This window comes from Zingiber officinale, chromosome 1A (genome assembly GCF_018446385.1).
Source record: "Zingiber officinale cultivar Zhangliang chromosome 1A, Zo_v1.1, whole genome shotgun sequence".
In the NCBI taxonomy this organism is placed as follows: Eukaryota; Viridiplantae; Streptophyta; class Magnoliopsida; order Zingiberales; family Zingiberaceae; genus Zingiber; species Zingiber officinale.
In genome coordinates, this window is record NC_055987.1 from 123,004,844 (window position 1) to 123,121,900 (window position 117,057).

Sequence of the window (117,057 nt, forward strand, 5' to 3'; positions counted from 1 at the left end):
ATCTACTATTTCTCAGCCTCTACACATCAGTATAAATGTGAGATGCACACTCGGTATTTAATACCCATGAAGAAGAAATAGATAGATTAACTTCTATAACATATATACCTGAGGCAGAAGTCTCACTTATCTTCTTTTTCAGTTTCTCTATGTACGACTTGTAGTCCCTCTTCAGTGTTCAATCTCACCACAATGGAAGCAAGTTACTTCCTTAGTAACCCCACATTTGGGTTTTAATGCATGAGTCTTACCCTTAGCTTTGGCATGAGTCATACCCTTAACTTTAGGCTTCCATTTGCCTTTGCCCTTTGGCACCATCAAAATGATACTTGGCTTTACCTTCTTAAGTTTGAGTTCAGCAGTTCTCAACATGCTCAACATCTCAAGCAATGATTTGTCAATTTTATTTATGCTATAGTTCATGAAAAATTGACTGTAGCTCTCAAACAATGACTGCAGAATAAGGTTAGTGGCCGATTCTTGGTCTAGTGGAAATCTCAATCTTTGTAGGTTCTTCACATACTCAATCATTTTGAGTACATAAGGCCTTACGGGGCTTCCTTCTTACATTTTGCATTGAAATAGAGCCTTAGAGATCTCAAATCTATGATGCCTTGCTTGTCCTTGATACAATTATCTAAGATGTTCAACTATATCATAAACATCCATGTTCTCATGTTGCTTCTGAAGCTTAGAGTTCATGGTGGTAAGCATAAGGCATGATACATCTAATCCATTATCTTGATGCTTCTTATAAACATCCTTATCAGCTCTAGTGGCAGTAGTGGGGGTGTGTCAGGAATGGGTTGTTCTAGGACATACAGTTTTCTTTCTTGCTTGAGAACTATTCTCAAGTTCCTGTACAAGTCTAGGAAATTAGCTTCACTGAGCTTATCCTTATCAAGGACAGATCGCAAAGAGAGTGTATTCGATGTACTAGACGACATGGTGATCTACAACAATAAAATGTAGAAATAAATATCATATTCAGATTATTTAATTATGTCTTTAATTAAATTATTCTCCTACTAAATTATAAATCTTGGTAAGAGCAAGTCATGGATGCGATTTTACCCACACTACTAGCTCCAAATCCAATCACAATGACATTTATGTGGGGCAAGATCCATATTATATCTCATCTTGAATTAGCTTTGCCTAATTGCCCAAAACTTAGTACAACTTAGACAGACAACATTTACCAATTACATCCTATGTAACTCTTGTATCATTAGGTGAACAAGACTATTTGTTTGTTTGCCCATCTTATGAAATTTATATTATAACTCATCTTGAGTTAGTTTTGGTTAATCACCCAAGACTAGTATAATTTGAATTATATTGTATGAGATATGCCTCTAAGTTCTCAATCCAATTGAGGTAACTTAGTTAAGTCACACCCAAATTTCAATAGTCAGACATCACAATTGTCGTATTGCACTCTACCAAAATAAAATGAGTCACTTTACTTTAGCAAACCTGACTACAGATGATCGAGATAGTAGTAAGTACCAAATTTTGGTAGACATATGAAAAGAACCTAATTACGATTAAACTATGCATGTATTACATACAATCATGACATATTATAGCATACATCAACATATATGCTAAAACATATGTGATATGGTTATGACCTCATCAACTACGATCTTCTCAAGCCAATGAGAAGATCGGAAGGTCAACTTAGGTTAAAGCTTCTTCTCCAAGTGCTTCCTTAGTCGCCATGTGTTCTTGTCCTTCTCTCTTTTTTCACCATCGCCTAATAGACTGGTTCTTTTTCTAATTTATATATTACAAAATCTAAAAAAAATCTTGAGTTACATTTAAGAGTAGTCTAAATTTACAATCAGAATGAAAAAGAAGAGAGACACAACACCTAGGCCGTATTATAAATTACAATATATACATAGAAAGCGCAGTAGAAAAATTAACTAGATCCTTTCCAGAAGATCCATGCGAAGGAGAAAAATGATATATACTATGTTTGATGAGAGTGAGTTATACCTTTGTTGCATGCTCTTCGTAATCCTGGCAGTAACTTTTCTTTGGATGTAGATCTCAGCACGATCAAGTATTTGCGCCTCTATATTATCCACACGAACACGCCTTCCGTCCATCTCATGAACTTAAGAAGTGGTGAAGAAAACTAACCAAGGTTGTGCTAGCAACCACAAGGATGGTTCGACCAAGAGGAAGAAGGACAAGATGAAGAGTTTCACTTTTCATCATATGAAAAATCCAATCAAAAAATCTATTTATATTCATCCAATGAATACCAAGGGTTTTTGCCTCTTTATATTTCTCTTCATGGGTTAGATTATTATATTGAATTAACCATTAATATAATAATCCAATGAGTTTAACCCATTAACCAATGTATCTAATTCAGATTGGACTCAATCTAATGAGTGGATTCAATTGAGTCTAACTCAATGAGTAACCCAAAAAGCTTAATCATCTTATAATTGACTCTTAGGGCTAATACTAACAGAATGAGTTGCTACAACATTATAGTAGTTACTTGTCGACGTAGCTACTACAACGTTATAGCAGCTAATTGTTGAAGTGGCTGCTACAACGTTGTAGCAGTCTACATTATGGAATTAGCTGCCACACCGTTGTAGCAGTTGTTGGTGATCGGATGACCGACTAAAAGGGGATTGAATAAACGGTGCCCCCAAATTGTTTGCTTCCTACAATGTTAGCTTGCGCAAATAGAATAATAAGAAAACAAAGTAAAGAGAAAATAAGAATGTAAATGCTAACACAATCGATGTAACATGATTCAGAGATTGCTTGCTTCTACTCCACGACTTATCCTTGAGATGGACGTGTTAGTTGCTACTCGGAACACCGTTCTGTTCCCCTGTACAAAAATTTGTACAAACACAGAACTTAACCTAGCTACCTATGTGCTCTACTGAAGTTAAACTTAGATTGCAAACGATGCTTAACATTATTAATCCAAGTTGCTCTTCAGAAGTTAAACTTGGATTGGAAACGATACTTAACATTTTTACTCCAAGTTTAACCGATGTGATCTTCCTAAGTTAAACCATATTACAGAAGTTGATTAAATATCTATTTCAAATATTGTCTTCCAGGTTAAACATGACAAGGCACTAGGCCTTCTTGGTTATGGGATCATCCATCACTTCCTAGACAAAGCCTTTCAAAGAAATTGGATATTTAACCTCTTACATTAACCTAGGTTTAACTACAGAGACCACAATAGAAACACAAGATCGAAACGTAAAATTGAAATACAAAATCGATAGTACGAAATCAAAACATAAAATCATTAGCCTCTTGTGTTGGTGTTTCAGAATCCATGCAAACTAACTAATTAATTCGAAGCGGAAACCATTAATTAGTTATACCTTTCTTTGTAGCTAAAGACCTCTTGATCTTCTGTTGTATTCCTCTCCTCCTCTTGGACGTTGTGTGGGCAACGATCTACTAAGATAGAATCCACCCAAACCACTTCTTCTCCTCCACGACTCTCGAGCCACCAAGGGATGCCAAAATAGGAAACTCCTCTTCTTCTTCCCCTCCAAGCAACCGACCACTTAGGTACTTCTTGTCTTCTCTTTCTTCTTCTTCAAGCTCTGACCTTAGAAGGAAGAAAAGGAGGAAGAAGGGAATATAGATGTCACCGGCCTTAAGGGAAGAGAGAAGGAGAAGGTCGACCACAAGCAAGGAGAAGAGGAGAATAATAATACGTGTTCCACCATAAGGCCGATTCCTCTTCTTTTATAATTCTTGCTCATGACTAAAAAGGAAAGTTTTAAACATAATTAAAACTTCCTTATTTGTGGTCTCCCTTTAAAAAAGGAAATTTTAACAACAATTAAAATATCTCTTTTCTAAATTTACTATTGTACATGACAATAAAGGAAAGTTTTAAAATTAATCTCTCTCTTTTAAATCATGTAGACATCTATGAAAAATGAAAGATTAAAATTAAAACTTCTCTTTTAAATCATGGTTACCAAAAAGGAAAGTTTTATCAAAAATTAAAATATCTCTTTTAAGGAAAGATTTTAAAATTTAGAAATCTCTTTTAAAACCATGTTGATGACTATAAAAGGAAAGATTAAAATCTCTCTTTTAAATTCCCTTAGTAGATGACTATAAAAGGAAAAGTTTTAAACAAAATTAAAATATTTCTTTTAACCATTGTAGATAACTACAAAAAAGGAAAGATTTTAATAAAAATAAAATCTTTCTTTTAACCATTGTAGATAACTACAAATAAGGAAAGATTTTAACAAAATTTCATTTTTAATCAAAAACTTCCTTTTCCTTTTACTTTGGCCAGCCCCATGCTTGGTCACCAAGCATGGCTTGGCCGACCCCTACTTGGGCTCCATGAAGGACTTGGCCGACCACATCTTGGACACCAAGATGTGCTTGGTCGGCCGCAACATGGACTAGAAGATGGGCTTAGGGTGGATATAAGGCTTTATAGAGGTTACAACAGAGACCGAGAGGAGAAATTAATTTTGGTCTCCCGATGAGCTTGATCTTCCTGTGTTCGCCCCGAACACCCAACTCAAGTTCATCAATAATAACTCATACCACTAAAGAGTTATTATTGAACTACCGCACCAATCACAAATTACATTATAAGCTCCTTATTATCATGAGTGCGTTAGTCTCTCTGCGTTTAAGATATCGAATGTCCACTAATTAAATGTGTTACTGACAACTCATTTAATTAATATCTAGCTCCAAGAGTAGTTGTAGGATCGTTGGGCCAGCTAGGAGGGGGTTGTTGGATATCCTGCTAACACAAAAGGAGAACAAACCCTCCTCGAACTCTTTAAGCTAATACTTGCATAAATAAACTAAGCAGTAAATTAAAAGCATAAAGAAAAGCGAGGCAAAAGTATTTACTTGGTTACAACCGATGTGGTTGTTAATCCAAGGAAGATTAAGCTCAAATAAAAATCTCCTTCAGGCGGAGAAGCCTCGTACAGCAATGTAGCACAGAAAACAGAAGCTTAGACTAAAAGAGAGCGTGCAAGTACTGGATTTACAATCAGTGAGTTCATTCCTAAGCTTCTGGACCAAGGCTATATTTATAGCCTTGGTCGGGGCGCCTGGAAGGGTTCCGGGCGCCCTGGGGGGATAAAATTTATCCCCCAACGTTCAGATCGAGTCAAAACTCGATCTGGTCGATTTTACTTCTCAGGGCGCCCTGGAGGGTTCCGGGCGCCCTGGGCTGCTCAGGGCGCTCCAGACTGCTCAGGGCGCCCTGAGCCCCGAAGTCAACATAGTTGACTTTTTCGTCTCCGGTTCAGCTCGTCTCGGTCCGGGTCTTGTTCGCTCCGGCTCCGCTAGCTTGGGTGATCTCGGCCATCCGGAATAGGGCTCACCCGAACCCAAGTTCCGGCCTTCTCCTCGAGCAGCCTTCCTTCCCGGTTTCTCGTCCCTCGAACACCGCGCACGTTCTTCTCGTCCACCGGTGTAGTCTTCTGCGGTCACCTCGTCCCTCGGACGCACCGAGCCCGTCGGCTCTCTCCCCGTGCCGTCCTTCTCGCTAGCCGCGTCTTCCGCTCGATTTCCTGTGTTCCTAAGCTCCTGCACACTTAGACACAAGGGTTAAACAAACGCAGGACCTAACTTAGCTTGTTTGATCACATCAAAACACCTTGGGGTTCCAACAATCTCCCCCTTTTTGATGTGAGCAACCCAAGTTAAGTTAGGGTAACCATATGCAATAAAAACGATTTATATTCCAATAAGTCCAAATATTTTTCAATTGAAAAAATTATATTACCTCCCCCTAGACTTGACATACTTCTCCCCCTTTGATCATATAAAAATTGGAGTTTTTTTTAAAAAAACAATCTAAGGGTTTGACACTTAGAAAAATTATAGAAATCTATTTCAATGTTTTTCGGAGAAAAAATATTTCCAAGTTAAACAAAATTTCTAAGTCAAAGAATGACTCTTAAAAAATTTCTAAGTTTTCACCAGAATTAAATCTTTCTAAGCCCAAAAATTTATGCAAGAAAATTTAAAAAAAAATTGATAGCATTCAAAAAAATTTCTATGCATCTATTTATTTATTTTATACTGATACTTATATCAGCAAGTTTTAAATTTCCATTTCAATTTTTCATGACTTCTCAAATTACACTTTTTCAATTTTAAAGCCACAAATATTAAACATGCAATAACTTGTATCATGTTAATTTCTATTATTTTTTGAATTTCAACTTCACAAAGATATTCAAATAGCATAGATTCTAACTTGATAAAATTTTTTGACAATATAAAAAATTCTTTCGGCAATGTGCAAAATTCGTTCGAAAGAATATTTTGTAATTTGCAAGAATTTTTTAACAACAAAATTCTAATTTATAGGAATCTATTAACAATAGATTTCTTAATCCGAAACACCTTTTCGGTGACTCAATTTCTAAATCGCAAAATTCTTTCGAGAGAGTAATTTGTAATTCAAAAAATTCTTCTAATTTGCATAATTCTTTTGTCAAAATATTTTTAAATTTTTAAATTTCTTTTGATAATATTTCTGATTTGCAAGACAAATTTGACAATTGATTTTCTAATTCAAAAAACTTTTTCGGTAATTCAATTTTTAAATCGCAAAAATCTTCAGGCAATTTTTCTATTGAATTAACTGGCTGTTCAGAAGGTAGAGACCATACCTTACTTACCTCGTTGGCCGTTGGTTCTCCCCCTGTTGAGTTGCTTTCTTCCGAAGATTCTCCCCCTTCATCGATCTCGGGATGTACTTCGGCTGTTGTAGTACTTACCTCCATTTCGGACTCTTCTGTCGGTGGCTCGGTATCTATTGAGGTGTCAGCTTTTGAAGGTTCTTCGTAAAGTTTTAAGAACTTTTCCCAAAGTTCTTTTGCGCTGTTATATTCGCCAACTCTATCAAAGTCTTCGTCTGGTATTGCTGTTAAAATGTGAAACTCTGGCCGACCGTTTGCCATTGACTCGTCACGTTGCTTCTTGTTCCATAGGCGTAGATCGAGTTCTTCTCCATTCGTTGTCTTTGGTGATTCATAACCTGTTTTCATTATTAGAGAAATACCAATATCAGAGTTAAGAAATACCGTCATTTGTTGCTTCCAAGAAGCAAGCTCCCCCTCGAATGCTGGTGGGTAGTCGCTAGCTCCTGCCATTGTTTTGTTGCTTCAGACGGCGGTTAGTCTTTCTGAGGCGTACTCAGCTCTGATACCACTTGTAGGATCGTTGGGCCGGCTAGGAGGGGGTTGTTGGATATCCTGCTAACACAAAAGGAGAACAAACCCTCCTCGAACTCTTTAAGCTAATACTTGCATAAATAAACTAAGCAGTAAATTAAAAGCATAAAGAAAAGCGAGGCAAAAGTATTTACTTGGTTACAACCGATGTGGTTGTTAATCCAAGGAAGATTAAGCTCAAATAAAAATCTTCTTCAGGCGGAGAAGCCTCGTACAGCAATGTAGCACAGAAAACAGAAGCTTAGACTAAAAGAGAGCGTGCAAGCACTGGATTTACAATCAGTGAGTTCATTCCTAAGCTTCTGGACCAAGGCTATATTTATAGCCTTGGTCGGGGCGCCTGGAAGGGTTCCGGGTGCCCTGGGGGGATAAAACTTATCCCCCAACGTTCAGATCGAGTCAAAACTCGATCTGGTCGATTTTACTTCTCAGGGCGCCCTGGAGGGTTCCGGGCACCCTGGGCTGCTCAGGGCGCCCCAGACTGCTCAGGGCGCCCTGAGCCCCGAAGTCAACATAGTTGACTTTTTCGTCTCCGGTTCAGCTTGTCTCGGTCCGGGTCTTGTTCGCTCCGGCTCCGCTAGCTTGGGTGATCTCGGCCATCCGGAATAGGGCTCACCCGAACCCAAGTTCCGGCCTTCTCCTTGAGCAGCCTTCCTTCCCGGTTTCTCGTCCCTCGAACGCCGCGCATGTTCTTCTCGTCCACCGGTGTACTCTTCCACGGTCACCTCGTCCCTCGGACGCACCGAGCCCGTCGGCTCTCTCCCCGTGCCGTCCTTCTCGCTAGCCGCGTCTTCCGCTCGACTTCCTGTGTTCCTAAGCTCCTGCACACTTAGACACAAGGGTTAAACAAACACAGGACCTAACTTAGCTTGTTTGATCACATCAAAACACCTTGGGGTTCCAACAGTAGTACCACTCAACTTCATTGTCATGCCGGATTAAGTCCACCTACAGGGTTTACATGACAATCCTTATGAGCTCCTCAAGGGGACATCATCATCCTAAATTACTAGGACATAGTTTCTTTCTATAATCAACAACACACCATATAAATAATATCATTTTCCAACTTATCAGGCCTATTGATTTAACGAACTAAATCTCACCCATTGATAAATTAAAAAAAATAAATACTAAGTATATGTGCTTGTTATTATATCGGGAGTAAGAGTACGCACATCCATAATAACAGAGGTTTTGTTCTTTTATGTAATTAGTATAAAAAGAAATAACCTCAAATGGTCCTGCTCAATACACACATAGTGTACTAGTGTAATTTTATAGTTAAGATAAACTAATATCAAATTACACTACAACCATTCCAATAGTTTGTCCCATTCCATCTTGGTTGTGAGCTACTATTTATAATTTATAAGGAACTGATAACATGATCTTCTGTGTAGCACCACACACCATGTTATCTATAATATAAATTAAATGGACAACTACATCTAACATAAATGTAGACATTTGACCAATATGATTCTTATTTTAAAATAAATATTTACAAAAAGCTAGGCTTTTAGTATACATCCTAATAGGTCGAACCCTTAATCCTTCGATAGATTAGTCCCCGGTAATTTTCGGCTAGATGTGCTCCTTCCTGGTGGAGCATAATCTCTCACAAGGAACTCTTCTTCTTTACAAGATTGAGAATAAGCTTTGGAAGAAGAGTGTAGGCTTTGGGAGCTTTGGGCAAGAACTTAGGAGTTACTTAATGAGCATCAGCAATCTCCTTCATGCCCCAAAGCTCCCCTTAAATAAGAGGAGAGAGTTGAATACATGGTCAACTCATCTCAACACCAGTCGACTAGTCCATACACCAGTCGACTGGTCCATACACCAGTCGACCGGTGTAGTCGTTAGGCACAACCAACTGCTCTTCGCAGAATCTGAGATTCTGCCAATGGCCGCCAAAGGCCTTGTACCAATCAACTGGTGTTAACACCAGTCGACTGGTCGCTGTTAGCTAAGAGAACAGAGAGCTTCTGTTCGTTGGACCAGTCGACTGGTTCCAGTTACACACTCACACTCATCCTCCTCTGAGTCACCCTTTGAAGCCCTTCTTCCTTGGCCTTCGTCTCTCAGATACACACAGGTTCATGGCTCCTCTCCATACATCCTTTCCGTTGCCTTGAAGTCTGCTTCCCTCGACTCCAATTCGTTGCTTCTCGTTCGATGGTCCCTCGAATGCCTTCCACATCATCCTTCACCGTCTCAAAGACCCGAGCCCTAGGATGAGCTTCCTGAGCTTGACCACACCAAGCTTCTCATGTGTGTTTCACCAATTCCTTCATGACTCAATTGTAGGACCGTTGCGGCCGGCTGGAAGGAGGGTTGATGGATATCCTGTAAAAAAAAAAGGACCAACCCTTCCTCGAACTCTTTAAGCTAACACTTGTAAAAATAAAGCAGAGCAAATAAATAAAACATTAAAAAGACGAGGCACAAGATTTACTTGGTTACAACCGATGTGGTTGTTAATCCAAGGAAGGTTAAGCGCACTAGAATACTCCTTCAGGCAGAGAAGCCTCTTACAACGTTGAAGCACAGAAACAGAAGCTTAACTCTAAAGCACACAAGCGTAGAAATTACAAGTAATGAGTTCGTTGAAAAGCTTCTGGACCAAGGCTATATTTATAGCCTTGATCGGGGCGCCCCGAAGGGGTTTCGCGCGCCCCGGGGGGGGGGGGATAAACTTTATCCCCCAATGATCAGATCGAGTTAAATCTCGATCCTGGTCAAAAGTTTGGTCCGGGAGCCCGGAAGGGTTCCGAGCGCCCCCGGAGGGCTCTGGGCGCCCCGGACTGCTCCGGGCGCCCCGGAGTCCAAAGTCAATATATGTTGACTTTTTCGTCCGGGACCTCTTCTTTGGTTCAGTCCCGCCTCGGTCTGGTTCTTCTCCTCCGAATCCGCTCGCTTGGGTGATCTCTGCCATCTGGAAAAGGGCTCACCCGAACCCAAGTTCCGGTCTTCTCGAGCAGCCTTCCGCTCCGGCTTCTCGTCCCTCGGAATCGCTGCGTGTTTCCTTCTCGTCCACCAGCATACTCATCCGCAGTCTTCGTCCCTCGGTCGCACCCTGTGCCGACCTTCTCGCTAGCTGCGTCTCTTGCTCCCCGAGCAATCTTTCTCTCCGGCTTTCGTCCCTTGGAACCATCGCACGCTTCCTTCTCATCCACCGGGGTACTCTTCCGTAGCACTTCGTCCCTAGGACGCACCGCGTGCCGTCCTTCTCGCTACATCTTCCGCTCGAGTACCTGTGCTCCTAAGCTCCTGCACACTTAGACACTATAACACCCACGAATTTTTATAAGTACATGAGAAATTATTTCCACTAGAACTTAGGAATAAAAAAAATAATAATAAGAGAAGGAGAGAAGATAAAAATAAAATAAAATGATGTATAATAATATGGTAAGAGGAGAAGGTCAAGGATTGAACCTTGAACCTCCCACAAACAATGGAGAAAGATTTATGGCATGATCACCACTAGGATAGAGAGTAACATATGGATAGGAAGAGATAAAAATGTTAGTTAAAGGAGAGAAAAAGAAAATAAAGCAAGAAGCAAGAGAAAACCAAATTTGCTTACCTCTCATTCCTCTTGGTTAAGAGAAGGAACAAGGAGAAGGCAAGTTGCCTTCCTCACTTCTCCCTCTTCTCATTCTCGTGGGAACCAAGGGAAGAGACATGGGAGAGTTAAGAAAGGGAATAAATGAAGGCATAAATTCCCCTCATGATGAATAAATAGAAAAATGAGAAAGTAAATCTCTCATTTTCTCCTTCTTCCTCCTCCTTCCTCCTTTTCTCTTCTTCACCGAGACTAAGAGGTCTTCCCTCTCCTTGATCCGAACACTAAGTCAAGTTTCTTCTCTAAGAAAACTAATTTTCGAGAAGAAATCTTCAAGCTCTAGCCATTCCAAGCAAAGGAAACCAAAGGAGACACAAGAAGAGGAAGCTCCTTCATTTCTTAGCTCCTAGGATATTCTTCTCCTTAAGAAAAACCACAAGCGAAAGGAAGTAAGTTCCCCTCACCTGTGGTACAATAGCTATATGATTGTCATGTAAATATATTGCTAGAAAAACCTATGTTTGTTTCATGAGGGTTTCGGCCAAAATAAAAAAATAAGAAAGGTTTTAAGAACTTGAAAACCAACTAGGTATGTTCGTGATGTTTCCTATGATATGTATTTGATGGTAAGGGGGTTAAACTAATATTTTCATGCTAGAATGTTTGGTTAGAACATAAGTTTATGGGCTTAGACTTTCGGCCAAGAAAGAACAAAAGAACTAGAAGAACTCTAGACCTAAAACAAAGCATGCTCTCTTGTCCTTATGATATGTACTTTAAACCTAAAAATTTAGCATGCTATGATTTTCATAAGACAAGATATGAAGCTAGTATGACATGTCATGATCTTAGGTTAAGTTGGACTATATTTCTTTTATGCATAGGATGATTCGGCCATGTTGAGACTTGAACCCTAGGAAAGTTTAAATCAAGCCTAAGATACTTATGATCTTCTTGATGAAAAGATATGAAGTAAACTAATGTTCTTATGTTGCTTGAAAGTTGAATTCTTGTTCTACAACTTTCGGCCACACTTGTTTCTTGACCTAGGATGCTCAAATTCTAAACTAAGTGGTCCATGTTATTCCTTGAAATGAATGCTAGGAAAATTCTTATGGTCTTCATGCTATTATGCCACTAGAAACCTAATTCCCATGCTTAACAAGATTCGGCCACATTAGGTTAAAAAGCTTGAGAAGCTTGAAACTTAGACTAAAAGTACTTATGGTGCTTCTCATGATATGTATTGGGATATTGGTATGAAGTTCAACATTTTTATGTTACTTGTAACCTAGAAACATGTTGCTAGGGTTCGGCCATGTTGGGGTTAAAGGCTTAGAGAACTTAAAACCTAAATCAAACATGCTCAAGTTGTTTCTTATGAAATATGATGTGACAATTGTTAGGGTTTTCATGCTTGTATGATGTTTATAAATCAAAATAAAGGCTTAATGGGTTTCGTCCATGTTATGAAAAGGAAACTAGAAAGCTTGGAACCTATACCAAACATGCTTAAGATGTTCCTTATGTTCTAAGAAATGTTAAATGTTTAGGGTTCACATGCTCTTTTGTTGCTTGCTAACCTAAGCCATCTCTACATGTTTCGGCCACCACTTGTTACTAGGGTTAGAGACCTAATTAGGTTCTCCCATGAACTTCACATGCAATGCTTTATGTTAAGAGCATGATATGCTATGTGCTAAATTTCATGATATGCTATGTGCTTACTTTCATGATATGCTGTGTGCTAAATTTCATGATATGCTATGTGCTTATTATCATGATATGCTGTGTGCTAAATTTCATGATATGCTATGTGCTTACTTTCATGATATGCTGTGTGCTAAATTTCATGATATGCTATGGGCTTATTTTCATGATATGCTGTGTGCTCAATTTCATGATATGTTATGTGCTCAAATTCATGATATGCTGTGTGCTTAAACTCATGATAGGTTGTATGCTTAATTATGCATGTGTTCATGATATGTTGTGTGCTCAAAATCATGATATGCTGTGTGCTCAAATATACATGCTTAAGCTATGCCTAAAAGAGTCGCTTCCCTATAAGTGGGATCAAGAGCACTCTTCATGACATGAATAGGACATGAGTGATATGGACTATGTAGATATGACATGCTATTTTACTTTTAAGGCTTGTACCAAGGGTGGGCTCCATAAGCGCCCCGGGGTCGATGGACTAAGAAACGGGTCTCGTTAGGGATGAGCTCCTAAGTGCCCCTAGGTCGATGGACTAAGAAACGGGCCTAGTATATGTATACCTTGTAGGGTTCAAGATTTGCTACCTTGGACCTACTAGGACGCGCGCATTTATGTACGTGGTACAAGCCGGGATCCCCTCTTATGTTGAGATTATGTTTAAGTATCTATGCTATACGTTTTAAAAAGACATGATGCATATGTTTCATGATGTATATTTAAGAGTTCACCCTGCATATACCCTAGGAATATGCCATGATAATTATGATGATCATGTTTATGATATGCCATGCTACCTTGTGTTTATGCCATGATTATGCCATGATATCCATGATGATGATTATGACATGTATGTTATGCCATGATACCTTGTGCTATGATGTATGCTTTATGATTGTTGACATGCTATACGGTTTTTGTGAGTAGGAAAGGAACTTACTGAGCCATGAGTGCTCACAGCTTAATTTCTTGTACCACAGATAAGGGCAAAGGATGGATGAACTAGGAGAGCAGCAGGAGGGGCTAGCAGGATGTGTGTGGCAGTGACTGGCTAAAGAAGAAAAAGACCTGCTTTTATTTAATAAGAATTATGCCTATTTTATATTACTACGTTATAACTCCAGGACATTTTATCATGTTACTCTATATGTCTTGAAATAATGTTAAGTATGACATATGGACTCTATGTTTCAAAAATTTACAAGTAAGACTTCCGCTGTAATAAGTTATTAAGTTGTTAAGTATGGTAAGTAACCCCCGTCGCCTTAGCAGGAGGGGCGGGGTGTTACAGTTTGGTATCAGAGCCAAGTTAGCCTCTCACTACACACATGTCAAGCCTTCCTCCTGCCGCTCCAAGTAAGAATTTATATGTTTAAGTTAAATTCTTTTGTTATGATGCTTTAATATTATGCATGTTTACTTATCCTGTTTGATTATGATAAGTCACAAGTTTAGGATAGGAATGCATGTTAGTAGAGTAAGAATGATAGCGACCTTATGATAAATTGGATAGAAATAACGATAATTTATTGTCGTTTAAATGAAGATAAGCATGGCCAGGAGACGCACTACTCGAGCCGACGAGACAGCGACTCCACCGGATCGGACACAGGTAGTTACTGACCTCCAGCGTCAGATCACGGAGCAACAACAATTGATCACGACTTTAATGGGTCAGCAAGGAAATCCTGCCACCCCGCCAGTGAATCAGAACGCAACGCCAGTTATTCCAGTAGTTGCACCAGTACCACTGATAGCCCCTATTCCGGTGGTCCGACAGGAGACCTACTTGATATAGTGGCTACCGCTGAAGCCGGAGAATTTCTCAGGTACTTGCGAACCATGGGACGCCCAGGCCTGGTTCAAGACAGTGGAAAGCATAGTAGAATTGCTGGACTGGCCCGTGTCGGAAAAGATCAAATGTGTATCATTCGGTTTTTCTGGAGACGCAAGGATGTGGTGGGAAAGAGTAAAGGCAAAGAGACAGATTAATCTGATGACCTGGACGGACTTCGAGACAGAGTTCCTTGAGGAGTTCTTCCATATACAAGTGACGAACCGACACTATGACGAATTCACCGAGTTTCGGCAAGGTGACCTATCAGTGAACGAGGCAGTGAAACGCTTCAACCGATTGGCACGCTTATGTCCGGAGTTGGTTCGCACGGAAAGGGAAAGGGTCAGACTGATGCTGAAAATGCTCCGACCTGAGATAGCACTGAACGTAGCTGGCGGAGTTAATAGACCGCAGACTACAGAGGAACTAGTCAGCAGTGCCCTGATCATGGAGCACTATCAGAAAGCAATGAACGAGAATAAGAGTCAGTCCCGAACAGACGGACAGAGACCCTCAGGCAGCAAAACAAACTGGAAGGGGATCTCTACCGGAAAAAGGAAGCAATGGGACAATGCTAAAGGGGGCCTAACTAATAAGCAACCGAGATACCCCCAGTGCACTATTTGCGGAAAGCTGCATTCCGGAGTATATCACAAGGGTTCAAGGAGGTGCTATAATTGTGGAGGGGAAGGACATCTGGCTAGAGACTGCACCAACCGGATTCAAGCACCCCCCTAGCAGAATAACCAGAACAGGAGTGTTCCCTCATAACTACATCAGATGCAAGCTACCATTGAAGGGACACCGATTAGCCAAGGGAGATTTGAAGCCCCGCCAACTGCAAACGCCAGGGTTTCCTCGCTCACTAAGGAAGATGTGGCAAACGCCTCTACTGTCATTACAGGTCAGCTGCCTATTTTCAGTCAGTATGCTTTAGTATTGTTTGATATGGGGTGACACACTCGTTCGTCTCGGCATCGTTTACCAAGAGATTAGACATACCACCCCAGACCCTGGATATCACGTTCTTAACAACCCTACCTTTCGGGGAGGTTATGCCATCAGATCATATGCTGCGGGCCGTACCTATCCGGATCGCAAACAGGGAACTTTACAGCAACCTGATAGTACTCGATATGCGGGACTATGACATTATATTATGCATGGACTTTCTGAGCAAGTACGGTGCGTCAATCGAGTGTCGTAAGAAGAAAGTAGTCTTCCGTCCTGAAGCCGAACCAATGTTCGAATTAATTGGGGAATCTGGGAAGGAAACTGAAGGATTCTTATCAGCTGTAAAGGCGCATAGAATATTAGACGAAGGATGTGCTGGATTTCTAGCGCACGTGGTTGATGCAAGACAAACCGGGAACCAGAAGATAGAAGAGGTCAGAATAGTATGCAACTATCCGGAGGTATTTCCAGAGGAACTACCAGGATTAGCACCCGATAGAGAAATAGAATTTACGATTGAACTAGTTCCGGGTACTAAGCCAATCTCTAAGCACCTTACCGGATGGCGCCAACCGAGTTAAAGGAACTGCAAGAACAGCTACAGGAGTTACTCAACAAAGGACTTATCCGCCCTAGTCACTCTCCATGGGGAGCTCCGGTACTGTTTGTGAAAAAGAAGGATGGGTCTATGCGAATGTGTATAGACTATCGAGTGTTGAACAATGTAACAATCAAGAACAGATACCCTCTTCCGCGGATCGACGATTTGTTTGACCAATTGAAGGGAGCAACTGTTTTCTCGAAGATTGATCTAAGGTCCGACTATCATCAAGTGAAAGTGAAACAAGATGATATACCCAAGACGACCTTCCGAACAAGATACGGACACTATGAGTTCGTGGTTATGCCCTTCGGAGTAACAAATGCCCCTGCTGTATTCATGGATTTGATGAATCGGGTATTTGTAGCATATCTTGATAAATGTGTGATAGTCTTCATTGACGATATTCTCATCTACTCAAGAACCCAGGAGGAACATGCTGAACATCTGAATATTGTACTACAGATTCTCCGAGAAAAACAACTGTATGCAAAATTCTCCAAGTGCGAGTTCTGGCTAGATCGAGTAGTATTCCTGGGTCATGTCATCTCCAAAGATAGAGTCATGGTAGACCCAAGCAAGATCGAAGCCGTACGTAACTGGGACATACCAAAGAATGCCAGCGAAATCAGAAGTCTTCTGGGATTAGCAGGCTACTACAGGAAGTTTGTAGAAGATTTTTCAAAAATTGCAACCCCTATGACGGGTCTTACCAAGAAAAACAAAAAGTACGAATGGACGGATGATTGTGAGAAGAGTTTTACGGAATTGAAACGGAGACTGACCAGTGCTCCGATCCTCACTCTTCCGGAAAGTAACAAAGACTTTGATATGTATAGCGATGCTTCCTTACTAGGACTTGGAGCTGTACTCATGCAAGAGGGCAAAGTCATCGCCTATGCCTCTAGACAACTCAAAGTGCATGAAAGGAATTATCCCGTTCATGATTTAGAACTAGCAGCGGTGGTCTTCGCACTAAAAACATGGAGGCATTATTTATATGGAACCCAGTGCAAAATTTATACAGACCATTAGAGCCTGAAGTATTTCTTCACGCAGAAAGACCTAAATATAAGACAACGCAGATGACTCGAGCTAGTCAAGGACTATGATTGTGAAATCTTTTATCATCCGGGAAAAGCGAACAAGGTAGCCGATGCACTCAGTAGGAAGTCCGGCACCACTTGACATCGTTATTCTAAGTTCGAGGACGAACTTTCTATGAGGTATGGGGTATTGTAACACCCATGAATTTTTATAAGTACATGAGAAATTATTTCCACTAGAACTTAGGAATAAAAAAAATAATAATAAGAGAAGGAGAGAAGATAAAAAAAAAAAAAATATGATGTATAATAATATGGTAAGAGGAGAAGGTCAAGGATTGAACCTTGAACCTCCCACAAACAATGGAGAAAGATTTATGGCATGATCACCACTAGGATAGAGAGTAACATATGGATAGGAAGAGATAAAAATGTTAGTTAAAGGAGAGAAAAAGAAAATAAAGCAAGAAGCAAGAGAAAACCAAATTTGCTTACCTCTCCTTCCTCTTGGTTAAGAGAAGGAACAAGGAGAAGGCAAGTTGCCTTCCTCACTTCTCCCTCTTCTCATTCTCGTGGGAACCAAGGGAAGAGACATGGGAGAGTTAAGAAAGGGAATAAATGAAGGCATAAATTCCCCTCATGATGAATAAATAGAAAAATGAGAAAGTAAATCTCTCATTTTCTCCTTCTTCCTCCTCCTTCCTCCTTTTCTCTTCTTCACCGAGACTAAGAGGTCTTCCCTCTCCTTGATCCGAACACTAAGTCAAGTTTCTTCTCCAAGAAAACTAATTTTCGAGAAGAAATCTTCAATCTCTAGCCCTTCCAAGCAAAGGAAACCAAAGGAGACACAAGAAGAGGAAGCTCCTTCATTTCTTAGCTCCTAGGATATTCTTCTCCTTGAGAAAAACCACAAGCGAAAGGAAGTAAGTTCCCCTCACCTGTGGTACAATAGCTATACGATTGTCATGTAAATATATTGCTAGAAAAACCTATGTTTGTTTCATGAGGGTTTCGGCCAAAACAAAAAAATAAGAAAGGTTTTAAGAACTTGAAAACCAACTAGGTATGTTCGTGATGTTTCCTATGATATGTATTTGATGGTAAGGGGGTTAAACTAATATTTTCATGCTAGAATGTTTGGTTAGAACATAAGTTTATGGGCTTAGACTTTCGGCCAAGAAAGAACAAAAGAACTAGAAGAACTCTAGACCTAAAACAAAGCATGCTCTCTTGTCCTTATGATATGTACTTTAAACCTAAAAATTTAGCATACTATGATTTTCATAAGACAAGATATGAAGCTAGTATGACATGTCATGATCTTAGGTTAAGTTGGACTATATTTCTTTTATGCATAGGATGATTCGGCCATGTTGAGACTTGAACCCTAGGAAAGTTTAAATCAAACCTAAGATACTTATGATCTTCTTGATGAAAAGATATGAAGTAAACTAATGTTCTTATGTTGCTTGAAACTTGAATTCTTGTTCTACAACTTTCGGCCACACTTGTTTCTTGACCTAGGATGCTCAAATTCTAAACTAAGTGGTCCATGTTATTCCTTGAAATGAATGCTAGGAAAATTCTTATGGTCTTCATGCTATTATGCCACTAGAAACCTAATTCCCATGCTTAACAAGATTCGGCCACATTAGGTTAAAAAGCTTGAGAAGCTTGAAACTTAGACTAAAAGTACTTATGGTGCTTCTCATGATATGTATTGGGATATTGGTATGAAGTTCAACATTTTTATGTTACTTGTAACCTAGAAACATGTTGCTAGGGTTCGGCCATGTTGGGGTTAAAGGCTTAGAGAACTTAAAACATAAATCAAACATGCTCAAGTTGTTTCTTATGAAATATGATGTGACAATTGTTAGGGTTTTCATGCTTGTATGATGTTTATAAATCAAAATAAAGGCTTAATGGGTTTCGGCCATGTTATGAAAAGGAAACTAGAAAGCTTGGAACCTATACCAAACATTCTTAAGATGTTCCTTATGTTCTAAGAAATGTTAAATGTTTAGGGTTCACATGCTCTTTTGTTGCTTGCTAACCTAAGCCATCTCTACATGTTTCGGCCACCACTTGTTACTAGGGTTAGAGACCTAATTAGGTTCTCCCATGAACTTCACATGCAATGCTTTATGTTAAGAACATGATATGCTATGTGCTAAATTTCATGATATGCTATGTGCTTACTTTCATGATATGCTGTGTGCTGAATTTCATGATATGCTGTGTGCTAAATTTCATAATATGCTATGTGCTTACTTTCATGATATGCTGTGTACTAAATTTCATGATATGCTATGGGCTTATTTTCATGATATGCTGTGTGCTCAATTTCATGATATGCTATGTGCTCAAATTCATGATATGCTGTGTGCTTAAACTCATGATAGGTTGTATGCTTAATTATGCATGTGTTCATGATATGCTGTGTGCTCAAAATCATGATATTCTGTGTGCTCAAATATACATGCTTAAGCTATGCCTAAAAGAGTCGCTTCCCTATAAGTGGGATCAAGAGCACTCTTCATGACATGAATAGGACATGAGTGATATGGACTATGTAGATATGACATGCTATTTTACTTTTAAGGCTTGTACCAAGGGTGGGCTCCATAAGCGCCCCGGGGTCGATGGACTAAGAAACGGGTCTCGTTAGGGATGAGCTCCTAAGTGCCCCTAGGTCGATGGACTAAGAAACGGGCCTAGTATATGTATACCTTGTAGGGTTCAAGATTTGCTACCTTGGACCTACTAGGACGCGCGCATTTATGTACGTGGTACAAGCCGGGATCCCATCTTATGTTGAGATTATGTTTAAGTATCTATGCTATACGTTTTAAAAAGACATGATGCATATGTTTCATGATGTATGTTTAAGAGTTCACCCTGCATATACCCTAGGAATATGCCATGATAATTATGATGATCATGGTTATGATATGCCATGCTACCTTGTGTTTATGCCATGATTATGCCATGATATCCATGATGATGATTATGACATGTATGTTATGCCATGATACTTTGTGCTATGATGTATGCTTTATGATTGTTGACATGCTATACGGTTTTTGTGAGTAGGAAAGGAACTTACTGAGCCATGAGTGCTCACAGCTTACTTTCTTGTACCACAGATAAGGGCAAAGGATGGATGAACTAGGAGAGCAGCAGGAGGGGCTAGCAGGATGTGTGTGGCAGTGACTGGCTAAAGAAGAAAAAGACCTGTTTTTATTTAATAAGAATTATGCCTAGTTTATATTACTACGTTATAACTCCAGGACATTTTATCATGTTACTCTATATGTCTTGAAATAATGTTAAGTATGACATATGGACTCTATGTTTCAAAATTTTACAAGTAAGACTTCCGCTATAATAAGTTATTAAGTTGTTAAGTATGGTAAGTAATCCCCGTCGCCTTAGCAGGAGGGGCGGGGCGTTACAGACACAAGGTTAAAAACACACAAGACCTAACTTAACTTGTTGATCACACCAAAACAACCTTGGGGTTCTAACAATCTCTCCCTTTTTTATGTGATCAACCCAAGTTAAGATAGGGTCAAAAATAGATATGAAAAATTAAACAATTTTCAATTTTCAATTTTCAATTTTTAATTTTTCAATAACGTGCAACAAGATAGAAAAATTAAATTTCAAAAATTCTAATATTCAATTTTTGTACCTCACTCTAGACTTATACTTTTTCTTTTCCCCCTTTGATCACATAAAAAATTGGGGTTGCAAAACAAGTCTAAAGGTTGACACTTAGAAACTTATAAAAATCTATCCCAATGATTTTCAGAACAAAATAATTCTAAGTCAAGGAAAAATTTCTAAGTCAAAAATAACTTGTGAAAAAATTTCTTAGTTTTCGCTATCAAGAAAAAATCTTTCTGAGCCCAAAACTTTATGCAAGAAAAACTTTAAGAAAATTGATAACATTTTAAAAAAATTTCCTATGCATTTATTTATTTTATTCTAATGCTTTTATCAGAAAATTTTAAATTTCCATTTTAATTTATCATAATTTCTTAACTTTGAAGCAAGAAAATTTGAACATGTAGAAATTTGTATAAATTGTAACATGTCATTTTATATTGTATTTTGAATTCCTAATTTGCAAAGATATTTTGATAGTATAAATTCTAATTTAATAGAATTTTTCAACAATATAATTTGTAAAAATTCTTTCGGCAATGTCTTTACTTTGCAAAATTCTTTCAGAAGAATATTTTGTAATTCACAGAAGTATTTTGTCATAATTTCTAATTTGTAAAAATCTGTCGACAAAATATTTTGTAATTCACAAAAGTCTTTCGGCAAAATTTCTAACTTGCAAAATTCTTTTGTCAAAATATTTTTTAACTTGCAAAATTCTTTTATCAAAATATTTTGTAATTCGTAAGAATCTTTTCTATTGAATTATTCGATAATTTATTTTTTAAATCATAATAATCTCCAGGCAACTTTTCTATTGATTTAACCAGTTGTTCTGAGGGTAGAGGTCATACCTTACTTACCTCATCGGTCGTTGGTTCTCCCACTGTTGAATTAATTTCTTCTGAAGACTCTCCCCCTTTCTCAATGCTCATCTCAGTTGAGCTTTCTTCATCTTTAGGTGGGTTTTCTGCTATGATTGTTGTTTCGGCAATTTCTTTAGTCTCGGATTTGGCTTCTTCTGATTCTTCATGAATCTTCAAGAACTTTTCCCAAAGTTCTTTTGCGGTTTTGTACTCGCCAACTCTATTGAAATCTTCATTTGGTATTATGGTTAAAATGTGAAATTCTGCTCGACCGTTTGCCATTGACTCGTCACGTTGCTTCTTGTTCCAGAGGCGTAGATCGAGTTCTTCTCCATTCGTTGTCTTTGGTGCTTCATAGCCAAATTTTAATATTAAAGAAATACCAAAATCAGAATTAAGATATACCTCCATTTTTTGTTTCCAAACGACAAACTCCCCCATGAATGCTGGTGGGTAGTCGCTAGCTCCGGCCATCGTTTTGTTGCTTTAGACGACAGTTAGTCCTTCTTGAAGCGTCTCGGCTCTGATACCACTTGTAAGACCGTTACGGTCGGCTGAAAGGGGGGTTGATGGATATCTTGTAAAAATAAAAAGGAACAACCCTTCCTCGAACTCTTTAAGCTAACACTTGTAAAAATAAAGCAGAGCAAATAAATAAAACATTAAAAAGACGAGGCACAAGATTTACTTGGTTACAACCGATGTGGTTGTTAATCCAAGGAAGGTTAAGGGCACTAGAATACCCCTTCAGGCGGAGAAGCCTCTTACAACGTTGAAGCACAGAAACAGAAGCTTAACTCTAAAGCACATAAGCATAGGAATTACAAGTAATGAGTTCGTTGAAAAGCTTCTGGACCAAGGATATATTTATATCCTTGGTCGGGGCACCCTGGGGGGGATAAACTTTATCCCCCAACGATCAGATTAAGTCAAATCTCGATCCTGGTCAAAAGTCTGGTCCGGGCGCCCCGAAGCCCAAAGTCAACAGATGTTGACTTTTTCGTCCGGGACCTCTTCTCTGGTTTAGTCCCGCCTCAGTCTGGTTCTTCTCCTCCGGATCCGCTCGCTTGGGTGATATCTGCCATCCGGAAAAGGGCTCACCTGAACCCAAGTTCCGGTCTTCTCGAGCAGCCTTCCGCTCCGACTTCTTGTCCCTTGGAATCGCCGCGTGTTTCCTTCTCGTCCACCAGCGTACTTATCCGCAGTCTTCGTCCCTCGGTCGCACCCCATGCCAATCTTCCGCTCCGGCTTTCGTCCCTCGAAACCACTGCACGCTTCCTTCTCGTCCACCGGGGTACTCTTCCACAGCACCTCGTCCCTCGGACGCACCGCATGTCGTCCTTCTCACTAGTTGCGTCTTCTGCTCGAGTACCTGTGCTCCTAAGCTCCTGCACACTTAGACACAAGGTTAAAAACACACAGGACCTAACTTAACTTGTTGATCACACCAAAATAATCTCGGGGTTCCAACATCAATCACACATATCAAACTAATATGAAAGCCTAACTTAAACCCTTTGACACATATCAAAACCATGATCGTACCAATCAATCCTAGGTTGATTGCATCAACAATCTCCCCCTTTTTGATGTATGACAATATGTTTAAGTTAAACATAAATAATACTTAAAAAATTGAAAGAAAAATGTAAAATTGAAGCATAAGTCCAAGTCCCCTTAACATATGCTCTAACACTTAATTTTCAAGTTTTGCACAAATAAGGAGAATTAAGTTCTAACTTAAACTTTCTCATTTCTCCCTCTTTGACACCATAAAAAAGATTGTACCAAATAATTGCACATATATGGTATCAAATTTTAGACTAAGTTAATAAAGACTAGCTTCTGAAAGTGTTGGAAAGCATGTACCAGTCGACTGGTATCTGATGCAGTCGACTAGTACACTTGCAGTTCGAATTTTAACATTCTGATGCCAACTTTAGAAATACATAAAAAATTTCAAAAAATTTAAAAAATCATGAAATTTTGAAAACATATTTATTTTAAGATCCTCTATTAAGGAAAAATATATTTTTATGAAAATTCAAAGTATTTTTAAAGTTTTGATAAAAATTCAAAAACATTGAAAACCACTCAAGTTTGTATCAATTTGAAACTTTGTTTGTATTCATATGTTGCAAAATAAGTGTACCACTATAAATAAAACATAGAGTGTTTTCAAAACATTTAAAATGTCCAACTGTGATCTATGGATAAGATGTCCATTAATTAAATATTTGCTTTCCTCATAGTTGGTCTATGATCACTATTTTGGCACATTTCATGATTCAACAATATGCTATTAACACAAGTGAATTATGAGTATCATCCTATCATCTCACATCCATGCCTAGGATCATAAATCAAGTCATGCTTATAGTTTGTTGTGAGATGTAATGAAAGGTAATGTCTACTTAGCCCTTCTTATCATAAAGTTCTATCAAGGCTAAGTGTTCCCCCTTAAGATCTTAAGTCAACCATTCTTCAAAATTTTAAATATGACTTCAATGCCCCCAGGGCATAGCATAGATGGTGGACACATGACATCTCTGGTGTAATGGCTAAGAGTCGATTCTCAAGAACTGACGACCTAGGGTTTACCCCACCATGCGTCTGATGCCTGTGTACCTGCATGTACCTCTCTCCATATCCGTGGGACCTGCACTAGGGGGATTTTAATGTAGCGGATCTATATTTTTTTAAATATGACTTCAATGGTTGGCTAATCCAAAAATCCTCTAACCCTTGAGAATTGACTTTGACATCTAATAAAAATTCTTCCTAATTGGTTTAACCAGATACTTCTTAGGAATCCATTTTCTATCTATTATCTTTGTCTTGGATTGTCCCTAGCAATTAGACAATGATAAGACTTTTCATTATTGGATTCCTTATCATCTAAACCTTTTTTGTTGAAACTTGTCTTTGGATCCCAATGATCATGCTTATGGTGTTTGAGCCAATTTCAAATTTTTTAAGGGCATTGGTAAGATATTTTACCTTTCCCCTTAATTCCTTATTTTCTTCTTCTAAACATGAATCATTTAAAATAGACGAAGCATGCATACTAGAAAAATTATTTAACTTAAAAGACATGGATTCTAATTTTTCTTCTAGCATGCTAATATCATATTTCAAAGATTTATTTTTATTTTTAGTCTTAAACAAATCTTTATTTGTATTTGTAATAATTTTCACTAAAGTTTGAGTGGGTAGATTGTATACCTCACTTACCGAAAAGTTCGAATCCGATGTTTGTCCTCCTCCTTCACTTGAGCTCCCTTCTTCTTCTTCACTTAAGCTCTTTTCTTCTTCATTTTCAGATGAGGCGGAGACAATATCATCAATTCTCATTAAAGCAAAATGGAAAACATGGTGTTCTTCTTCCTCCGATGATGATGGATCATCCTATGTTGTCTTAAGATTTTTGACCTTCTTCCCCTTTTCTTTTGTCTTCTTCTTCTCTTCCTTCTTATTTTCTTCTTTCTTCTTTAGGAGAGGACATGTATCCCTCATATATCATTCTTCTTGGCAATTATAGCAAATGATCCTCTTTGTCCTACTTTTACCCCTTGAACTTCTCCTAGCATGAGATTTGTTAGTTGAAAAATTTTTAAATGCACATTTCATTTTTCTTACCATATATGCCTCTTGATCACTATCTATTGAGACACTTGATTTTTTAGAGTCGGATGATAGTGGGAATGAAGATTTCTTCTTCTTTCCCTTTCTCTTGTTTGCCACAAGAGCTACTCCTCTTGATCTATGTGCTCTCCATCCAACACTTCAACTATAGTTTCATGAAGCTCCATTGTTGAGAAGAATTTATTTTGAGTACACTCCTCTAGATCCTTTGAAATATAGAATGAGTCCACTATTGACGTCCAAGTTGTGATTCTTGGGAAGACATTTAGGGCTTTAATCATCATGTCTCGATTTGAAAGTATCTCACCTACACTTTTTAATCCATTATTAATTTCCTTAATTCTAGAATGTAAAATTGATATATTTTCTCCTTTCTCAAGCTTGATGTTGTTGAGTTGAGATCAGAGAAGGTCTCTTTTTGCTAACTTTGCTTCCGATGCCCCTTCATGAAGCTCCACTAGCTTTTCCCACAAGTCCTTAGTGCTTGTGTAGTTTCCAATCTTAGTCACCTCTTGTTGGGGAAGACCACTTAGGAGGTGATGCATTGCTCTTGAGTTTGCTACATGCTCTTCCCTTTGCTTCTTGTTCCATCTTACTTTCTCAATTAACTTATTGTTTTGATCCTTAGACATCTCAAAATCATTTTATATGATTAGCATTATATCAAAGTCAGTTTCAAAAAATATCTCCATCCTCTTCTTCCACCAAGAGAAATCTCCTTCAAATTTTGGTGGTTGGATGTGTGAGCCGACCATCTTGATGATATTGCTCTTCTTGCCGATTAATCCGTTGAAGGGCGTCCTCGCTCTTATACCATTTGTTGACGATTGGATGACCAGCTAGAAGGGGGTTGAATAGATGGTACCCCTAAATTGTTCGCTTCCTACAATATTAGCTTGCGTAAGAGGAATAATAAGAAAATAAAGTAAAGAGAGAATAAGAATGCAAATACTAACATAATCGTTGTAATGTGGTTCGGAGATTGCTTGCTCTTACTCCACGGCTTGTCCTTGAGGTGGACGAACCCTCAATTCTTTAGTGGATTAGTCTCCGACAATCTCTAGCTGGATGAGCTCCTTCTCGGTGGAGCAAAACCTCTCACAAGGCACTCTTCTTCTTTACAAGATTGAGAATAAGCTTTGGAAGAAGAGTGTAGGCTTTGGGCAATAACTTAGGAGTTATTCAATGAGCATTAGTAACCTTCTTCATGCCCCAAAACCCCCCTTAAATAAAATAAGAGAGTTGAACACAAGGTCAACTCATCTCGACACTAGTCGACTGATGTAACCATTGGGTAGAGTCAACGACTCTTCGTAGAATCTGGGATTCTGCGAACGATCGCCAACGATCTTGTACTAGTCAACTGATGTTAACACCAGTCGACTAGTCACTGTTGGTTGAGTGAACAGAGAGCTTCTATTCGTTGGACTAGTCGACTAGTCCATGTCCCAGTTGACTGGTCCATGTCCCAGTCGACTGGTCCCGGTTACACACTTACACTCATCCTCTTCGGAGTCACCCTTTGAAGCCCTTCTTCCTTGGTCTTCGTCCCTCAGATGCACACAAGCTCACGACTCCTCTCTATACATCCATCGCGTTGCCTTGAAGTCCGCTTTCCTAGGCTCCACTTCATTGCTCCTTGTCCGGTGATCCCTCAAATGCCTTACACATCATCCTTCACCGTCTCAAAGACTCGAGTCCTAGATGAGCTTCCCGAGCTTGACCACACCAAGCTCCTCATGTGTGTTTCACCAATTTCTGCATGACTCAATCACACATATCAAACCAATTTGAAAGTCTAACTTAAACCCTTTGATACACATATCAAAATCATGATCGTACTGATCAATCCTAGGTCGATTACATCAACAGTAGTTACCTATCAAACTAGCTCATACAATGTTGTAGCAGCTAGCTGTCGAAATACTTGCAAGTAGATACTACAACGCTATAGTAGGTAGGTGTCGAAGTAGCTGCTACATCGTTGTAGCAGTTAATATTCCAAGACATTCCAAGTAGCTGCTACAACGCTGCAGTAGCTAGCTGTCAAAGTAGCTGTTATACTGTTGTAGCAGTTAACATTCTAAGTAGCTGCTATAACACTGTAAAGTTAGCTGTCGAAGTAGTTGCTACATCGTTATATCATTTAACATTCCAAGTAGCTATTATACCATTGTAGCAGTTAACATTCCAAGTAGCTGCTACAATATTGTAGAAGCTAGTCGTCGAAGTAGCTGCTACACCGTTGTAACAGTTAACATTCTAAGTAGATACTAAAATGCTGTAACATCTAGCATTCTAAGCAGCTGCTATAACATTGTAGCAGTATACATCCAATAAAGACAATATATATTTTCCCCTATGTTAATTAAATAGATCATTTAGAAACATGCATAAATAGTATATGATCCTGTTCGAAAGTCGAGTTGACGGATACTGAGGATGTAGCGCTCCTGTTGACTGTGCGAAGACTCCGAACGAAGCGGACCTACAACTATAACCACGTCAGTGCCAAGCTAGGGAAGGGTCCCCCGACGTTGGCCCTCCGACACTCAAGTCAGTCACTAGCGATGTGGAAGCAGTAAAACGAAGAAGTAGAGGAATAGTAGCAACAATAATGTGTGTGTACCTCCGACAAAGCTTGGACCCCTTTATATAGGACTCCTGTAGCACGTGTGCACACTTCCCAAGATGTGTGCGCTTCTCAAGGCTTCTCCTGAGAAGATATATCAGTAAAGTGTCCCTGATACAATACCTCAACAAGTTGAGCATGCACATATCTGATGTGACAGTGGAAGCTTTCGTCGTACGATCCTCTGCCTGACCATGCTGTCAACCATGCCGTCTGTCGGGGGCACAGGCTTCTAAAAGGATATCGCCAGATCCTCCTTTTGTCTGTTACTGGGTCGAGCGAGTAAGTCGTTCGGTCATCCATCGGCCGTTTGGACGATATCGTTCTCGGGCCGAGCGGGATGGTCACTCGACCAAACCTCCACTGTCCGAGCCCCGCTGTTGTGCCGAGTGGAGCTGTGTCAAAATGTAGTCTACTCGGTCGCAACTCCGCTTTGCTGGTTCCGAGGTTTGATGTAAGTCTGAGTGGGCTAGTCGCTCGGCGTATGCCCCACCGACACATGCTTTTCTGAGCATCAAAAGCTCGGTACGTGGCCGAGCTATGATGATGTCGGACCAGACATTCTTCATCCAGGTCGGGCAAAGGGGGTTGCCCGACCGGCCGGTGATGTAGGGGAGTTGACCACGCCTTGACTTTGACTTCCACCGTGGCCTTGCCTCTCCTTGGGGTGGGTCCCTTATCCCTGCATCAGTATATATTAGGAATAGAGGGAATTATAACTTAAAATGAAATGACTTACCAAGTAGCTGCTACTTCGACGGCTATCTGTTATACGTTGTAGACATTTAGTTGTTACAAGGTGTAGCAGCTAACCGCCAAAGTAGCTGCTACAACTTGTAGCAGCTAATTGTCCAAGTGGTTGCAAGGTTTGACCTTGTACATTGTAGTATAAATTTTTTCTTCTAATATATATTAGGATCATGGTCAAGAATTACAACTTAAAATGAAATACATTATTATTGGTTATGAAATGATGTTTGGGAAGTTCTTTGCAAATTATATAAGTAAAAACTGGTAAGAAAACAGCTAGGGCTTGTGCATTGTAGGATATATCAAAGCTAAAAAGTATTGTATATAGTTGAAAAATAGATAGTAGAGTGGAAAGATTTACGATTGAGAATGGAGAGGGGTCTAAGCAAACTAGCGTTGGCTATGTGTTCGATGGCAGTTTCTCGAGCTTCCAACCAACTCGAGAATAAGTATGCGACTGTAAGTTATCCAAGTAGCTTACAACGCCTTTGTTTTTGGTTGCCTAGCAGGAGCACGCTGCGACAGAAGACGATGACGAAGGAAGAGACGAGAGGGAGAGAGAGCACGAGGGAAATTTAGATTTGAGAAAATACCTTCGCTTGTCGTTTTGAATTGAAGGCAGAAGGGGAGAAAAAAATAAAAAGAATGTTTTTTATAAAGATATCTTGTTGGCAACGTGATGTATGTGCGTCGCTCTATATATATAATACAATTTGCTCTTAAAGAGTTTAATTAATGAATTGATACATGTAATAACAACTATAAAATTATAGTTACTATAATATTTGTAATAGTTATAGTTCACAGTTGATATAATGTGAATGTTGTTAAATAATATAGTCTAGCTATGAAATCGTAGCGGCTATGATATTGTATTAGCTACGATTTCATAGTCATTATATTATTATAGTAATCATGATTTCATAATTATTACAATATAAATATTATTGAATAAAATAAATCTATGTTATAAAAATTATAAAATCGTAGTTACTATAATATTATAATAATTATAATTTTATAGTTTTTATAATGTAGATATGGTTAAATAAGTCAAATCCTCATGAGGATTTAATATATGGGATAGGAAATAATAACGCTGAATATTGTATTTAAAGAGTGTTGTGTGATTTTATAAGGGGATGTTTTGGTTAAAAAAATAAAAAACAGGCGTCACCTTGAGGATTCAAGAAAAACAGAAGTGCTCTTTTGATTTTTTTTTTTTTTTTGTTTTAATTTAATTAGAATTACTTTTATTTAATTAAAATTATTCGTACGAACTATTATTATATTAAAGTATTTTTTATCAATTTATAAATTTATTAAAATTCTTACATTATAAATAAAAAATATTGAGAGACTATTGCATAATATATATTTTATACAAAGTACGGTGGTTTATACTTCCTTTTCTTTTGTTTACTACGAAAACACTTTCTTTCGTACTTTGTGAGTTGATTTTACAGTTTGTTTTGTTTACTACTAATTTATAATTAGCGGAAATGTTTAGGTTTCTTCGTGTTCGTGACTTAAGTCGCGAAAATAAAAAGATACGCACCCTCGTCGATCATAAAAGGGTTTTCGTCGCCCGCAAAACCTTCTCTCTTGAAACCCTCGGCCGGCGCGTGCCCGATGCCGGTGGGCGACTCTCTCGGCGAAATCTTTGGGGTGAGATTGGGGATTCTGATCCACTCAGCTAAGAATAATTCTTAGATTCTTTCGAGGCGATTTTGAGGTTCTTCTGTGCTTGTTTGGGCCCTTGTATCGGAGCAAGCAATGGAGAAGCTCCGGATTCACCGAAGCAGGTCAGTCGAGTGGAAGCCTTCGGCGGTGGTGGCCCTTGCCACCAGTGCAGACGGATCACGGGTTGCGGCGGCACGGGAGGACGGGTCCTTGGAGATTTGGCTCGTCTCCCCTGGCTCCATTGGATGGCATTGCCAGCTCGTATGCTTCATGACCTCTGAGTTAATGAATTGATATGAGTATTACTAGGATCTAATTGTTCACTTTGCTTGAAGACGATGCAAGGAGATCCTAGTTCGAGAGTGTCTTCGCTGTTGTGGTGCCGTCCGAGCCCGAGGAATGCAGGCCTTGGACGTTTGCTGTCTTCTAGCATAGACGGTTCTATATATGAGTGGGATCTCTACTCCTTAAATAAAAAGGTATAGTTTTTCTTCTTTCTTGCTATCATTTCCCTTTCTGTTAAAACCAAAACCCTGTTTTTTTCCTGCCATTCTTAGTTGGCCTCTAATTTCTTGCTCCGCATTATACAATAGTCTGGTTTTTAGTGCATTGAATCTTGAATCCTAAATTAGGGTTCTTAAACTCCTCAATTTATGCTTACAAACAATATTACTTCCATTGAAGTGAGGTGTAGCAAGTTCATGTAGCTTATAGCGGGAGCTGTACCCGAAATTTAGCTGAACAAGCAAATTTTGGTATAAACCAAACAAGAAAACTCGCTGATGAAGGGACTTGTTGTGGTTTTGAAACGGCTAGGGAAAAATAAACACCTATGAGTTCATTTACACAGAGTAGGGAAGCCAGTGAGAAAGGAGGCAAATGAGGGAAGGGAAAAAATGGGGAAACTAGATGGGAAAAGAGGACCAAAGTTTCATTACATGGGTAAAGGGAAGACGAAGAGGTTGGTGAGGTGAAGACATCGACCAAGTAACCCTCTCCCCTTCCCCAGTCAATGCCACTGCCAAGTCAACTCTCCTTGTCATCTGCTATTGTCACTGACCTCCAGACAGATCTCCGTTACCATGTTTGTTGATGTCCACCTCAATCTGTCACACTGAGCTTTATACTTGTGCTCGACCTTAGTGTAAGGAGACACAAGCTCGCACAAACACTACAAAGTGACTTGTTTCTTCACCATTCATCCTGTTGCCTCCTCCACTTGATCTTTGCACTGACCTGACCTCTGTTTGCCACTATGTTCATCACTCATCCCAATTACCTGAGTTTGCCACTACATCTGCTTGATTTTGAGGGAAGTGTTTGGGCACAAAAAGCATTCCACAGAAAGGGCCCTTTCACCATTGCATTTGTGCAGGTAATTTGGAGGAGAGTGTGTTCAAGTGTCTTGCAAACCATGTTCTTCTGCATAATGTATTGTCGCTGTGCAACAAAAATAGACCCCATCTCTCATTCATAATTGTCATTTTTGAAACCCAACCTAGATTTTTGAAGGCCATAGCCACTAAATGTTAGCATCTGGTTGTTGGCAATTTGTCATTAGCAATCTACTAGTTAATGTTGTGATACTGTATTGTTCTTGTGCATGAAAAGTTTGAGTAGTTGCATTTACATCCTTTAACTGAGAATGAAGCAGCTGGTTTAGTTGCTATTGAATCAGAACTAACAAATGAGCCTCATGAAGAAGATAAAATGGGGCATTGTGGGAGTCGAAAGGCACTGGGCATTTAACATTGGCATACAAAACTAATGGTTGCACAAAGAAATGAAAAAAACAAAACAGAAACATTGTTATTATATGTGATTTGATCTTATAGTCAATGCCAACTTAGAATGCTTTTGAGATATTATGAAGACACAAGCTTCTTGAGTACACACCAGTTTGTGGTCATGGATGACAATTATGGGTACAACGCACATTTATGTTCTCTTTAATTCTCCAAAGGACTCCTAAACGTACAGTAGCAATGAAAACAAAGAAAAACACCTAACTCATGTTACCACATTTTCAATAATAAGGGTCATGCCTCAGCACTATCAGCCCATGCTGTAACCTCTTTCCATATACTCCTGGATCAACACATGAATAAAAAATCAAACTATCAAAATTTACAAAATTCAAAATGTTATTTCAATTGTTTTTCTTAATGGATGTTTATTTCCTTTTTTTTTCATTTTTTATTGTTTCTCGTAACTTAATTTTCTCATATTTGTCAACTGTTTTCCTGACATGTAATCCAGACACCAAAGTGTTTGCACTGTTAACTATTGATAAATCCTTCAAGGTTATTCAAAGTTCTCATATGTTATCCATATACATTTAATGATATGTTCTAAAAACATGGGTTATCTCCTCTTCATATTTAGATCTAGATGCAATTTTCCAGAAACTTCAAATTTCTTTTTGTTTCGATATCACTTTTCTTAATTCTCCTTCCATTTACAGTCTTCTTTATGTTTCTCTTAGATTTTTGTTGTCTTGATATATCTGCTATAGAGATTGGAGTCGATAGTGACGATTGAGACAACAATGATTTTCCTAATATTGCAAGCATTTGATGTTGAAATTTTTTATTGACATTTCATTTCAAATTTCAATGAAATGAAAATAATTTGCACATTATCATCAATATAAAATATTAACCTATATATATTTGTTATCAAAGTCAACCCCTTCTAGTGGGATAAAGCTTGGTTGTTGTTGTATATATTTGTTATCAATCAATATCAACTTACTCTATTAATAATGCTCTTAAATAGAAAATTATGTTATTTTATGTGTTTTAGCCTTTTAGGATCTAACAAATGTTCAAAGGCATTTTTTAAACCTATTTTGTATTTTTTGTTTAAGCTTTACAATTCATGATTCAATAACCATTCAAAAATACATGTACACAATTCCTGGGACGAACCTCACCTACAGCTTGTTTATATTCATTAAGAGGATTAATTTCATATTTTATATACTATACTTGATTTTGTTTATTGTGATACTGTCTTGGATTAACAAAAATCATTATCTGATAGTAACAAAATTTCCCCAAATACTAAGATTACCTTGTCCACATGTTTCCTACAGGTTGTGTTAGATTCAGTTGGAGTGTCTATCTGGCAGATGGCTTTAGAACCTTCTGATGATTCAATGCATACAGATAAAACCAACAATGAGCCTGTTTCAAATGGCCACTCAAATCATCACGTTCAAAGTGATTCTGAATCTAGTTTTAGTGATAATGAAGGCAACAGTGATAGTGATGGTGAATTCCATGCAATGACCACTCTGACTGCTAGTCAACGTTTAGCTGTTGCTTGTGACGATGGTTGCATACGCATGTATCATGTCTTTGATAAGGATGAATTGACTTATAATAGATCTTTTCCAAGAGTTAGCGGTTAGATTCAGAACCCTTCACTCTGTTTTTTAAGTCCTTTTTCCTTCTTTTGTCACTCCAAACGTTTCCAACTAATGTTACAGGACGCATTTTAAGTCTTGCATGGAGCCATGATGCAAGGTTGATATTTTCAGGAAGCAGTGATGGGTATGTTTGTATGTTTTTATCAGTTGCATCATGAGATATCATGGCAAATATTACTCATTATTCTTTGTTTTGTCACCAAAGACAAATTGATTGTTCGTCATAGCTGCATCTTTCCAAGTCTTCTCATGCATGCATTTTAAAATTAAATATGCTGTATCTTCACATCTGTCAATTGTTGATACACGCAGTTTAATAAGATGCTGGTCTGTTGCATCTTTCCAAGAAAATTATCGCATTACAGTTGGTCTTGGAGGATTGGGCAGTGGACACGAACTTTGTATATGGTCCTTGATCTTCTTAAGGTGACATCTGTTGATGTTAATTCTTGCTTCATATCTATCCTTATTGTTGAACAAACTACTATTTCAGATGTGGCACACTGGTCAGTGGAGATAGTAGTGGAAGTGTTCAGTTTTGGGACAGTCAACATGGGACACTTCTACAAGCCCACACTTATCACAAGGGTGATGCGAAAGCTTTAACAGCCAGTCAAGACGATGTGTTTTCTGCTGGTTCAGATGGACAGGTGCTTAGTTCCTAGATCTTTCTAAAATTGAATCCAGTTGTTCTACAATGCAAGTACACCAATTTTGTCAGAGTAATAAAGTAATTATTGACCAATTTTACTAGTGCTATTACAGTTGAAAATTTTTAAGTTGAATCCTATATCGAGGAATGGTCTAGATGATAACTCCCTGTTTTCTGTAACCATGTATTCTAAAATGTATCCTAATGATTTCAGGTTGTTTTGTATAAGCTTTCTAAGCTCACTGGAGAACAAATGGTGAAATGGATCTATGTTGGATATGTAAGAGCTCACACTCATGATGTAACAGCCTTAGCAATGGCAAAGCCAATTAGAAGAGAAGGTTTGTTCATAGAAACCACTAATGGTGCTCGGTTTTTCTAAGTTTCTGACTCTTTGAAAGTTGTATTTTTCAACTTTTGGACTTATACATGACTACAATCTCTCTGCTAGATCAATTCCATGATAAAAAGACACGCAAGATTCGCCGTCAGGAAAAACCCATAAATTTTAGTTATCACAAATGGGCACGTTCAGGAGTTCCCATGCTCATTTCTGGTGGTGATGATGCTAAGTTATTTGCATACTCTGCAAAGGAGTTCACCCAATTTTCACCTCATGATATGTGCCCTGCACCCCAACGTCCATTACTCAAGTTGGCAAGTACTACAATAAACTGTGGGGTGCCAGTGATGCTTTTTCAATCCTCTGACTATTTGGATGTCTTGGATGTGAAGATAGATGGTAAATTGGTGGTTACACAACTTCTTGCTCGGGTCAAAAGCAAAGGTTCTAGAAAAATAATTTGTAGTGCTATATCTGGTTCGGGAATGCTCTTTGCATACTCCAATCAAGTGAAGCCCTTCTTATTTGAACTAAAGAAGCCTAAAGCTCAGAAAACTAAGTGGATGATTGAAAAAATACAACTTCCAAATAAACTGCCTTATGCACATTCTTTGCTCCTTAGTGCAGATTCCTCGTGTTTGATGCTAGCTGGTCATGATAGAAAAATATATGTAAGTTTCATACTGTTCTCATTTTTAATCAGGATTAGGGTAATTTAATTACTTCGCTAGGAAAATTGTTGAATTATTATCTTAATTGCTCTGTGGTGCTTCCATTTATTCTCAATGCTTTATGCTGATTTTACATGTTAGCTCCTATTTTGCATGCTTTTGACTGTTTGTGTTGGTTCTTTTTTGTGAGGACAGATTGTGGACATAAAAAAATCTGAGATAGTGCAGACTTTTGTTCCTCAGAGGAAGTTAGATCGTATGAATGTTGCAGCTAACGAGCCTCCTATAACACAAATGTTTACCAGTGTGGATGGACAGTGGTTAGCTGCTATTAATTCCTTCGGTGACATTTATATATTCGATTTGGAGATAAAAAGGTGAGTTGATGATAGCTATGACTTTACTACTCACTAATCTATGTCCATTTAGTGGTATATGCTCATCATCTTATTGTGTATGATTTTTTGGTGAAATATTAGCAAGGACTAGAAAATAAATTTTGTATCTGCGTTATTTTGAACAATCAGTTATGTCATTTATGTTCCATGGAGCGTTCTAGTGGTTATATTTTCAAATTGATTAAAATACCAATGATCCTTGTATGTTTCTTCTGGACTATTGTCTATGCCTACACAATAAATTTTGTCTAGAGGTTTTGCTCAATGACAATACTATTTTTTTAGACACCTTTTCTTGTAGAAAAGCATCATGTGCTCCCATTATGCATATCTTGGTTTCTTCAATGATAAGATTCTTGTTCAAATTATTTGGCAGACAACATTGGTTCGTGTCCAGGTTGAATGATGCTTCTGTCACTGCTGGTGGCTTTCCTCCTAAGAACAGCAACACTTTTGTTGTCACGACAGCTTCTAATGAAATCTTTGAGTTGGATTTGAAAGCCAAAAATCTGGGGGAATGGTCAAAGCACCATAGTGCCCATCTTCCTCGTGCATTTCAAGAATTTCCAGGGGAAATTATTGGTCTATCCTTTCTGCCTTTCTCCTCATCAACTTCAGCCATCGTGTACAGTGCAAGGTATGACTATTCAAAATCTCATACGTTTTCTAACTCTGCTTAATATTTCTATTTATGCATAATTGCATGATTTGTGAGTATAATGTTATCTAAGCACCGCATCTGGAGGGTCTTTGTGAATGCCTATTCTTAGTTATTTGTAACTATATATTCCCCTCTCTTTGCCTGAGTGACATGTTTTCTTTATCTTGGTTGGAATGACAGCATCATTTTACTTTTTGATTGTTGCTTTTATGACAAATGCAACTCGTGGATGTTCGTACATCTTCTATCCTTTCAGGATTTCTTAAATGGCTGGTTTCATATAATTTAGTTAGAATTCAAGTACATTTGTGAGGGTTCTGACTGCAAAGTGGATGTCGACTAGATCTATTTGCTTGTAAAGTGAAGCTAGTTCTGAGAGATCAAGATGCAGTGCTTGCAAGAATGTTGTCTAGCCTGACTAATTTTCAGATTCCTCCTAAGATTTTAGCATTTGTTAATTTCATCATTGTTTTCTAGGGATTACTCTTTGTGAAAACAATAGAGAATGTCTTTTCCTATTCTAAACTGAAATTACAATTTCTCAGCTCTGGTCTTTTCTTTTATTCATGCAGGGCCATGTGCCTGATTAACTTTGCGATACCAGCTGATCAAGATATGGAATTCCAGAATGGGTCTGATCAACCACTAGAGAATCACGATTGTAAAAACTCCAACGGGGCAATGCAAAAGCGGAAATTTCAGGAACATGAATCCAGAACCAACGAAAATGACTTTGACCTTTTTGTATTCAAAGATCCCACCCTATTTGTTAGTCACTTCTCAGAAAATTCCATTTTGATAGTAGAGAAACAGTGGAAGGAAGTTGTCAGAAACTTTGAAGCTCCAGTTCATAGACATATTTTTGGAACTTAAACGTAATACATTTGTCGAAGAATGTTGCAGAAGCGAATTAGATCTTGCAATGACCGAGATTTGTTCAAAAGCTAAGCCAGGCCAGGCCAGACTTCCATAGAGAATGTAACATGAAAAATTCGATGAAATGGTTAATGATTGGATTTTCCTAGAATGAGGGTACTAAGGAATTGGTTTTTAGTTTTCTGTGGAATCATCAAGCTAATTAGGTCAACTAACTAGTTAGCTGGTGCTCAAAAGAGAAATGTTTGTTCTACGACAATAAACTTACAATATTTAACTGTACCTTTTCAAGATTGATTACTATCAACATTATCAGTATTTTTATCTTTTAATTATTTTATGAACCATATTGATTGACTTAAGAGGTTTCTTGTATTTGTAGCATTGAGTTGTTGCTGACCTCTAAAGAATTTCGGATTGCTAGATGATGCTAAATCTGTTATGGTTGTGTTCATTGCTGACATGATTTAGTTTGTTAGATGTGACCTAGCTTGGATCGAGTGAGTACGATTAAGACCTTAAATGAACTAAAAATTTGTGTTTATATTCGGTTAATATATATAAGGATAATTGATTAAATTCAATTAATAAATTTGAATATATATAACTTATTAATAATATTTATAAATAAAGTTTGTAGATCATATCTATTAATAATTTTCTTATTAAATTTATAAATAGATAAAAAAAATTAAAACGACAAACGTTTAACAACATCTAAATAAATTAAACTAAACTAATAAAAAAGAAACAAAATTAAACTTAATTAATTATTTTAATGGTTTATTTTAAACTCAATTTTATCTTATTAAATAAATTTGAATAATATAAAATTTGAGTCATCTAATAAGTATATTATATATTTACAAATATTTTTATTAAATTAAATATTTATTATTTACTACTTAAATAACTAATTAAATATCTATGTTTACAAAAAAAAATTAAAATAATAAATTATATATTAAATCCATATAAATAAGTGATGATCATTAGTAATATGTGTGCTTATGTTGGATGGGCTTCCGGTTAAATCGGATTTGAACCGAATCGACTTGATTCGATCGTTTAGGAATAGGAGCGAGAAAAGTTCAATTTTATTGAACAAATCATCTGAATTTAAAAGTTTGATTCGGTTATTTTTTTTAAAATTTTATTTTTTTTCTAAAAAAAATTGATTAATTCGATTTGGATTGGAATTTGAAATTTCTTATAGATAAACCAAATAGACGGAATGAAATAAAATTTTGGATCGTATTAAATTTTCAGATCTTAATTTTTATTAAATTGAATTAATTAGAAAATTTTAATTAATTCAATTTTCCATATAGATATTTTATTGGTTCAGTTCAATTTTTCTTAAAAATTTGATTTCGAAAAAAAAAATTAATTCAGTTTTATTGGACAAATACTCCCAAGAAAATTATTTACCTAGTATCGCATGATAATTAAGATTTAGATGGGTAACCTAAACGCTTTTCCCTCGCGATCTCCGTGGCTGATCCTAAGATGATCAAAAGAAATTTTTTAAAAAATGATTAATAAGGTTACGGAACATCGAGCTTGGGATGACCGGCTTGGTTCCATGGAAGTTTCTCATCGGCCACCAGGATAAATCATGAAACATTCGCAGTGGGCAATCCAGGAGTTCAACACTTGCGTGCTCCATTTGAAGAAAAAATTCCTACAAATTCGTCATAGATAGAGCTCGAACCGCGAATACCTAAGTGATAATCTGAATTCCCTACCGCTGCACCATAATCCCCAGAGGATCCTAGGATGATCAAAGTGGGACGGCAGGAGGCAGGACCCACTTTTTTTTTAAAAAAAATATATATTTTTTTTAAGATAGCTAACAAAACGTGAAAAAAAATTATAATTTTTTTAAAATAAATACTAATAAAAAGTAAAAAAATAAAAAGATATAATTATAAATTCTAAAATATTATCAATTTTCTTTTCCAAAAATATTTACCAACACACACACATTTTCTTTCTCCTTAATCAAACTTTTCTTATTTCTATGTATTTTCATCATAAAATCTCTAAACATAAATTTAATTTATGTATTATGTTAATAAAATTATATTTTAGCATCGATTTTATTTTTTACATGAATACAAGAGTTTTTTTTCACTGAACCCTTCAAAGTCTAAGACCGATCCTGGTCACCGTCTCTTGTTATCACTTACGCCACTTTGTAGCAGCAACGCTTTCCATCTAGGATAAGGTTGCGTATAATGGATCCTTTCCCGGGACCCCGCATGACGGGAGCTTCTTGCACCATACTGTCTTTTTTTTTTATAAAGTCACTCTTCCGTCGAAAAAATTGAGTGTAAAATGTACGCACCATAATACTTTGCACAAAATCCAAGTCGGCAATGATTATGAGTCGTTGAAATGATAGAAGTGAAGTATCCAACGGAATACAAATTGATCATGCTCAGACGGAGACTGTAAAGGAGGATGGAAAGCGATGCTACTACAAAGTGGCATAGGTGATAGCAAGAGACGGTGACCAGGGTAGGCAACCTTACCCTACTTTTTGCAAGAAACTGTTTCCAAGATTCGAACCCGTGACCTTTTGGATATATGACAATAATATTACCGTTGCGCCAAGGCTCCCCTTCAAAAATATTTATCAAAATATTTAAAGGAGGAGTGACTTTATCAAAATATTTAATATAAATAGAAGATTTTAAAGGAGGAATTTTCTAAATTTCAAAAAGTAATTGCATTAGTATTTCCTTATATTTTAGGTATCATTCAAAATTTGTTCGATCTCATCATCAATGAGTTAAATGTTTAAATTCACTAATTTTTTTATCCCTTCGAGAGATGATGAACTTGCTCACCCTTGGTCTTCTTGCCCTCGGTCTTCTTTTATTGTAGGCAGAACTCGAAAGAGGAAGTCAAAATTGTATAGTATTAGAGCTGAAAGTGCGTAGAGATTACAGAATTAAGAATAAGAGTAGAAAAAATCCATGTGAAAAATCTTAAAAAGAGTTCTCTATTTAGAGAGTGGGTCTTGGTCCAATCAACCGAGAATTTTTAGCCATTGGTTCTCTGCTTCTCTTGGGATAATTCTAGTTGGATGAAAACAACACCCGCCCTCTAACTGTCTTTTCTGCATCTTTACCCGGCATTAGCATTGAAGTCGGCAAGGCCAATTGATACGGGGCCTAGACCAACATTGAAAGAAGGTGCAACTTATCTCGCTAAAATCATCATTCAGCAACTAAAACTTCGGGAAAAGTTATCTAGTGATCCGGTAATAAAGGAGGGGTCCCGTACGAACAGAGATTAATGGCACGTGGAGGTCAAGGTCGAGACGATCAACGTAAAAGGTGAGTCGAGCGGGAGAACACCTTGTCGATCGGCCGTAACAGAAGGCCAGGCCGGCACGGAGATAACTTGACTAAGGGTCGAGTTTCCGACGCTCAGGAATCCACATACGACAGCTGGTTGGGCCGAGCGGCCTCTCAGCTGGGCCGTAGGCCAACATAGGCGCTATTCATCCGAGCATATGACCGAGCGGTCCACTCGCTCGGCCCCGCCTGCGTCCCCCCCGGACGACCAGTATGGCCGAGCATCTCTCCCGCTCAACCCGATAAAAGACAAAAGGTGCAGAAGAATACAAAGGGGACGACCAGAGATATCCTTCTCGAGATATGTGCCGTCGACAGATAGCATGGTCGGCAGTCGGACCAGACAGAGAATCGTATGGTGGAAGTTTTCACTGTCATGTCAGAGATATGTTCGGACGGTTGCGGTATGGCGTCAGACGTGCTTTTCTGACACATTCATTTTGAGGTATGTTTGGGGAAGCACGCACGCGTCGATGAGCGTGCACGCGCCTCCCCGGGGGCCTATATAAGGACCCCAAGACTTTGACGGAGGTATGCAATCAACCATACTGTAGCTACAGTTCTCTTTATTTTACTTCAGCTTTCTTCTCGCCTGACTTGAGCGTCGGAGGGTCATCGCCGGGAACCCCTTCCCAGCCCGACTTTGTTGCATGTTCGCCGAAGGTTCACCTCATCCTGACATCTACGCGGAGCCAGCAGAGAGTGCCATGCCCCCAACTTTCATCAACTCACAGTTCGAACATGATCATCTAATTAGACCTTTCAGATTACTAAACCTAGCAATTAGTGCCAACTATCTATCCCAACATTATCCCTTGTGCTTTAAATAGAACTTTACCGACCCTTCTCGCCTCTGTCGTCTTATACTGTTTAGAGAGTAATTAGCCCCCAGGGCATAGCGCAGACGGTGGGCGCATGGTATCTCTGGTGTAATAGCCAGAGATCGATTCTCAGGAACTGACGACCTGGTGTTTACCCTGCCATGCACCATGTCCTGTGTACCTGTATGAACCTCCCTCCATATCCATGGGGCCGACATTAAGGGGCCGCTAAGGTAGCGGATCTATCTTTTTGTTTAGAGAGTAATTAATACTAAATTATAATTATTGATAAAAAAATAATTAAATAATTTTAACAGTTAAAAGAATATAAAAAATATATATTTCATTCATCCCAACTGTTAGGATCACCGGTTAAGCACCGGTTCTAACACTTTAATAAACCATCCGTTTGAACTGACAGTTAACTGTCGATCGATGGGTTTTTTTTTTATTGAACTGTAATTGACTTGACACCCTCCAAGTCAGTTAAGTTTTTTGAACTAGAACTGGATCAACAATTACTCGGTATGTTGATCCGATTCTGGGTCCAGGCTAGGTCCGAGTCCAGGATCGGGTCTACATAGAGAATGGAACATGAAAAGTTAGATGAAGTGAGTACTGATTAGATTATCCTAAAATAAAGGTATTAAGAAATTGGTTTTTAGTTTTATGTGGAATAATCCAGCTAATTAGGTTAACTGATCAAGTAATTAGTTAGCTAGTGCTAAGTTTTTTAGGACGGTACGGTAGTTAAGATATGGATTATTATCATATAAAATTTTGAGATCGAAACTCATTGTGTCTTCTTCTATATCTTGACCACCTATATTAATGGCTAATAGCCACATGTAATTCACATATTTTATATTAACCTAAAAATGAATTGATAGAAACGCTGGAATGAACAAATCATTTTTTATCAGAGAGTTAGCTAGTGCTCATAAGAGAGATATGTTTGTTCTACACAATAAACTTACAATATAATTGTACCTTTTCAAGATGGATTAGTATCAACATTATCAATACACTTTTCCTTTTAATTATCTTATGAACCAGGCTTAAGAGATTTACTTTATTTGTACTTTTGATTGTTGACATCTAGTCCCTATGACATAACATAGCTGGAAGCATATGATTTCATAATCGAGAGTTCCAGAGTTTGATTTTCAAAGTGTCATTATCTGAGATTAACATCCTGACCATACACTTTTTGTTATGTATCTATATATATATATATATATATATATATATATATATATATATATATATATATATATATATATATTCATGGTTGACATAAAGTATTTCGGATTGCTAGATCTCCTACTTAGTCATCTAAGTATATTGTATAAATTTGTCAGTATAATTTAAGTATATTTACTTAAATTAAATATTTATTATTTACTACTTAAATAACTAATTAAATATCTATATTTATATAAACAAAATCAAAATATTAAACTATATATTAAATCCATATAATGACATATATTAAATCCATATAAATCATATATGCGCTGGACTTCTGATTAAATCGGATTTGAATTCAACCTATTTGGATTGTTTAGAAATAGGAGTTGAACGACCAAATTTAATAATTTAATTTATTTTCTTTTTCTAAAAAATTGATTAATTTGATTTAAAATTAATTTTAAAATGTCTTAATCAGTTAAATCAAATCATATATATTGAATGAATCAAAATTTTCGATTCAATTGAATTTTTAATCCTAATTTTTAAATAAAAATTGAATTTTTATTAAACCGAATTAAATTTTTAGATTTTAATTAGAAAAATTCAATTAATTTAATTTTCATCGAATTAATTATTTAAGTTGCAAAAATATCCGGCGGTAACCTAAACGGTTCTCCCTCCATCGCCGCCGCCGCCGCCTCTTGCCATCGCCGGCGCGGCGCTCGTGGTGCAGCCGGCGTCGACACTTCGTAGTATCGCCGCTTCATTACGGTCTTCATTTCCCGACAGTGGCGGACCATGGAATTCTCCGACCACTGGCGGAACCAACTCCCAATCGATTCCGTCTTCTCCGCCCCTAACCTCATCCCGGGATCTACTGCTCCTGTAGGGTCGCTCCTCTTCTCCCCCACCTCGTCTCCACCCGTCCGCTTCCTTTCCTCCGCTTCTCTCGCCCTTAACGTTCCTCACCCGCTCCCCGCCTCCTCCTTCGTCCACGGGTTGCGCTCCTTCTTCAAATGCTCCGAGAACGAAGCCTTCCTCTCTACCTCCGCCATCGACATCATGGCTGCTGAGGCTGCTCTCTCTGCCGCCGAGTCATCAGCCTCCGACTATCTCCCCTTCAACAACCTTGCCGCTCTGCGCTGCCGAGACTGCTCCTTGGTCCTTTTCTTCCCGACCGGTCCGAATGCAAATTTAATTGGTTATGTCGGCCTTTCCTTTGGTGGCCCTCTGTCGCCGGAGCTCAGAACCGACCGGGACGGCGACATCTTTAGGGTAAAGGAAGGCTATAAACACCCCTCTCATCGGATACTGAAGATATTAGTGGCTCCTGTGGCTCCATCTTCCTATTCGACAGAGTTGCCTTCGGTGACCGCTGGAAATCCCCTGGTAGAGGGGCTGTTGATCACGACAAGTATGTACTCAATTAACTGGTTCAGGGTGGAGACTAGGGTTTCAGATTCAGCCGGTGAAAGGCCAAGGCCTCTCGTGGTTCCCCTGTCGACACAGGGGTTTGAGAGTGTTGTTGTGCACGTATGCTGGAACCCACATTTTGTGGCGGAGAGTGCCGCATTGCTAGAAACCGGCGAACTTTGTTGGTTTAATCTGCAGAGCAAGCGTCGTTGCGCCGTGAAGCTTTCTTTGGATGGTGATGACTGTTCTGTACGGTGGCTGAGCTGCGAGTTTGGTTGTAAGCCATGGACTGTTATTGTTGCCTGTTCTAAGGCTGTTCTTTTGGTTGATACGGGATCCAGAAGAGGCACTGGATACGAGCTTTTGGCTAAGATTGAGATGCCAACTTCTCTAAATGTTAGCCCTTTTATGGTCATGAATGAGAGGTTCCTAGCTTTTTGTAAGGCCCCTTACAATGATCTGCACTTTGCTGTTGTGACTGAATGTCGATTGTTCCTGTTTGACGTTAGGAAACCTTTACATCCTCTATTAACGTGGAAGCACGGCCTGGATTATCCAAGCTACATTGCCATGTTTAGGTTGCCAGAGTTGAGGCCAGCAAATGAGTTCAAGTGCGCTTTGGAATCTGGTTTTGTCATCTTGATTGGTTCATTTTCACATAATGTGTTCAAGTTGTTTTGCTATGGGCCTAGACTTGCTGAAACTGCTGATAGTCCTTCGCTTTATGCTTGGGATCTTCCTTCCACCCTTGTTTTATCTGATGGTGGCATATCTGGTGATTATTATGTGAGAGAAATTTTCTCAGAGGAGAGTTCTCTATATTCGCTGACACATAAACAGATGGACAACATGGTTGCTGGTTTTTGCATCATCCCAAGTGACTTATTTGCCACTAATTCAGGCTATGGTGGATTTTCTTTAATCAGACTTAGCTTGACTGGGAAGCTGAAGATGCAGAGATATAATGCATCAACAAAGTTGACTTGCCAGGAAGAAATTGAGTATGAAGGAGAAGATCAGTTTGGAACAAAGGTCACAGTCTCCAGTGAGGGTTGTCAATCTACAATGCCCAACGCATTTAAGTTTTATAGGCTGTGGCATCTTCATCAGTATATGAATGGCAATCTTTTAAATGCTTTGCTTGAGCGTGATACCAATAAACTCACAAATAGCAACATGTCTTCTTCTGTTCTCCCTATTTCATATTTAGTAAATGAAATTAGCACACCCACCAGTATATTTGAAGTTGCATGCAAGAAGACTTTAAATTCTCTTGGATCAGATCTTTTTTCGTTAACTTTTTCAAAATACTCGGATCTGTTTACAGTTGATAACTGTGGGTCCACGTTTGAGTTCCTAGAAATTCCTCCTTCATTTCCTGAGAAAAGGTTTCTACCATTCCTTTTTGCTAAACCTTCAAGAAGGGGTGAGAAGTGGTTCAGCAAATCATCCTCTGGGCAGTCTCTTGTTGGTCCATTAATTCCTGTCCCTGTTCTTCTTGCATTGCAGCAGATTGAAAAAGGCATGCCTTTAATGGGCAAAGAAGATTCAGGTGATGATTTGCTGGATAATCAGTGTAGAATAGTTTTGAGTGAAGTTTTCCCAGAAATTTCCATTTCTGACACAACAAACGACAATTGTTTCGGTGCCACAGATGATCTGCAAGCTGAGAAGTCTTATTTTGTTTATGAACCACAGACATGTACTAGGTCTACTAATAGAACAAGTATTGAAACAGCTATTCATACAAAACAAGAATTTGTTGAGTTTGATGAAAGGAAGCCGGCCTGCTTGGTGTCCCCTAAAGATGAAATTTTTTCTACATTTCTATGTGGAGTTGCAAACAAAGAGTCTGTTCCTGACTCTAAATATGGAAATATTAGGGGTGAATTGTTTGATCTAAGTCCAGTGAGGTTGGACTTTGATAGAACCGAAGTAGAACTTAATCCAGCAGAACAGAAAAATTTTAATTGCTTGAGTAGACAGTTCTCAAAATGGAAGGAAAATTACAAGCCATACCAGGATTTCTGTGCTCAGTATCCCAGAAAGCAAGTATCCTAAAAGGCGGTGCTTCAGATAGCAGGTACATAATTCATTTGCTTTCTAATATATGTGATATGAGGTTTAACTGATTTCCTCATACTAAAGCTTTGATGACAATTTTATATGTTAGGTTAAATGTGTGTTAAATGTAATTCAAAGATGATATTAAATATCTTGGAACATGACCTAATAGTATGATTCATTGAATCTCCTGATTTTTTATTAATTGAAGTAAGCTTGATGTATTATTTAATCATGTTTTCTTGTATGTTTGTCCCGGTTCTTCATGTGGCTTGTACTGTAATGGAACTAATTATGCCTGAAGAATCTGAGTATCAAGCTTCATATAAACAAGGCAACATATAGAATAATCAAAGAAACATTAATATCAACACTAACAATGATTTAAAGTGCTTCACCGCAACCTTTTACTCTACTCAATCTATTATCTCTGTTCTCATTAATTCTTAGCTTACAATTTCACTAGAATTCTTTAGCTCTTGAATTTGAGCATTAGACTACATTTTGTTCTTTGCTCTTTCCACTGTACCAGATGGTGAGCACCGATGGTACAGTCAGCCTTGTGAAGCATCCTTATGACAAATTCAACCACGCCCTTTGTTCTAGCTACGACCAATTAATCAAAAGTTGGTTCTGTCTCGCACTTAAGAGGCATGCTCCTCAAGCTTGATAGGGTACAAAAACTTAAGTTGTCATTGTAATCCAACACTTTCCACCATATTAGCTGGTTAGCAACTTAGCATCAAGGCTTACTTAATTTCACAATGTCAAGCATCATTATGACAAAAATTCAACTATTATCTAGCTACAATCAACTAACCAAGAAAACTCATTTCTTGTACTGAAGACATGCTTCTCATCTCAGGTTTCATACAGTGTCTAATGAACCTAAAGTTGTGCTTGTAGTTCAACACTCTTTTTGATCGCAAGAGTACAAGGCACAAATACAAAAGAGGAAAAGGAATTAGGATCTTTCATCAGTCACACCATCAGATAATCATGGTAAGAAGTGACTCAGTGCTTGCTATTTTGCCACTAAAGCCAAATTCATTCTTGGTAGTTACAATTACCCTTTGTCTTCGCATGCATGCACTTCAAACTTAAATATGCTGTATCTTCACGTCTATCTTTTCTTGATAGATACATGCAGTTTGATAGGATCTTGGACTGAGTAATTAAGTAATCATGGTGTCTAATCCAAGGGTGTTTATGACAGCTGAAAAAAGTTATAATGCCTCCCAGTGGTTTCAAGTTGTTCTGAAGAGCAAATGGTGAAATGCGTCTACATTGGATGTGTAAGAGCTCACACAAGCTGTAGCAGCCTTAGCAATGTCGAGGCCAATTCAAGAAAAGGTTTGCTAGATTTTCTTACAATTCGAAAGTTGCGTTTTTCACTCTTTGAACTTATACGTCACCGTGGTCTCTCTGCTAGATCGATTACATGATAAAGATCGATTACACTTTGAGTTCCCATACTCAATTCTTCCAAAGCTCAGCTTCCACTGGTTACAGCGAAGCACGGGGCTTCAGTGATGCTTGTTTAGTGATGAGCCAGTGGTTTCGAATCAAAATCGGGAAGGTTTGGCGATTGACTATCAACTCGAATGAGATACAATGGGCTTCAATAATCAATGAGATTTCAAACGGGAGCTTAAGTTACTCTTGCAAAAATTTCGACGAGGTACCATAATAGGGCATTTTAGAAATCTAGTTCTTCATTTTTGATTTTTTTTTAAAAAATAAAGTGATGCTTGAGGTCCCAGATCTGGTTTAAAATCAAGTAATTATTACCCTAAGGAGTAATTGTATGCTTAATCTGTTTTTGTCAATATCTTTATCCAATATAGTGTATCATTTTGATATGCTTAGCTCATTCGATTCATTCATCATGTTCCGTTTGATAGTTCTACCACTCTGAACGACTGCCTTATTAAGGATTAAATAAATCACTTGCCTCCACCGGTCTCACGCAGTTATAAAATATTTTAAAGGACAGTAATGCAGCTGAAGGATGTTAAATTGTCATTTAAATATTTGTAGTTCGATTTCAATTATGAAGGGATTTTTTTTTTAAATGGGGCGCACTTAATGCTGAGGTTTCGAATTGTTCATCGTGAGCACTTCTTATTTACATTGATAGTCCGTAGTCTCAGGTTCAATGCTATTTGATTTATCAATTTTTTTATAAAATATTTTAAAGAATAATAAGCCTAGAATTTGAATTTCAAATGAGAGGAATATTAAAAATATTGGATTTTAAATTATGTTTTCAAGTTATTTGGTAGTGAACCATTAAATTATAAATCCTTTAATCATTGAATATTATTAAAAAAAAAATTATAACTCAACATCTTTTTAAAGAAGCTTACATAAATATAGGAGATAAATTAAGTATACAAGTGGGAGACGTATAGTGGAATAAATTTTTGATTTTGAGTTCTTGTAAGATTCGACTCCTAACTATGATATCAAAAATGTCATATGTCTATTGTATATGCTAGAGCATCATTAAATATTATTAAATTAAATGACTATAATGGGAGCTCTTATTATGATGTGATAACATGGAGTGAGCTCCCTCCCATTCATGTTTTTTTGGAAGAAGACTCTGTGTTTTAGAATCGCTTCTTCAAAAATTTTATTTATTTTTTAAATATTAAATTAATTTTAAAAAATATTTATAAAAAAATAAAAATAGGAAGAAAAAAATGAGAAATATAATGAAAAGTGTAAAGTTATGAAGGAGTTGTTGAATTTTTTTTTTAATAATGGAGAGACATGAAATTTTTTATTTATAATGTGATGTGACAACGAAAAAACTTTCTTATATTCTATTTACTCGGATGAATAGGGAAAGAAAAGTTTTATAAGAGAAAGTTTTTCACTCTATACTTCACAAAGAATGGATTATTCATCCTTTATCTTATTTTACACCTTATCAAGTGTGTGATAAAATAATAATAAAAACTATAAAAACAAATATTTTGTTGAGATAAATGAAATTGTCATTTTTATTTATATATAGATGTATTCAAAATTAAAAATTATTAGGACACTTATTTATAAAAAGAGTAATATCATAATTGTCATATTAACAATAAAATAAAATAATAATAGAATTCAAGCATATAAAAGAATATATCTAGTGGAAAATCATAGCTAAAAAATGATAAAAGACTGACATAGTTTTATGTACTGATTTATTGAAAATAGTGAATCACACACCAAATATTTTCATAACTAGAAACCGAGATAACTCATGGATACAAATTTAGTTGGCTAAATAAGAGTCAGCTATCAAAAACATAAAAATACACAGGCTTCCTGACAACAGACCTTACAAATCTTTGATTGGCTGATAGAATTTATTATTTTTTTTCTCTAATCTTAAGTCAAATAAACTTAGAAAAATACTTCGATTCTCATACAATAGTTTCATGGAGGATTAGTTCCATTGGACCACCTCCTCCTCCATCATTATTCGTTTGTTGTTACAATTGAACCAGGGGTACTCTGATTATGTTGTACTCTTTGATTGAGATATCAGGTTCGAGTACCCTCTGCGCAAGCTCTTATCAATTAAGTGGTATCGTTTACCCAAAAATCCCTTCGGGGGTTTCTGAGAAGGGTTCGTTTCAACGGTGGTGTCGGTCACTATAAAAAGTTTACCCATACAGTTTTTGTCCCCTCGAATGGGTCTAGTGGCTAGCACATGAAGTGTTGCCATCAATGAGGTCTGGGGTTCGAATCTTGGCAAAGCTGAGGTAAATGCCTCCCTTATGTGCTAGTCACTATTCCAATGGTTAGTAGCCGCCCGTGATTTACCTCCTCCGTGTTGGCCCTAGGACGGGTTGGCGGGAGTACTGGGGGCGAGCGTATTCGTCTTTTGCCATCAATTATTCTTTTGTTGTTGTTCCTGAGTAAGGTTGAGTTGATTAGTATATGATCCGGATGCAGGCTAGGATATATGAGGGAGGGGGGGGGGGGGATTTGGGTCATTTCACACATTAGGGTTTTAGTGCTTTTAAAAAAGCACTGTTCAGAAGAAAAGGGGAGGATTGGTGCTCCGGAGCCGCTAGGAGCGGCATCTTCCTTCCCCTCTCGGGCTTCTCGCTGGCGCCGGTTGCCGACCTCCGCCTCCTCTCCTTTCCCTCCGGCCACAAGCACCTCCTCTTCTCCTTGCTTACGCGCGTTGCCGCGGGCTCTCTCGCCTTCGCCACTTTGCTCTTCGCCGGCCCTCGCCGCGGCTCCTCTTCTCCTCCTCGTGATGCCGCCACCAGACGGATGCAACGCCGCCTCCCGTGGCCGACACAGCCTCCTGCGGCCAACGCCGCTGCCTCTAGCGGTCGGCGCCACCTCCTGCGGTCGCTGCCTCCTCCTTTCCCAGCCACCTTCTCCCGCAGCCGCTGCCTCCGGCAGGCGCTACTGCCTCCAGCAGGAGCCAGCCGCTGCCGTTGCCTCCCACTGTTGACGCCCCCATCGAGCATCGACACTTCTTTCAACGACCACCGGTTCTTCCCGTCGCTGCCGCTGACACCTACAGCAGGTGTCGTCTCCAGCGATAGTCGCTGGCACCTCTAGCGGTCGCCGTTAGCCTCCGGGCAGCTATCATTTGGGTGCTTAGGTTCGTATACTCCGACCTTTGAGTCGAGATGACCTTCGGCCTGCGAGCCGATGTGGTGCCGGCCATCGAGCCGACGTGTTTTGCTATCTGCACCGATATTATGTCTGTGTTATTGGTATTATACGACCTGTGTGTCGTGTTCTGACCTGCGCATCGTTGTTATATTCCGGCCTGCGTGCCGATGTCACATGTCGGTCGTGTCGTCGCTGTACTCCGATTGTATAACCTTTCAGATCCATGTCGTATTCGGCTCCGTGTCGTCACCTCCGGATCTAGCTCCTCTTCGATCGGCTCAGATGCATCCATTCTTCTGGGTCAGGACGACTCAATTAGCAGCGCGGCCGACTCACCGATCCATCCGAGAGTGCCCCCGGGGCTAGGGTACGTCGTTGTATTCATTTCGTACTTATTTTATTGTCATGTTATTATGTGGATGTTTATATGTTCGCGGGACCCACCTCGAGCATCGGGGTACCAGGGATCGGGGCAAACCGGTCGCTGGCTACAGGGATTGTTGACCAGAGGACTTCCGGACGACTTGGTCAACACAGGAGACAGCTCATTAGTAGGGTCATGGGGATGCGGTCAACCTTCCAGACACGTCACCCCTGCAGGTTCGTCTTCTCAGCTTCCCGACAGGATCAGTATAAGATAGAGTTGTTATAATAGGATAAAAGTTTGAATTTTAATAAAATCAAGAAAAAGTCCTATCCGTACTAGTTAATTTCAGCTTATCGATTTATCTCCTCATAAATGGTCGTGGGCCCGATCGTGTGGGAACGCTGGAGTGACGGATTCTACCTTTTGCTACAATTGTTCGTTGCTGTCGAATCCTGAGGAATTATCTTTGCATGCAAGGTTTAGTTTCGATTTCTTGATTTATTCCCTCCTAATAAGAAAAGTAATCTCAATTAATCTCATTGATTATTTCTGAAGTGACCGGTCCGGTCTTACGGAAGTTTCCCATCAGCCATTAGGATAAATCGTGAAGCGCACGTGGCGGTCAACCTAGAAGCTCAACATCTTTTAGTTGCGCCTCATATTTAGAGGAAAAATTCTTACAAATACGTCATAGATGAGGATCGAATCACGGATGCCTAGGTGACAATCTGGATATCCTACCGTGACACTATAATTCCGGGGATAAAAAAAATTGATAATCACAATTAGCCTCATTGACTATTTCTAGGTGGCTGGTCCTGCCCCACGAAAGTTTCCCACCGACCATCAGGATAAATCGAGAAGCTCACGTGACGGCCAACCTAGAAGTCTAACATTTTTTGACTGTGCCTCCCATTTGGAGAAAAATTCATACAAAAATATCATAATTAGGGATCGAACCATGAATATCTGGATGATAACTTAAAAGTCGTACTATAGCACTATAGCCAGGGACATTTATTCCCTCTCAATAGTATCATGGGAGAATTGTCAAGATAATAAATTTCATCTTTTACAAAACCATTTGTTTACTATTGTTCTCGTAAAATATCCAAGTGAATGGGTGACATATTTATTATAATGAGATAATAGATGAATTTCCAATGGAAACTTACCTCAAGGGAAAAAAAAACTCATTCCTTATTTAATTTGATAGTCGGTTAGAAATTGACGAGTGATTTACATTTTTTTTTTTTTCATATAACTAGAGACGGATGAACGTAATCAAATTGTATTATCATAAAAAGTTACAAAAGGCCTATAATTGCTCTGTTCAAAATATGGCATACTCTAGCCAAAAGTTGCAAAAAGCCTACAGATGCTCTGTTCAAAGTGTCCCTGGAGATGGAACTCGACAATTCTTCACTGTTTTTCCCCCTTTTTCATCACACAGAATCAATGAATCAACTAATTTTCATTTTGCTATCGCTTTTGATTTGAAGCCCATCAGCTCCGGCGCGAACCTCATGAGCCTCCGCAGCGAACTGGGCGAGAACTTCCTGGCGAACAAGAAGCAAGTCCTGGTGGCCCGGCCGTTGTAGTCGCAGCTGCTCCCGTTCCTCATCGCCTCCAGCAATTCCGCCGTCACGTGCTCCCCCGAATACATCGCCGGATGCACCCCGCCCCTCGACCAGTTCACCCACGTCACGCTCCGGTTGTGGGTCCGCGCCGGGAACCGCACGCCCACCAGCGTCGGCAAGTAGTGCTCGTCGGCGTAGCAGCGGCTGCAGTGCTTCTGGAAGAGCGGGAAGTAGTCCCTGTCGGCCACGACCGCGACCGCGACTTCGCGGTCGACCTCGAACCACTGCGAGCCCTTGCGCCATAGCCGGGGCTGCAGCCGGGGGCGGAACCGCGCCGGGAAGCGTCCGCGGCCCGCGCGTCCGGGGACGTCTTTGGACTCGACGTGGACGCGGGTGGAATTGATGAGGTAGGAGTAGACGGTGGGGAAGTCGAAGAGCGGGATGCAGGACTCGGAGAGGAGGACAAACCTCTGATTGGAGAAGTCGAGGAGGGCGTTGGCCAGGAGCCGCCGCTCGGCCTCCATCATGTTCATCCCACCCCAACTCACCGTCTGAAATAAACAACAACAAAAATACGAACTAAACCGGTCAATTCGAGAAGAAGAAGAAGAAGAAGAAGAAGAAGAGACCTTGCTGGGAATTCGTCGGCACTGGAACACCGATCCATGGGGTTCTGGTTCTGGTTCTGACCCATTGAAATCGGGGTCGGCATGCACGTAGATGGAGTAGGACCCCTCATTCCCCTCGAAGAACCTCTCCCACAGAGGAGCCAGAGGCAGCTCCCCTCGGGTGAGAAACAGAAACGCCACCTTGGGCCTCTGCTCGAATGGCAGCTTCTTGACCCTCGGCACCATGGATGCCCTCCACAGCAGCTCCCCCTCCGTCATGTCGTGCATTACCTCCCGAAGCTCGTGGAATTCACCCAAGCCGCCGCCGCCGCCGCCAGACTGCTTCTCAGCCGCCGGAGTGTGATTGATCGTGGAGGACGGCGGCGGCGGAGTCGAAGAATGTTGGAGGTAGAATCGCAGGGTAGGAGGGGTGAGGTAGAAGCTAGAGATGGTACCGAGGGCAAAGCCGAGGCCACAGAGGAGAAGAGATTGGAGGAACAGGGAAACGGGGAGCTTCATGTTTTTTGCTTCGGTCATCGATCAAGTGCAATTTCATCTCTGAGAAGGGTAATATTTATAGTGGCAGAGTGGGGAATTCAAAGAGTCAAATTCTGGGGTTTCGCCACTAAATTTAATCTGAATGCTCTTCAATGAATTGGAGAAGCAGAACAAAAGTTCCGTCCTGGAGAAGTGAATGAAAAATTAATTTAATTTAAATGGAATTCAATATAATTTTAGAAAAAAAATAGTCCCAATATAAATGGTAGTTTAGTTCTAAGTTAGGAGTTTTAGAGGTTATATATATATATACATACAACAATCAAAATGTTTTAACAGATTCCAAGAAATAAGAAGAAGAAAAAATCAAGAAAAGTTAGCGCTTCAGTTCACCTCCAAAGGAACGTGTAGCGACTTTTCTGAGGTCTGACCTTTAGGTGATATCCTATCCACTGGTCCTAGTTCAATATTTTCAATCGAATTTAGGGATTAATTACTGCATTTTTTTAGAAAAAATGAACACTATTAATCGGCTTGATATTGCGAAGGGGGCAAACTACAATAATTGATTTGGCTCACAGAAGGTGGTGACAAATTATATCGCTAATTCAATACCTTCATCCAGTGTAAGTTGGTCGAGTTGCTTGGCCAGTGGCCGAGCTTGCCCGAGATGGAAGGAGTTTGAGGGAAATGGATTGCTTTTAGGAGTTTACTTTAGATGTATTATGTTTATTCTCGATCTAGAGCTTCAAGATGTAGTTACTAGTGGGCTCGAGGAGTTAGCTGGAACTTGACCTAAGATCGAGCACAAGCTTCATGTTAGGCCATCATCACTCACATCATATGCATAGGAATATTACACCAAGTAAAACCAAGCATTCCAAATTATTACACCAAGTAAAACCATCAGAATTTTGTCATTAACAAGCTCGTTTCACTCGTTTCCAGCCACCTCTACGGATGTCAGAAAGAGCAAACTTTGCTGATAAAGAAGCCAAGAAATCAGCAGTTTCAGATAGTTCTGTCTTCATTTCTGAGATGCTAGACTCCATGAATTCTTTGTATTCTGATACATCATCAATCAGCGTCAACAGTTCGCTTGCGCACATCTGAGTTTCTTCATCGGCCTCTTTGGTTGCAACCTGTAGTTCCTTCTCAGATTTCTACAAAAACGACAGTCATTAATCCCTAAAGGAATGCAATGTGCAATGGATGGCATTACCAAGAAATAAGTATATTTATTATGTTGTGTTAATAAAATAACAAGGGCATTAATAAAGCTACCTTTAAAAGCTCTTCTGCCTCTTTTTCAACCATAATCAACTGATGCTCTTCCTTTGTAAACTCCTCTCTCATTTTCTCAGATTTTGCAGAGCATTTAGCTGCATGTTCTTCAATTTCATTCTTTAGCAATATCATCCGAGTATCAGCCTAGAAAACAAGACAACTTAAATACAAATGATCTGATTTGCATACCATATGCACGCAAGATTATTTTTCATCATTGCGACCCTTCATTCTATCAGCCAGTGGAGGCTAAAAGAAATTGTGCTATGCGAGATATGGGTTTGCGTTAGTCTGAAGCAGCTAGTGCTCAATTAACCTAAACCTATAAACATGATTTAGAAAACTATTCGTTTCAACGGGAGTGTAACTGACATGTCATCATCATAATCAAGTTATTGGCTTCCAGAACAAAATTCTTTTTCTAGAGTGTGAGAATGACCACTTCGACATATAATCTCCCTTAAAATATCCACCATTTAGTAAGACAAACAATCGTTTTAAACTATTGCGTGCTAGATGCAGCAATCAGCTAACTGAGATATCCCCTATTTTTTTTGTTTTAAAAAAAAATTTAACCATCTTTACTTGTTAAACATAAAGCTTAAGCAAAATTCAGATGCCTCGATATCAAGAGTGAAGAAACACAACCGCTGAGTCTTTCTAGGATAAAGGGGGCAATATTGACAAAATCTGATCAACACAGAAATACTTTGATTGAGATTAATACAGCAACACATTTTTCAATTAAAGCACTAGACAACAAGGTCAGTTGTTTTTTTTTTTGGCACAAGGCAAGTGAGGTTGCTGGAAGAGATGCATCAATGAAAAGTTAAAATTGTTAAGAGAAAGAACCTCATCAATTTTGGAGTGCAAAGAAGCAAGATTGCTCCTTTTATCTGCCAGCATTTTAGCATCTTTTCTTGATTGTTCTTGTAGAGTAGTTGACTCCTCCAACTTTGAGACAGATATTTTCTTCGTCTCTTCAGCAAGAGCATTAAGTGCAGGTTTTAGAGTAGCCTTGTAGTTCACTGCAATTACCTCAGCTGGTGAAGATCCTTTAACATTTAACACATACTGAAAATCAGTCCCTAGCTTTAGCCTGAAATCAGCAACAACAAAGAAAACCAGTCATGAGTTTAGAAGAAGAGACCATAATTATCGTCAATGGGAAGTATTACAACAGATATTCAATGAGCTTGAAATCTTTGAAGGTTACTTTCACTCATCTGTCACATCTAAGAAATAAATGACACAGCCATTCGACCTCGGAAAAAAAAAAGTAGAAAAGAAAATCTAACTGTACAAAAACCAAACTTCAGTTCAGCAAGTTAAATATTTCAAGATGTAAACTCCCAGATGGTGACAGAGAAAACTCTATGTAGAATATAATTCAGCATATTTTGCAAACATAGTACCAAAAATAAAACGTAAAGTAACAAGCATTATCAATCAAAAAATGCAGCTAACTTAATTGAAATTGAGAAGAGCTGAAACTATAATATAGCCTGGAAGTTGAATCAGCAGTGATCAGAATTGCCACACATTATCAACTGAACAGAATCATTTAAACAGAAATAGAGGTGAAGCTACATCACATTTATATACTGGATCTGAATGCTTCTGCATTTCTGAAAAGCTATAGTCCAGAAACATTAGTGAAAAAAACTGATCACAACATATACCAATCTGAATAGTTGCCACAGTAACTCAAAACTCCCTATTCATCCACAAATTTGGCCAACAGATAAAAATAAAATAAAATTAGATCTAGAACAATGCAGGTCATTATCATCTGAAAAACTGCAGTGCAGAAACTTTAGTACGCAATTCAAAAAATCTGAACAGAAACCCATGATACAAGTAGGAATAAATTTCTTGCTCCTAGTACGTAGATAATCCAAAGATTGCAGCAGTAATCACAGCATACCATACTCTGATTTGAGTAGAAGAATATTAAATATTGCACAATTTCTCTCCTTCCAAATATTATATAAGATAGTGAGCAACAGGATCTCATATTTTTACCTTTGCACTTGTACCTATGGTATATAATTTTATCTCGTGTCATGTGAAATTTTTTGTTCCACTTGCCACATGAGAAGGTTTAAAACCTCTGGTACAAACAAGAAAGCTACATATTTCATCCACAGATTCATCTACAAGCTCAATCTTCTTCCTTTCGTTGCTAGCTCATCTTCATTAGAATTTGTGAGATCAACCTTCGTTTGTGGGTTTGTTCGCCCTTCTTCTTCTGACACGAGCTGATCCTTCACCATGGGGACCAAGTTTTCATGTTGAAACCCTAATTCTATGCCATGCTGATGTCAGGTAGAACCTGTCCAACAATGCCTCTAGGTAAGTTGCTTCTCTTCCTCTACTTCTTTCTTCCCCTCATTGGAACCACTGGTCCCACATAGCCAGCACATTTAAAATAACACTAAATTGTGTCATTTTCAATCTGTGACTGAAACTTAGAATGAGATTTTAAATATTGCTTGTACCCTCAAAAAATTTGGTAATGATCTCCTCAAAAGATAAGTAGTCACCATGATAATTATTCAATAGTTAGAATTTCTTTTATAGTTTGAACTAAAGACCACTTGAGGATTCACATCCAAAAAATAATTGTTCATTATATTCAGCTTGAGTTACATAAAGGGCATATATTAGACTCAAGAATCCCTATTTCAATAGCCTATCTAATATTTGATGCTTGTTTCAATCATTGTCAAAAAAACAAAAAAAAATATGAAAGCATATCTTGGTATGTACCCTTTACACCATACACTATGACTCCACTCAGCTTAAGGTTAATCGATCTCCATTCTTGATAAGCACATTTCAAGGTGAAGACATCTGAACTAGAGGCAATCCAGATTATCTTTATCACCTTTCTCCACCAAATATATCTACATTAGATACACCCCAAAAATAATAATAAAGAAGCATTGATTTCTCTGTTCCAAGATCTAAAAGAATTACTGAAAAATGGTTTTTCCATGTTTACTTAAACTCCAATATAAAATCTAAAAGAATAAAGACATAAATATGAAGGTTGTAATGAACAAGATAAGTAGTAGAGACATACTCTCTAACAGCCTGATTACTCTGTTCCAAGATCAACTCGATTTCATCGAGTTTCCTGCTGATGGTTGCCTCAAGTTCCCAGGTCTTTTCCTCCAATTCATTTCTCCCGCTCTCTACATCTGAAATGTCCCTCTCTACCCTCTGCATCTCCCTTTTCATCCTATCCATATCACGCACGTTGACAACCTGGGTATCAATCCGCCTTTGCAATTCTTCATTTTCCTTGCATAACCTATCGCTCTCCTTTTCCTTGGCCTCATGCTCCTTCTCCCACTCCTGCATTGAAGCTTCCATTGCAGCCACCTTCCCACCCCAAGTGTCCACCACCGCCTGGAACTTCTTGACGTCCTCGACCAACATCCCCTTCTCCCTTTCCAGGGCTACCTTCTTTGATGGCTCCGCTAGACAAGTTTGAAGTTTTGCCTTCAGATCCTCGGCCTCCCTCTCGCGGGCCTCCATGGCTGCAGCAGTATCGGCAGCCTGGTGTTGGGCCTTGCCGAGGTACTCCTCATCGAGATCCTCAACAGCGTCATCTTCACCGGTGATGAAGTGGGAGTAGCTGCGACTTACAAAGAAGAGAAATTCGTCGTGCTGATCTGTCTGCGGGGAGGAAGAGGCGGTGGTGGGCTCAGTTACGAGGACGAATTGAACGAGCCAGTGGAGGACGGAGAGAACATGCGGCCAAGCGTGGGGGGTGCCCGGCGCCTTGAGGGCCGAGCGATTGAGCTTGAGGGGGCAGTGGAGATGATGGAGGAGTGAGGGAAGGTCCTCGCCGAGGTCGTGTAAGGGATAATCGAGGCAGCCGAGCATGAAGTGGAGCGCCTCGGTAATATCTCGGGCGGCGGGTAGAGGGGGCTTAAGGGTGACAGGAGCGGAGTGGGAGGCGAGGAAAGCGTTGACGGATTGGAGTGCGGCGGCCTGGGCGGGCCGATCCGTCAGTAGGGCGGAAGGAGCGGCAGAGGCAGGGCGACCGCCCACGGAGGAAGGCCGACTACTGCCCAGGCTGGCGTCGGAATCCCGAGCTACGGCGAGTCCGCGGCCGCGGCCACCGCCCCCTCGCGCTGGTCCTCTTCGCATCCGGCTGACGCTCGCTAGGGCAAAGCGTTTGCCCCCACAGGCGTAGATGAGTTTTCAAATCCCTTGGGAATAACTTCCTCCCATCCCTTTCCACAAGGCTTTCAGGCGGGCAATGAATTTTAGAAAACCAGTTCGTCATTATGATTTTTATTTTTTTAAAATAATAATAATAATAATAAATACATGCTTGAAGTCCCAAATCTTGCTTAAAATTTAAGGGTGCTTTTAGTTTACGTATTTTTTTTTTTTTTTTAAAAATATGCATTTTCTAAGAAATAGAATATAAACAACAATATATTTTTTTTATTTCAATTTAGTGCTCCTTTAAAATTTGACATTATTTCCTATATAAATATAATAAAATAGCAATCTAATATTAACTTTTATTTAAACTAATTAAAATGAGTATAAATTAAAAAAAAAATACTCCCAACTATTAAACAACAATAAGCATCTGGAACCTTATTCAATAGGTACTTCCGTTATAAATATCAATATAAATAAATAAACTGTAATAAAATCAAATAGCTTATAATTTATTACCAATATTAAAATGAGATGGGTGATCTTGAATTATGATTTTTATTTTCATTAAATTAATAAGGTTTCTTAACGGAGAAAAAAGAGACTGATGTTTTATATTGAATGGATGAAGGACCATTGAGTCCTATTGTTATTAAGAAAGAACTCAAAGAAGACTGTTATTTTGCGTCAAATAGATGAGAAACTTTTATTTCTTTTGTTCCTATAAAGACAGGGAAAGAAAAAGTGAGGAAGGGTGATCATCGATAAGGGAGGAGAAAAAGAGATCAAATTACTAGTGAGAGAGGGGAAGGGAATGTAATGCTATAGGATCATTAATAAAGGAAGGAAAGGATGTGGGGACAGACCTCACGGAGATGTCAAGTTGATTAAAAGATGATAAATTAACTATAATTAAATATGAATTAATTGAATTCATGTCCTTGAAAAAAAAACTCCTCTTATAATTATTGGTACTTCAAGGTAATTTTAATTTGATCAAATATGTTAAGTTAGGTCTTGTTATGTTTAACCCTATGTCTAAATGTACAGGAACTTAGGAGCACATGAAGTCGAGCGAAAGACGCAGCTATCAAGAAGGATGACATGAGAGAGAGTTGACGGGCTTGGTGCGTCTGAGAAGGGAGTGTGCGGTATTTCTGAGGGACAAGAAACTAGAGCAGAAGATTGTTCGAGGAGTAAAAGGCGCAACTGCCCAAGGAACGAAAAGATATGGTAGAGTATGTTGGCGGACGAGAAGAAAGCAAGCAGCGATTCCGAGGGATGAGAAGCCGGAGCGGAAGTTTGCTCGAGAAGGTCGGAAGTTGAGTTCGAGTGAGCTCTATTCTGTATAGCCGAAATCACCCAAGCGAGAGAAGTCGGAGTGGAAGTTTGCTCGAGAAGACCGGAAGTTGGGTTCGGGTGAACCCTATTCTGGATGACCGAAATCACCCAAGCGAGTAGAGCCGGAGCGAAAGACCGGGACCGATGCGAGCGGAACCGGAGCAGGTGATTTTTGGCCCCGGGGTGCGCCCTAAACCCTTCCGAGCACCCGGACCCAATTCTTAGCCAATTCTACGCGACATTTGAACGTTGCGTCAGGGATAAAGTTTTATCCCATTCCAAGCACCTAGAACCTTTTCAAGTGCCCCGAGCAGGGTTATATAAGCAGCTTTGCTCCTAGAAGCTAATAAGAACATGAGTTAAAAAGTAACAATACTTTTGCTTGAGTTTGTCTGAGTTTAGCTTTGTTTTGTCAGCTTGGAATGTTGTAAGAGGCTTCTCCGCCCAGAGGAGATTTTTAATACGCTTTTTCATCTGCCTTGGATTAACAACCTTCCTGGTTGTAACCAAGTAAATCTGTTGAGCCTTGTCTTTTTAATTTATTATTATTTCTATATTTATGTAAGTGTTTTAATTAAGTTATAAGTCCGAGAAAGGTTCTTTTTGTTTTGTTTTTGTGCAGAGGTTATTCACCCCCTCTAGCCGGCCGCCAAGGGTCCTAACAAGTGGTATCAAAGCCAGGATGCTTCAAGAGAATTAACCGCCAAACGAAGCACATGAGATGGCTGGACCAAGTATCTACCCACCAAAGTTCGAGGGGGAGTTCGCGAGTTGGAAAAAACGAATGGAGGTATTTTTTAAAACTGATTTTGAATTACTTTTAATAATAAAATTCAGTTTTGTAGCACCCGAAGATAAGGAAGAATACCAGTGGACGAAGAAGGAGCAGGCTGACTTCGTGATAAACGGCAAAGCGGAGTTCTATCTATTGAGCGTCCTATCGCCACAAGAAGTCAACCGGATCGGCGTCTACAACTCGACAAAGGAGCTTTGGGAGAAGTTCCTTGAGCTACATGAAGAAATGTCCAAAGCCAAGCTCGCGAGACGAGATCTACTAAGGAACCAACTGAGTAACATAAAATTGGAAGCAGAAGAAACTGTTGCACATCTTCACTCGAGAATGAAAGAACTAATCACCGGACTCACAAATCTCAGAGAAAAGATAAGCAACCGAGATTCGCTAAGGTACATGCTTAATGTATTTCCTAGAACTACCGAGTGAGTATCATTAGTAGATGCTTACTATATATCTAAAGATTTAGAATCTATCACCTTAGAATAATAAATGTTTTCAACATTTGAAGTACATGAAATGAGATCTACAGATTCGAAGGAGCCGAAGCACAATATTGGCCTCAAAGCGAAGATGAATGAACTAGATTCAGAATACTCTCTCGACGATGATGACGAAACAACAATGATGGTAAGATGATTTAAAAAATTATTTAAATCTAGAAAAACTAACCATCTGCAGGGTAGAAAGAAAAGAAAAATCAAATGCTACCACTGTAATGAAGAATGGAACGTTAAAGACAACTGCCCTAAGTTGAAGAATAAGGACAAGGGCAAAATCAAGAAGCATGTCCAATCTAACAAGTACAAAACGCTAAAGGCAACGTGAGATGAAACATCATCCGAATCGGAAATTGAAACCATCGTTGGACTTACGTTAGTGGCAAGTCATCAAGAAGACGAAAATGAAGCAAGCTCATTTGAAATGAGCATCGATGATGGAGGAGCGACATCAGAAGAAAGCATTAGTTCAGGGGAAGCTACGGATAACAGGATCGATAAGGTAAGTTAGGTACGATCTCTGCCTCCCGATAAATTATTCAAGTTTGTTAAATTGTTGTCAAAGGTTTGCTGTAAGCTAGAAAAAGAAAACCAAGAGTTAAAATTAATTCTAGCCAAATCTTGTCCATTAGAAGAATTTGACAAAAATAAAATTAGAAAATGATAATTTACAAAAAGAAATAAAGAACTTGAAAAATCATACATGCTCATATAATACAAGTATTAAAAAATTTAATGGCCTAAATTGGTACCTTAATTACCACAAGGGACAAATTAAAAAAAATTTTCAGAAATATATTCCTAAAAGATTTTTAATCAACTTAGTTGGAAGGAACTTATATTGGGTTCCAAAATCATTCTTGGATTAAAACTTTAAAGTTAGGGTTTTCAAAGAGTAGATTAAATGTTTGATTTCCTCAAGAGGCTTTGTCTAGAAAGTGGTTGTTGCTCTAATAACCAAGAAGACCTAGTGCCTCGCTATAACCTGAAAGCTAATTAATGAAATAAAATATTTAATTGACTAACTGATAAAGTATTTAATTGTAATTAATGCTTTAAATAGTTACCTAAACATTTTTTTACTTAGAAATTTTTTTGCAAAACTCAAAGTTTCTAAAATTATTTACGTTGCAAATTTTTTTAAGTGATATCAAAATTATTTTCAAAGTTTTCAAAAACTTGATAAGTTTTTCAAAATTGTTAAAAAATAAAAGTTTTCTTAACTTTCTTATTTTTGAAAAGTTACTCTTAAATTTTTTTGGTACCTCATTTTTTTATGTGATCAAAGGGGGAGAAGAGAAAATTAAGTCTAGGGGGAGGTAGCTTACATTTTTTTTTTTTAGTTTTTTCACTTAATTGTAAAATTTATGGCTTTTACTTTATGTTGGCTTACCCTAACTTAACTTGGGTTGCTCACATCAAAAAGAGAGAGATTGTTGGTACCCGAAGGTAATTTTGATATGATGAAACAAGTTTAAGTTAGGTCTTATTATGTTTAACCCTGTGTCTAAGTGTGCAGGAACTTAGGAGCACAGGAAGTCGAGCGTAAGAGTAGCTAGCGAGAAGGACGACGCGGGAGAGAGCCGACGGGTTCGGTGCGTCTGAGGGACAAGGAGTTGCGAAAGAGTACATCGGCGGACGAGAAGGGAGCGTGCGGTATTTCCGAGGGACGAGAAGCCGGAGCGGAAGATTGCTCGAGGAGCAAAAGACGCAGTTGTCCAAGGAACGGAAAGCTAAGGAAGAGTGCGCTGGCGAACGAGAAGAAAGCAAGTAGTGATTCCGAGGGACGAGAAGTCGGAGTAGAAGTTTGCTTGAGAAGGCCGGAAGTGTGGTTCGGATGAGTCATATTCCGGATGGTTGAAATCACCCAAGCGAGCAGAAGACCCGGACCGATACAAGCAGAATCGGAGCAGGAGACCGAGACAAAAAATCAGCAAAAGCTGATTTTTGGCCTCGGGGCGCCTGGACCAGACCGAGGTACACGGACCTGGTCGGGGCGCCCGGACTGGGGGCGCTCGGACTAGTCCCGGGCGCTCGGGCTGTGTAACACCCCGCCTTCTACCGGCTAAGCTGTAAGGCCGAGGGTTACATTATGCTGTTGCTAAACTATTCTTAATATGCGGAAAACTGATCTAATTTAAGATTTCTTTATGCTAATGCAATTTCTTTGTTCTACGTGCGCTAAGGGATGAGATTGAAGGTATACAGGACATATCTTTCATCCCCCATGGTCAAAGAGCTACCACCAAAGGTTTCTAGTCAAGATCCAGCTTCCCGATCGATTGAGCTTATCACTCAATCGATTGGAACTATTGAATTGATCCACTGATCGATTCAGCGTGCTACTGTGCATGGAAGAATTTATGGATCGATCGGTTGATCGATCCAACTTAATCAATCGATCCAGTGATCAATTCCAGAGCTCTCTGTTCGTGACAGAACGCTACCGGATCGATCGGCTGATCGATTCAGGAGCTTACTGTTCGCAGAACAAGTTGCCCAATCGATTCGCTGATCGATTGAGGAGCCTCCAATCGATCGGCTGATCGATTGGGGTTTCTGATTTCGTATCAGAAGCCTGATTTCAGCACTGTTTCGTGCTCACACCACATATATCAACTCTATAAGTAAAAACCAAGCTACTAGACATATCATTACTCATGGCTAGCTGTCCAATATCATGCCAACTAACAATCTAAGCATCACTTTCATAAATTAAGACACTTAAAGAACTAAGAGTGCAGAAAAGTAACAACATAAAGAAATGCTAAGTTCTTAAATTTGCTAGTTTCTCCAAGATCTTTATTCCAAGTTCCCCTCCACACACATCTTCATCGCATTGTCGTCCAGCCTCCACTAATCCATCTTTCCTTTACCCTTATCTGCAGTATAAGGAAAAGAAGTATCTGTAAGCTTGGAAGCTTAGTAAGAAACCATCTACCTCACAAAACATGCATACAATGTAATTTATGTTTTTAAAAACATGCTATTTGAAATATATACTGGACATGTTAGAGCATGGCGTGACATACTATCATCCAAACATAAAAATCAAAACTGATCATGTCAATATCTTCTAGTATCAACAAGGTAGAACTAAACTGATACAACAGCTAATCAAACTAATGACAAGCTGATACAAATTCTGAACTGTAATCACATAACTAAATTGTGAAGCTTTGAAAAACTATTTAACATAAATAGATGAAAATACTAATCATGCTGCTGATGGGCTCGACAACTGTACTTGCTATGCGCGCATCCCTAACTAGACCCGGGGTTGCAAGTCCCGAATTTAGTAGAGTTACTAGGTTATCTAAACCTAGGGACGACTATGGGAGCCCAGCCCAAGGACCACTGAAGTCCAGTACAGTGCCACTAAAAAGTAAAATACTGGTTTGTAGCTAATATACCTTACCTTGCTCTTATTAGGTTATCTGAACCTAGAGGCGACTATGGGAGCCCACCCATTGGACCGTAGTCCCATATAAGTTGAAGCAAGGCTAAATATGATATCTTAAATGTTTCTACTGCATTTACTGAGCTATTAAAATGCCTATTGTAGCATTTTACTGAGCTAAACATTTTACCAACCACTTGGTGTGCACTAGGACACACCCTACGTACTGAAAATCTGCATACGCCTAAACTAATGCATAAAGACATACGAATAGCTACTTATACTGCAGGTGAGGGGTTTCTTACATCCTGCGCTAGATTTCCTTACGATCTGGTCGCTAAGTTTTCCGGAAGGACGATCTTCTCTACGATCCTCCTACGTTTACATGCTCTTCTCGCGGAGAGGAGCGTCCTCGTGCCGGAGTTGTCGCCGGAAGGTGATCCTATAGCCCTTGGGACGGAACCCTAGCCCCTTTGGCTTGGTGCGCCGAGAGAAGAAGAGAAGGAAGAGGGGGCGGCGTGTGAGGGTTTGAGGAGAGAAAGTTGCGTTAAAACAATTCTCCACTTAATAATTTTTCTATTTATATTAAGTGGTTTATTCGGCCAACTTAAACTTAAATATAATTGCTTCTCTCTTCTTTCAGCACACCCCTGCTGGGGCTCCTGGTTACTAGAGTTGTCTATAAGACATAGGGTCTCATAGATCTCGGGTTCAATTCCCGCTTAGGCTATTTTACGTTCCTATTTATTTTTGCTACTTCCACTACTCTAAAAATTCCATAAAAATATCCTAAAATTTCAGAAAAATAATAGAATATCTCTAAAAGTCTTTTTGAGAATTTTCGGGCGTTACAGGCTGGGGGCGCTCGGACTAGTCCTGAGCGCCCAAACTCAAGGCACCCGAAACCCAATTCTTAACCAATTCGACATGGCGTTTGAACGTTGCATGAGGGATAAAATTTTATCTCATTCTAGGCGTCTGGAATCTTTCCAGGCGTCTCGAGCTGGGCTATATAAGCAGCTCTGCTCCCAGAAACTAATAAGAACAAAAATTACAAAGCAACAACACTTATGCTTGAGTTTATCTGAGTTTACCTTTGTTTTGTCAGTTTTGAATGATGTAAGAGGCTTTTCCGCCTAGAGTAGATTTTTAGTACACTTTTTCATCTACCTTAGATTAACAACTTTCCCGGTTGTAACCAAATAAATCTGTAGAGCCTCGTCCTTTTAATTTATTATTATTTCTATGTTTATAAAAGTGTATTAATTAAGTTATAAGTCCGAGAAAAATTCTTTTTGTTTTGTTTTTTTGCAGGGGTTATTCACCCCCTCTCTAGCCGACCACCAAGGGTCCTAACAATAGTCACGTCGGATATAAGTTGATTCTATGATTTATCTTCCTTCATATATGTTCCTGTCCGAAGGCAGAGAAGATAGCAAGCTGGGGATGTGTGATAACCATGATTTTACTATACTATTCTCATTCACACAATCATGGTTTGATGTAGTTTTCATATATAGAATCCACATTTACACTACATTTTTATACTTTGTATCAATTTTGGACCTAATTACAAATAGTCTATTTTCATGGTATTTGATGCTAATATTTGCTTATTATTTTGTAGGCATCAAAAGGGTCATGGACCCGATCAGATCAGGCTGCATTTGGGCTCAAATCAAGGGCTAAACAAGAAGATCAAGCCTCGGAGCATTATAGGCCGTTTATCCAAGATTGAGTAGATCTGAGCCATCCGTTGAAGATCTGGCCGATCCAACTTAAAGGGGAGCAGATCTGAGCCATTTATGAAGATCCAGAAGTTTTGATCCAGATCTGAGTTCATCCAGCCATTGATCCAGCCGGATTAATCTGGACCGTTCATTGAAGACTGGGCTGATCTGGACCATCCAGTGATGATCTGATTGATCCGACCTACAGGAGAGTAGATCCAGACCCTAGATCAACATCAGTACATTCAGATCAGATTTTGGATGACTTTCCACCGTTGATCTAGCCCAAATGAATCTCAGCCGTTGGATCTGAACTGAGGAGGTTTAAAAACCTGCGTGAGAAGCTACAGTAGCTGGGCTCGGCGTGTTCGCGATTTTGCTACAGTGTTTCTCCTTCTTCTTCCTTGCGGCGCCGTTGCTCCCATTCCTCGATCCAGATCCGTGAGCTAGATTTCTTCGACGACGACGATCATCAGCTGCCGGCGTTCATCTTCCGGTGATCAGAGAGTGTTGAGAGAGGTTTCTCGGACGCGACTCAGGTTCTGCTCCCTGTCGTGATTCCGATTGTGGAGGTCTCCCAATCGGCGATTTTCGCATCCCCCAGAGCTTAGAGGGAGGTCTCCTGAGAGCTACTGGACCTTTTCCGATCTTCATTACGCAGCAAAGCTGGGTCGATTTGGCCAATCGATCTGATTTGCGACTCAACAGAACCTGAGCTCTGTTTCTTTGGCCGATGAGGTTTCCAGATGGATGGAGCTTGAACGGAGGTTTCCGTGAGCTGTGAGTGCCCTATGGAAATAGCTAGAAGCTTGTTTGATTGTTGTTGAATGCTTATAGGGGTTCCGAGAGCATTTCTGCTTCACGGCAGATTGTGAGGAGTCTTTGCTACGGGATTTGGATTGAGGGATGTTTAGGGTTTTAGTTTTCTTCATTAGTTGTCTTTGAATTGTCCATGAATTTGCTCAGATCATCAGATCTGATTCTATTCCTTGCTATCTTGTTTTGTTTGAATTTCAATTGCAATTCTATTCTTGATTTCTTGTTCGTAACTTGGATTTCTTTAGATTTCTGCAATTCAAACCCCATGCTTCGCTACTGACTTAGGTATTAATCTAGTTACTGTTTTTGACATAGATAATTCGCTTGTCACAAATTGTTGAGTGTTGTTCATTTAACTCGCAAACCTTAGTTCTATTCGATGGATTTGTTGTCACTGATTGAGCTTTTGAGTTTAATAGTTGAATTTTGTGGTGATTGTGATTATGCTTGAAAATGGAATGTTGAACTTGAGCTTGAGATTTGTTATCTCTGTCCAAGTTTAGTTATTTGAGCTTAAGAAATTGATGGAAATTGTGATTGTGAATTGGAGAGATGGTTATTAATTTATTTGATCCAATGATGCTTAATTGTTAACAACTTGAATTGAAAGAAGTTTAATCATGTTTTGATGAGGATGAATTATCTTTAATTCTGATCTTGAATGAATTAGATGAAGATAAATTGAATTGTAAGTCAAATGATGTACTTAATTGACCTTGTTGACGTAAGAATTTGATTGGAACCAATTCCAGAATGCACACACATATTAGTTATCCTTGGAAAAATACGACTTGGAACTCGTACTACACGCATTTTCTTTAGCTTGAATGGGTTCCAATCTTTATTAATTTGGAGCGCCTTGTGACATGCAAAAAGGTCGACACCAATGTGGCTTGAAGGTGGACGAAGTGAAGACTCCACGTGACCCTACAAACACAAGGGGTGTTGTGTTGGGTTGGGGAGGGATTCTCGGTGTTGACCCTCCGACGCTCAAGTCAGTTTTTGACAAAATGGAGAGTAATCAGAATGTGATAACAAAGAGCATATAAAATAACAAAGTTACGCATATCTCCACCTATAGATGGGAACCTCCTTTTATAATGTTATTGTAGTGTCTGCACATGTATCTCAAAGCAAGCGCATGTTTTCCCAAACGTCTTAGGAAAAAATAAGTCCAAAAGTGTCTCTGACACCTTTCCTTAAACAAGCATGCAAATCTCTGATGTAACATGCTAGAAGCTTCTAATGTACGATTCGTCTGCGGAACATGCTCCGTTGTCAATGGCACAAACCTCCAAAAGGATAAGAGGAGATATGTAGGTGGGTCCCGCTGCAGGTCGACTTGTGGTCGTTCGGTCGGGACATGCCCCGCTTGATTGTGCTAAATCAAGGCATTCTCCCTTCACTTAGTTTTTCCGTACCGAAGGGCTCCTCGCCCGACCAAACATGTTGCCCGCCCAACAAGGACAGTGGTTGGGGGATGTATTGTTTGTTTATCTCATAACTTTATGTTGTCCGCTCGGCCTTGCTCGCCCATCCAGGAGTGCAGTCCGTACGACCATAACTCCATTCAGCTAACCTGACCTGCTTTGTGGACAGCGTCTCTGGACTTTCCTTGATTTTGACTTCTACGTCAGCCGATCTTCCTTACTTTGACCCAACCTTGATTGGACTTCCTTTTACCACCGGATCAATATAATTTAGGAATGAAATATAAAAAATGAGTATACTATGAATTGAAATATAACAAAATCTATTCAATTTAAGATCAAATAGCTACTAGGGGTTCTCCTGTGAGCAAGGCTGCCATTCGGGGCAGTGCGAGGCGAGGCCACTTGAGTTGACCTCATTAGCGCAGGATAGTCGATCCTAGAGCGCAACGAGACCTCGCACAATGGGTCATCGAACACAACTGCACTAGGTCACCTCGTGCAACCATCGCTTGAGAGTTGAGATCGAGCAAGGTGACCTTGTAGGGCTGGCGCGGGGTCATCGTTATTGCCAAGCCTAATCATGAGTGGGATTGGAAGAAATTTGATAATATTCACATATAATTCATAAACCCATTAAGTAAACAAAACACACTATTTTGAAAAATAAAATTTGAAAAACTCCATCCTATAAATTTTTTTTATAATTTTTATTTTATCCTCTCAAATAATTTTAATTTTTATTCAATTCTTCGAACTGATCAATTAGGCTTCATAAAATTTTTTCATAGAACATAAAAATAAATCGTGAAACACTCACAAAGATGCATTCAAACCATTAACATTTTTAAACTTATCATTTCACTGGAGAAATCTTCACAGTTAGTAGAAAATTGGATCTTAGATGTAAGATTTCTATTTAGAGAGCCTAACAAACCGAATAATTAACCCATAAAAAATTTCCATCAATTATATATATATATATATATATATATATATATATATATATATATATATATATATATATATATATATATATATATATATTCCTCTAGACATTTGAAATAAAAAAAAAAAGATAATCCATGATATTATAAAAGTATTGTGGATTGCCCAATAACAATAAAACTATAAAGTATATCCTATTTTTATGCTTTATAAAGTGCCCGATAAAATAATAATAATGAAATTATAAAAACACATAATTAATTGAGATATATGAAATTGTCATTTTTATTTATATTCTATTTTATTTTATGTACTGATTTAAAAAAAAACTTAAATTGTAAAGTCATCTCAGGAGAAAACTTAACTACCCAACATAGGGTAGTAGTGTTGGATATACGCCTCAAACATAGTATCAATAGAAAGAAAATATATGTAATTCCTAGAATTAAGTGGTAGAAGTTAAAGGATGGGAAACAAAATATATTTAAGAAAAAGGTAGAAGTACAAGCATTAGGTGAAATATACGATGACTCTAATATAACATGGGATAAGATGATATCAAAGTTGAAAATAGTAACTAAGAGTGTACTCGATGAGTCAAAGGGACATGCACCACTAAGTAAAGAATCTTGGTGGTGGAATGAGAAAGTACAAGAGAAAGTGAAGGAAAAACGAATAGCTTATAAGGAATTATATATTTGTAAAAACGAGAAAAACTTAAAAAAATATACAATAGCCAAGAAAGAAGCTAAGAAAGTAGTGAGTGAAGCAAAAAATGAAACTTTTGAACGGTTATATCAAAAATTGGATACAAAAGAAGGGGAAAGATATATTTATAGAATAGCTAAAGTGAGAGAAAAGAAAACAAAAGATCTTAGCCAAATAAAATGTATTAAAGATGAATGTAATAGGGTATTAGTAAATGATGGAGAAATAAAAGAGCGGTGGAAAAGGTATTTTCATCAACTTTTTAATGAAGATTTAGGTGACCAACTTAACTTAGGTAATTTAATTAGATCAAATGAGCATAGAAATTTTAATTTTTATCGTAGAATTCAAACTTCAGAAGTAAAACAAACTTTAAATGAGATGCACAATGGAAAAGTCGTTGAACTAGATGATATTCCGATAGAGGTATGGAAGTGCTTAGGGAAACAAGGTATTGAATGACTTACAAAATTATTTAACATGATATTGAAAACGAAAAGAATGCCTAATCAATGGAGGATAAGTACTCTAGTTCCCTTATATAAGAGCAAATGAGACATACAAAATTGTACAAACTATAGGGTTATTAAACTAATGAGTCATACTATGAAACTTTGGGAAAAAGTAATAGAAAAAAGATTAAGGAAGGAGACCACAGTGACAGAAAATCAATTTGGGTTCATGCTTGGAAGGTCGACAATAGAAGTTATACATCTCCTTAGACAATTAATTGAAAAATATCAGGAGCAAAAACAAGATCTACACATGGTATTCATTGACTTAGAAAAAGCTTATGATAGAGTCCCAAGAGAAATTATATGAAGAATTTTAAAAAAGAGAGATGTTAGTGTAACATATATTGAACTAATTAAGGATATGTATGAGGATGTAACGACCAGAGTAAAGACTTCAGGCGGAGTAACTGAAGCATTTCTAATAAAGATGGGGTTACATCAGGGATCAACCCTAAGTCCCTATCTTTTTACACTAATTATGGATGAACTCACTATGCACATTCAAGACACAGTACCGTGGTGCATGTTGTTTGCAGATGATATTATTTTGATAGATGAGACACGTGAAAGAATAAATGCTAAGCTAGAATCTTAGAGAGAAACACTAGAAGGGAAATGTTTTAAGCTTAGTAGATTAAAGACAGAATATATGAAATTTAAATTTAGTAATATTAGAAGTAATGAAACAATTATTAAAATAGGAAAGGACGAGTTACCCGGAACCGAGAGATTTAAATATTTAGGATCATTTTTACAAAATGATGGAGGGATTGAGAGAAATGTCTTACATAGAATACAAGCAAGATGAGTAAAATGGAGGAGAGCGTCGAGTGTTTTATGTGATCGTAAAGTACCTCTTAAATTTAAAGGTAAGTTTTATAAAACCGCTGTTAGACCTGTTATGTTATATGAAGCTGAATGTTGGACTATGACTCGAGCACATGAGCATAAAATGAGAGTTGCAGAGATGAGGATGTTAAGGTGGATGTGTGGACATACGAAGATGGATAAAATAAAGAATGAGAATATTAGAGAAAAAGTCGGAGTTGCATCTATTAAGGACAAACTCCGAGAGACACATTTAAGATGGTACGAACATGTACTTAGACGACCAATAAATGCTCCAGTTAAGCGATGTGAAACAATGATAAACATACATATCAAACAAGGAAGAGGAAGACCAAAAAAGACTTGGTTAGCAACAATAAAACAAGATAAAATTTATTTAAATATAGATGATGATATAATAAGAGATAGAGCTCAATGACGTAAAAGGATTTATACAGCCGACCCCACCTAGTGAGAAAATACTTAATTATTGTTGTACTGATTTAAAGAAAATAGTGGGGCACATCCAAAAATAATTTTATAAACTAGAAACCAAAATAACTCATAGATACAAATTTAGATGCTAAATAAGAGTCAGCTATCCAAAAAAGCCAAAAGAAAAAAATACACAAGCTTGACAACAGAACTTCTAAACCTTTAACATCGCCATGAAACCGAAAAAATTAGCATAGAATCTACCACATAACTCTTAGACACAGCTAGAATCTACCACATAACTACTCGACAGTTGAGATCGCTAACCGATAAATCCCACAAACAAATAGCAAAACCATCAGTGAGAGAACCAGATGGATCATATGAGCAACAACTGAATGATTCATCAATCCCATCGAATTTGAAGACTGCTTGACTGACTTATCACAGCCATCTGCTGATTTCTTCCTTAGCCTCATCATAGATTCAGGGTTTTGGTGGTTACTTGAAGAACTAGTTGTTTCATCTGCATCTAAAAGCTGTAGTTAGTGGGTGTACCGATTAGACGAACCTAACAAGATGACGGCTAATTGTTTACCATGAATAGAAAACTCCTCGAGCTTATTGGGAGAAGTCGGCAAAGTATTCTCCTTGCCTTCAGAAATCTTGTCACCCAAAGAATCTCCAGCATGCTGCTGCTGATAGAAAAGAAAAGAAAAGAAAAGAAAAAACACCATCAGTTAATATAAATACTGAGAAGAATCGAGAATAAGCCAAGTGCATAATAAGCAAAAAGATATTTCTCGCCTCAATATTTTCCACTTCCTCGGTATCGTTATCTCCAACTTGTGATTCACTATCAGAAGTTGATTGCAGCAGACTCTTGTTACTCGAATGCTTATCCTGTGGGGAAAGTGCATTTGGAGAATGTTGCACTTCTCGATCTCTTATCTTGATTCCAATCTCCATGCTCTCATTAAGTTTATCAGTTATACTCTTATCAGAAGAAGATTCTTCGGTGCTGTCAGACAAAGTCTGTGATGCTTTTGGAATTGAATTCTTGTCTTCATCGTCAACCATGTGGTTACTTTCAGTATCAGCATCAGCACCAGTAGACGGTACCCTGATGTAACCTTGCAAACAGATCCTTCTTATTGCTATGCCCTGCTTCGATAATGAATTGCTCGAGGGTGGTTCATGATTATTTGACTGAGGACTCCTGATCTTGATTCCAGGCATCTCGAAATCTTCTTCCATGGTATCAGATATTTTGCTCTGGTTATTAAATTCCTCAATACTGTTGAACAATTCGTCCATAGATTCTGCACCAGCATCAACTGAATATCCGTCTGGCCCAGTAATGCCGTAAGGAAATAGACTAGCATTTTCATATACGGTGATTAACTGAGTTGCCGATTCAGGATATAGAGAAGAACCATCCATCTGCATCAAATCACTCGACCCAAGAGATGACTCATGAAGCCACTGAGAAGTAGCACCCTGAATTATATTTAAAAAGGAAAAGAAATGAGAACACCAAAGCATAATTTGATTTTAAGTAATTGATTCAATTATGACAAATGTTACCTGGGTTAAACACGGTTCAATCTCTATTTCACTGTTTGATCCACTATCCTTGCATGATGCAGAATCCCAGGGGGGTGCCTGTTTGACTAAACTCTCAGCAGGCGATTCTTTTGGAAAGCTACATGCACCAGAAGAACAATCATCTGAATCAAGCATTGAGTTCAATAATGCATTCAGATAGTCATCATCATCAAATGGATTGGATCCCATATGGGATTCCTGGTTCATGGCACTGCTCGAAGGATTGTCTGGGATTTGCAGCATTGGAGAACTGATATTGGAAAAACCATGGCCTACTCGTTCATCCACACCATCACAAAGTTGGAATAAAAAATCTTGCAGAGGGTCAGCCTGCAATTTTGTGCTTACATGAAAATAAAGAAGGTAAAACAAATAAAAAGAAAAATTCTTGTATTAGACAGTTCATCCTCACCGTTTCTCCCAATTTAGTCTCTTCATTGAGCAAAGCCATATTACAGCAATCTGTCTCTGGGTTTACAGGGGCTCTAGTTGAACACTGACCTTTATCAGCAACCCACATCTCAATACCGTCGAGCTGCTTTTTAGCAGAACCAGGACTCTCTATCGGTTCTTCTTGCAAGACAGACTTTGGAGATTCATGGTTTGACTGAATTTCAATTTCCCCTACAGCATCAACACCGTTTTGCATTCCATCAGGAGAAAAATCATGGATCTCCAAGTCATCAGTCTTGGAGCTGGGACTTTTCTCTTCAGACTTTTTGTTAAATAAGCGATAAAGGACATAACTGCCCTGTTAAAAACGAAACCACACACTCAATATCTGAAAATAAGAACAATTGTAAATAGATATGAAGTCCAACTTCCAAAAAAAACTGATATATTTTGGTGTCAGTGAAAGAAATATCAAGTTGCCGCAGATTTACTTTCGTTGGATAGCTAAAATTAGAACGGGAACTAGTTCGGATACTTTTCTGCAATCTAAACAGGAATGGAGGAAGTAGAACAAGAATGAAAATTATCGAACACGAAGACATATGTGCAAACCTCATCACCAGATTCAAATTCCGGCTCAGTTGTGCGGTACTCGTGCATAATCCAGTAAGTCCGGACACCCTTTGGAGCTCGTCCTTCATGGAAAACCAGCGTCTTTTTCATGCCGATAACCAAACCCTTCCCCCCAGAAGACCGTATCATCCGGTCCCTTCCAGTGGCCTTCCAGTAGCCGTGCTTGGTTGCGCGATTGGACCTGTGACCGCTCGGATACTTCCGATCCTTTGGCGCAAAGAAGAACCATTCGGGATCCTCCGACTTGATCAGGGATTTCGCTACGCCACCCAACAACATCGAACAAAATAACCAATTTAAAAAAAAAAATCACACTTTTATCAAATAAATAATTTACCAGAGACCAAAACTACAGAAACCAAAGTACCAGGAAGCTCCCACGGTTCGCACTTGCAGACATCAATCTCCGGGATGACTTCCACTTCGGATTTGATCCGGCCGGTGATCTTGTTCTTGAGGTAGTGGTTGACGAGCTCCTCGTCCTTAGGTTGGAACCGAAACCCCAGGGGCAAAGACTGCAGCGCAATCGCCGGCATCGCTGGATCTCCTCTCCTGCTGCTACCAGCTAAAGCGTACCGATATTCCAAAACGAACTAAAGAGCTTTTTGATACTCAAATCTGCCGAACAAGAACACGAAACCGAGGGATCGAAAGAGCACTAAACAAATTGCATCTTCAGCCTCCGTGATTGCTCTAGGGTTTGGGCTTTGGGAAGAAGATGGGAGCCCCTTTCTTCTTTTCCAAGGAAGCGAAGGCGGACGAAGGAGCTTTACCTTTGGCTTTATGACGCGTCGCGGAGAAGCCGGATATTAACCTTTTAAAGGAGGCAGGCTCCTCGACTTCGACAACAGCCTTGTTGTAGTGGAGCTACTAACGCACAGTAGTGCCCCTTGATTAGAGGAAAGCTCATTGGCATTTTGGTAATTTCAATAGCAAAGTAGAGACGCCGACCGCGTTTGTCAGACGGGAACCCAATAGAATATCGACGCGTGGGGGTGAGCGCACATCGGAAGCCTAGCAGACTGAGGATGGTAACATCGATACGTAATCTGTTCCACCGTTCGATCGTTAATTTACGGTAAATGGGCTTGGTGGATTGTCTTTAGGAACTGGGATGACCCAAGTATCTGGTCCGAATCAAAGATCTGCTAATTCTGGGACCCATCCTTAGCAACTATACATAGAGTGGGTAATTTACGGGTGTGCCCGTGTTAATAATCAGGTGTGTCTCGGCGTGGTTTAAGGATGAATTATATATATATATATATATATATATATATATATATATATATAATATTAAATAATCAAAATCTAGTTAATTAAAATTTATACATGTATGTATGTACAAAATATTTTAATAATATCATATGTATATATTAAATATATACATATACATGTATATATTATGATTGGACGATAAAAAAATTCTAATTGACTAAATTCTGACCAATAAAATTTACTCACATATATATTAGAGGGTTCTTTGTCGACTAATCTTGTGATTTTCTCAAGGATTCCTCTACCGAATAAATTCAAGGCACACACTCAATTCTACAACTTATGCACTAAAAATTATTATCCATAGTTCTCATATTATTTGTGAATCCTCTACCACTCACGACCATGGTATTTCAATTGTTTATATTTTTTTTCAATGTTGTACTATCACTTGTAGATTTTAATCATATTAATCAAATCATGACTGAGGTGTGATGAATGAATCCAGTGATAGAATTATAACAGACATTTATGGTATGAAATAATAAATCATATCTCATTACAATAAAATTCGGAGAAGAGAAAATATTGGCTAGAGGAAGATGCCTCTTATTATTGGAAGAGTGATCATAAAATCAGAAAATTCTCTATAATTCCACAAACCAAATCTCGTAGTCTCAAATGTTCTTCTACGTGAAAATGAATCTCATATTTACAACCCCTCTCTTCCACATGAACTATTCTTGGACGCACCCTTTATAATGGAAATTGTCCCAAGGGTAAAAGAGACTTTTTTCCAAATGAAAGTGGGCAACGTGGGCATGCCCACGTTCTAATTTCCTACATCTCTCACTCGTTCAAGATAAATCACTAAGACTAGTTAGTCACAAAGACTAAATAAGTCACATAGACTATATAAGAGTTTAGTCACAAAAACCATATCAGAACATTTAATCCATACTTAGAGAAAATGATTCGTACGATAGCAAGCAAACTGAGCGATAATTGCTAAGAAGATTGTTGCACCTTACATAGTCGCTCTCAGAGCGATCAATGCTAACAAAATTGTTATACTTTACTTAGTTGTTCTTCCAAATGAATTAGAGACACTCATTAGGACACATAGCTTCTTTCCTGGCGATACATATCCGTTATCCAGGAAACATCTAATCTCTCTGTGGCACACGACTATTATCTTAGAGATATTCATGTCTTGCTATTTATCAAGATTAAATAATTTTCATTTACATTAATATAAACATCTCTAATCCCTTATCATGACTATTATGTCAAGAGCATGCTTCATATTCAATATTTGTAATTATTTCTATATATAATAGAAATAGGTCGACCAATAAATAACATCAAAAGATGTAAATTTATTTAATCTTCTTTTTTAGCTAAAATCTATTCATTTTAATCAATCGCTTTCCTAGTTATGCTATATAGACTAGATCATCCATACTCATAGGATACATGCTAAAGTAGCATACACGGATTAAAACTTCAAGTAAACAGATAAATAATCACTAAGGGCAAAAACCGATATTAACTTGTAATCTCAAAGGTCTCACATAGTAGAGAAATAAGGATCCATTCTCCTACTACCTTTATTATCGTAATAGCACATGTGGTATAAATCACATGCTACGATGTTATTCTCTTTACTAAAAAGAGCTCATGTTTTTCTCAAATTTAACATCATATAGATTTTGATCTAGATATACCTAATGTCTAATCATGAATTCAATATATGAATTCCAATCTGGCCTTTAATAAGTTTAGTAAATGATGGGTTCATTTACTTCGATTATTATTCAATATAAATGATATCATCTTGACACAATTATCAAGGCGACCTTAATTTATGGATTTGTCTCTAATCACAGTTATGTAAGTTATTCCATAAGTAACGATCTTACCTCTATTTGTACTTAACAAATAGAGATGATTGTCCATGTGAGTGGACTAATTTCAACCTGTCAACATGTTCACCGAGATCTTATATGAATGTAACAAAATCATATACATTGAATAAATTATGGTAAATCACACAATCAAATCATAATATCTGATTATTATTACAATATTGTTACATTCTATGAAGTTCCAAAGACTTTACATGGTCTTTAAATGACTTTTTAGTCATTGGCTTAGTAAAAGAATCTGCAAGCATAGCACATGTAGGGACATACTCAAGAATTCCCTTTTTTTCACCACAATATCCCTCACAAAGTTATATTTTATAACTATATATTTATCTTTGATGTGATATTTGTGATCTTTGGAAAAAGTTATTGTAGCTTGACTATTACAGTAGACAGTTACTGGACTCCCACTGTCCTCAACAATTTTCAGATGCTTCAGGAACCTTCGCAACTAGACTACTTCTTACACAGCAGCTGAACATGTCACATATTCAGTTTCCATAATTAACAAAGCTACACAAGCTTATTTCTTGTTGTCCCATGAGATAGCGCCACCATTCAGCAAGAATGCATAACTTGATATGGATTTTCTATCATCTAGGTTCCTAGCCCAATCTGCATCTGAATAATCTTTCAAACTCATATTTAATCCTTGGAAACAGAGACAATAATCTATTGTCGCCTTTAGATATTTAAATATCCTTTTTACCACCTTCCAATGTCTGAGTCCTGTGTTTGGCTGGAAGCGACTAACTAAGCGAACAATATATCTGATATCGGGATGTGTACATAACATAGTGTACATCAAACTACCAATAGCACTGGCATATTTTTTTTTTATTTATCTCAGCTATTTCCTCTAGCGTTTTGGGACACATACTCTTGCTCAAAATAGTACCTTTTACAATAGGTGTATGTTCTATGTTGCAATTAGACATACTGAAATGATATAACATCTTATTAATATAAGACTCTCGTGACATGCCCAAAAGTAGGGGTGTAAATGAACCAAGCCGCTCGCGAGCTATTCGAAGCTCGATTCGATAAAAGCTCGTTTGAGCTCGTTTAATGAAGTTCGTTAAGATAAACAAACCAAGCACAAACTTCGTAATATTCAGCTCGTTAGCTCGTGAACACGTTCGTTAAGCTCATTAAGCAACTTTTAAATAAAAAAAATAATAGTTTTGATATTGAATTTATAGATTTTACACTCTACTTATGAAAAATATAGACAAATATATTAAATTTATTTGTTAGAATAAAATTATAAATTTTAATAATATTATTATATTTTTCTCTAAATATATAATTTAATTTTTAATGAATATTTAAATTTATGATTTATATTTATTAAGCTCGTTTAGGCTCGATAAAAGCTCGAATAAGCTCGTGAACCATGAATATATTCGTTAAATAAAGCTCGAGTTCGGCTCGATTATAAACGAGTCAAGCTCAAACATTCAAGAGTTCAGCTCGGCTCGGCTCGATTACACCCCTACCCAAAAGTCTCTTTTCAAGAAAATGCAATGATCCTCATTGATCATCTCATATTCTGGTTGTCTTGACACTTACTTTAGCCCATATATAGACTTTTTAAGTCTACATATTTTCTCCTCTTGGCCTTCAACAATGAAACATTTTGGTTGAACCATATAGATTTCCTCATCAAACTCACCATTAAGGAAAACGATTTTTACATCCATTTGATATAATTCCAAGTCATATTGTGTCACAATGACCAAAATAACTCATATTGATACTATTGGTGCACGTTGTACTAATAATCTGGTTTTGATGTATGACAAATAGGTTAAAGTTAAATGTGTTATTTGTCTAACCTTTCTACCAAGTGTGCAGGAGTTGACTAGTCTAAAGGACCTGACACCAGACTGAAATCCAGCTAGGTCCATGAGACTCGATAGCTTGTGGGAAGTCTAGATAGGTCTGTGGGGCCCGATATTTGGCGAAAAGTCCGGTTGAGTCTGCGGGACCTGACAATCGGCCAAAGTCCAGTTGGGTCTGCGGACCTGACAACTGGTGGAAAGACCTGGTGGGTCAAAGGCAAGTCAAGTGACTACAGTTGATAAGTGAAGGTAAGCAACTGGAGAAGATATTCAGTGAGGATGTGTTCCCCATTGAGAAAACTGTAGGTGTCGATCCAACTTATATCCATTTGAAAAATCTAAGTTGAGATCTTGGCTAATCCTGATCTTGAGGAGACAGGATCTAATTACTACTCCTATCTACTGAGTTATACAAACCTTGTTTTGTAGGATGAACCTATTTTTATTGCCCACGACTAACCCTTTTTTGTAGGAAAAGAAGGAGTTGAAAAAGGGGGTTCGAGCTCCTGAACCAGTCTCGCCCGGGCGGGTGCCTAGGGCGCCCTGGCGATCCAGACACCCAGAGTTAGTCTTGGGGCCCGGACCACAAAATTCATCGACAAGCTAACCATGGGTGACGCTGATCCACTGGTCGAAGTTGATCTTCAAGTAGACCTCTATGCGTTTCTTCCAGTAGGGGAAGTCATCACCGTTGAACAGAGGTGGACGAACTGTGCTAAAACCTTCGATTTGAGACATAGATTCTGCACACAAGGAGGGAAAAAGAAAAATGAATCCTAAGACTTGGTCTTAGATTTGTAGTGAGGGATTAAATTAAAAAGAATAAAATTTGAATTGGTGTTGCACCAGTTCAGCTTACTTGTAATGAAAAAAAAAATTCAAAAAGATAATAATATCAATTTGGATTATATTGTAAAATTGAAAATCGAAAGAAAGAAAAAAAAACTTCACCCCCTTTGTTTGATTGGTGGTTGTACCAAATCAGAGCAGTATCTGCTCTGAAACCACTTGTTGGATCGTACAAGTCGCTAGGGGGATAACGATCGAAAATTCATAGCGAGTTAGAGTAAACAACAAAAAAATAAGAGCAAAATAATGCTAACACGAACTGGTTTTACTTGGTTCGGATGCTTCATCGACTCCTACTCCAAGACCCGCACTCGTCGAGTGCTTTCGTTGGGCAATCACTAATAGTTCGCAAAATCAGATTACAAATGTAAGTACAAGAACTTTAGAGATAAAATACCGACAACAATACAAAAAAGGCTTGAGCCGCAGGTTGTCGGAGAAGCTTCGTAGAGTCGCAGCATTGCAGAAGCACAGCGCAGTAGAGCAGTCGTTGAAAGACGTTGTTGTTATTAATGCTCCGTGGAGGCCTACTTTTATAGGCATGCTCCGGGCGCCCAGATCCCTTCCGGGCACCTGGACCGTGACGTCGACCGTCCAATCAGTGCTCGCCTAGCTGTTAGGATAATTTTTGTTTTCCGGGCGCCTGGAGCACCTTTCTCCAGAAAGTCCTTTTCCTACAAGAAAGTGTTAGTCCGAGGCAAAATAAAAGCTAAAGTACCCTGCAAAACAGAAGTTAGCACAATTATAGTAAAAGAGTAGTAATTAGATTTCATCTCACCGAGATTGAAATCTAATCACGATCTCAACTTAGATTCCTGAAATGGTTCTAAGTTGGATCGATGCCTACTGTTCCCTCGAACGGAGAACGCATCCTCACCAAGTCACTCCCTTCTAGTGACTTACCTTAACTTACCTGCCAGACGTCCGGTCAGCCCGTCGACCCGTCTGGACTTCATGCCAGCTATCAGGTTAGCCCGTCGACCTAGTTGGACTTCGTACTAGACATCTAGTTAGCCCGTCGACTAGTTTGGACTTCGTGCCAGCTATCCGGTCAGCCCATCGACCTTGCTGGGCTTCGTGCCAACTATCTGGTCAGCCCGTCGACCTAGCTGGGCTTCTCCTGCACACTTTGTCAAAGTGTTAGATCACAATGAAACTAACTTAACCTTATTTTGTCATTCATCAAAACTTGAGTTAGACCGTTAGTGCTAACCGCACCAACAACATTATCATCACTGATCAGGATCCTGCTATGACAAAAGTTATTGCACAGGTTTTGCCTCAAATAGTGCATTGATATTGTTTGTGGTACATATTGAACAAATTCATAAAAAAATTAGACCATTTGACTTTTTGAAATCATTATCACAGTATAAAGAACGTCATTGCAAATTCTACAACACCTGATGATTTTGAGAAGTCATGTGAAGATGATATCAAGGAAACTAACTTAGAGAAAAATGATTGGTTGTCATTGATATATGAACTGCAACACAGATGGGTGTCAGCATCTTTTAGTCATGTATTTTCTACAAGAATATCAAGTAGCTAAAGATCTGAAGGGTCACATGTAATTTTCAAGAAATATGTCTCAAATAAGGACTCATTAATGGATTTTATCACACATTTTAATAGAGCACTGAGACACCAAAGACACAATGAGTTAGTTGCGGACCATATTGATATGAATGAGCATCCCAAAGTTAATACAACTTGGCTAATGGAAAGTCAAATGGTTAAGTTGTACACAAACAAGAAATGATTGGAGTTTTAAAGTGAAATGATCGAGAGTCATAGTTATTATGTGCAACAGACATTTACAGGAGTTGCCTTAGCGGTTTACCACGTGCTGAAATTTCAAAGTTCCTCTTCCTCAAAATCAAGAGTGCTCACGCATGACAAACAAAGGGATTACATATTGTGTAGCTGCACGAAATTTGAGTTTGAGGGCATTCCATGCAGACATATATTAGCTTTTTTCGTATCAACCAAGTGTTTCATTTGCTTGATACGTATATTCTCAAACGATGGATGCGAGATGCAAAAGTTGGAGCAATATATACTTTAGGGGAGAAAAATGTCATTGATGATCCAGATTCAAAAAGGTATTTGATGTCGAGGCACTCAAGGTTATCCTATAAAGCTTCAGTGTTAGTTGATGATGCATCTTTGAGTAATGAGAGGACAACCTTCTTGGATGAACAATTCGATTATATGTACAACAAAAATTCAAGAGATGCCCATTAGTACAACATGCAGTGATAGAAGTCAAAGAAAAATCTATTGATGAGACCCTTGGTATTATTAATCCTTCTGTAGTAAGAACTAAGGGATGTGGGAAGAGATTAAAATCATCAAAGGAGAAATTAACATAAAATTCTAGACTTTGTCATGGATGCGGACATCGAGGAGTGTCACATGACAAGCGTAACTGTCCCAATTTGCAACAAGGGTATGTGTTGATTCAATTTTTCATTTTTATTATATTTTGTCATGCAAACAAATTTATTTTATTATCTTTTGTATATGACAATGTGCCAAATATCAGATCAATTGAAGATAATAATCATATTAGTCTTGACAATACATATGAACCGGATTTGGGATCTATAACTGGTACTATCAAAGTTTTAATTTGTTAAATTATAATGATTTATTGTTTATTGAGAAAATGGAATTAATAAATTATCTTTATTGTTATAGGTTCTAATAACATGCATTAGAATGTTGTAATTATCTATGGTTGGCATATCTATTTTCTTTTTTTGTATGCTGCTTTCTAATAACTATATATCTATTTCCCAGTGAGCTTGAGTGGATGCTGCTTTTGTTGGTTTTAGGACTTTATGGCAGCATGTTTGTTCTTCTTACAATAAGGAATCAGATCAGTTTTGCTTCTCTTCATGGTTCCCTAGAATGAAAAACATTCCTCTCATACAGTTGAAAATTGAGTTGTGAGTAATCTTCATTTTCCATTTGTGAAATAGATTTAAGAAAGACATTCCTCTCTATCAAATGAAAGGTTAAGACAAGATCATTTTCATTTCTGAAATCTATTTAACAGAACTGTTTCTTAAACCCAATGTGTATTCTATTTCCCACCCAGCTTGACTTGACCTATCTCAATTATGAAGATTCAGAACACATCTAAATCAAATACAAAAGGTCTCAGTTTGAAACTAAAACATGGATTACAACTAATTATTACTGATCTTTAACTCTAGCCAAATTTAATGATTGTCTGTTTATTTATCTGTTTCATACTCAACTTCATCTTTTATTTGTCTGATTTTTCCAAGGCATGGGAAACAGACAGCTCAAGGAAACACATTTCCCTTCTTGATGTATCTAATTTCACTTCAAAAGATGAATGACAAGAATTCTGGAACCTCATGGAGGGATGATTGAATTGAATTCTTGGGTTCCAAACGAAGGGCAACCTGAGTTGAATGTTGGATACAAACATCTGTTGCTGGAGATATACAAGGTATTAGCTGAATTTAAACAACTCTGAATTAAATTCAACTTACAGTCGAGATGACCTGAGCGGATAATCTCAGGCTGCCAGCGGGGGTTGGTTTCTACTATAAGCCGAAGAGTAGTAGATCAGACCAAGTCGTTGAGCGGGTAGATCTACTGAGCAGCAGGTCTGTGTTGCCAAGCCGAGCAGTTGGGAGTACCGAGTTCGATCAGATAAAGCAGTTGTCCGAACAGTACTGTTGGGCGAGCAAATAGGTCGGGTGAACAGACTGGCCGACCGAGCGAGCAGACAGGTCGGACGAACAGACTGGCCGACCAGGCGAGGAGATAAGTCGGGTGAACAAACTGGCCGACCGGGCGAGCAGACATGCAAACAAGCCGGTCGGGCAAAGTAGTATGTCCGAGAGCGGACAGACCGGTCGAAGCAAACAGGTCGGGCAACAAACAAGCAAAGAGCGGACAGACCAGTTGAAGTAGACAGGTTGATCGGGCGAAGCAGATAGGCCGGGTGCAAACGGGCCGATCAGGCGAAGCAGAAAGGCCGACCGAGCAGATGAAGAGACCGACCGAAAAAACTGACCGAGGCCTGCAACTAATGCAGTTTCTTTGAAACAGATTCACCCCACCTTCGGTAGTGCTTCGAGGTTTACTCGAGTCGTCTGTTTCCCAGGATAAAACGAATGACCGTGATTTCACCAAGCACTAGTGGCACCCAAATGTTACCACGGGCACTCTGCTGAGCAGGAGTTGCACAACAGAGAATGACAGCAAAACGACAGAGGAGGTCAGATCAACGACAGCAAAAGGTTTATGTGGCAAAACGTTGGTTGGTTCACTTGGGCGAATTTTGCCTCGACCGGTCTGACATTCGGAGCATGCAGGTCGTGCCCACACACGAGTCAACATGGTTCAGTGCAATCTGGGCCCTGGATTTGCGGCAAACAAGCAAAGAGTGGATAGACCGGTTGAAGTAGACAGGTCGATCGGGCGAAGCAGATAGGCCGGGTGCAAACGGGCCGATCGGGAGAAGCAGAAAGGCCGACTGAGCAGATGAAGAGACCGACCGAAAAAATTGACCGAGGCCTGCGACTAATGCAATTTCTTTGAAACAGATTCACCCCACCTCCAGTAGCGCTTCGAGGTTTACTCGAGTGTCTGTTTCCCAGGATAAAACGAATGACCGTGATTTCACCAAGCACTAGTGGCACCCGAATGCTATCACGAGCACTCTGCTGAGCAGGAGTTGCATGATAGAGAATGACAGCAAAACGGCAGAGGAGCTTAGATCAACGACAGCAAGAGGTTTATGTGGCAAAACGTTAGTTGGTTCACTTGGACGAATTTTTCCCCTATTGGTCTGACATTTGGCGCGCGCAGGTCGTGTCCACACACGAGTCAACATGGTTCAGTGCAATCCGGGACATGAGACTATATCAATTGGGACAAGGGCTTTCTACAATGAGGGCTATATTATTTTTTTATGAATGATTTAATTGCACAATTTGTTAACTTATTAAGTGTTGTTACTTAATAGATTGGCACATGAAATGTTGGGTGTAAAAGAACACCAGGCAAGTAATGAATTTTCATGCAATACCAAGTATTGCAATAGCAATGATGGAGTTAAGGCCAGTATGCCAAGGCTCTAGTTTGTCTGTTATAAAGGATGATATCAGTAGAATTACACTGCTCAAATAATTTTATTGATGAAATGTCCCCAACTAACAACACAAACCAACCAACTTCTACCAAGCTTATCCATGACATTGAAGTTCATATCTGTGACTGTAGATGGGATCTTAAGTACAATACAATTTTTGAAAACAACAACATCAGATAAATAGCTCCATATAAAGAGTTGGGTGTTGCATATCATTCAGGAAAGAGATGTTGCTTTATCAATACCACCAGCAAGACAACTGTTATCTGCAATGAAGAAAACAAGTTTAATTTGTAAGGAGATCTCATAACTTGTAGCAAATGGAAGACATATCAAAAATAAAACCAAAATTGAAAACTAAGTTACCGAAACCCTTTTGCTGAACATGGGCTTGTGTATTACGTACAACTTGAGGCCTATTTGCTTCTTTTACACTTTGAAATCTATGTGACGAAGAAGGAGATGTTAGCTGCTATACTTTGTTGAAAAAGGCCAGTTAGTAGGACCAACATCTCAGCGAATCCAAAGTCTACATATGAACTCTGACTAACAAAATAAAAAGTGACACTAGGTAGATGCAAAGCACATGCAAAAGTAAAATTTGTAAAATAACGATCAAGTCAAACTCATATAATACCTTTACAAAAATTAAAATACATGTCCAAAAATAAATATAAATTCATTTCACTTCTTTAATTGTACTATGAATTTTAATTGTTGCGTCAGGGGATTTATCACTTTTACGGAGAAATTTTGTCAAATACATACATTCATTCAACTAAATAAAAAAGTCTACTGTCAAATACATTTATCCAACTAAATAAAAAAGTCTACCGTCAAATACATTCATCCAACTAAATAAAGTCTATTAATTAATCACTCATGTGAACAGAGTCTATTTTTTTTAATCTCTTCACACATCTCGACGATCTTAGCTGCATTACAACTATATTCATCAGTTAAATCTAGCTGACTTTTTATCAACTTCGCTAGTTCTTCAGTTTGCTTCATTTTTTCACCAGAACTTGAAGATGCAGTTGAAGTTGAACCCGAAGTTGAACTTGAACATTTTTGGGCAGTAGGGGCAAAGGAAGCATGTTGTTTCTCCTTGTATGAATTAAAAGCTCTAAATGCTTCATCTTTATTGAGATATGATCTATGTAATGCACCGCTATATTTGTTAACTTGAGTATGAGTTTCTTCCCAACTATCATAAACACCGGGGTTCCGTCCAACAAAAATCACATATGTTTTTTCATACATTACAATAAATAAACATTTCAAACATAAATTCTAATCTTATAATATAGATTGTGAAATTCAAATAGGAAACTAAAATCAAATCAAAGGGCTCACCATTTGAGTATTGAAATCTAGCTACGACACTGACCTGTTTAATTCGATATAAAAGTTAAAAAAAATTTAATCAAACATATTGCAAACAATAGCATCAGCTTATAAATATGCACACTCTAGACTTATCATTCTCTCCCCATAATGTGCATTATAAAAGGTCAAAAAAATAGCAAGAAACAAATATAATTTGCATCTAATTCTATTTATTCAATCTCTATGATATTATAATCCAAAAATGAAATAGAGAATTACATGAGTTCATCTCTTTCAGCTATCATAGTCCTTAGTGGATACACTTCAGTATTTTTACCCTAAAATTGGATTCATTTATGGAGACTACTACAATATCCTAATCTAAGACATATCTCAAATGTAAAAGTGATCTCAGGCGCAAAAACATAACGACTTAATGTCAAACACTTTGAGTAACAAAAACAAATCGCACAAAAATCGGGCCTCGCCAACGTTAAAATTTTAAAAATGCACAGAAGCTTTTACCAGAGAAGGATTTTCTAGGCGTGAGAAAACCTAGTTGTGCAGTCTGGTGCGGGGGGCTGATCGTGACATAGGGTGTAATGCCCGAAAATTCTCAAATAAATTTTAGAAATATTCTACGATTTTTCTGGAATTTATGGATATTTTTACAGAATTTTTAGAGTAGCGGAAGTAGCAAAAACAAATAGAAACGTAAAATAGCTTAAGCGAGAATTGAACCCGAGACCTAGCAAACTCTATGTCTTATAGGGTGACTTTAGTAACCAAGTGAACCCAGCAGGGCCATGCTGAAAGAAAAGGGAATCAATTATATTTATATTTAAGTCGGGTGAATTAACCACTTAATATAAATAGGAAAATTATTAAATGGGGAATTGTTTTAACGCAACTTCTTCTCCCTCAAACCCTTACACGTCACCCCTCTCCTTTCTCTTCTTCTCTCGGCGCACCAAGCCAAAGGGGGCTAGGGTTCCGTCCCAAGGGCTATAGGAGCACTTTCCGGCGACAACTCCGGTACGAGGACGCTCCCCTCGGTGAGAAGAACACAAAGACGTAGGAGGATCGTCGAGAAGATCGTCTTTCTGGAAAACCTAACGATTGGATTGTAAGGAATCTAGCGCAGGAGGTAAGAAACCCCTCACCTGCAGTATAAGTTGTTATTCGTCTGTTTTATACATTAGTTTAGTAGTATGCAGATTTTCAGTACGTAGGGTGTGTTCTAGTGCACACCAAGTGCTTGATTAAATGTTTAGCTCAGTAAAATGCGACAGTAGGCATTTTAATAGATCAGTAAATGCAGTAGAAGCATTTAGAATAGCATATTTAGTCTTGCTACAGCTTATATGGGACTACGGTCCAATGGGTGGGCTCCCACAGTCGCCTCTAGATTCAGATAATCTAGCTCTAGGTTCAGATAACCTAGAAATAGCAAGATAAGATAATTCAGTTATAAAACAGTATTTTACTTTTAGCAGTGGCACTGTACTGGACTAGATATCCATTGGGTTGGGCTCCCATAGTCGTCCCTAGGTTTAGATAACCTAGTAACCCTACTAGATTTGGGATTTGCTACCTCAGGTCTAGTTAGGGATGCGCGCACAGCAAGTACAGTTGTCGGGCCCATCAGCAGCATGATTATGTATTTTAATCTATTACGATAAATAACTTTCAAAACTCACAAATCAGTTGTGTGTACAGTTTAATTTCAGTTCTAGCTTAGTTTTAGTGTAACTCCGTTTATGCTTTAGCTTAGCTCTTTCTTATTGATACATGTGATAGTTCTATGATCAATTTTGACTCTATGTTTTGTATGATAGTATGTCATGCCATGCTTTAACATGTTCAGCATAGATTTAAATAGCATGTTTTAAAACATAAATTGCATCGTATGCATGTGTTGTGAGGTAGATGGTTTCTTACTAAGCGTAAGCTTATAGATACTTCTTTTCCTTATACTGCAGATAAAGGTAAAGGAAAAATGGACTAGCGGAGGCTGGAGGACAATGCTACAAAGATGTGTGTGGGTAGGAACATGGAATAAATATCTTCGGGATCTAGCAAGTTTTGTTTTAAGCATTAGAACTCTTTAGCATTTTATTTGTTCCGCACTTAAGTATGTTTAAATGCCATTATCTAGTGAATTATGCACTAGGCCAAGCTTAGAATACTAGATATTTGATGTTAGAATGTTTCCCAACAATTTTAAAACTTGTATATGTGATTTGGGCACGAAACAGTGCTGAAATCAGAACTCAGCTGCAAAATCAGAAACCCCAATCGATCAGCCGATCGATTGGAGGCCCCCAATCGATCAGCTGATCGATTGGAGGCCCCCAATCGATCAGCTGATCGATTGGGGAGCTTGATTTCGCGAACAGTGAGCTCTGGAATCGATCACTAGATCGATCGGGGAATTGGCCTCGCGAACAGAGAGCCTTGGAATCGATCCCTGGATCGATTAGCAAGCCTAGATTGATCAGCCGATCAATCCAGAATTTACCCCGTGCACAGTAGCGAGCTGAATCGATCAATGGATCGGTCAACAAGTCTGGATCGATCAACCGATCAATCCAATCAAAGTTTTCGTATACAGTAGCATGCTGGATCGATCAGTGAATCGATCCGAACATCCCAATCGATCAGCCGATCTATTGAAATGCCTGTTTCAGCTGGAAACACTTAAGTTCAGTCCTTAAACACATGTGAAGGCTAGATCTTCTCTTTGGAGTAAAAGGTACAACATTTAAAAAGGTATCTTTAAGCATCAGTTCAGATTTAGTAGTAATTGGCATGGGTTTAGTAAATTTTAAATTAGTTCACGTTTCCGCACCTTATAATATAGCTTAGCACAGCATAAGGTGACGGTCCGACCTCGCAGCCTAGTCAGTAGGAGGCGGGTCGTTACATAGGGAGGCTTTGTCGTGGATCCCAAATCGAGGTCAGGAAGGTAGCGGGTCGCCACAGAGAGAGCTCGCATCCGAGCTTCGACGAGAGAGGTGATTCAATTCTCGGGTTCAGAGAGAGAGGCGCCGACGCTTCTGCTAGAGAGTTAGTGAGAGTCGGCGCTTCTTCTAGTTGTTGGGACCGAAAAGTAGCTAGAGGGGGGGTGAATAGCTCTTCGCGTGCTCGTCGTCGGCGTTGCTCATTTCTTCAGAGATATGTAGCGGAAATACAAGAAACAAAAGCATATAACGCTAACAAATGGATTTTACTTAGTATCCACCTCACAAGAGGTGACTAGTCCAAGGATCCACACACGCACGCACCCTCCACTATGAATAACCCTTCTTTATGGTAACTACCAAAGGTGGAGAAGCCCTACAATCTCTCTGTACAAGAACAAAACAAAGGGAAAACAGATACAAGAAATATCTTACAAGATAAGCAATGAAAACCCTAACCCTAGCTTTCTTCTTGTTGTGTTCTCGCCTCTTGACTTGCATGTCTCTCCAAGATCCTTCAAGAACTGGTGATCTGAACCTTAAAGAGTTGCTGTGGAGATGCTGTAAGGATCAGAGATGAATCGGTGAAGGTCTGTTGAAGGAAACGCTCGCCTGCAGCTAAATACGACGCCAACGGTCGGATCCCGATCGATTGGATTGCTCTCAATCCTTGAACATTTTTATTTCTAGGCTTATAGTTAATGACCTTAGTGTTCTTGCCTAGATTTTTATCTACATTCCTAGCCCTAGGTGCAGTGGTTTTAGCATGAAAAGCTACATGATTTTCTTTAACTTTATCATGCCTCCTATTTTCATGATAAATAGCATTAAAATGATATAGGTTAGTACTAGCATGCTCTTTACCATAATTTAAAGGGGTAGGCTCAATAAAAGTTACCTTTCTTTTTACCTTGGAGGCTCCCCCTGGAATTGAGCTTCCTCCAAGAGCCTTGACCACCTTCTTCTTCCCCTTAGGGCATTGACTTCGGTAATGCCCCTTTTGATTGCACAAGAAGCACACAATGTGCTCCTTGCTCTTCTTTGTTTCGGGGATGGTCTCCTTGGGCTTCTCCTTGCTCTTTTGTGCCACTTAGCCCTTTTTCTTGGCCAATTTAGGGCATTTACTTTTGTAATGTCCTTTTTCCCTACATTCAAAGCATATAATATGGTTTTTATTATTAATTGAAATTGTTATACCTTTGCTTATAGGGGTGGCATCTTCTCCTTTTGATCCGGAGGTAGAAGCTTCCTCTTGATCCGAAGATGATACTCCTCCATTTGATTTTGCTTGACTTGTGGAGGTGGAAGCTTCATCATCCTCTTCTTCTTTTGACTCGGATGTAGAAGTTTCTCCTTCTTCTTGATCCGGTGTCACCAAAGATTGCTCCCCCTCAATCCTAGAGGTGGAGGCTTCATCATCTTGTACATGGAACAAGGAGTATGCTTCCTTCTTATTCCCTTCATTGCATTCCCTCGAAGATGAAGCTTCTTCTTAAACTTCTTCTTCGGAAGTTGAGCATCTCTCTGTTAGGATGTATACTAAAAGTCTAGCTTTTGGTATAAACATTTATCTAGAAATAAGAATCACATTGGTCAAATGTCTACATTTATGATAAATGTAGTTGTTCAATTAATTTATATTGTAGATAACATGGTGTGTGGTGTCACATACAGAGGATCATGTTATCAGTACCTTATAAATAATAAACAGTAGCTCACGACCAAGATGGAAAGGAACAAACCATTGGAAGGTCGTAGTGTAATTAGGTATTAGTTTATCTTAACTATATAATTACACTAGTACACTTAGAGTGTATTAAGTAGGACCATTAGAGGTCGTTTCTTTTTATACTGACTTTATAAAGGAACAAAGACCTCAATTATTATGGAAGTGTGTGCTCTTAATCTTAATATAATAACAAGCACATATATTTGATATTTATTTCTTTAATTTATCAATGGATGAGATTTAGTTTGATAAATCAATAAGCCCGATAAGTTGGGAAATGATATCACTTATAGTGCGTGTTGTTGATTATAGAAGGAAACTGTGTCCTAGTAATCTAGGTTGAGAATGTCCCCAAAAGGAGCTCATAAGGATTGTCATGTTAAACCCTGCAGGTGGACTTAGTCTGACATGACGATGAAGTTGAGTGGTACTACTCTTGGAGCTAGATATTAATTAAGTGAGTTGTCAGTAACTTACTTAATTAGTGGACATTTGTTATCTTAAACACAGGGAGACTAACACACTCATAATAAGAAGGAGTCCAAAATGTAATTTGGGATTGGTGCGATAGTTCAATAATAGTTCTTTAGTGGAATGAATTATTATTGATGAAATTAAGTTGTGTGTTCGAAGCGATGCTTAATTTCATCGGAAGACCAAAACCAATTCCTCCTCTCGGTCCCTATCATAGCCTATTGTATATAGAGATTTATACCCACCACATACCCACCTTCTTACCCATCCAATGGGGCCAGCCAAGCTAGCTTGGAACCCAAGCTAGGGTCGGCCAAGACCAAGTGGATGAGCCAAGTTGGTAGCCGGCCAAAGCTTGGGTCCCAAGCTTAGGTGGCCGGCCACTAGAGCATTAAAAGGATTTTTATTAAAATTATTTCTTATGTGGATATCAAGGTTTTTAAAAGAGAGTTTAAAAATTAAAAATTTCCTTTTATAGCTTTCTACAAAAGATTAAGAGAAGAGATTAATCTCTTTCCTTATTTGTAGATTAAAAGGATGTTTTTAATTTTTTTTCCTTATTTGTAAATCATCTACATGTTTAAAAAAGAGTTTAAAATTTGAAATCTTTCCTTATTTGTTGATTAAAAGGTGGATTTTAAATTTTAAGAAAACTTTCCCTTTTAACCATGTTCATGATTTAAAAGAGAGTTTAAAAATTAAATATTCTCTTTTATAAGTTTCTACAAAAGATTAAGAAAAGATTTGATATCTTTCCTTATTTGTAGATTAAAAGAGATTTTAATTTTTAGAGATAACTTTTCTTTTTATCCACATGTTTAAAAGAAAGATTTTAATTTATTAAATTTTCTTTTTATAAACCAATCATGAAGGGATAAAAATTATTACAGAAATTTTATTTTAAAATTTCCGGAAACAAATTAGGAAGGTTTTAATTCTTGATTGAATTAAATTTCCTTTACTTAGATTATTGTGGCCGGCCATGTTAATTAATAAAAGAGAAATTGATTTTATATCAATTAAATTTATTTTTCATGGCAAAGGAATTAAGGAAGTTTTTATTAAAATTTTCTTATTTGCCAAGACCAAGGATTATAAAAGAGGGCCGGGGGTAGAGGTGCCTTCATGACAAGAACTCTATTCTATTTTTCTCTTTCTTTTTCTTCCTTAGTGTGGCCGGCCATCCTCTCCTCCTCTCTTCTCTTTGATGGCCGAACCTCATCCTTCTTGTGGAGATTCATATGGTGGCCGGATCAAGTTTAGAGAAGAAGAAGAAGAAGGAGAGAAAGAAAGCTTTGTTTCTAGCATCCCTTGGAGCATGGTGGTGGTGGCCGAACCTCTTCATCCTAGGAGAAATTTTGATGGTCGAAACTTGCAAGGAAGAAGAAGGTGCTTGGTGGTTCTCATCTCGGAAGGTCGTTGCTCACACAACGTCCGAGGTTAGAAGAGGAATACGGTAGAAGACCTAGAGGTTTTTGTTTGCAAAAGAAAAAGGTATACTAGTATTTAATTTCCGCATCATACTAGTTTTATTTCTTTGTAAAAATACCAAATACAAGAGGCATGCGATTCTAGTATTTCGAATTTGTTTTCGATGTTGTGTTCTTTTGTTTTTTCTTTTCCTTGTGATTTAATTGTTCTTTTCAGTTGACCTAAAGTTATTTAAGGAAATTAAATATTAGCTTTCCTTAAAAGGCTTTGTCTAGGCGGTGGTGGTTGTTCTCATATCCAAGAAGGTCATGTGCCTCGCCATGCAGTCCTGGAAGCCAATTTTGGAAATTAATATTTAATGGAATTAATAACCTAGGTGATTTGGATTAAACGTGTTAAGTTCCGCAGGAGATCCAAGTCTAAACCTAAAAGAACAAATAAATTAAACTTAGGATCAAACATGTTAAGTTCGGCAGGCGATCCGAGTTTAATTTAAAAGAACACATGGTAGCTAGGAAAAGGTTCAGACCTTCGTACAAAATTTTTGTACAGTGGAACCATTAGGTTTTCCGAGTAGCAACCAACACTCTCAACTTCAGAGTCCTCCTCTTGATCTTGCTCCAATGAGTCACCCTCTTTGGATTCCTCTTGATTTGGTACAGTGGAGGGGATCTCATGAATTGATGTCAACTTGCTCCAAAGCTCCTTGGCATCCTTGAATTCTCCAACTTGAGCCAAAATATTACTTGGCAATAAGTTGACCAAAAGCTTGGTCACTTTATCGTTTGCCTTGCTCCTTTGAACTTGCTCTTGACTCTATTTGCTTTTCTTGAGAGGCTTGCCCTTGGAGTTTGTTGGAGCTTCAAATCCTTCCATAAGAGCAAACCATTGCTCTATCTCCATCATCAAGAAATTTTCGATTCTTGATCTCCAAGAATCGAAGCTTGTGGATGTGTACGGTGGAGCCACCCTTGTGTTAAATCCAAGTCCATCTTGGAATTGCATCTTGAAGTTGAGCCTTTTGATGAAGTCTTCGACTTGTAGAATTTCTTCAACTTCTTCACCCTCTAGCTTTGCTTGTTTTGTTTGCCCCTTCCGGCGATGATTCCGGTGAAGAGCGGCCTCGCTCTGATACCACTTGTTGGGACCGAAAAGTAGCTAGAAGAGGGGGTGAATAGCTCTTCGCATGCTCGTCGTCGGCGTTACTCGTTTCTTCAGAGATATGCAGCGGAAATACAAAAAACAAAAACATACAATGCTAACAAATGAATTTTACTTGGTATCCACCTCACAAGAGGTGACTAGTCCAAGGATCCACGCACTCACGCACCCTCCACTATGAATAACCCTCCTTCATGGTAACTACCAAAGGCTGAGAAGCCCTACAATCTCTCTGTACAAGAAGAAAGCAAAGGGAAAATAGATACAAGAAATATCTTACAAGATAAGCAATGAAAACTCTAACCCTATCTTTTCTTCTTGTTGTGTTCTCGCCTCTTGACTTGGATGTCTCTCCAAGATCCTTCAAGAACTGGCGATCTGAACCTTAAAGAGTTGCTGTGGAGATGCTGTAAGGATCAGAGATGAATCGTTGAAGGTCTGCTGAAGGAAACGCTCGCCTGCAGCTAAATACGACGCCAACGGTCGGATCCCGATCGATTGAATTGCTCCCAATCGATCGGGGAGGCTTTGGATCGATCAACCTATCGATTCAGAGTGCCTCGGTGCTTTCTGGAATAGCCTGGATCGATCGGCTGATCGATCCAGGGCTTATCGCGCACAAACAGTAGCTCCCAATCGATCCACTGATCGATTGGGACCTCTGGATCGATCCACGGATCGATCCAAAGGGGTTCTGTTCGTGGGGACTCACCCGATCGATCAGCTGATCGATTGGGCATGATCCAATCGATCGGATGATCGATCCAGATCCGCTGGATCAATCCGTTGATCGATCCAGATCTGCTGGATCAATCCGCTGATCAATCCAGATCTTAATTTTTTGCCCAAAAGCAAGTCCAAAGCCCCCTAAACCAACATCTAGTCAACCATGACTTGTTGGTACATAAAACCTAGCATCCGATCACCCTTGACCAGCTAGGACTCTCTCACCAAGTGTCTGGTCAATCTCTTTGACCCACTTGAACTTTTCTCGATCGTGCCAAGTATCTGGTCACTCCCTTGACTTACTTGGACTTTTCCTCATCGTGCCAAGTATCCGGTCAATCCCTTTGACCTACTTAGACTTTCACCAGATGTCTAGTCAACCTTGACCCATCTGGATTTCCCTGTGCCTGGCTTCACTCACCAGGACTTCCCTTCTGCGTAGCTTCACTCACTAGGACTTCTCTTCTGCCTGGCTTCACTCACCAGGTCTTTCACCTAGCTTTACTCACTAGGATTTTCACTTCTGCCTGGCTTCACTCACCATGTCTTTCACCTAGCTTCACTCACTAGGATTTTCACTTCTGCCTGGCTTCACTCACCAGGTCTTTCACCTAGCTTCACTCACCAGGATTTTCCTTCTGCCTAACATCCCAGTTAGGACTTCTCAGTCAAGTATCTGGTCAACCTTGACCTACTTGACTCTTCTTTAATCAACCTGATCAAACCCTGATCAGAGGGAAATTGCACCAAACAATCTCTCCAAACGAACAACTGCACTTGCACTTGTCCATATCATCGAAGTCTTGTATTGTCAAACATTGAAACCCAAACCAAGACTCAAGCTTGGTCAACCAGGTCAACTTTGACCTGAGGGATATTGCACCAACACTAGTGTTCGCGGAGAGGAAGGATCACGAAGAGAGGGAGAGCTCGCGGCTCGCGGCAGGAGATCGCTCGTGACAGGCGATGTGCGAAGGGTTGAGCGGCGCTTTTGCTAGGGCTCACAGGAGAGGAAGGATCGCGAAGAGAGGGAGAGATCGCGGCTCGCAGCAGGAGATGGCTCGCGACAGGCGATGTGCGAAGGGTTGAGCGGTGCTCCTGCTAGGGCTCACAGGAGAGGGAGGATAGCGAAGAGAGGGAGAGCTCGCGACAGGAGATGGCTCGCGATAGGAGCGACGCTTCTGCTAGGGCTCACAGGAGAAATGAAATGCGTTTTTTTTTCTCGCCCTTTACGCAACTTCATTCCCACACAGATGACATGGACGAGCACCGCATGAAACCGCAGCATAAGCACCACAACCTAACACTTCTGTATATATATATATATATATATATATATATATATATATATATATATATATATCAACGACAAATTCTCCCTTGTGGTAGAGAGAGTCGTTGACTAGAGCCACATACTCGACCACTCATGGGTAGTGGTAGCTGGAGCAGATGTCGCTTGTCCTGTTGTGCTCTCACTCGATCACTCATGGGTAGTGATAGCTGGAGATGTGAGCAGCAGGGACCCCATTGCTACATAGGTAGTTAGCTATTCAGTATCTGTCCACTCGCCACTCGAGAGTAGTGGTAGTTGGAATGAGTATAGTTGTCATCGATCCGGCCTCTCGACCATACAGGGGTCGTGGTGCAGAGGGGTGGGTGGGTTGACCATCCATGCATATATTGCTATTATTATACCTGTAGATGTTGTTGATTACTTACTTATGCAGTTGTTTTATTATATCCATGAGATATGCTTACATATGCTGAGTTATATACCTGTGCATGTGCTTAGATGTTGGCTTACTTATTAGTAGCATGTATATACCTCACATGTTACCCTTGTAGTTATAAGCAGTACTATTGCAGATCCTCATTATCCCTGACCTTCTATCACTATCCTAGGATATGGTTTCAGGTATGGACGTTTATTATGATATCATTGTAGTATATGTTATTTCCCTACGAGACTGTATATCTTTGTATCTCTAGTTTTAATTATGTTCATGCACTATCTGTCTATTACTCATTGAGTCCCATCACTCACCACCCCATAAACTGGTTTTCTTTCATCAGGTAGCAAGTAAAGGATTTATGGAGTCACCTAGAGATCTTGTCCATCAGTCCCATGCCACAACGAGCAACTTTTCGACTTTGGACTTGGTTCGTGTATATGCATTTTTTGTATGGAGTTTAGTTTTATGGTTTCCTGTATTTGTGTTGATGTGGTTTGTGTTGGATCGTGATCGTTCGATAGAGGGGGGGTGAATATCGATTAAAAAAAATCGTCGAGTAAACGCAGTGGAAAAGTAAAACAATGCTAACACAAAACCTTTTACTTAGTTCGGAGCCTGCGTCGACTCCTACTCCAAGGCCCGTATTTGTTGAGTACTTTTGTTGGGCAATCACTATCAATTCGAAAAATGGAATTACAAATTTAGTACAAGAATTGATAGAAAAGAAAATATCAATAAAATGAAAAGAATTAAATTGAAGAGAGCGTTTTGTCGGAGTGGCCTCGCGGCGTTGCAAGAGCACAGTAGATCAGTCTGAGAGATTTTAGTTATTGTATTGAGCTCCGCCTTTGACCCTCCTTATATAGGAGGCTCGGGGCATCCTAGATTATTTCTGGGCACCCTGATGTGACGTGGTAGTCCCAATCAGCGAGCTCTACGTGTCGACGCCGCGTCCTAGATAATATTTGCCTCCGAGCGCCCGGATCCCTTCCGGGCGCCTAGACCTCCTTTCTCCAGAAAGTCCTTCTCCTGCAAGACAAGGTTAGTCCAAGGCAAATATATAATGTGTAACCTGCAAAACAAAGTGTTAGCACAGTTTATAAGTTCAATATAAAGAGTATGACTTAGATTCTGTCTTTCTGGGACCGGAATCTAGTCACGATCTCGACTTAGATATCCGAAATGGATCTAAGCCGGATCGACGCCTAATGTTCCCTTCCCGGGAACGCGTCCTCACAGTCACTCCCTTCCAGTGACTTACCTTTACTCACCTGCCAGACGTCCGGTCAGCCCTTCGACCCGTCTGGACTTCTCGCCAGCTATCCGATCAGCCCGTCGACCTAGCTAGACTTCGTGCCAAGCGTCCGGTCAGCCCGTCGACCCGCTTGGACTTCGTGCCAAACATCCGGTCAGCCCGTCGACCCATTTGGACTTCGTCTCAAGCGTCCGGTCAGCCCGTCGACCCGCTTGGACTTCGTGCCAGACATTCAGTCAGCCCGTCGACCTGTCTGGACTTCGCCTGCACACTCAGTTAGAGTGTTAGATAACGACAAACCTAACTTAATCTAATTTGTCATTCATCAAAAACCTGAGTTAGACCGTTAGTGCTAACCGCACCAACAATATCCTTCTTTTTTATGGAATGACGACCTGGTTAAGTTAGTGAAAGAATATGCAAGTAACAAAACTAGCATGACTTTTAAGGTTTAAGTTAGTTTTTAAAGTTGACATTTGTTTGCTCTAACTTAACCACCTATCCCTCCCCCTTTGGCATTCATCAAATAAGGACATACGACAAGTAACGAATACAGAATTCAAACAGAGTAAAAGTTGTAAGAACTGATGTCAAGCTAACTTGGGGGAGTTTTAAATTTTAACACATAGTAATTTAACTTTTGTAACATGACTAAGTTTTGAAAAATAACTAATTTAGCAACATAACTTAGTATATTTTGAGTAATTTTTTAAAGATAATTTTTTGCAAAAAATTAAATGAATTTGTAAAAAGATTTTAAAAGCTAATTTTCAAGTATGAGTTTAGGGAAGTTTAGATAGTCTAATTTTCAAACATAAGTTTTTAAGTTCCAAATTTCAAGAAGTTAAATTTTCAAAATAAATTTCAACTTGGAACATTTTACAAACATGAGTTTTTACAACCAAAGTTTCAAGATCAAGGTTTAAATTGTTAGGATGTATATTAAAAGCCTAGCTTTTGGTATAAACATTTATGTAGAAATAAGAATCACATTGGTCAAATGTCTACATTTATGATAAATGTAGTTGCTCAATTAATTTATATTGTAGATAACATGGTGTGTGGTGTCACACACAGAAGATCATGTTATCGGTTCCTTATAAATTATAAACAGTAGCTCGCGACCAAGATGGAAAGGAACAAACCATTGGAAGGTCGTAGTGTAATTAGGTATTAGTTTATCTTAACTATATAATTACACTAGTACACTTAGAGTGTATTGAGTAGGACCATTTGAGGTCGTTCCTTTTATACTGACTTTATGAAGGAACAAAGACCTCAGTTGTTATGGAAGTGTGTGCTCTTAATCTTAATATAATAACAAGCACATATATTTGCTATTTATTTCCTTAATTTATCAATGGGTGAGATTTAGTTCGATAAATCAATAAGCACGATAAGTTGGGAAATGATATCACTTATAGTGTGTGTTGTTGATTATAGAAGAAAACTGTGTCCTAGTGATCTAGGTTGAGAATGTCCCCAAGAGGAGCTCATAAGGATTGTCATGTTAAACCCTGCAGGTGGACTTAGTCCGACATGATGATAAAGTTGAGTGGTACTACTCTTGGAGCTAGATATTAATTAAGTGAGTTGTCAGTAACTTACTTAATTAGTGGACATTTGTTATCTTAAACACAGGGAGACTAACACACTCATAATAAAAAGGAGCCCAAAATGTAATTTGGGATTGGTGCGATAGTTCAATAATAGTTTTCTAGTGGAATGAATTATTATTGATAAAATTAAGTTGTGTGTTCGGGGCGAACACGGGATGCTTAATTTTATCGGGAGACCAAAACCAATTCCTCCTCTCGGTCCCTATCGTAGCCTCTTAATTATAGAGTACTATACCCACCTATACACACCTTCTTACCCATCCATAGGGGCCGGCCAAGCTAGCTTGGAGACCAAGCTAGGGCCGGCCAAAGTTTGGTTCATGGGTGTTTCAAGGTAGCCGGCCCTAGCTTGGTGTGGCCGGCCCAAATTAAAATAAAAGGATTTTTATTTTTAAAATTTTTCTTATGTGGATAACATGATTTAAAAGAGAGTTTAAAAATTTAAATCTTTCCTTTTATAAGATTCTACAAAAGATTAAGAGAAGAGCTAAATCTCTTTCCTTATTTGTAGATTAAAAGGTTGATTTTAATTTCGGAAAAAACTTTCCTTTTTAACCATGTTCATGATTTAAAAGAAAGTTTAAAAATTAATAATTATCTTTTATTAGTTTCTACAAAAGATTAAGAAAAGATTTAATATCTTTCCTTATTTGTAAATTAAAAGGAGATTTTAATTTTTAGATAACTTTCCTTTTGGAAATTATCCACATGTTTAAAAGAAAGATTTTAATTTATAAAATTTATTTTTATTAACCAATCATGAAGGGATTAAAATTATTAGAGAAATTTTTATAAATTTCTAGAAACAAATTAGGAAGTTTTAATTTTTGTTTTAATTAAAACTCTCCTTGTTTTGGGGAAAGAGGTGGCCAGCCAAATAAATTGGAGAAAAAAATTTTTTTTAATTAAATAAAATTTTCCTTTTCATGGCAAAAGAATTAAGGAAGTTTTTATTAAAATTTCCTTATTTGCCAAAACCAAGGATTATAAAAGAGGAGGTAGAGGAGCCTTCATGTGAACAACCTCTATTGTTTTTCTTCCTCTCTTTTCTTCCTTGGTGTGGCCGGCTCCTAGAGGTTCCCCTTCTCCTTCTCTCTTCTCCTTCTTGTGGCCGAGACTTCATCATCTCTTGGAGGCATAGAAGTGGCCGGATCTAGCTTGGAGAAAAGGAGAGAAAGGAGTCTTGTTTCTTGCATCCCTTGGAGCTTGGTTGGTGGAAAAAGATTTTCATCTTTTGGAAGCTTTGTGCTTGGCCGAAACTTGAAGAAAGGAGAAGAAGGTGCTTTGGTGGATTCTCATCTCGGAAGATCGTTGCCTACACAACGTCCGAGGTTAGAAGAGAAATAAGGTAGAAGATCAAGAGGTCTTTCTAAAAGGTATAACTAGTATTTTTTTTCTTTCCGCATCATACTAGTTATTTTTGGAAATAATACCAAATACAAGAGGCTTACGATTCTAGTATTTCAAATTTGTTTTCGATGTAGTGTTCTTATGTTTTTCTTTTCCTTGTGATTTGATTGTTCTTTTCGGTTGACCTAAAGTTATTTTAGGAAATTAAATATTAGCTTTCCTTAAAAGGTTTTGTCTAGTCGGTGGTGGTTGTTCCCATATCCAAGAAGGCCATGTGCCTCGCCACGTCAGTACTGGGAACCAATTATGGAAATTAATATTTAATGAAATTAATCCAAGTCAAAACCTAAAAGAACAAATAATTAAACTTTGGATCAAACGTGTTAAGTTCCGCAGGCGATCCAAGTTTAATTTAAAAGAACACATGGTAGCTAGGAAAAGGTTCAGACCTTTGTACAAAATTTTTGTACAGTGGAACCATTAGGTTTTCCGAGTAGCAACCAATATAAATTTTCAAAATAAGTTTCAACTTTGAAAGAATTTTCAGACATGAGTTTTCAAAACCAAAATTTCAAAACTAAGTTTGAAAAATCTACTCTTCAAAACTAATTAAGATTTTTCGACATTAAGTTTGTAAAAACTTCAATTTTCAAAACCTTAGTTTCAAGCTCAAAACTGAAAAAAAAAAATTGAGAAAAGACATTATTTTTAAAGTGGAGAAAATAATTTTGGTGCTAAAAGTAGGTTGATTTAATCCTCCCCCTAAACCTGACATTTAAAATAAAGTTTTTGAAAATATTTGCTAAAAATATTTAATATAAGATTTTCAAAGTAATTTTTTTAAAAAAAAATAAATTGAGGTAGAATTTTCTAAAGATATTTAAAAGAGAAAAAAATAACACTTAAGGAGATTAAAAAAATAAACCTCCCCCTGAATTTGATACTCCTTTAATTTATTAATCTCCCTTAATTTATTAATCTTCCTTATTTTATTATCCCCCTTAATATAGTGCTAAGTTTTGGGTGTGTTAAATTTTAAAGCCCTAACACATTTTTCTACCTCAGTGTTCTAGGAGATTTAGTAACACATAATTATCTCTGTATACTTGGTATAATTGTTTATTTGAGTTTGATTAATCAATATTTAATTTTAGATTCAGATGTTTAACTTTAGTTTAAGGTAAAATAAGATAAGATTTTATTAATTCAATAACAATTAACCATTACCAATAATTTATTGATTAGTTTTTACTTGATTTAATAATTTAGTACTTAGTGAAATAATTTAAATTTCGTATTAAATGATTGAGTTGGTCGATGAAAGTGTTAGTTATAATTATTAATTTTTTATTTACTTCCTTTTAAGTAGGATTAATTAAGTTGAAGTTAGCATGAAGTTAAAGTTATTCTACATAGTTAAGTAAGGTTTAATTCAAGTCAATTTTAGTTCTCAACTAAAGTGAGACTTAAACAATTAAGTTATACATAATTAGGTTTAAAGTTTAAACTAATGGAATTTAAGTTTTAAAGATAGGTGTCTAAGTTTTAAATGAATTTAAAAGATTTGTTGTTATTATTATTATTATTATTAATTTATTTTTAAAGGGATTTCTAACGGGATTTCTAAAACAATGTTTAAAAGAAATTTTAAATGATTTTTATAATATATTTCATGGCAATTAACATACGTTTGATTCAGTTTTAATTTTAAATTTTAATTGATATTAGTGGTTAATTTAAGTTTAAGTTTAAGTGTAAGTTAAAATTTTTAATTTTAATTGTAATTTCAATATTAAGTTTTAAGTTTTAATTTTCAGCTAAGTTAAATTAAGTTTAAAAGTAATTTTATGGTTAAAATAATGTTTGAGATTAAAAATAAGTTTAAAGTCTAAATAATAATTTTTAAAGTAATTTTTAAAATAGTTTTTTTAAAAAAAAATAATTTTTAAAGAATTTTTCAAATAGTTTTTAAAGAATTTTTCAAATAGTTTTTAAAGAATTTTTAAAATAATTTTTAAAGAATGTTTAAAATAGTTTTTTAAAGAAATTTTAAAATGATTTTAAAAGAATTTTTAAACTAATTTTTAAAGTAATTTTTAAAATAGTCTTTTTTAAAGAATTTTTAAAATAATTTTTAAAGAATTTTTAAAATTATTTTTAAAATAGTTATTTTAAAGAATTTTTCAAATAATTTTTAAAATAGTTTTTTAAAGATTTTTTTAAAAAAGAATTTTTAAAATAGTTTTTTAAAGATTTTTTAAAATAATAATTAAAGAATTTTTAAATAATTTTTAAAGTATTTTTAAAAATTATTTTTAAAGAATTTTTAAAATAATTTTGAAAGAATTTTTAAAATAAATTTTAAAGTAATTTTTAAAATACATTTTAAAGTAATTTTCAAAATAATTTTTAAAGAATTTTTAAAATAATTTTTAAAGAAGTTTTAAAATTGTTTTTAAAGAATTATTAAAATAGTTTTTAAAGAATTTTTAAAGTAATTTTTAAAATAGTTTTTAAAGAATTTTAAAAATATTTTTTTAAAAAAAATAGTTTTTTTTAAGTATTTTTAAAATAATTTTGAAAGAATTTTAAAAATACTTTTTAAAGAATTTTTAAAATAGTTTTTTTAAGTATTTTAAAATAATTTTTAAAGAATTTTAAAAATCATTTTTAAAGAATTTTTAAAATAATTTTTAAAGAATTTTTAAATAGTTTTTAAAGAATTTTTAAAATAGTTTATAAAGAATTTTTTAAAAGAATTTTAAAAGAATTTTTAAAATAGTTTATAAAGAATTTTTTAAAATAATTTTTAATGAATTTTTAAAATAATTTTTTTAAAGTAATTTTTAAAATAGTTTTTTAAAAGTATTTTTAAAATAATTTTTAAAGAATTTTGAAAATAATTTTTAAAATAGTTTTTTAAAAGTATAATTTTTACAGTAATTTTTATAATAGTTTTTTTAAGTATTTTTAAAATAAGTTTTAAATAATTTTAAAATAGTTTTTTCAGAATTTTTAAAATAGTTTTTAAAGTATTTTTAAAATAATTTTTAAATAATTTTTAAAATAGTTTTCTAAATAATTTTTAAAATAATTTTTAAAGAATTTTTAAAATATTTTTTAATGTAATTTTTAAAATATTTTTAAAGAATTTTTAATTTAATTTTTAAGGTAATTTTTAAAATAGTTTTTAAAGAATTTTTAAAATAATTTTTTATTTAAATTTTAAAATAGTTTTTTAAAGAATTTTTAAAATAGTTTTTAAAGAATTTTAAAATAATTTTTAAGGTAATTTTTAAAATAGTTTTTAAAGAAGTTTTAAATAGTTTTTAAAGAATTTTTAAAATAATTATTAAAGAATTTTTAAAATAATTTTTAAGGTAATTTTTAAAATAGTTTTTAAAGAATTTTTAAAATAGTTTTTAAAGAATTTTTAAAATAGTTTTTAAAGAATTTTTAAAGAATAATTTATAAAGTAATTTTTAAAATAGTTTTTTAAAATAATTTTTAAAGAATTTTTAAATTAATTTTTTAATGAATTTTTAAAATAGTTTTAAAAAAAAATTTAAAATAGTTTTTAAAAGTATTTTTAAAATAATTTTTAAATAATTTTAAGTTAAAAAGATTTTTAAGATAATTTTAAGTTAGAAGGATTTTTAAAATAATTTTAAGTTAAAAATATTTTTTAAATAATTTGGTTAATTTTTTTTTATTTTATTTAGTTGGAATTTAATTAAAAATTTAATTATTTTAATTCAAAATTTAGTTTAATTTAAACAGCAATTTAAATTTAAATTTATTTTAATTTAATTAATTTAATTTGAAATTTAAATTAATTCGAAATTTAATTTAATTTTAAATTTAATTAATTTAAAAAATATTTTATTTCCTTATTCATCTCACTCGATCTAAATTATCATTAAGGGAATCCTATAATTTTGTGAGATTAGTTACATTCAATTATAGGGTTTGATTTAACTTTATGTTAGATTCAGGTTTAGCTTTGGGCCCAACATATAGGCATTTTTCGGATAAACTTCTGAGCGATGGTGAGTCAACTAGACATCATTAGAGGAACCAAGCCTTCGAGGTTTTCCGAATAGTCCTATCCACGGAACTTAATACAAAATCTTGGTCTAACTAGTTAGGATCCGTAAGGGATAGTTTCGGCTAGTTTCACTTAGCCAAATGGACCAGGTCGAAGTTATATCTTCGTAGACATGCATAGACTAAGCTTCCCTAACGTACTATCATCCAAAACATCACCAGTACTATAGGTCAAGTTAAACCTTGTCCTTTTACTCTAGTCCTAATTATCCTGCCGGGTAGATTGGTTTCGATTACCCTGTCGGGTAAATTATTGTTGAAGGTGCCAGCTATTCTGGAGTCTCCCCCTAAATTATTGATTTTTCTTTTATGATTTTTTTTTATACAATTTAGTCTTAATGTTTAATTTATATTTAAGTTTTTAATTTTGAATTAATTAAATTAGTTAAATTATCCTTCTTTAAGAGAGTGTATTTAATATTTGAATTTTCTTTTAATTTTAATTTTATTAAGTTAATTGAATTGTCTTTATTTAATAGATTATCGTTAATAATTAAGTTTTTATTAATTTTTGAGTTTGAATTAATCAAATTGTTTTAATTATATTTTTTTAAAGGTTTATTTTTTAACCTTTTATTAACTGTTAATTTTGAATTTTCTAGATTATCTTTGTTTAATATGTTATCTTTAACATTTAATTTTAAGTTTGTGAAATTTATTTTTTGATTTTATTGTTTGATTTTATCCTTATATTTTTTTTTATCTTTTAAGTTGATATAATTAGTGGAATTTATTAAATAAGTCTTATCTTTAAAATTTAATTTTTTGTTAATTAAATTATCTTGAGTTTGGATAGGATTTTCTAGATTGATATTGTCTAGATTATTAAATAATTTATTAATTGTGTCTAGATTAATATTGATCTTGTCATCATTATTATTTGAACTTTCAAATTTGTTTAGGTTTAAATTTGAATTTTTAGGATTATTGATTATTTTCAGATTTTCTGAATTTTCTAAATTAATTAGATTTATTTTATCAGAAAATATCCTAGGGGTATTTTTACAAGTATTGCCAGCTACACTATTTTTCACAGATATTTTCAGAAATATCCAAATTAACATGTATATACTTTAAACTACTATTAGCAGGGGTATTTTGGAAATATTACTCACCTTAACCGCATCCCCTAATTCAGTAGGCTTTTCGGTTGAATTTGACCCGAGTTCGGATTCGATTTTTACTTGATCCTCGAGCTCCATCGGCTCCTCGTGAAGTTTGATCAACTGGGTCCAAAGCTCATGTGCATCTTTGTACTTTTCTAGTCTGTATAAAACATTGTTAGGTAAAACATTACAAATAATTTTACTTACATTTGTGTTTAGTTCTAAGTTCTGAGAAGGTTTTCTCAATATCAGCCAATAATCAAAGTTTAGACTTCCTAAGAAACATTCCATTCTTCACCTTCAATAGTTAAAATCTTGATCGTACGGTGGTGGTTCATTGGGGTTCCATCCTTCTTGAAGAGACATTGGTCTTGCACACATGGAAACAGAGGAAAAGTCCCAAGACTTGGTCTTGGATTAACAGTGTTGGAGAAAAAAAATATATAATTTTTCACTATTTTTTATAAAGATAATAAAATATTATTAAAATATTATCTCAAATTTTTGAAAATGTAATATTTTGTCGATACTAAATAATGGTGAAAAGATAACGATGTATTTTTCAAAAATAGTTTTGGAGGGAAAAACGAAAGACGTTTTATTTTAAAGACAAACAATATCTAATTTTTCTTTAAAAAAACACCCCCTTTGTCTGATTGGTGGTTGCACCAAATCAGAGCGGTACCTGCTCTGATACCACTTGTTGGATCGTGATCGTTCGATAGAAGGGGGGTGAATATCGATTATAAAAATTCGTCGAGTAAACGCAGCGGAAAAGTAAAACAATGTTAACACAGAACCTTTTTACTTGGTTTGGAGCTTGTGTCGACTCTTACTCCAAGGCCCGTACTCGTTGAGTACTTTCGTTGGACAATCACTATCAATTCGAAAAATAGAATTACAAATTTAGTACAAGAATTGATAGAAAAGAAAATACCAACAAAATGAAAAGAATTAAATTGAAGAGAGCGCTTTGTCGTAATGGCCTCGCGACATTGCAGGAGCACAGTAGAGCAGTCTAAGAGATTTTAGTTGTTGTATTGAGCTCCGCCTTTGACCCTCCTTATATAGGAGGCTCAGGGCGCCCCGGATCCCTTCTGGGTGCCCTGGTGTGACATGGTAGTCCCAATCAGCGAGCTCCACGTGTCGACGTCGCATCCTGGATAATATTTGCCTCCGGGCGCCCGGACCTCCTTTCTCCAGAAAGTCCTTCTCCTGCAAGACAATGTTAGTCCGAGGCAAATATATAATGTGTAACCTGCAAAACAAAGTGTTAGCACAGTTTATAAGTTCAATATATAGAGTATGACTTAGATTCTGTCTTTCCGAGACCGAAATCTAGTCACGATCTCGACTTAGATATTCGAAATGGATCTAAGCCGGATCGACGCCTAATGTTCCCTTCCCGGGAACGCGCCCTCACAGTCACTCCCTTCCAGTGACTTACCTTTACTTACTTGTCAGACGTCCGGTCAACCCTTCGACCCGTCTGGACTTCTCGCCAGCTATCCGGCCAGCCCGTCGACCTAGCTGAACTTCGTGCCAAGCGTCCGGTCATCCCGTTGACCCACTTGGACTTCGTGCCAAATGTCCGGTCAGCCCGTCGACCCATTTGGACTTCGTGCTAAGCGTTCGGTCAGTCCGTCGACCCGCTTGGACTTCGTGACAGACATCCGATCAGCCCGTCGACTTGTCTGGACTTCGCCTGCACACTCGGTCAGAGTGTTAGATAACGACAAACCTAACTTAACCTAATTTGTCATTCATCAAAAACCTGAGTTAGACCGTTAGTGCTAACCGCACCAACAGTTTGTTGTTGTTATGTCAAGCTCGACCGGCTCACAGTTAGTTGTTTTGTGATTTTGCATTGGTTATTTTATGACTTTCGCTGTGTTTTGTTACAGTCGTGTGGGTTGCTTATTATACAACTGTGTGGTTATGCTCTTTTTATTTCAGTTATGTGGGTTGTGTATATAACTGTGTGGTTGTATTTTATATCCAGTCATGTGGGCTATTGATGGCTTATGAGTAGCCTTGGGACAATGTATACTGATTTCATTTGTCACTGTTACAAGGGAGGTGCAGTCTGATTTCCATTGGACAACCTTACCCTCAGGGCGTGACAGAGTTAGTGTCTGTTTCAAGGTCTCCCAAGAATCTAGAAGGGAACGAATAATAGCTTGAACCTATTGTTCATCGGTCAACTCATGACCAGTAGTTTTAAGCTCCCAAATCATGTTCGACATCTCCCTGAGGTGTTGAACCATCGAAACATTCGGACGCTTCTTGTAGCTGTCAAACTTGATCGTTAGCTGTTGAAGCTTGCTTAGACTTACTCCACTATATTTCTCCTTTAGGGATACCCAGACTACATGAGCAGAAAGATATGACTCATATTCAAAAGCTAGGTTATCTATCATTGAACTAATCAATATGCCCTTTGCAGCGAAGTCTTTTTTCTTCCATGCTTTATAGCCATCAAGATCTCATCTGTTATGTGCAATGGGACCATCTGCAGGTTCTATCATAACCTAATTTACAACCTCAAGAACTTCTTGTTCCTCAAGTACATACTGTATCCTGAGGTGTCAGATCTTTATATAGTTATCTCCATTAAGTTTTTCACCCTTGTTGAATTTAGCTATAATGTTTTTGATTACCATAATATACCATGAATAAACATATTATTTAGTATTCAGTGTAATTCATATGCATGTAATTTATAATTAACTCAATATTAATTTGAGTTGGTTTACTAAATCAAGTGATAACTATGCTTTCACTCATCATTCATATGACCAATCAAATCAATATTGATTAATTATATTACACACATCCCAACAAATGAACTAATTATTTATTGTATGATGATTTCTTTAATTAAATAAATTAATCATTTAATAAAATGAACTAATTATTTATCATGCATTATGTAGAGTAAACAACGTAAATAAATATATGAATTAACGTATCATTAATATAAAAAAATATGTTGCATATTGTTAACATATAACAAATTGACATAAATTAAATGAACTAATACTGTTCATAGATAATAACAATAACAATAACATAACTCTAATAAACTAAATAGGCTAACGTCACTCCCACTATGACAGACACTAGTGTAGTGGCCAAGATAATCCCTTTCAACCTGGACTCATTTAGATAATCATAGATGGGACAGCTTTAGAATTTTTCATCAGATCCACAATCGGATCCTCTTCTGGATCCTCCACACACTCTTCTGAATCCTCCTATGATTCTTCAGGATCCGGATCCTCCTCAGATTCATTTGGATCCTCTTCTGATTCTTCAGGACCCCAAGCTAAATGAAGTAAATATCTACATATCTCTGAATATGAGACATGCCCTTCATAATTATCCCAAATTGGAGTGATATTTCCCTAAGATGTTCTGACAGTAATTGACCAAAGGCCATTATCTGTGTGTGTCTTGGACCGAAAACTCTTCTTGCTCAAGTTTCTAAAACAACCAATTGAGCCGACCAATAAACCATTCGACTCCATGAACAGGGTCATAGTCAAGTTTCTTAATATCCTTCCAAAGCTCATGTTGTCGTATATCGCGACTAGCCATCTAGAAAATTGAAATTAAATAAATCAGTACAAAACCGACTAACCAGTACAAAATCAGCTTAATTCAATTTATACAGGCATAAAACTAACATAATAAATCAAAAAAAAAAATCTTCTCGATTTTCAGGAGTCTAAGTTGACTGACCTATTACATCGGTCAATCGAAAATCCAGATCCTAAGCTTGGTCCATTGTCCTCAATTAGAACTGATCTAAGTGGTTAGAGATATGTTATACCTATGTTCTGTTATTATATAATCTAAGTTCATTTCAACCAATTTCAGACTTATTGATTAAACTCATGTCTGTTTGATCAAACTAATGTCCATTGATTTAAGTTTGACCCATTAGATAAATCTAATCACTTGATCATATCTGGTTTAAGCACAATATAATCAAATTGATTCTGAATAGAATCAAACTGGTTCAACTAAATAAACTAATGATTTAAATTAGACCGAGACCTAATAGTCTAATTAAACTATCTGGTTCAAACCCATTTGGCTTGAACCAGATCAATCATTAGAAGATTTTTTTTTATTCACATGAAGCTCACCGCTCAAGTTTTGTTTTTGTTTTTTTTAATTCCTCTAATCAACAAAACTTATCCATATTTTATTTTATTTGATTTATAAAAATCAAACTTTTTCTCTTTCGTCGTTTCTCAAAACACTATAGCACATGTTCTCTTTCGCCGCTTTCTTCACCACACACCACCCACGCCGTCTCACCCATGCAACCACGACAGACGCAGTCGCTAGCCATGCCAGCCAATTGTCGACCTACTAGGATGGTCGTCGGTCCTCTCCGGTGCCAAACTCCGGTCGCCCTTGACCTGACGAGGTCACCGGCGCCTGCCAACGCAGAAAATACGAGAGGCTGCCAAAGAAGTGTCGCTGGCCACATGAGCATCGCCAACCACCCAGGAAGACTTCCTCGGGTCCGGAATGTCGTCGCTGGCATACCCCCACGATGCAACCCTAACTCTTGTGTAAATCGCGACACTGTCGCGATTCTGCAGCCCGACGCAGTCGCGATTCTGCAGCACGTTGCTCTGCAATGCCGTCGAAGGCAAGCAACTCGGTCGCTGACCTGTAACCGTATCGCCGGTCTACGATCCTACCACGACATCCATCCGTCGTGATGTGGTTGCCGGTGCTCATCTGCTATGACACATTAGTCGTGCACAAGGCGACGAGAAATCGCAACACGGTATAAGTCCTAATGCTTTGATACTATTGATGGAATTATAATAAAAATTTATTGTATGGAACAATAAATCAGACCTCGTTGTAGCGAAATTCGGAGAGGAGAAAATGTTAGATGGAGGAAGATGTTTCTTGTTATTGAAAGAGCGATCACAAAATCAGAAAACCCTCTACAATTACACAAACCAAATCTCACAGCCTCGGATATTCTTCTTCTACGTGAAAATGAATCTCACGTTCACAACCCCTCTCTTCCACATAAACCACCCTTGGACTCACCCTTTATAATGGGAACTATCCCATGGGCAAAAGGGATTGTTTTCCCAAAAGAAAGTGGGCAACATGGGCATGTCCACGTTCCCATTTCCTCATTCAATGGCACGAAGGTCCTAAGACATTTAAAAAGAGATAAACCATGATAACTAGGTAATATCTCATTAGATAAGAAAGATTTTATTCGCCAAGAGATTGTTTGCTAGGGATTCAATCTTTACTCTCTTATGATAATTTATCATCCGAGTACTAACTCGACTATGTCCATACGAACTTTGATGAATGAATCACTTATAGCATAAGATGATTATATTTATCTCAGACGTCTTTCATATAGAAGAAGTCTTACCTTACCCAGACTGGGTATTAGCAACGCAAGAGGAGTTACCCCAATTTGAAAGAAACTAAGTATGAGAACTGGTACCTAAAATCATAAATAAAATAGTTGACACTAAATGAGTATTTCAAAATAAATTGGATGACAAGGGTGAAATAGTAAGAAATAAAGCTAGGCTAGTAGCAAAAGGATTTAGCCAAGTAGAAGGATTATATTATGATGAAACTTATACACCCGTAACTAGACTTGAATCTATAAGGATGTTGTTGGCCTATGCAGCATATAAAGGATTCAAGTTATACCAAATGGATGTAAAATCTGCATTCTTAAATGAGTTCATCAAGGAAGAGGTATATGTAAGTCAACCCCCAGGATTTGAGGATTTTGGACCACCCAAACCATGTCTTTAGGTTAAAGAAAACCCTATATGCAAGGTTGTCAAACTCGCGATTCCAGTGTCGACTAGGCTAGGGACTCACAAACTTGTATCGTAAACTCGTAAGAGTTTATATATCATCAAAAACAAAGTTATAAAATGTCAAATAATATATATTCATCATAAGAACAATCACTATTTCATATTTATATTAAAAAAACATAAACACACATATCATCAACATTTTTTCACATATAAAAAAACTAAACATGAAAAGATACAAAGTTTCAAAATTTACATTTCAAAATCAAGTTAAAAATGACAAATTTAAAATTCCACACAAAAATAGTCCAATATTCAATACACCAAATAAAATTCCATTGTCCAAATTTGATAAAAGGAAACAAACTAACAAAGGTTCAAATTTACAACTGATAATCCAAATCCCAACATAATAAAAATTTGATGACTAAAAACTAAAGAAAAAACAATACTACTAAGATAAATCATCCATGGTGGCATCCAAATCATCAACTCCATCTTCATCTTCATCTTCATCCTCAGCATCAAAATCAACAGTACCATCAAGCTCATTATCACATCCTATAGCATCTTTATCACCTATGTTACTCTCAACCCCTACATAAGCACTGGTAATCTGTGTGTCCTCTAAATTATCTACATCATCAACAAAGTTAATTAGCTCTAAAGGATCATTATTTATGTTAGCATCATAATCTTCATCCATTAAATTTAATCCTACAGAGCTAGGTGCTTCAGTTATCCATTCATCATCAGAGGGGAACTCTTCAAAAGTAGTTAGAGTTTGACTAACTTCCTTGGACTTCTTCCCTTGCATCTTCAAGTTATAGTAAACAAATATTAAGTCATTCATTTTCTTCTAATGCAAACGATTGCTCTTTTTTGTACGAACCTAAATAAATTATCAAACAACCAAAAATTATAACTATATCATTTCATTAGAAATATTGTTTGTATTATATACCATATATTAGAGACATGATAAACCATAATTGAGTTTTTGAGCTTTTGATGATTTATAATAATTACCATCTCAAAAGCACTCCAATTACGTTCACATCCAGACGAGCTGTAAGTCAAACTCAATATACGTGTAGCCCAATTCTGCAATTCAAGACAATCATAACCAAAAGAATCCCACCACTCTACAGGAGATTTTTTTACCTAAGGTTAACTTTGCTGCATCACGACCAAATAGCCCTTTTGCTTTCTTGAAGGATTCCAACTGTGCATGAATCGCGCTTCTCACATCTCGATCATCTATCATTCGCTCCATGCAGTCATAAAGTCCATTTTTTACCCTCGAATTCGCTTCAAAATCTAGGCTATATTGATACACAGGGTTCAAAAAATAACCTGTAGCAGGTAATGAGTGATGAAGTTGATTTTCCCATCTTTCATCAATAATCTTCCATACCGGTTCATAATTGCAAAAAATCGCATATAATATCAAATTAATCAATAAATTTATGTATATGAAAGTTAATATCAAAGTAGTAATTAGTAAACAAACACATATGCTTACAATTTTTTCTCGCCGCCAAAGTTGACTTTTATTTTCTCCTTTGCAGCTTCCATTGCCTTATAAATAAAACCCATAGCAGGCTCTTCAGAGTCCACCAATCGAAGTCCTTTAATGAGAGGACTTGTTGCCTTCAGACATGTAACTACATTACGCCAAAACCTCCCATCTAAAATGGTCTTTTGAACAAACTTTCCCTCCTGTATCTTTGAAAATCGACTACTCTTCCAAAAATCAGACGTGAACAACTGTTGCAAACCACTTTTAAGTTCATTAATACAACTCAAAGACAAATATGCAGTTGCAAATCTTGTAACAGCAGGCCGGATTATATCCCTTCCCTTTGTACATTTTCTTAATTGACAAATGAGAAGAGTCCTCAAATATATGAAAGTTGAAATTCTTCTTGCCTTTGAAATTGTGAATTCGTGGATTTTCAATTTTTTCTCAAAGTCTTCAAGCATCAAATCAATGCAATGAGTTGCACATGGTGTCCAAAAAATACATTTTCTCTTATACATCAACATCTCTCCTGCAACTTTATAATTTGCTGTCGGTGATTACTTGCACAACATTTTGTTCATCAACTTTATCCACAATTTCATTTAACATTTCAAAAACCTTATCTGCTGTCTTTGAGATATCAGATGTGTCAGTGGATTGCAAAAAGATCGTCCCCTTCTCACTATTCACTAAGAAATTACATATAGATCGTCTTTTCTTGTCAATCCATCCATCAGACATAATAGAACACCCTTTTTTTTCACACAAATCGATGCTCTTCAAGCAAAGTCATCGTCCTATCTACTTCTTTTTTCAAGAATGTCTCCCTCAACTCATGATAAGATGGATGTTTAAACCCACAATCATATTTTCCAACTATCTCAAACATCTTTGTAAATTCAAGATTTTTAGCACAATTAAAGGGAATGGCAGATGTGTAAAAGAACCTGGCAATTTGTTGGCAGGCTTCTTCTCTTATGTCCTTCTTCATGAATTGATTAATTGTGGTTTGAGAACTACCTTTTTTAACTTTGATAAATTCTTCCATTGTTGCTTTTCCCTTTCTCTTTTTACCTCTTCACCACTGTCTGATGAATCCTCATTAGAATAAATAATCCTTTTCTTTGTTTCGGATGCTTGAGCAATTTTGCATACAAGGGACAACATCTTCTTTTTCACATCATCAGGAACACTAATACATGCCTAAGCATCCCTTCGAGTGCAAGCTAAATGTCGCTTGAAACGAAAAATGCCACCATTTACAATCTTATCACAATACTTGTATTTCACCTTTCTTGAATTACCAACAACATCATATCTATGCTAACAACCCGAGTCAGTTCTACTACCTGAAGCATTCTTTCTCGAATTTTCTGACCCTTTAGATGATCCTTTAGTTGACATTTCTGATGCACAACTGATAAAAATAATTGCATGAGCATTGAGCAGCATAACTTGTAAGCAAATGAAAATAAATCAGCCAGCAACTACAAATCACACTTCACAAGCATACAAATATAGGAAATCAAAGTAACTCATAAAACAAGTATATTATACATAAACCAAATTACTAAAAACCAACAGGACATATGGGTTCAATGTCAGCAAGACAGAACAAGATAGAAATCATAGAACGATGAAAGAACATACACAAGCGCACAACACACAACAACGCGGAACAGATTTCAAACAGACAAAATAATCAGATTTCAAACGGCAAGAGAAGTGTAGAATAGGACACAACAATGATGCAGAATAGGCACAATACACAAAACAACAGAAGAGCAAAATCATTTCTAGATGAGTGTGCAAAACAGGATACACGGTAGAGCAGAACAAAGAAGCAAGCAAAAACAAGGGATTGAACTGCAAACACTTACCTTGTACAGCTATGCTCACGATTTTTGAACCTGATTGCTCAACGGTGATGGGTGCTTGACGTGCTTGGCAGTGATTTTGGGTGCAAAATCGAAGTGTTGTAGTTGGTGGCCTGGTGCTTCCACAAGTTTCAAAGGTGGGTGCAAAATCAATGAATTTTGGTTAGGTAACTCGATCTTAGAAGATCGCTGCTCCGAGTACAAAATCAACAAATAAAGTCTCGAGTCTCTCGACTTTCGAAGATCGCTGCTCTCAGTGCAAAATCGACGAAGTCTTGACTCTTGAACTCTCAAAGATCACTGCTCTTAGTGGAAAATCGACGAACGAATCTATGTAATTGAAGATGAAGATCGCTGCTCTCGCCTCTCAGTGCATCTTTTTTTTTGTCTTAGTTTGTTTTAGTGTTTTAGGGTTTCTTTTATTGCTTATTTGGGCTCTAAATGATGTAGTCTACAATTTTGCCACAAACTCGAGTTATGGCTGGTTCAAAATGC

At 37.6% G+C, this 117,057-nt stretch overlaps 5 protein-coding genes across 11 annotated transcripts; 2 read left to right on the forward strand and 3 right to left on the reverse strand.

The window, feature by feature from the left end:
* The first annotated feature begins 30,137 nt into the window (after nt 1–30,137).
* LOC122030024 (WD repeat-containing protein PCN-like) lies at nt 30,138–37,575 on the forward strand. Its single transcript, XM_042589178.1, has 11 exons — nt 30,138–30,484; nt 30,559–30,702; nt 33,321–33,633; nt 33,717–33,780; nt 33,969–34,082; nt 34,150–34,306; nt 34,523–34,649; nt 34,760–35,322; nt 35,518–35,699; nt 36,097–36,357; nt 36,954–37,575. Exons 1-11 carry the CDS (start codon nt 30,317–30,319, stop codon nt 37,252–37,254), a joined length of 2,394 nt encoding a protein of 797 aa, XP_042445112.1. The 5' UTR covers nt 30,138–30,316; the 3' UTR covers nt 37,255–37,575.
* Nucleotides 37,576–43,296: 5,721 nt separating this feature from the next.
* On the forward strand, nt 43,297–47,932 carry LOC122030036. Of its 4 annotated transcripts, none has more exons than XM_042589201.1 (4): nt 43,297–46,136; nt 47,012–47,119; nt 47,334–47,470; nt 47,550–47,932. In XM_042589201.1, the coding sequence occupies exon 1, from the start codon at nt 43,439–43,441 to the stop codon at nt 46,112–46,114; it is 2,676 nt and encodes an 891-aa protein (XP_042445135.1). In that variant the 5' UTR covers nt 43,297–43,438; the 3' UTR covers nt 46,115–46,136; nt 47,012–47,119; nt 47,334–47,470; nt 47,550–47,932. The 4 variants fall into 4 exon arrangements, with proteins under 4 accessions (XP_042445135.1, XP_042445128.1, XP_042445143.1 ...); XM_042589194.1 differs by having other exon boundaries at nt 47,024–47,119; XM_042589187.1 differs by having other exon boundaries at nt 43,298–46,136; nt 46,983–47,119.
* Nucleotides 47,933–52,509: 4,577 nt separating this feature from the next.
* LOC122009637 (glycosyltransferase BC10-like) lies at nt 52,510–53,895 on the reverse strand. The gene is made up of 2 exons (XM_042565885.1): nt 53,332–53,895; nt 52,510–53,253 (listed from the first exon to the last, which is right to left on the reverse strand). Exons 1-2 carry the CDS (start codon nt 53,845–53,847, stop codon nt 52,597–52,599), a joined length of 1,173 nt encoding a protein of 390 aa, XP_042421819.1. The 5' UTR covers nt 53,848–53,895; the 3' UTR covers nt 52,510–52,596.
* A 779-nt stretch (nt 53,896–54,674) lies between these two features.
* On the reverse strand, nt 54,675–59,364 carry LOC122030063 (kinetochore protein NDC80 homolog). The gene is made up of 4 exons (XM_042589217.1): nt 58,184–59,364; nt 55,948–56,194; nt 55,093–55,239; nt 54,675–54,971 (listed from the first exon to the last, which is right to left on the reverse strand). Exons 1-4 carry the CDS (start codon nt 59,257–59,259, stop codon nt 54,729–54,731), a joined length of 1,713 nt encoding a protein of 570 aa, XP_042445151.1. The 5' UTR covers nt 59,260–59,364; the 3' UTR covers nt 54,675–54,728.
* Nucleotides 59,365–72,816: 13,452 nt separating this feature from the next.
* Nucleotides 72,817–76,205, reverse strand: LOC122030075 (protein NTM1-like 9). 4 transcript variants are annotated; one of them, XM_042589244.1, is made up of 7 exons: nt 75,732–76,205; nt 75,344–75,624; nt 74,751–75,089; nt 74,318–74,668; nt 73,538–74,230; nt 73,329–73,428; nt 72,817–73,256 (listed from the first exon to the last, which is right to left on the reverse strand). In XM_042589244.1, exons 1-7 carry the CDS (start codon nt 75,898–75,900, stop codon nt 73,033–73,035), a joined length of 2,157 nt encoding a protein of 718 aa, XP_042445178.1. In that variant the 5' UTR covers nt 75,901–76,205; the 3' UTR covers nt 72,817–73,032. The 4 variants fall into 4 exon arrangements, with proteins under 4 accessions (XP_042445178.1, XP_042445160.1, XP_042445184.1 ...); XM_042589226.1 differs by having other exon boundaries at nt 72,817–73,262; XM_042589250.1 differs by having other exon boundaries at nt 73,329–73,425; nt 75,732–76,204.
* Between the last annotated feature and the right edge of the window lie 40,852 nt (nt 76,206–117,057).

What these genes read in the sequence shown, in the direction of transcription:
- LOC122030024 (XM_042589178.1), top strand. Translation starts at nt 30,317, where the DNA reads ATGGAGAAGCTCCGGATTCACCGAAGCAGGTCAGTCGAGTGGAAGCCT. An exon ending in CTGCTGGTTCAGATGGACAG is followed by an intron (nt 34,307 to 34,522) that starts GTGCTTAGTTCC and finishes TAATGATTTCAG; the next exon opens with GTTGTTTTGTATAAGCTTTC. An exon ending in GTCATGATAGAAAAATATAT is followed by an intron (nt 35,323 to 35,517) that starts GTAAGTTTCATA and finishes TTGTGAGGACAG; the next exon opens with ATTGTGGACATAAAAAAATC.
- LOC122030036 (XM_042589201.1), top strand. Translation starts at nt 43,439, where the DNA reads ATGGAATTCTCCGACCACTGGCGGAACCAACTCCCAATCGATTCCGTC.
- LOC122009637 (XM_042565885.1), bottom strand. Translation starts at nt 53,847, where the DNA reads ATGACCGAAGCAAAAAACATGAAGCTCCCCGTTTCCCTGTTCCTCCAA. An exon ending in GCCGACGAATTCCCAGCAAG is followed by an intron (nt 53,254 to 53,331) that starts GTCTCTTCTTCT and finishes TGTTTATTTCAG; the next exon opens with ACGGTGAGTTGGGGTGGGAT.
- LOC122030063 (XM_042589217.1), bottom strand. Translation starts at nt 59,259, where the DNA reads ATGCGAAGAGGACCAGCGCGAGGGGGCGGTGGCCGCGGCCGCGGACTC. An exon ending in TGCACTCCAAAATTGATGAG is followed by an intron (nt 55,240 to 55,947) that starts GTTCTTTCTCTT and finishes CTTGTTTTCTAG; the next exon opens with GCTGATACTCGGATGATATT. An exon ending in AGGCAGAAGAGCTTTTAAAG is followed by an intron (nt 54,972 to 55,092) that starts GTAGCTTTATTA and finishes TCGTTTTTGTAG; the next exon opens with AAATCTGAGAAGGAACTACA.
- LOC122030075 (XM_042589226.1), bottom strand. Translation starts at nt 75,900, where the DNA reads ATGCCGGCGATTGCGCTGCAGTCTTTGCCCCTGGGGTTTCGGTTCCAA. An exon ending in AGACTAAATTGGGAGAAACG is followed by an intron (nt 74,669 to 74,750) that starts GTGAGGATGAAC and finishes ACAAAATTGCAG; the next exon opens with GCTGACCCTCTGCAAGATTT. An exon ending in AGGAAGTGGAAAATATTGAG is followed by an intron (nt 73,429 to 73,537) that starts GCGAGAAATATC and finishes CTTTTCTATCAG; the next exon opens with CAGCAGCATGCTGGAGATTC.